General features: G+C 44.4%; 6 protein-coding genes and 1 long non-coding RNA gene across 8 annotated transcripts in view; 4 read left to right on the forward strand and 3 right to left on the reverse strand.

Moving 5' to 3' along the window:
• Positions 1 to 14,118, forward strand: part of LOC115166881 (cell migration-inducing and hyaluronan-binding protein) — a gene marked incomplete in the record, with an annotated part of 159,192 nt that extends 145,074 nt beyond the window's left edge. Inside the window, 6 exon segments of the mRNA XM_029720781.1 lie at positions 1,361 to 1,546; positions 2,148 to 2,352; positions 2,857 to 2,943; positions 3,036 to 3,193; positions 3,359 to 3,459; positions 12,152 to 14,118. Of these exon segments, the coding sequence (XP_029576641.1) occupies positions 1,361 to 1,546; positions 2,148 to 2,352; positions 2,857 to 2,943; positions 3,036 to 3,193; positions 3,359 to 3,459; positions 12,152 to 12,279 (865 nt within the window).
• A 1,284-nt stretch (positions 14,119 to 15,402) lies between these two features.
• On the reverse strand, positions 15,403 to 21,551 carry LOC115166883 (LRP chaperone MESD-like). Its single transcript, XM_029720783.1, has 3 exons — positions 21,358 to 21,551; positions 20,497 to 20,729; positions 15,403 to 16,560 (listed from the first exon to the last, which is right to left on the reverse strand). The coding sequence occupies exons 1-3, from the start codon at positions 21,514 to 21,516 to the stop codon at positions 16,290 to 16,292; spliced, it is 663 nt and encodes a 220-aa protein (XP_029576643.1). The 5' UTR covers positions 21,517 to 21,551; the 3' UTR covers positions 15,403 to 16,289.
• Positions 21,552 to 27,709: 6,158 nt separating this feature from the next.
• Positions 27,710 to 29,783, forward strand: LOC115166884 (talin rod domain-containing protein 1-like). The gene has a single exon (XM_029720784.1). The coding sequence runs from the start codon at positions 28,000 to 28,002 to the stop codon at positions 29,062 to 29,064; it is 1,065 nt and encodes a 354-aa protein (XP_029576644.1). The 5' UTR covers positions 27,710 to 27,999; the 3' UTR covers positions 29,065 to 29,783.
• A 35,432-nt stretch (positions 29,784 to 65,215) lies between these two features.
• il16 (interleukin 16) lies at positions 65,216 to 120,691 on the forward strand. Of its 2 annotated transcripts, XM_029720786.1 has the most exons (28): positions 65,216 to 65,594; positions 74,696 to 74,942; positions 75,126 to 75,396; positions 81,672 to 81,814; positions 83,863 to 84,031; positions 87,761 to 87,907; positions 89,071 to 89,170; positions 89,851 to 89,999; positions 90,662 to 90,772; positions 91,139 to 91,253; positions 98,080 to 98,153; positions 99,850 to 100,111; positions 100,254 to 100,371; positions 101,171 to 101,303; positions 101,990 to 102,077; positions 102,829 to 103,112; positions 103,533 to 103,679; positions 103,832 to 103,990; positions 107,317 to 107,373; positions 107,953 to 108,103; positions 108,593 to 109,166; positions 109,457 to 110,252; positions 112,542 to 112,729; positions 113,553 to 113,721; positions 116,026 to 116,127; positions 116,521 to 116,785; positions 117,173 to 117,301; positions 118,570 to 120,691. In XM_029720786.1, the coding sequence occupies exons 1-28, from the start codon at positions 65,579 to 65,581 to the stop codon at positions 118,746 to 118,748; spliced, it is 5,343 nt and encodes a 1,780-aa protein (XP_029576646.1). In that variant the 5' UTR covers positions 65,216 to 65,578; the 3' UTR covers positions 118,749 to 120,691. The 2 variants fall into 2 exon arrangements, with proteins under 2 accessions (XP_029576646.1, XP_029576645.1); XM_029720785.1 differs by lacking the exon at positions 107,317 to 107,373 and having other exon boundaries at positions 65,217 to 65,594; positions 107,953 to 108,211.
• LOC115166886 (uncharacterized) lies at positions 117,880 to 118,416 on the forward strand. The gene is made up of 2 exons (XR_003870382.1): positions 117,880 to 117,990; positions 118,044 to 118,416. It is a non-coding gene; the product is annotated as an uncharacterized LOC115166886 (long non-coding RNA).
• A 2,502-nt stretch (positions 120,692 to 123,193) lies between the features above and the next one.
• LOC115166887 (stAR-related lipid transfer protein 5-like) lies at positions 123,194 to 133,746 on the reverse strand. Its single transcript, XM_029720787.1, has 7 exons — positions 133,439 to 133,746; positions 133,144 to 133,311; positions 132,906 to 132,955; positions 130,515 to 130,647; positions 128,143 to 128,260; positions 127,101 to 127,194; positions 123,194 to 126,524 (listed from the first exon to the last, which is right to left on the reverse strand). Exons 2-7 carry the CDS (start codon positions 133,231 to 133,233, stop codon positions 126,374 to 126,376), a joined length of 636 nt encoding a protein of 211 aa, XP_029576647.1. The 5' UTR covers positions 133,234 to 133,311; positions 133,439 to 133,746; the 3' UTR covers positions 123,194 to 126,373.
• Positions 133,747 to 138,370: 4,624 nt separating this feature from the next.
• Positions 138,371 to 142,742, reverse strand: part of LOC115166888 (transmembrane channel-like protein 3) — a 50,305-nt gene continuing 45,933 nt past the window's right edge. Inside the window, exons 16-21 of the mRNA XM_029720789.1 lie at positions 141,562 to 141,672; positions 141,021 to 141,146; positions 140,761 to 140,839; positions 140,507 to 140,549; positions 140,040 to 140,319; positions 138,371 to 139,500 (exon numbers count right to left, since the gene is read on the reverse strand). Of these exons, the coding sequence (XP_029576649.1) occupies positions 138,477 to 139,500; positions 140,040 to 140,319; positions 140,507 to 140,549; positions 140,761 to 140,839; positions 141,021 to 141,146; positions 141,562 to 141,672 (1,663 nt within the window). The 3' untranslated portion in view covers positions 138,371 to 138,476. The remainder of the gene's footprint in view (positions 139,501 to 140,039; positions 140,320 to 140,506; positions 140,550 to 140,760; positions 140,840 to 141,020; positions 141,147 to 141,561; positions 141,673 to 142,742) is intronic.

Here is a 142,742-nt window from a genome sequence, read left to right on the forward strand (position 1 = left end):
CGGCAGCACAGTATTGTTTCTTATCGATGGTGGTTACGATATTGTTTAGGACCTTGAGCGTGGCTGAGGTACACCCATGACCAGCTCTGAACCAGATTGCATAGCGGAGAAGGTGCGGTGGGATTCGAAATGCTCGGTAATCTGTTTGTTGACTTGGCTTTCGAAGACCTTAGAAAGGCAGGGTAGGATGGATATAGGTCTGTAGCAATTTCGGTCAAGAGTGTCCCCTCCTTTGAAGAGGGGGATGACAGCAGCTGCTTTCCAATCTATGGGAATCTCAGACGACACGAAAGAAAGGTTGAACAGGCTAGTAATAGGGGTTGCAAAAATTTCGGCAGATAATTTTAGAAAGAGAGGGTCCAGATTGTCTAGCCCGGCTGATTTGTAGGGGTCCAGATTTTGCAGCTAAAATAATAATCTAATAATAATAATATATGTATATATTCTTATTCCATCCCTTTACTTAGATTTGTGTGTATTAGGTAGTTGTTGTGGAATTGTTAGATTACTTGTTGATATTGCTGCACTGTCGGAACAAGAAGCACAAGCATTTCGCTACACTTGCATTAACATCTGCTAACCATGTGTATGTGACCAATAAAATGGGGGGTGGCGGGGGGACAATGCAAATAGTCCGGGTAACCATTTGATTAGCTGTTCAGGAGTCTTATGGCTTGGGGGTAGAAGCTGATAAGAATCCTTTTGGACCTAGACTTGATGCTCTGGTACTGCTTGCCATGCGGAAGCAGAGAGAGCAGTCTATGACTGGGGTGGCTGGAGTCTTTTAGGGCCTTCCTCTGACACCGCCTGGTATAGAGGTCCTGGGTGTCAAGAAGCTTGGCACCAGTGATGTACTGGGCCGTACGGACTACCATCTGTGGTGCCTTGAGCGTCATTTAGCAGACGCTCTTATCCAATACTTTTTTCATTTTGGTCCCCCTTGGGAATCGAACCCAGGTGCTGAAAGTGCCATGCTCTACCAGCTGAGCTACACGGGACTGCAGAGTCGTATTCACTAGTTTCTAGTTTCACTATCACCAAACAGAAGAAAGCTGACTGAAACAGAGAGAGACTAACCTGAACTTGTCCAATAAAGAACGGCAAAATGTTCTGCTATGGTGTGTTTACTAATTAATATGACAGGTGAGTGGGAGTAGTTGTTTAGCTCTAGCTCAGTGCTGGGCTGCCTCCTGTAAAATGTCATTTTTGATATACTTGATTAACTGTGTGTGTGTGTGTGTGTGTGTGTGTGTGTGTGTGTGTGTGTGTGTGTGTGTGTGTGTGTGTGTGTGTGTGTGTGTGTGTGTGTGTGTGTGTGTGTGTGTGTGTGTGTGTGTGTGTGTGTGTGTGTGTGTTCCAGGAACGACTGGATCAACGTGGGCTTCTGCTACCCGACAGGCACCACCTTCACGATCATCTCGGACATCCACAACCGTCTGACCAAGCAGACAAGGAAGACCGGTGTGTTCATGAGGACCACACAGAGAGACAAGATCAACCAGTCTCACCTGTCCCGAGGCTATTACTACTGGGAGGAAGATACCGGGTGAGGAGGGTGGGAGGCAGGGAGGGAGGGGGGAGAAAAGAGAGAGGGTGAGGAGGGAAGGATCGGGGAGAGAAGGGGAGAATGTGTAGTAGATGAGTACAGTAGGTAGTCTCCCCTGTCTCCCTCTCAGCCTGCTGTTCCCCCCAGTAAATCCTTATTAACTCTTAGTCTCCCCTGTCTCCCTCTCAGCCTGCTGTTCCCCCCAGTAAATCCTTATTAACTCTTAGTCTCCCCTGTCTCCCTCTCAGCCTGCTGTTCCTTCCAGTAAATCCTTATTAACTCTTAGTCTCCCCTGTCTCCCTCTCAGCCTGCTGTTCCTCCCAGTAAATCCTTATTAACTCTTAGTCTCCCCTGTCTCCCTCTCAGCCTGCTGTTTCTCTCAGTGAATCCTTATTAACTCTTAGTCTCCCTGTCTCCCTCTCAGCCTGCTGTTTCTCCCAGTAAATCCTTATTAACTCTTAGTCTCCCCTGTCTTCCTCTCAGCCTGCTGTTTGTCTCAGTGAATCCTTATTAACTCTTAGTCTCCCCTGTCTCCCTCTCAGCCTGCTGTTCCTCCCAGTAAATCCTTATTAACTCTTAGTCTCCCCTGTCTCCCTCTCAGCCTGCTGTTCCTCCGAGTGAAGGCCCACAATGAGAAGGAGGACTTTGCCTTCTGTTCAGTGAAGGGCTGTGAGAGGGTTAAAATCACAGCCGTTATCCCTAAGGGCAGCAGCCCCAGTGACTGCATGACACAGGCCTACCCCCTGCATGCAGAGATGCCCATCGTAGATGTGCCCATGCCAAGGAAACTGCCCAGCGCCAAGCTGGTGAGGACAGAGCTCAGTCTGTTAGTCACAAATGGCATTGTGCATCGTTTTGTAAAATAGTTAATCAAACACTTATGTAAACTGTTTATTACTGATTCATAGTATTCATAGTACTAGTACATAGTATTCTAATAACACTAGTTCCTATTATTCATAGTATATTCACCGTTTGAAACCCTTTACAACCTCTCTATATAGTGTTACTGATACAGTCATGTAAAGAAAGAGAAGAAAGAGTCTTGGCATCTCATCAATAAATCTCTGCAGCAGTGTTGTGGACAGGATTGACATTTCTATACCAGTGTCGGTCACTTAAGATCTCTCTCTCGCTCTCTCTCTCTCACTCTCTCTCTCTTTCCTCTCCTCTGTCTCTTTCCTCTCCTGTTTCTCTCTCGCTCTCTCTCTTTTCTCTCATCTATCTATCTATCTATCTATCTATCTATCTATCTATCGCTCTCTCTTTCTTCTTCTCCTCTCTCTCTCCTCTCTCTCTTTCCTCCACAGCGTACCACAGACCACTTCCTGGAGGTCAAGCTGGAGTCCTACAACACACGCTTCTTCCACATCAAGGAGGACTTTGCCTACACAGAGGTGTGTGTGTGTTTTTGCGTGTGTGTTTACTTTCTCTGTGTGTAAAAAGTTATTCAATAATGTCATGATTGGATGTTGTGGTTGCCGGGCAGGTTAACGGCAGGAAGTTGTACCAGCCAGATGATGGGGTGCAGCTGACGGTGATGGACGGCCATGATGGGAGACTGGTGGAGAGCAAAGGCTTCAGGAACTCCATACTGCAGGGTGTACCTGCCCAGATAGAGAGCTATGTTAACAACCTGACAGACTTGTAAGAACACACACACACACACACACACTAACTTTTTCATGTTAGAATGGGAAGACACTGAGAAGAACAAAGTTAACTGTCTCTTCTCCCTGCCTCCTCTTCTCCATCCCCTATCTCTCTTTCACTTCTGTCTCTTTCTCCCTCACTCTCTCTTTCTCTCTCTAGCTCTATCGTCATAATAACGTCTAAGGGTCGTCTGGTGACTCGGGGACCCTGGACCAGAATACTGGAACTCCTCGGAGCTGACAAGACCCTCAAGTTGAGAGGTAACTACCTAACTACTGTAGCTCCTTAGAGCTGACCAAACCCTCAAGTTGAGAGGTAACTACCTAACTACTGTAGCTCCTTAGAGCTGACCAAACCCTCAAGTTGAGAGGTAACTACCTAACTATTGTAGCTCCTTAGAGCTGACCAAACCCTTAAGTTGAGAGGTAACTACCTAACTACTGTAGCTCCTTAGAGGTGACAAGACCCTCAAGTTGAAAGGTAACTACCTAACTACTGTAGCTCCTTAGAGCTGACCAAACCCTCAAGTTGAGAGGTAACTACCTAACTACTGTAGCTCCTTAGAGCTGACAAGACCCTCAAGTTGAGAGGTAACTACCTAACTACTGTAGCTCCTTAGAGGTGACCAAACCCTCAAGTTGAGAGGTAACTACCTAACTACTGTAGCTCCTTAGAGGTGACAAGACCCTCAAGTTGAGAGGTAACTACCTAACTTCTGTAGCTCCTTAGAGCTGACCAAACCCTCAAATTGAGAGTTAACTAACTAACTACTGTAGCTCCATAGAGGTGACAAGACCCTCAAGTTGAGAGGTAACTAACTAACTAACTAACTAACTACTGTAGCTCCTTAGAGCTGACAAGACCCTCAAGTTGAGAGGTAACTAACTAACTACTGTAGCTCCTTAGAGCTGACCAAACCCTCAAGTTGAGAGGTAACTACATAACTACTGTAGCTCCTTAGAGCTGACCAAACCCTCAAGTTGAGAGGTAACTACCTAACTACTGTAGCTCCTTAGAGCTGACAAGACCCTCAAGTTGAGAGGTAACAAACTAACTACTGTAGCTCCTTAGAGCTGACCAAACCCTCAAGTTGAGAGGTAACTACCTAACTATTGTAGCTCCTTAGAGCTGACCAAACCCTTAAGTTGAGAGGTAACTACCTAACTACTGTAGCTCCTTAGAGGTGACAAGACCCTCAAGTTGAGAGGTAACTACCTAACTACTGTAGCTCCTTAGAGCTGACCAAACCCTCAAGTTGAGAGGTAACTACCTAACTACTGTAGCTCCTTAGAGCTGACAAGACCCTCAAGTTGAGAGGTAACTACCTAACTACTGTAGCTCCTTAGAGGTGACCAAACCCTCAAGTTGAGAGGTAACTACCAAACTACTGTAGCTCCTTAGAGGTGACAAGACCCTCAAGTTGAGAGGTAACTACCTAACTTCTGTAGCTCCTTAGAGCTGACCAAACCCTCAAGTTGAGAGGTAACTAACTAACTACTGTAGCTCCTTAGAGGTGACAAGACCCTCAAGTTGAGAGGTAACTAACTAACTTCTGTAGCTCCTTAGAGCTGAGCAAACCCTCAAGTTGAGAGGTAACTACCTAACTACTGTAGCTCCTTAGAGCTGACCAAACCCTCAAGTTGAGAGGTAACTAACTAACTACTGTAGCTCCTTAGAGGTGACCAAACCCTCAAGTTGAGAGGTAACTAACTAACTACTGTAGCTCCTTAGAGGTGACAAGACCCTCAAGTTGAGAGGTAACTAACTAACTACTGTAGCTCCTTAGAGCTGACCAAACCCTCAAGTTGAGAGGTAACTAACTAACTACTGTAGCTCCTTAGAGGTGACCAAACCCTCAAGTTGAGAGGTAACTACCTAACTACTGTAGCTCCTTAGAGGTGACCAAACCCTCAAGTTGAGAGGTAACTACCTAACTACTGTAGCTCCTTAGAGGTGACAAGACCCTCAAGTTGAGAGGTAACTACCTAACTACTGTAGCTCCTTAGAGCTGACCAAACCCTCAAGTTGAGAGGTAACTAACTAACTACTGTAGCTCCTTAGAGCTGACAAGACCCTCAAGTTGAGAGGTAACGACCTAACTACTGTAGCTCCTTAGAGGTGATCAAACCCTCAAGTTGAGAAGTAACTAACTAACTACTGTAGCTCCTTAGAGCTGACCAAACCCTCAAGTTGAGAGGTAACTACCAAACTACTGTAGCTCCTTAGAGCTGACCAAACCCTCAAGTTGAGAGGTAACTACCTAACTACTGTAGCTCCTTAGAGGTGACAAGACCCTCAAGTTGAGAGGTAACTAACTAACTACTGTAGCTCCTTAGAGGTGACAACACCCTCAAGTTGAGAGGTAACTAACTAACTACTGTAGCTCCTTAGAGGTGACCAAACCCTCAAGTTGAGAGGTAACTAACTAACTAACTAACTACTGTAGCTCCTTAGAGGTGACAAGACCCTCAAGTTGAGAGGTAACTAACTAACTACTGTAGCTCCTTAGAGGTGACCAAACCCTCAAGTTGAGAGGTAACTAACTAACTAACTACTGTAGCTCCTTAGAGCTGACAAGACCCTCAAGTTGAGAGGTAACTACCTAACTACTGTAGCTCCTTAGAGCTGACCAAACCCTCAAGTTGAGAGGTAACTACCTAACTACTGTAGCTCCTTAGAGGTGACAAGACCCTCAAGTTGAGAGGTAACTACCTAACTACTGTAGCTCCTTAGAGCTGACCAAACCCTCAAGTTGAGAGGTAACTAACTAACTACTGTACCTCCTTAGACCTGACCAAACCTTCAAGTTGAGAGGTAACTAACTACTGTAGCTCCTTAGAGCTGACAAGACCCTCAAGTTGAGAGGTAACTAACTAACTACTGTAGCTCCTTAGAGCTGACCAAACCCTCAAGTTGAGAGGTAACTACCTAACTATTGTAGCTCCTTAGAGCTGACCAAACCCTCAAGTTGAGAGGTAACTACCTAACTACTGTAGCTCCTTAGAGCTGACCAAACCCTCAAGTTGAGAGGTAACTAACTAACTACTGTAGCTCCTTAGAGGTGACCAAACCCTCAAGTTGAGAGGTAACTAACTAACTACTGTAGCTCCTTAGAGGAGACCAAACCCTCAAGTTGAGAGATAACTAACTAACTACTGTAGCTCCTTAGAGCTGACCAAACCCTCAAGTTGAGAGGTAACTAACTAACTACTGTAGCTCCTTAGAGCTGACCAAACCCTCAAGTTGAGAGGTAACTCCCTAACTACTGTAGCTCCTTAGAGCTGACCAAACCCTCAAGTGAAGAGGTAACTACCTAACTACTGTAGCTCCTTAGAGCTGACAAGACCCTCAAGTTGAGAGGTAACTAACTAACTACTGTAGCTCCTTAGAGCTGACGAAACCCTCAAGTTGAGAGGTAACTACCTAACTACTGTAGCTCCTTAGAGGTGACAAGACCCTCAAGTTGAGAGGTAACTACCTTACTACTGTAGCTCCTTAGAGCTGACCAAACCCTCAAGTTGAGAGGTAACTACCTAACTACTGTAGCTCCTTAGAGGTGACAAGACCCTCAAGTTGAGAGGTAACTAACTAACTAACTAACTAACTAACTAACTAACTAACTAACTAACTAACTACTGTAGCTCCTTAGAGCTGACCAAACCCTCAAGTTGAGAGGTAACTACATAACTACTGTAGCTCCTTAGACCTGACCAAACCCTCAAGTTGAGAGGTAACTAACTAACTACTGTAGCTCCTTAGAGCTGACCAAACCCTCAAGTTGAGAGGTAACTACCTAACTACTGTAGCTCCTTAGAGCTGACCAAACCCTCAAGTTGAGAGGTAACTAACTAACTACTGTAGCTCCTTAGAGGTGACCAAACCCTCAAGTTGAGAGGTAACTAACTAACTACTGTAGCTCCTTAGAGGTGACAACACCCTCAAGTTGAGAGGTAACTAACTAACTACTGTAGCTCCTTAGAGGTGACCAAACCCTCAAGTTGAGAGGTAACTACCTAACTACTGTAGCTCCTTAGAGGTGACAAGACCCTCAAGTTGAGAGGTAACTACCTAACTACTGTAGCTCCTTAGAGCTGACCAAACCCTCAAGTTGAGAGGTAACTAACTAACTACTGTAGCTCCTTAGAGGTGACCAAACCCTCAAGTTGAGAGGTAACTAACTAACTACTGTAGCTCCTTAGAGGTGACAAGACCCTCAAGTTGAGAGGTAACTAACTAACTACTGTAGCTCCTTAGAGGTGACCAAACCCTCAATTTGAGAGGTAACTACCTAACTACTGTAGCTCCTTAGAGGTGACAAGACCCTCAAGTTGAGAGGTAACTACCTAACTACTGTAGCTCCTTAGAGCTGACCAAACCCTCAAGTTGAGAGGTAACTAACTAACTACTGTACCTCCTTAGACCTGACCAAACCTTCAAGTTGAGAGGTAACTAACTACTGTAGCTCCTTAGAGGTGACAAGACCCTCAAGTTGAGAGGTAACTACCTAACTACTGTAGCTCCTTAGAGCTGACCAAACCCTCAAGTTGAGAGGTAACTAACTAACTACTGTACCTCCTTAGACCTGACCAAACCCTCAAGTTGAGAGGTAACTACCTAACTATTGTAGCTCCTTAGAGCTGACCAAACCCTCAAGTTGAGAGGTAACTACCTAACTATTGTAGCTCCTTAGAGCTGACCAAACCCTCAAGTTGAGAGGTAACTAACTAACTACTGTAGCTCCTTAGAGGTGACCAAACCCTCAAGTTGAGAGGTAACTAACTAACTACTGTAGCTCCTTAGAGGAGACCAAACCCTCAAGTTGAGAGATAACTAACTAACTACTGTAGCTCCTTAGAGCTGACCAAACCCTCAAGTTGAGAGGTAACTAACTAACTACTGTAGCTCCTTAGAGCTGACCAAACCCTCAAGTTGAGAGGTAACTCCCTAACTACTGTAGCTCCTTAGAGCTGACCAAACCCTCAAGTGAAGAGGTAACTACCTAACTACTGTAGCTCCTTAGAGCTGACAAGACCCTCAAGTTGAGAGGTAACTAACTAACTACTGTAGCTCCTTAGAGCTGACCAAACCCTCAAGTTGAGAGGTAACTACCTAACTACTGTAGCTCCTTAGAGGTGACAAGACCCTCAAGTTGAGAGGTAACTACCTTACTACTGTAGCTCCTTAGAGCTGACCAAACCCTCAAGTTGAGAGGTAACTACCTAACTACTGTAGCTCCTTAGAGGTGACAAGACCCTCAAGTTGAGAGGTAACTAACTAACTAACTAACTAACTAACTAACTAACTAACTAACTAACTAACTACTGTAGCTCCTTAGAGCTGACCAAACCCTCAAGTTGAGAGGTAACTACATAACTACTGTAGCTCCTTAGAGCTGACCAAACCCTCAAGTTGAGAGGTAACTAACTAACTACTGTAGCTCCTTAGAGCTGACCAAACCCTCAAGTTGAGAGGTAATTACCTAACTACTGTAGCTCCTTAGAGCTGACCAAACCCTCAAGTTGAGAGGTAACTAACTAACTACTGTAGCTCCTTAGAGCTGACAAGACCCTCAAGTTGAGAGGTAACGACCTAACTACTGTAGCTCCTTAGAGGTGATCAAACCCTCAAGTTGAGAAGTAACTAACTACTGTAGCTCCTTAGAGCTGACCAAACCCTCAAGTTGAGAGGTAACTACCAAACTACTGTAGCTCCTTAGAGCTGACCAAACCCTCAAGTTGAGAGGTAACTACCTAACTACTGTAGCTCCTTAGAGGTGACAAGACCCTCAAGTTGAGAGGTAACTAACTAACTACTGTAGCTCCTTAGAGGTGACAACACCCTCAAGTTGAGAGGTAACTAACTAACTACTGTAGCTCCTTAGAGGTGACCAAACCCTCAAGTTGAGAGGTAACTAACTAACTAACTACTGTAGCTCCTTAGAGGTGACAAGACCCTCAAGTTGAGAGGTAACTAACTAACTACTGTAGCTCCTTAGAGGTGACCAAACCCTCAAGTTGAGAGGTAACTAACTAACTAACTACTGTAGCTCCTTAGAGCTGACAAGAACCTCAAGTTGAGAGGTAACTACCTAACTACTGTAGCTCCTTAGAGCTGACCAAACCCTCAAGTTGAGAGGTAACTACCTAACTACTGTAGCTCCTTAGAGGTGACAAGACCCTCAAGTTGAGAGGTAACTACCTAACTACTGTAGCTCCTTAGAGCTGACCAAACCCTCAAGTTGAGAGGTAACTAACTACTGTACCTCCTAAGACCTGACCAAACCTTCAAGTTGAGAGGTAACTAACTACTGTAGCTCCTTAGAGCTAACAAGACCCTCACGTTGAGAGGTAACTAACTAACTACTGTAGCTCCTTAGAGCTGACCAAACCCTCAAGTTGAGAGGTAACTACCTAACTATTGTAGCTCCTTAGAGCTGACCAAACCCTCAAGTTGAGAGGTAACTACCTAACTACTGTAGCTCCTTAGAGCTGACCAAACCCTCAAGTTGAGAGGTAACTAACTAACTACTGTAGCTCCTTAGAGGTGACCAAACCCTCAAGTTGAGAGGTAACTAACTAACTACTGTAGCTCCTTAGAGCTGACAAGACCCTCAAGTTGAGAGGTAAGTAACTAACTACTGTAGCTCCTTAAAGCTGACCAAACCCTCAAGTTGAGAGGTAACTAACTAACTACTGTAGCTCCTTAGAGGTGACCAAACCCTCAAGTTGAAAGGTAACTAACTAACTACTGTAGCTCCTTAGAGCTGACCAAACCCTCAAGTTGAGAGGTAACTAACTAACTACTGTAGCTCCTTAGAGCTGACCAAACCCTCAAGTTGAGAGGTAACTAACTAACTACTGTAGCTCCTTAGAGCTGACCAAACCCTCAAGTTGAGAGGTAACTAACTAACTTCTGTAGCTCCTTAGAGCTGACAAGACCCTCAAGTTGAGAGGTAACTACCTAACTACTGTAGCTCCTTAGAGGTGATCAAACCCTCAAGTTGAGAAGTAACTAACTAACTACTGTAGCTCCTTAGAGCTGACCAAACCCTCAAGTTGAGAGGTAACTAACTAACTACTGTACCTCCTTAGAGCTGACCAAACCTTCAAGTTGAGAGGAAACTAACTACTGTAGCTCCTTAGAGCTGACAAGACCCTCAAGTTGAGAGGTAACTAGCTAACTACTGTAGCTCCTTAGAGCTGACCAAACCCTCAAGTTGAGAGGTAACTACCTAACTATTGTAGCTCCTTAGAGCTGACCAAACCCTCAAGTTGAGAGGTAACTACCTAACTACTGTAGCTCCTTAGAGCTGACCAAACCCTCAAGTTGAGAGGTAACTAACTAACTACTGTAGCTCCTTAAAGCTGACCAAACCCTCAAGTTGAGAGGTAACTAACTAACTACTGTAGCTCCTTAGAGGTGACCAAACCCTCAAGTTGAAAGGTAACTAACTAACTACTGTAGCTCCTTAGAGCTGACCAAACCCTCAAGTTGAGAGGTAACTAACTAACTACTGTAGCTCCGTAGAGCTGACCAAACCCTCAAGTTGAGAGGTAACTAACTAACTACTGTAGCTCCTTAGAGCTGACCAAACCCTCAAGTTGAGAGGTAACTAACTAACTACTGTAGCTCATTAGAGCTGACAAGACCCTCAAGTTGAGGAGTAACAGGTCTGGCTTGGCTCAACAATTATTTATTTATTGGAATTAAAACGTTCTATCTGAAAAAATAGGATTCTGAGATGATTAGCTTTATAGTTCTGAACCCTCATTGGTTTGAATGGTGTGAGCAATTTTGAACTCGCTTTTTAACTTAACAACGTGAATCAGGGTGTTTAGGACAAGGCTGTGTTAATAACTCAGTTTTGAGAAAAATGCAGATAGAACCATTCTAATCCCAAATTCTCGATTTCTAGGAATAGTTCCTGGAGGAGATTTCAACCAACACACACTAGAGGGTGCTATTGGTATACTGTTGTGATTCAGAATCTAACGTTTTGTAAACCCTGTTGAATGTTTTAAACTGCTGCTGTTTGTTTATCAAATACAGTAAGACAACTTTTACTAAAGGTGTATTCATTCATTCAAAATGATCTGGCTTGTAATGATTGTCAGTGTTTATTGTTCAGGGCTGACAGTGTTTCACATACAATCTCTCATAATGCTGATTCATAGTAGCCTGTGTAACAAAGTATAGCCTTCCTGATTCTTAATGATGACTCAGCTATTTCTCAGTCTCTCTCTCTCTCTCTGTGGTGTGTGTGTGTGGTGTGTGTGTGTGTGTGTGTGTGTGTGTGTGTGTGTGTGTGTGTGTGTGTGTGTGTGTGTGTGTGTGTGTGTGTGTGTGTGTGTGTGTGTGTGTGTGTGTGTGTGTGTGTGTGTGTGTGGAGGATAATCAATACTTCGCCGCATGCCAGAGCAGCAGGGTCCTTCCTCTTCTCCATCCCTCCATACTTAACCCCGCTCCCCTTCAAGTCACATGACACAACCCACATTTTGGAATTCAGAAATCCTTCTCCAAATTCTGATTCTAATTTTAGATCATACAGTACATTCTACTAAATAGATTCTACGCCCCTAGACATCCCGGAGCAGGCTGCGGGACACATTTTTCTCACTGTGGGGTGTAATTCCAGAGACGACAAATGTTCTATTTGTGTAGAAATCATTCCTGGATGGGGTGAGATGCCTCAGTGGTATGTGCTGGGTTGGAGAATGGAGGATGAGGAATGCCAGCTAGCTCGCTTTGTCTTTCTTTCTCCCTCCTCTTTCCCCTGTTTCTCCCCCTCTCCTGCTGTCCTAGGAATATTCTGGGGGTGATTTTTGTGTTATTTGTTGTTGTTTGTTTCTTGTATTTATTGTGGATTTGTTGACGAGAGAGAAATAGTTGTGTATACTCAGAATGTGAACAGCTGACATTGAGCCAGCGTTTCTTTATTTCTCTGTGTTTCAGACAAGCTAACGTTTGTAGGCTTCAAGGGCACTTTCCGACCTGACTGGATCCGTATGGAGGTGGATGAGGAGAGAGCTAAGATCCATCAAGTCCTCCCTATCCCTGTAGTCAAGAAGATTAAGCTATGAGAGGAGAGAGGAGAGAGGAGAGGAGGAACCAGGCGTAGTGGGGGGCACACACGAGACTACACCTCCCACACAACACACACACACTGCCCCTAGCACTGGAGTAGGTAAAAGTTGTTCCTATAACTACTGGTCCAAGATCAGATGTTTTTCACCACTAAAGATGAATTAAGGTAATCTGATCCTAGATCTGTGGTTAGGGACGGTTTCAACCCGGTGCTACAGAGTGTGGGCCGGCCAATCAAACGCATGCGTTTTTCTGTCACCTATCAACTTTCCCGCCATGCAGGTCTCTGTTTATGTGACAATGTTGACTATGTGAGTGATTCGACTGTATCGTTCGTTTGACTATACTTGACTTTTAAAACGCGAGAAGAGAGAAAAAATGACCAACAAACATTTCTTGTTTTTCATCCTTCTCAGAGACAGATTTCCTAAATGTTTGCACCTGTGTTTTCCGGTGGGAAGTTAACGTTGTTTAACACAATAGAACAAAAATGTAGACCAATGAAGTAGAAGAGAGAAAGGGATTAAGGGACTTTTAAAGTAGAACCAAAAGGTCAATTACAGGTTAAAGGCTCAGTGTGGTCAAAAACATGATTTTATATATATTTCCACACTGAGGTTGGAATAATAGTGTGAAATTATGATAATGCCCTTTTAGTGTAAGAGCTGTTTGAAAAGACCACCTGAAATTTCAGCCTGTTTTGGTGGGATGGAGTTTTGGCCTGCCTGGTGACATCACCATTAGTTAATAGACCAATAACGAAGAGTTCCAAACCTCTCTGCCAATAACAGCTAGACCACTCCCAGCCAGTCCTAGCTAAATCCTTGCTTGAGAAATTGCTCTTTGCTAAGAAGCTATTTGTATTTCTTTTTGACCATTTTAATTAAAAACAATCACTTAAGGTACTTAATTGTTACCCAGAAATGATTTGATATTGAGATAAAAATGGCTGCATTTGACCTTTTTAAGATTAACTGGAAAAAACATTTAGGTAAATTAAGATAATTCTTTTTGACCCTTCTACTGAATAAAAAACAGGTGCAAACTTTGCGCCAGACTTTGCACCAGGTGCAAACATTTAGTCCATCTGGCCTGAAGATTCCATTCCAGAGAAGCTGTTTCCCCGTGTTTTATGTGAGGGCTCTAGATCGCTTACTTGATATTGTGTAATGTTTGGTTTCATATAACTGTTCATATCAACGTTTGTGGTCCATCGGTCTGTGTTTTATTAAACATACCAGCATGTAAAGAAACCCCAAAATGATCCTGAATATATCCAAGGACATTTTTTGGTCACTTCTAAAGTGCTATCTGGTCTTAGACAATACTCCCAAATCAAAACTTTAAATGTTATTTAAGCAATTTATAAATTGATTATAAATTGGCAATTTTTCTTCAAATCTGGCAAGAATCAGATAAATGTTTCCCTTTGCCCGAAATAGCTGGTCTTTTTTCGGACGTGGTAGTTGTTAGTGTTTTGTATGTTTAAATGTGTTTTTAAAAATTCCACAGATTGATAACAGAGATATATTTTATACTTATTTATTGTACAGACATAATTGAACAAAATCTACAAGGGACATCTTTTGAGTTGTATTGTATTCTGGTCCTGAATTGTATGTAAGAATAATAATACTATAACATTTCAAAACAATCATACTAAACACTGCTATGGCATAATATGACTCATCGTAGTTACCGCGTTGTTTTGTTTTAACCCTACACCAAATGGATGTGATGTATTATACGTGACTTGGGCTTGTAAAGTAATTCAATCTCATGACTTAAAATCTTTGAATGACTTTTGTACAGAAATAAATGAATAACTGAATTTATAAGCCTGTGTGTGTGTACCCCAATAATGACTTTCTGCACAGAAACACCAGTTAACGTTGCAGTAACACATTTCTGATGTTCTACTACCTGTTATCCAATTATTGTTTGAACCAAGAAACACATCAGTTCCACATTTCAACCATTAGCCAACACATTTGAACACTTTGGTTTGGGGTTGTCCCAAATGGCACCCTATTCCCTGTGAGCCCTGGTCAAAAGTAGTGCACTAGGTAACAGGGTGCCATTTGGGATGCTATCCTAGCAGCGTTATTGGAGAAGTTAACAGGCTCTGCAGGTTGGAATTACTGTCAGCAAGGGGCATTGGTTGGCTCCAGCCCCGTTGGTTCTCATGTGCTGGTTCCTTTGTGTGCGTGTGTGAGCACAGCATAAAGGGTGTGGCTCCCAGGCCCATTATAAATCATTGTGGAATGCTGAGCTATGCTCACATGCTGAGAGAGAGAGAGAGTGCTAGAGAGGACTAGTTAAGTGGAGGCCTCCAGCTCTGGACCTCAGTAACCTTCTAAAACTGTAAAACACCACAAGACTGGGGCTCTGTTGACTTACGTAAAGGAAATATCAGATGCTCTGTTCAATCCGTAGCACTGAAGATCTGCTTTATAGCGCGATTGAGAATTATAAGGCAATTTTCCCGCGGTCGCGGAGACTGCATTAACGGTAAACGCTGCTTATGTCCACTCAATGGGAAATTACCTTTACATTTTAACGTGGATCTTCTGATATATTCGATGATAGGGATTGAATCTAGCCCAAGTATTATATCAGAACAATACAAACAGAAGGTCTATTGGTTATAGCAGGTTAATGCTGAACTGATTGAATCTAGGGTTAACACCATTATTTCCAGTCCACCTGGTTTAGACATGCCAGACAGGATATACAGAACATCACAATACAAATCCCAACAGTTGGAGTCTGTAGGGACAACCGCGTTATGGGGCTATCAGTCTGTAGGGACAGGCAGTCATGTTGAGTCCACAACATTATGGAGTAATCTGCCTGTCCCTACAGACTGATAGTCATCTTGAGTCCACCGCGTTATGGGGCTCAACATTTGTTGCTCCTTCCAAGATGAATTTGTTCACAAACACACACACACCCCCTTCAAGGATGTGTCAGACAGCCATGCCAGAATAAGAAGTGGGAGAGATGTAAAGATGGGGAGGAAAATAGGTAAATAGTGAAAGAGGATGATGAGCAGAGGGAATGATGTCTCAGTTCACACATATTACTCCCCCTAAAAGCAACCCATTAACTTAACAGGATGACAAAGAAAATCCTTTTATTCTGTAAGTTATTGAAAATCCATGTACAACGTGACCACTGCAATTGTATGCTACAAGTCAATACTGAACTCACCTGTATTATTGAAGGTGAATACAAGAAATCAACAATCAAAAAGAATCACAGTTAGAACGCATTACCAGTGTAGTGCAGTACTTGGGTTCTGGTCAGAAGTAGTGCACTACATAGGGAACAGGGTGCCATTAGGGACACAAATATACATTTCTAAAATCAGTGGTTTTGGCACATGTAGGAAAATCAGTTTGTGCTCAAATAATTTCCTGTATTACTTAAATGTTTTATTGGAATAATGAAATACAATGCCTTGAACAATATAGTGGAAAACAATGACAAAAAGTAATATTGAAGCACTGGTTGGATTCATAAATTGTTTCAAAATAAAAAATGTCACATTCTCTGACACATCCCCTACATTGTAAAAGAGACAAGTCATCGACAGGCCGTACAAAATAACATGTTGATACTTCAGACTCAGTGACAGGTGTGTAAAATAAACCTCAAAGCTACACTTTAACATCTGTTCTGAGGTCAGTCATTGACCCTGACTTTAATAGGCTTGATAGAGTACACAGTGCCACAAAACTGTCTTGTGCCGAGTCACCGTTGAAACTCTCTCCAAGTCCCTTCCCCTAGCCTCTACCACTTCAGTGTCTGCAGATCTGTAGCAGCTCCATAAAGCCTGATTGAAAGGCTAGGTAGTAGTCAGAAGCATTTTTCTTCTACCCATTGGCCTCAGATCTGCAAATACTAAAGTAAAAGAAGCTAGGTGTTGTTGCTGGTCTGGACGGGCCTTCTGATTGTTCTGCCAATCCCATCTCTCTCGCTCTCTCTCTCCATCATCAGCCAATCACAGTTCAACCTTGTCTTTACTCGCTCTGTTGCCGTCCAGGTCGGGTTTCTTGCCCTCCGACTTCTTCTTGCCCTTCTTTTTGGTGTTCACTTCGTTCTGCTGCTTTGCCTTTGCGCTGTCATCTTTCTTGGCGACCTTCCCGGGGAACACCTGGCCTTCCACGGTGACCTCGGCGCAGCGCTCCTGGGCCACCAGGAAGTCCTTGACCTCCCACGCGAAGCTGCCATCTCGCAGCATGAAGATGACCCGGTTGGAGCCCACTACGAACCTACAGTACGAGGGGAGAGGAGGGACAACATGGGACATTAGCCAAAGTCTAAAGTCCGGGAATAAAGAAACCCGCAAAAACGACATTTATTTTTTACAATAATGAACTAATCTATTGTCAACATTTTGTTTGGTTACGTACAGTATTAGCGTATTTGGTTTAGGGTTGCAAAGGGTTGGAAACTTTCCGGGAAATTTCCGCAAAATTTCCATGGGAAGTTAACCTGGGAATTTTGCGTGAATTCATCAAAAAATTTGCTTATAACAGTGAACCTTTTTTGTGGGATACACATAAGGCAATTCTAGGTCTTGTGGCATATTTTGGTTAAACTATCCCCAATTCAATGGAATTAAAACCTCTGATGCACAGTGCATTCTTCCATCACATGTGCAGTGCACTCTTCCATCACAGGTACAGCTGATTCTCAAAATCTTGCAAACTAATGACATGCTATTGAGCCCAACTACTAGACTGTCTGAGCCAAGGACTACAGTTGAAGTCGGATGTATACATACACACACCTTAGTTTAAATCTATTTGGCTCAGTTTCACAATTCCTGACACTTAATCCAAGTAAAAATTCCCTGTCTTAGGTCAGTTAGGATCACCACTTTATTTTAAGAATGTGAAATGTCTGAATAATTGTAGAGAATTATTTAGTTCAGCTTTTATTTCTTTCATCACATTCCCAGTGGGTCAGAAGTTTACGCACACTCAATTAGTATTTGGTAGCATTGCCTTTAAATTGTTTAACTTGGGTCAAACATTTTGGGTAGCCTTCCACAAGCTTCCCACAATAAGTTGGGTGAATTTTGGCCCATTCCTCCTGACAGAGCTGGTGTAACTGAGTCAGGTTTGTAGGCCTCCTTGCTCGCACACACTTTTTCAGTTCTGCCCACACATTTTCTATAGGATTGAGGTCAGGGCTTTGTGATGGCCACTCCAATACCTTGACTTTGATGCTTTTAAGCCATTTTGCAACAACTTTGGAAGTATGCTTGGGGTCATTGTCCATTTGGAAGACCCATTTGCGACCAAGCTTTAACTTCCTGACTGATGCCTTGAGATGTTGCTTCAATATATCCACATAATATTCCTTCCTCATGATGCTATCTATTTTGTGAAGTGCACCAGTCCCTCCTGCAGCAAAGCACCCCCACAACGTTTGGGAACACACACACCAAAGCACGCAACAGGCTGACCAATACAAGGGTTGAAAAATCGGTGGCCATCCGGACAAATTTGAGGCTTTTTGAGCCTGACAACGAGCCATCCTCAACAAAGTTGGAAAGTGACAGCGAAGATGAGGCCTCAGAGTCTGATGTTCAAGAGGTGGTCATTGAGGAGGTCCAGGGAGAAGACATGGAAGCCTGAGAGGAAGACAACCAAAGTTGTAGTTTCTAGACTGTCATTTTACAGATGTATGTTGAAAACGTTTTTGGGAGATGCGATGGCTCATTGGGGATCATTCAATATTCCCTTTCTTTTGTTGTTCAGTGAAATCATCCCATGTGAAGAGTCAACTCATTTAATTAAAGTTCAATTCGTAACTAAATTGTTTTTTAACATTTCTATTGGAAGGATAATAATTTGCAATTATGTCTACTTATGATAAGGTAAAAGGTTTATGTTTTTGTCTCCATATGATATGGTAAATATATCCAATGCAAAAAAACATCTACATTTAAATGGTATTAATATTAATTTTCATATATTCCCGTTAATTCCCATATATTCCCACGGAGAGTTTCCACCGCTGAATATTCCCCAAAATGTGCAACCCTAGTTTGGTTACGTATTAGTGTGTGTTTGGTTACATACAGTATTAGTGTGTGTTTGGTTACATACAGTATTAGTGTGTTTGGTTACATACTAGTGTGTGCCAACCCAAACAAGACTACATTACCTACAGCTCTTTAGCCATCATATCATCTCTCTGACAGGGATATCGTCACACCTCTGTTCTTTATCAAGAGTTCTCAGGATGGTGCAATGCTCATTCTATCAAACATATGTCGGCCTGTCACTTCTTAGGAGCATAACAATCAATGTGTTGTTCAGTGTTCTTCAATCCTGTTCATCAGTAAAAACACCCGATTCAACTAATTAATTGATTAGTTTAATCAGGTATGATGGCACTAAACTGGGACGAAACTAGCAGTCAATGATGGCAGTCTCTCCAGGAGCAGAACTAAGGCTCACCGCTTTAGCTGTCCTTTTTAACATTAGAGCCTACCTCGATGTCAAAATGGACTACTTGGTTGTAGCCCTAAACTAGCACACCTAATTTAATTAGTCGTCAATGGCTTGGTGATTAGTTGACCATTATAATCAGGTGTGCTAGCTCTAGAATATACCAAATACATGCCAGGGGCCTAGAGGTGGAAAGGAGGGCACCAGGCATATCAGTATAGCCTCTCCCACTGTGGAGGGAAGAAGAAGAAGCAGCAGCTTCATGAACTACTATGAAGCACAGCCAGGTGAGAGGATTAGCCTTCCCCACATGGTGAATTGATGGAACCAACCAGACTTGGAGCGATGCGCAGTGATGGCAGCGAGTGTTGAGGATGCAACGATGAAGGAAATGGAGAGAAGGTTGGCGAAGCTACAGATGCACTAGAATGTGATCAATATGGGTGATCGTTCTGATGATATGGAGCGGGAGGATGAGGGTCAAGGACCTGAATGGTCTGTAGTGGAAATGAATAGGAAAAAGAGACCATGCTACTGAAAGCAGTGGTGCTTCTAGTGCAGAGAGCATGAAGAGGGTGAAGGTAGGGAACAAGAGTAATGATGTGTCGAAGTGGAAAGTTGTGGTGGTGTTTGATGTGTCACCCTATCCCATTAACCAATGCCGTAAAGAAAGAGAGAGGAAGTCAAACTAGCCCGGTTCATTGGAAATGATAGACTGCTAACATTTTGTGCTAGTCATGCTTAGCAGGGAAGATTCTGATAATGGAAACTCTCAATTGGAAGTTTCCATGGCTGAGCAGCCGCACACAATGCCAAGCGTTGGCTGGAGTGGTGTAAAGCTTGCCGTCATTGGACTCTGGAGCAGTGGAAAAGTGTTCTCTGGAGTGATGAATCACGCTTCACCATCTGGCAGTCCGACAGACGAATCTTGGTTTGGCAGATGCCAGGAGAACGCTACCTGACCAAATGCATAGTGCCAACTGTAAAGTTGGTGGAGGAAGAATGGTCTGGGGCTGTTTTTCATGGTTCGGGCTAAGCCCCTTAGTTCCAGGGAACTCTTAATGCTACAGCATACAATGACATTCTAGACAATTCTGTGCTTCCAACTTTGTGGCAACAGTTTGGGGAAGGCCCTTTACTGTTTCAGCATGACAATACCCCCATGCATAAAGCGAGGTCCATACAGAAATGGTTTGTCGAGATCGGTGTGGAAGAATTTGACTGGCCTGTACAGAGCCATTTTGATTACATTTTATACAAAAAAATAAAATATATATATATTTTGTAAAAATAAATAGAGATAGGGCTGGGCAATATGGCCTAAAAATCCTACTGTGCTGTGTCAAAGGACACTGATAGTAAATCAAACTGACTTCATAGCTTTCATTGGAAAGGTTATCACCACGACTCAGATTGTGGAAAGCAGAAATGCCAGGTTGAAGATTATTGTGGATATGACAACAGAGCTATTGTGGGTAACAGATGTTACGGTCAACATGATTTTTGAAATGCTAAATAATCCTAAAGATGGATTATCTCAACATGATAGAGAAAGTTTGAAGAGCTTGGGAGGGTTTGTTATAAGTTAGTAGGGATTTATTTGTTTATATATACAAATGTTATTAGTAGTACAGACTTAGGCCAACCGTGAAATAGCGCACACTCCAGCACAGTAGGTTTGCAGGCCATTATACAATAGGAAGGGTTTGAGAAATGCTGCATTAGACTAAAGTATAGGCCTACCTCTGGATGTCAAAATTGGCATTGAAGAGGCTGCTCTGCCACAGACTGGTCACCTCCTCAGTTTCCTTCTCTGTAGGCTCTCCCGCCACCGTGGCAAACACCATCAGAGTTTTTCCCTTCTTGGACATCTTCAGCAGCTCCTCAGGCTTGGAAGCATCCACCTTGGAAAAGTCGATAGGCGGGGGGGACCGTCTGTGCTCAGGGAGGTCGCCCTCCTCGATGTCATCGTCTTTCTGAAAGAAGTGGGGAGGAAGAGAAATGACTGAGTTCTAGCTATTACACAATGAATGATATCATTGACAACAGGTACTTCAGTAATGCAACAAAGCTATTAATTCAAATAGGAACAGAATAGTAAATTGGCTATCCTAGTTAACTAGTTAGATAGACATCAAAGAAAGTTTGGTGTGGAGAGTGCAACGAGCATTGCTTGCTGTTTGGGGTTTTAGACTGGGTTTCTGTATAGCACTGTGACATCTGCTGATACATTTGATTGATGGATGGATACCCAGCTGCAAAGAATATCAAGTGAAACAGGATGAGTTCCTGGTTAGCTAACTAGTTCACTCATTAACTAACACATCGCTAACTTAGCAGGTCAAGGTTAGCTAGTTTCGTTATATAATACAATGGACTATAGCTATGATGCTGCATGACAGCTATACCTTATCAGGAAGGAGCAATAGTTTGAGGCTAGTAGATATCTAGCAAGCTACGAAGATCATTGAGAGCAGACAGGAATTATGTTGGGCACGTTAGTTAGCTAGCTTTCTGATTAGCCATTTAGTTAGCCGAGTTGCTAGCCAGCTGTCTGAGTAACAGAAAAGCAGCTATTAACCGAATTAAAAACGTGTTGTTTACCTCCCATTCTTCCAAAAGCCGTGCCATATCAGCATCATTGTAATCCCGGATATCTTTCTTCTTCTTGGGCTTGTTATTTTGACCGTCCGTTGCTAAAATACATATAAAATACGTACAGAGCAAAAGCACAACACATCCCCACCTGAAGTCCGCCGCCATGCTTACAGATGGTGAACGGTGATTGGCTGAGAATCTTTCCTCAGAGGACGTGACGAAGGAAAGGGGAATTGGTTGCAATAAAATCACGTATGATATCCACAAACATATTGCATCTAACAAACTGTAACATGATTTACAGCATGGTCAAGCAAGTTACCGTTTCCAACATTTTCAGACTACTTAACAACTACTGATTTAGAACCAAAGAGAATTATCGCTAGTCGCAAAAAGGAGCTGCCTTCATTATTCCAGCACCATTTCAACTTCAACATTTCAACATCATCAAATCACCTATGCTTAATCTAATACAGTGACAACTAAAAGATACCAAAAACAATGTAGTCCAATCAACGTAATCTGAATACGGTGTGTGTGTGTGTGTGTGTGTGTGTGTGTGTGAAAAAAGTAGAAAAAACATGTTGATTCACCCTACTTGTAGAGAAACGCCAATGTCATCCTCCTCTCTTTTATGATGATGAAACGGTCTATGACTCTGTCATATACACACTTTTAGTTTTTGTTGTCCTAGGCTTCCTGGCTGAAATGCTTTCTCGCCTAACTTGCTTCAATGGGCAATGATGAGCCAGCTAGTTAACATTAGCCTACTACATCTAGCTACATATTGAACTTCCATCCTCTCAGGCCAGGGGCACAATGTATGAATATATGGTTGGATCAGAATTGGCATTATAATCATTGGCCAGTATGGAGAATTAAGTAAAACCACAAGTCCAAATCCATATCTCCATCCTCTATAGCACCATCCTCTACAACACCTCTCTATAGCACAGTACATGGGGTCAGTAGTGCTTCAGCAGAGATCGGGCCAGTCCACATAAACTGAAACGTTTCCTCTCCGGTCTACTCCACCCAATGGCACCGTGCCCTGTGCAGCTGTGTGTGAGAGAGACTGACAATGCACAACCTGTGGCCTTAGCAGCAGAAGCTAGGTTGTCTGCTTCCAAGACACACAACACACACACACACAGTCACACACACGTACACAAACACAGTGTCACACACGTGCATAAACACATGCACGCAGGCACACACATACGTACATGGACACAGTCTCGCACGCACGCACAAACACACGCACACACACACACACAGCTCTGCTCAGATGGGCTGGGGGTTGAGTGGGATACCGTTAGTGACTTGAATACTGTATTTCCTTATTTAGCCTCCCTGTCGTAAAGTAAACTACCTCCTCAGACAAAAAGGGCCACACTTATTGTCTGATAGTGAGACCATAGCGTAGCATAAAATTAAATATTTATATATGTGTTTAAAGATTTCATGTTGAATTATGATGAGTATACACAGAAAATTATAGGACTCTGGGGAAGAGTGAATCACGCGCGCGCGCACACACACACACACACACACACACACACACACACACACATACACACACACACACACACACACTGTATTGCATTGTGATGGTTCATGTATTGTATTCCTTGTTTGTTATCTGACTCTAGGACTCTGGAAAGTATGCTGTGTGTCACGTCCTGACCATAGAGAGCCCTTGTTTCTCTATGGTGTAGTAGGTCAGGGGGGTAGTCTAGTTTATATTTTTATGTTGTGTTCTAGTTTACATTTTCTATGTTGGTGTTTTGTATGATTCCCAATTAGAGGCAGCTGGTCATCGTTGTCTAATTGGGGATCATATTTAAGTAGCTATTTTTCCCACCTGTGTTTGTGGGATATTGTTTTGTGTTTGTGCCTGTGCACCACGTAGTCACGTTTAGGTGTTTGTTTATTTGATTTATTTGTTTTTGCTTGAAGTTTCACTTTGGAATAAAGATGTGGAACTCTACACACGCTGTGCCTTGGTCCCTTTCTTACGACAACCGTGACAGCTGTGGATAGAATACGACTTGTTGAGTCATACCGTACTCCTTGGTTTTGATTCTTTGAATCATTCACAATCATACTAGAGCTAATATATCCAACACTATGTTGACAAACAGTACAGGTATTCGACTTCCCCGTGACTCACAGCTCTTGTACACAACCATTCAAGCCTACAGGTTAGAGTGCATTAGGTATTAGTCCCCCTCTCAATTCTCCTATTGGTTCCCTCACATCCCAGCTTCCCCCTCTCTGTCTTCTGTGAGTGGACAATGTCAGTGATGTCACTACCATTAACAGAGAGAAGAGTCAGATTTCTCCGTCCATAGTAAATACTGTGGCTCTTAGACTATTCAGAGCACCGTATAAGGCAGTAGGGTTTCTATATTTTTTAAATCCATTAGCACCATCTGCATAGTAAATAACATTACACCTATATATGTCCTATCATGTATTTGTACAAGGCAAAAAAAACAGCATGATGAGATACGCCTTCAGCATGATAAACATATCTATATTATATTCATTCCCAAATGTAGGTCTGTAAATAATAAAAAATATATAACTTTCCTTCAGTTAATTTCAGTTGTCTCATTGAAGTATATAGAAATATATTTCTCAAGGGATGCTGCGATACCAACCCTGCTCAAACTGTACTGGGTAGTATTTGATCGTCTTCAAGGAATAAAGAACTTTCAAGTATTCAAAGGCCCAAAATGTTCTGGAGATATGATGATGAGATTTGTAAGAGTGGTGCCATTTGGGTTGTATCACAAATGGTACCCAACCCAAATGGCACCTTATTCTGGATATAGTGCCCTATAGGTCCTGGTCAAAGGTAGTGCACTATGTAGGGAATAGTGTGCCATTTGGGCCTAAGAAAGGTGGTCAGTAAAAAAAAAATTCAGCTCAAATTAAATAGGCCAACACGCCCTTTAAAAAGTGCAAGAATCCATGGCTATGATATGCTTCTGTTATGGTACAGAACATGAGTTCTGTATTCTGTTTCTCTTATTACAATTTAATACATTTTTATAGTACATTCTCTCAGAATTGTCAAAGACTCCAGCCACCCTAGTCATAGACTGTTCTCCCTACTACCGCACGGCAAGCGCTACCAGAGCGCCAAGTCGAGGTCCAAAAGGCTTCGTAACAGCTTCTACCCCCAAGCCATAAGGGGCGGCAGGTAGCCTAGTGGTTAGAGCATTGGGCCAGTAACCGAAAGGTTGCTAGATTGCTAGATTGAATCCCTGAGCCGACTAGGTAAAAATCTGTCGTTCTTCCCCTGAACATGTCAGTTAACCCACTGTTCTTAGGCATTCATTGTAAATAAGAATGTGTTCTTAACTGACTTGCCTAGTTAAATAAAGGTTAAATAAAAAAATAAAAATAAGACTCCTGAACAGCTAATCAAAGGGCTACCCAGACCCCTCTTTTATGCTGCTGCTACTCTGTTTATAATCGATGCATAGTCACTTTAGTCACTCTACCTACGTGTACATATTACCTCAATTACCTCAACTAACCGGTGCCCACGCACATTGACTCTGTACCGGTACCCCCTGTATATAGCCTGTATATAACCTCAATTACCTCAACTAACCGGTGCCCACGCACATTGACTCTGTACCGGTACCCCCTGTATATAGCCTGTATATAACCTCAATTACCTCAACTAACCGGTGCCCACGCACATTGACTCTGTACCGGTACCCCCTGTATATAACCTCAATTACCTCAACTAACCGGTGCCCACGCACATTGACTCTGTACCGGTACCCCCTGTATATAACCTCAATTACCTCAACTAACCGGTGCCCACGCACATTGACTCTGTACCTGTATATAGCCCCGGCTGTTATTTTACTGCTGCTGTTTAATTCTTTGTTACTTTTATTTTCTATTTTTTACTTAAAACTTATTTTAATTTTGTTTTCTTAACTTCTTAAAGCATTGTTGGTTAATGGCTTGTAAGTAAGCATTTCACTCTAACGTCTACACCTGTTGTATTCGGGGCATGTGACAAATAAATTTGATTTGATACATTGTTGCCTTTAGCCTAATGTCATTAGTTGTGAGTTAAATAAGACTGTCTGATTCTGTGTAATAGATTGGCTATTGCCAATTGTTTATAGATACACTACATGTGCTGTGTTGAAGCCACCATGCCTCCATCTTGACACACCCCTACCATTGTAAAAAATACCTAGAAAGCTATAGAAATGCATTTATTAATGTCTGCATTCGTTTTTGCCACATTTATTATATTACACACACCTTAATGCATACTTTTCAATTATATTATGTGAGCTAAACATACAAATAAATAAAAAATATATATATTTTTTAAATCCTTAAAGTATAATTTTTGGAGATTGCTAATGTTACTGTCCCCACTACAACAACAAAAATACTTAAATACATGTAATTTTCTACTTGAAATACTGTAGAATTCCATTCTTTCCTATGGAGGACCGTACTGGGGAGTGCCAATATGGCCGAACAGAGCCTTCAAAGCCTCCCAATGGCCAATACATAGCATCAGCGACCCAGGGTTTATATACATCATTGGTTATTATAAATAGCTCAATCTCACCAAGTGGAAACGTAGCCTATGCTTCGTGAAGCGCGGAAACATGAAACACATAATTAAAGTCCAAATGAGCGCACAGCAAAGGCGCTACTCGTTCCAGTAGAATCCAACAGCTGTGTTATAGCAGTCAATATGAGCAGTGTACAATAAGTTTGGATTTGTATAAGTAAGAACGGCGCGGTCTCGGAGAATCACACGTTTTGATTGATTTTGAGAAGGGAAATTAAGGTAACCAAATAAATGAAATACAAGGCGGACTGTCGGTCATTTTGGAGAACTGCGTTTTGGGTGTAACTTTGCCCTTATACCGGTAGTCGAATGCACCCACGTCGGGGCCTCGGGAAGGGCTGGCTCATGGCAGAGGGAGCAGTCTGCCCTAAAATCCGGACCATAAAACTCACCAGGAAAGCCAACAACTATCCGGGACAACTGTGGAATCGTATTGGACCATTTGATGAACACACGCCGGGATTTTTTGCTCTATATTGACGAGCCAGATTGACCTTAAACGCAGTTTTAAAGTGACATATTATTTCAGCGGAAGGCTATCATTTTTTTCCTCGCTGCCTGCGTTGCTACTTCGCTACAATCAAGCCGTTTTAGTGCGACCACACCCTCTCTGCTTCCTGATACTAGGCACTACAGAATATGTAGCGGGAGAGAGCACAACTGACTTTCAGTTTGGAAAACCCACCACTCATTTTTCAGTGATGTCTTGTGGTCGACCGACATGTTAGTTGTGAAAGATTGTTTCAGACGTGTTCAGGAGTTTAGGCCATCATTTCAACAGGGACACGACTGCTATGGATATCAAAACCGAAACCCGACACAGGATATTCCGGACCAGACATTCACGCCCTGCGTTTTGCTAAGAAGTGCTTATGGACAATAGATATGCCTATGGAATCGAACCTGCCGGACGAACAAGTGTCTATCACGGGACTGTGTATGAAAAAGAAGAGGTTGAAAGTCGCGGGAGGGCCAGTGCAATTGGCCTGTTGCGTTTTTGGAGCCTTCTGTTTGCAAAGACTCATGTAATGATGATGCAGGAAAGGCAGAGGGAGCGAGGAGTGGTCGAACGGAAGTGTCTGGGTGGTGCTCTCCTTGTAACTGGAATGAGCCAGCCTCCCGGTCAAACTAGGGTGGTCAGATTTAGTGGGAACTCTTCAACGGACAATACGGTTCACATACACCCTGCCTTCAAGCAAGCAGGTATTTTACAATCCTATCGTGTTCTCGAGTACATTTAATCAGAAGAAACGACACGTCTTAAAATTGTAGTTTATCAGTTCAAATATTATCAGATCGATAATTTTTTTTTAGATTTTATTAAATTCAGAACTTTTAATATTATCTTTGTACAGTCTGCACTTAGCCTGAAGTATAGGCACCTTGGTGGCACTGCAGTTTTGTGTGTGATTTTATTACAATAACCTGTGAATTTTCTGTTTTGCGAAAACCTGGGACGACAATAGATATTAGCAGGTGGTTGAAGTTTTTTTCCAGGGCATTTTATTTAATATGTAAACATTACAACGATTAAGTTATAAACACTGAGTAAATGGAAAGTTATAATTTGAAGGGATTCTCGTCACAAAAACATGTAAAGGAAGGAACTGTCATTGAAGAGTAAGTGTTTAGAATAGTTCATTTTATAGATCATAGCTCAAAACCAAGTTACTAATTTAACCCCAACAGAATTCCTATCCGTACTTTGTATGAGAATAATGAGCTGTACCATGACATAGAACTTCTATTTTGATCTCAGCAAATGTTTACTTTGAGAATACAATGCCCTGTGCTTTTTTGCAATCTCACATTGACACATACGGTGGACTACATGTACTCTGAAGGACTATAAGGAATATTCTCTGGCCAGTTCAAACTCACAGTTTTACACTTATAGGGGTGTGGGTTATCGTTAATAACAATGTCTTAAACTACGCTTTCTGACCATGGAGTGTGTGACGACGTAAAACACGTTTCTCATTGAAATCCCCCCACAAATCGAGCAGCTTGACCCCCCTACTATGGCTAGTAGTGGCTCAGGGAGGTCAGCTAGCGAGGGTTCCAGCAGCACACAGAGCAGCAGCTTGCAGCAGAGGAAGAAGCTCTCGTCCATCTGTGACACGTGTAAGGGCAAGATGCAGCTGGTTGCCGACCTCCTCCTGCTCTGCAGTGAGACGCGGCCCGTGGTCACCGCGGATGGCGTGGCAGTGGCCGAGACCTTCGAGCAGTGCCGCGACACGGTCATCGCCCGCACCAAGGAACTCTCCATCCTCACCCACGACATCCAGTCGCAGCTCAACATGGGTCGCTTCGTCGAGGTGGGAGACCGCTTACTAGAGATGGGGGACCTGGTGGTGTCGTTGACCGAGTGTTCGGCGCACGCCGCATACCTAGCGGCGGTGGAGACCTCGGGTTCTCAGCCGTGTCTGCCAGGGCTGGTGGACCGCTACAAAGTGACACGGTGCCGCCACGAGGTGGAGCAGAGCTGCGGCATCCTCCGGGTCACGCCGCTGCCGGACCTCACGCCCCAGCTTCTACTGGAGCTATCTCAGAACATCTCCTGCAACCTCAAGACCCTGACAGATGCCTCGGGCCTGGCCAGCGAGAGGTCCAAGGACCGCTTTGCCAAAGAACAGTTCAAGCTCAGCGTCAAGAGCATTAGCACGAGCGGCACGGCCCTCTTGGCCTGCGTCCGGGAAGTCAAGACGCAGCCCAGCGAGCTGACGCGCAGCCGCTGCGTCCTGTTCAGCGCGGCGCTGGTCCAAGCGGTAAACGCATTGGTCGGGTTTGCCACGGAACCGCAGTTTTTAGGCCGGGCGGCGAGCGTGTCACCTGAGGGGAAGGGTGTGCAGACGGCAGTTCTGGGCGGCGCCATGAGCGTGGTGTCAGCGTGCGTCCTTCTCACTCAGGGCCTCCGGGACGTCTCCCAGCATCCAGAGAGCAGCACCAAGATGGCGGACTACAGGGAGCGCTTGCGCAACTCGGCATGCGCGGTGTCGGACGGCTGCACACTGCTCTCACAGGCGCTGAGGGAGAGGTCTTCACCCAGGACTCTACCACCAGTCAATTCCCATTCTGTGAATTAGTTTAATAAAGAAATATGAATAAACCCATTCTAGAAGTGATCGTGGATGAGAAAATCCCATCTTTATCTACTTGTTTTGGCATACCAAAGAGACTCGCTCGGATTGGCCCTGTTCGTTTAGGGTCGGGAGGTCGAGTGAGAGCAGAGAGAGAACACAAAGGAAAGAGTCTGGATCTGGTTCTACGGATGAGATAGGTGTGCTGTGTTTGGACTTTTACTGAGCTTAAAGTAACACCATTGGAAAACAAGGTTTTGGTTGCGCTGGATGTGACCAGAACCTCACCATAAGAAACGGACAACTTAAACTCAGGCTCCAATCTACATACACCTGTTGGCCTTCTCTTTGCCAAAAACAAACAATGATCTTAAACCTGATAAAGTTTACCTCAGTTTTCAGCTATGGTGAAAACGGCAGATATGAAATGATGGATGTAGCCTGCCGTGTGTGTGTGACATATCACCTATGACCTATGGACCCCCAGGTGACCTCTAGTAGAAGTACATGTGCTCTAGTGAGAGTAAGAAGAAGAGTGTCCTTCATCGCTTGTGTTTTTCAATGTGTGAAATTCTTAAAATGGGTTAAAGCTGCTGTGAGTGTGTGCCATAGGTTTTACACTATCTACCAGACTTACCATAGTATTGTTAATGTTTTTTTTTTTTGGATCATGCATGTATAAATTAGTATTTATTTCAACTATTAAAAAAGGTTGTTTCTCATAAGCGCTGCTCTCAGATCAGTCTTTGTGTCAGCATACCGTTAATATAAATGACTCTGTGTTATAACATCCACTACTTCACTATGTGATGTAGACAGTCAAATTTAACACGAAATGCTCCACAAATCACTTATAAACTATGTTTATATTGTATAAAGGGTGGCTTAAGGGTTTGCCACATTTGGCAAAGCACTAGATGTGAGGGCCCTGTTATATCACCCTGGTATTGTATGACATTTGCTTGTACATTATTTATGAGCTCTCCATGTAGACCTCTTCATGGTTTATGAAGGCTTCATTTACCCTAACAAGATGGACCTTGTTTAAAACGTGACCATAAAGACAGTGTGTAGCCACCATGATTTAATAAGGCGAAACACAGTAGTTAGAAGACTGACTCTCTGTCTGTGTCGATCTCTCTCATGTGTTTGAAATATTGTGATGATTGATTGATAGCTAGATTTGATCATCATTATTTGTTCTGAAATCTGATTTGATATGATGAAATAATATGGGCCCATTAACATGATGTATATGTTGTCTGTAGTAACATGAAGGAACAGGTGCTAGTGGGGACTATTACAGATTATGATTAATAACAGTCTTTATTGCCTGAAAGAAAACACACGTGCTACTCTGACGGAAATTAGCCATGTAAATTAATTCAGGTTGCCATGTCAGCCAGATATTGTAATTGTATCACATAGCCTTTAACATAGGGGTTCAAAGTACAATACAGCAGTTTGTTGTGGTTTGTTTATTTCACTATGAGGTGGTGTAGCCCCGGGCCTGTATTCATAAAGCCTCTCAGGGTAGGAGTGCTGATCTAGAATCAGTTTAGTTTCATTCACTATGAGGTGGTGTAGGCCCGGGCCTGTATTCATAAAGCCTCTCAGGGTAGGAGTGCTGATCTAGAATCAGTTTAGTTTCATTCACTATGAGGTGGTGTAGGCCCGGGCCTGTATTCATAAAGCCTCTCAGGGTAGGAGTGCTGATCTAGAATCAGTTTAGTTTCATTCACTATGAGGTGGTGTAGGCCCGGGCCTGTATTCATAAAGCCTCTCAGGGTAGGAGTGCTGATCTAGAATCAGTTTAGTTTCATTCACTATGAGGTGGTGTAGGCCCGGGCCTGTATTCATAAAGCCTCTCAGGGTAGGAGTGCTGATCTAGAATCAGTTTAGTTTCATTCACTATGAGGTGGTGTAGGCCCGGGCCTGTATTCATAAAGCCTCTCAGGGTAGGAGTGCTGATCTAGAATCAGTTTAGTTTCATTCACTATGAGGTGGTGTAGGCCCGGGCCTGTATTCATAAAGCCTTTCAGGGTAGGAGTGCTGATGTAGAGTCAGTTTAGTTTCATTCACTATGAGGTGGTGTAGCCCCGGGCCTGTATTCATAAAGCCTCTCAGGGTAGGAATGCTGATCTAGAATCAGTTTAGTTTCATTCACTATGAGGTGGTGTAGGCCCGGGCCTGTATTCATAAAGCCTCTCAGGGTAGGAGTGCTGATGTAGAGTCAGTTTAGTTTCATTCACTATGAGGTGGTGTAGCCCCGGGCCTGTATTCATAAAGCCTCTCAGGGTAGGAGTGCTGATCTAGAATCAGTTTAGTTTCATTCACTATGAGGTGGTGTAGCCCCAGGCCTGTATTCATAAAGCCTCTCAGGGTAGAACTGTTGATCTAGAATCAGTTCAGTCATAGACTGAACAATTATGCAAGACAGAGTGACGGTCCTGCTAGTATCACTTGGATGAAAGACAACAGGTATAATATATGATTTATTCTTATACGTTCTTAGTGTGTTTTAGCATTAACATATAATATGATAACATTTATAATATAAAGATTTATAATAAACTTTTTATGTGGCAATTGGTCTACTGAATCAAACGCCAATGCATAATGGGGTTATAACATGCTTGTGTCTCACAACACATCAACGTGTTAGTACGTCATACAGTAACTGTTGGCTCCAAGTGTTAACTACCGTTCAGAGTGTTTTAGTTTTCATCTAACTCAAGGTCACTCTATGTTGTGTCAGCTTCATTGTTCCTTTGAAAATGTCCTCAGAGGCCCCGTCCAGTCTTCCTACGCACGCAAGTATGAACACTGAACAGGATAGACCCTGATCTGTTCCATTTGTTATCGTAGCGCTTCACCATAAGCCCATCTAGCTCCTCTCGCCCCGCTAGCTCCTCTCGCCCCGCTAGCTCCTCTCGCTCCTCTAGCTCCTCTCGCTCCTCTAGCTCCTCTCGCAACTCTCGCTCCTCTCGCCCATCTAGCTCCTCTCGCCCATCTAGCTCCTCTCGCTCCTCTAGCTCCTCTCGCTCCTCTAGCTCCTCTCGCAACTCTCGCTCCTCTCGCCCATCTAGCTCCTCTCGCCCATCTAGCTCCTCTCGCCCCTCTAGCTCCTCTCGCCCATCTAGCTCCTCTCGCCCCTCTAGCTCCTCTCGCCCCTCTAGCTCCTCTCGCCCATCTAGCTCCTCTCGCCCCTCTCGCCCCTCTCGCTCCTCTCGCCCCTCTCGCCCCTATAGCTCCTCTCGCCCCTCTAGCTCCTCTCGCCCCTCTCGCCCCTATAGCTCCTCTCGCCCCTTTAGCTCCTCTAGCCCCTCTAGCTCCTCTCGCCCCTCTCGCCCCTCTAGCTCCTCTCGCCCCTCTCGCCCCTATAGCTCCTCTCGCCCCTTTAGCTCCTCTAGCCCCTCTAGCTCCTCTAGCTCCTCTCGCCCCTCTCGCCCCTTTAGCTCCTCTAGCTCCTCTCGCCCCTCTAGCCCCTCTAGCTCCTCTCGCCCCTCTAGCTCCTCTCGCCCCTCTCGCCCCTCTAGCTCCTCTCGCCCCTTTAGCTCCTCTCGCCCCTCTAGCCCCTCTAGCCCCTCTAGCTCCTCTCGCCCCTCTAGCTCCTCTCGCCCCTCTCGCCCCTCTAGCTCCTCTCGCCCCTTTAGCTCCTCTCGCCCCTCTAGCTCCTCTCGCCCATCTAGCTCCTCTCGCCCCTCTAGCTCCTCTCGCCCATCTAGCTCCTCTCGCCCCTCTAGCTCCTCTCGCCCATCTAGCTCCTCTCGCCCCTCTAGCTCCTCTCGCCCATCTAGCTCCTCTCGCCCCTCTCGCCCCTTTAGCTCCTCTCGCCCCTCTAGCTCCTCTCGCCCTTCTAGCTCCTCTCGCCCCTCTAGCTCCTCTCGCCCCTTTAGCTCCTCCCGCCCATCTAGCTCCTCTCTCCCCTCTAGCTCCTCTCGCTAGAGGGACTCCCAATCATGGCCAGTTGTGATACAGCCTGGAATCAAACCAGGGTCTGTAGTGATGGCTCTAGCACTGAGATGCAGTGCCTTTGACCGTTGCGCCACTCGGGAGCCCATGTCCATGTGTGTGTTTGATGTCTGTGTGCCTCTATCTCGCCTTCACCACCACACATATGGAAAAAGCATCCTCTTTGACCCAGCCCAAACTTTGTCCCCTTGCATGCATATACACACACACACACACACACACACACACACACACACACACACACACACACACACACGTGCACGCACACACACACGATCCACAGGCCCACCACACTTACTCCTCTCTCTGAGACAAAGCCCCCATAAGCTGGTGCTCTTGACCGACGCTCAGCTCTCAAATCCTGCTTTAATGAAAAGGTTATGATGTAGGCACGAGCAGCGTTCAGCATCTGAGGATGGGTCTTAACTGAATCCCCCTCCTAACTCACACCAGCACAACTGACTGCAGGTCAATCTGTCATTCAGTGGTTTTATCCAGTGGTATTGATCATAGTGTTCAGTGGTATTCAGTGTTGTTTCTAATCTGAGGGATGTTTTGACTACTATTTCTCATGCAGTTGTAAATGGCAGTTTTGCCATTTAGATTACAATGAATATGATTACATGGACATTAGGTGCCTGATCCTAGACCAGCACTCCTAATCTGAGACACTCTGATGATATGGCCCATGATCTCTATATTTTGAAAGAACAGAAGTAGATCACGTTTGCATTGAGAATGACACAAGGGTCGTTGTCAAGTTCCTGTACATTTCTGACTTCTGTTTAAAATCTGGGTGTAACGAAGTCTTTTCGACCAGTTTACAACAGGTTATAATCTGGGTGTAACGACGTAATCTTGACTAGTTTACAACAGGTTATAATCTGGGTGTAACGACGTAATCTTGACCAGTTTACAACAGGTTATAATCTGGGTGTAACAAAGTAATTTAGACCAGTTTTTCCAGCTGGGAGTGTACATGGCTGAAATGACTAACTGTCATTCACACTACCAGCTCTCACAGTCTCACATCAGAATTAGACATTCATCCATGTTTCTCAAATGTGAAATTTCAAAGTAGTTCTAAACGTCAAATATCTAAATGTTTAAGGTTAAGTTTCGGCATTAACTCCAAATTCTTAAGGTTAGGCATTAACTGCAAATGGTTAAGGTTAGGCATTAACTGCAAATGGTTAAGATAGGGGTTAAGGTTTGGGATTGGCTTAAAACAAAAATATTGAAAAAAAACATATTGCTGGATTTTAACTTGCAACCTTTGTAATCAGTGGCAGTTGTTTACACCAATCCACCATCCCTGTCCATAATGCCATAGCAAAACCAAAATCTACTTTAATGTAACAGCGCTCACTGTTGCCCCTAGTGGCAGATTTCCTCGTCATCTCCCGACGTCCTCAGACATGGATGGACATCGAATAATGACTTTTGTCACAGGTGACCTGGCTACATTCACAACAGTGCCCAATTATTTCAAACACTGCAGCCCAACTGTCACAGTGTGAGCACTGTTCATTTCCTAAGTGACCTAGTATTCTTTAGCCTTCCTGTCTGTGTCCTGGCAGGAAGGGGGGAGAAAGGTATGTGTGTGTGTGCCTGCACGCATGTGCACACGCATGTCTGTATCTGTGTGTGTGTCTGTGTATGTGGAGATTCCCTAGAAACACACTACTTCAATACAGCTACGACCGGAAGTGACTTTTTCGTAGCAGGTTAGGAGAACTTCAAATCAAATCATATCAAATTTTATTAGTCACATGCGCCGAATACAACAGGTATAGACCTTACAGTGAAATGCTTACTTACGAGCCCCTAACCAAGAATGCCGTTTAAAAAAAATACGGATAAAAATAAGAAATAAAAGTAACATGTAATTAAAGAGCAGCAGTAAAATAACAATAGCGAGACTATACACAGTGGTGTACCGTTACAGATTCAATGTGCGGGGAAACCGGTTAGTTGAGGTAGGGGCATGTAAAACGTCTGCCTTCTTCTCCGGCGCCATCTTAAACTTACACAGCAAGTTAGGAGAAGGGTTGGGGTTAGCATCTAGTGAAAAAATGCTCTCCTTACCTGCTACGAAAAGTCAGTTCTGGTCTAGGGTTAAAATTAGGGTAAGGGTTTAGGGTTAGGGAAAATAGGATTTTGAATTGGAATCAATTGTTGGTCCCCAAAAAGTTATGGTTAGGTTTAGGGTTAGGGGTTAAGGTTAGGGATTAAGGTTAAGGTTAGGGTTAAGGTTAGTTCAGGGGTTAGGGAAAATAGGATTTTGAATGCGAATCAATTGTTGGTCCTCACAAGTATAGCAAGACATAGCTGTGTGTGTGTGTGTGTGTGTGTTGGTGAAGCCCCCAAAACTGTTAGTCCACAACAGGAAATCAATAGCCCCGGCAATCAGGAGACGCTTCCTTTCCTTCACAGCACTAAATGTCGGAGGCATAATTTTCGAGCAAGGGTTTCGCCCCATTTCCTGCCTGGGGAGGGTTGGCTTTGCCTATCCAAGTCCCCAGCCAGTCCCCAAGAGCCGACAGCAAGCAGCTCCCATCCCGGCCTGACATCATCAGAGTCTGTCTGTAACAGACCGGGAGATGGAGAGGAGGCAAGGCTGTTGCTGTTGTGTTGTGGCTGTTCAGAGTTCACCCACAGAGCAGACTCACTCACACATACACATTCACACGCACTGTTAGGAGAGACACAATCAGATGTAAAGGTTATTAGTATTTTATGTCATGGTTTTGAATTAAGGAATAAACGAATGAATGAATGAATGAACAATCACGTTAATGAATTAACAAATTAATAAATGGATGTATAGATGAATGAATGAATGAATGAGTGAACCAACAACTGAATGAATGAATTGTGGTGAGCGGTGAAGACTTCATCCCACTACGCAGCTGCAGGACATTGTGCCAATCAGGCCTGGCGCACCTGCAGCTGTTGAAACGTTTGTGCCAGTTTGGCAGTGCAAAATAATCTGGGGAGCAGAGAAGACGCATTGCTGTGCTGCCGAGCCTCCCCAGAAATGATTTGATTCAAGCCTTTATTGAATTTGAGTTGAGAGTTTGATAACCTTTATGTTGATAATCTTTATGTTACATATTTTACCTCTTGCAGAGGAATCTTTATTGTGGTGAGTTGTCACCTTTTGAAGATTATCATCATGGTACAAGATGAATAAAGTGGCACCATGAGCGTCTGTTGGACCCTAAAACCCTTTCTACGGTCCAGTGAGCGCCACCAACCCCCTGAATGAATGAATGGATTAATGAATTTAATCTTCTCTGGGGTAAAGCAGATCTGAAAGCACAATCTGAAAGTCTATTTTTGGAAAGGTTTAGTAACGTTGCTCCAGTACAGCTGACATGTAACCCCAGACCTTACTGTTAGCAAATAGCTAGGTGGTCCCATGTATATTATTGATAGACTTACCTGATCAGGTGGCAGTATTACCATGAGGCTAACACCACCTGTCTAACTGTTCACAACAGATCCCATTACATGTGGAGACGACAGAGAGCTAGCGGATTCGTTTACGGTATTAGCCATGTTGTATCCAAGATGGCCGAAAAATACAATGTAAACTGCTGTGTTCTCAAAGACTCAGATCTAGGATCAGCTTCCCCTCCCCAATCCTGGTGGAGAAATGTTTTAGAACTAAGAGGGGTGAATGTGTTATGAAGCTGAGTGGTGAGGATTTCATTGTGCTAACCTTTTAAGCTCTTTCAGTACAGGGACTGAATATATGTAGGGGTTATATTGAGGGAAGTATGGGTGGTGTTCACAAGAGAGGACATGTTTTTTTAAAGAGTGAAACCTGGAGGTACTACCAGAACATGTCCAATAAGAACATATATCTTTGTTTTCTGTTGCAAAAAGTGTTGCTACCATGTGCACTACTGAACATGACATGAACATGAAACATCTCCTTCAAGCCTTATTTAGACACGAGGGGGATTCTGCCTCTGTAGATTCTGTCTCTGTGGTTGCTCATTACCTAGAGAGTGTATGATCAGTGGGCTAGAGCAGCAGCTGGTTCTTGGGTGCACACACACACACACACACACACACACACACACACACACACACACACACACACACACACACACACAGACAGCTAGGGTGAGTGAAAGCCTACCCCCTGGGACACATGATACCCCTCCCAAAATGTCTAAATACTTCCCCCATTCAGCCAACATACCCACTCAACTCAACCTTCAATTCATATGCTTTTTGTTCTGTGGACCCCTCCTCTCTATCTCTCTTTTCTGGTGTCTTTCTTTCTCTATCTCTCTTTTATGTTTTCTGGTGTCTCTCTCTCTGGTCTTTCTCTCTGGTCTCCCTCTTTCTTTCTGGTCTCTCCCCCCATCTCTCCTTATTTGTGATGATGACTTCATCCTCCTACACGGCTAGTTACACATCAAAGGCCTGGCAGTGTTTAAGGCAGAAGTCTAAGTGATGCCAACTGTGATCATGTGAAGCAGTTGTCTCATGGTTAAAGGTTGTCACTATACAGCGAACCATCATTTTATGGTCAGGAGGATCAAGCCTGTAGAAACCAATTACAATCCACAATCAAATGGTTATAATCTATATTGAACTAAATACTTTCACTGAAAAGCTAACATATACCATATATGTATACTGTACAGTTGTATACAGACTATATAAATAACTTGATCAAGATACATTAGTCATATTGATTTCCCTACACATAGAGATGATAGGCATGATAACACAACAAATGCCTCCATTTTGATAATGCACTGAGACAATAATACATACAATGCAGCCAGAGGCTTTTATCCAAAGCATCTTACAGTACTACTTGCATACAGTTTGGTATGGGTGGCCACAGCGGGATACACATCCACAGCCCTAGTGATGCAAGTGCTCTACCATGCCCTACCAGCTGAGCCATTCAGGACCACAGATAATAACTGAACTGAGTAGATTTCATGTGAAGTGTTAGTGTCCGTGTATAGGTGATGAGGAAAGGAGTCAATCGCAGGACACCAAACTGAGTAAAAATTAAGTAATTTACTCAAATAAAAAATTCAGTATACAAAATCCACGCAGGGAAAACAAGAACTACAAACACAACGAACAATACCAACAGTAAAACAAACCCCCCCCCCTGCCACGTCCTGACCAAACTACAATAACAAATAACCCCTTTGCTGGTCAGGACGTGGTCAGGACAGTACCCCCTCCCCCCCCCAAAGTTGCAGACCCCGGGTGCACCTCACACAAAAATAAACCCCCCAAACTAAAGGGAGGGAAGGGAGGGTGGCTGCCGTCACCGACGGTTCCTGTGCTACACCCCCCCCCCTCCCCAAACCTCCTACTGTGGAAGTGACTCAGGCTCTGGCCTTAGTCCCCCACCTAACCTGTCCACCCCCGCTGAATACCTCGGGCTGAAGCATGTCGCTGTAGACCTCGGGCTGAAGCGCTTCACTGTAGACCTCGGGCAGAAGGGCGACTCTGGGAGCTCCGGACTGTAGTGCGACTCTGGGAGCTCCGGACTGTAGGGCGACTCTCTCGGTTCCGGACTGTAGGCCGTCTCACTCGGTTCCGGACTGTAGGCCGTCTCACTCGGTCCCGGACTGTAGGCCGTCTTACTCGGTCCCGGACTGTAGGCCGTCTCACTCGGTTCCGGACTGTAGGCCGTCTCACTCGGTTCCGGACTGTAGGCCGTCTCACTCGGTTCCGGACTGTGGGCCATCTCTAGAAGGGGCACTGTGGCCGGACACTCTGGACGGGGCACTGTTACCGGACACTCTGGACGGGGCACTGTTACCGGACACTCTGGACGGGGCACTGTTGCCGGAAGCTCTGGACGAGGCACTATTGCCAGAAGCTCTGGACGAGGCACTATTGACAGAAGCTCTGGACGAGGCACTATTGCCGGAAGCTCTGGACGGGGTACTGTCGTCGGAAGCTCTGGACGGGGACTGCACACTGAAAGCCTGATGCGTGGGGCTGGTAGTGGAGGTACCAGACTGGAGACACGCACCCCAAGGCTAGTGCGAGGTGCAGGAACAGGACGAGTTGGACTGGGCTGACGCACTGGAGGCCTGATGCGTGGGGCTGGTAGTGGAGGTACCAGACTGGAGACATGCACCCCAAGGCTAGTGCGAGGTGCAGGAACAGGACGAGTTGGACTGGGCTGATGCACTGGAGGTCTGATGCGTGGGGCTGGTAGTGGAGGAACCAGACTGGAGACACGCACCCCAAGGCTAGTGAGAGGAGCAGGAACAGGACGAGTTGAACTGGGCTGACGCACTGGAGGCTTGGTGCGTGGGGCTGGCTTTGGATACGCCAGACTGGACACACGCACCTCAGGACTGGTGCGAGGAGCGGGAACAGGATACACTGGGCCGTGAAGTCGCACTGGCGGTCTCGAGCATAGTACTGGCACCACCCTTACTGGCTGGATGCCCGCTTCCCCCTGGCAAATGCGGGGCGCTGGCACCGCACACACCGGCCTGTGAATGCTCGGCCTCAACGTCATGCGCATCACCTCATAGCACGGGGCCTGACTAGTAACATGCTGCCTCCGGTAAGCACGGGGAGTTGGCTTGGGGCTTAACCCTGGCCCAGGCAAACTACCCGTGTGCCCCCCCAAATTTGGGGCTGCCTCTCAGGCTTAAATGCCAACCGTGTACCAATATAACAGTCCCGGTCTACTCCAGCCTTCCTCCATGGTCCCTCTCCGGCTAAACTCTCCTCCCAAGTCCACGACTCAAAATCACTCCTTTCAAGCTCCTTACCCCGTTGCTTGGTCCGTTGGTGGTGGAAAGTTCTGTACTGATCGATCAGGGCCTTCTCACTCCATCCCGCGCTGGCAGCCAGGGTCCTAAAGTCCAGTGCAAAATCTTGAACATTCCTCATCCCCTGTCTGAGATGGAACAATCTCTCACCCACGGCTCTCCCCTCAGGTGGATGATCGAAGACAGCCCGAAAGCGACGGGTGAAATCTTCGTAGCGAACCAGCGTAGCGTCTATATTCCCCCACTCCGCGTTGGCCCACTCAAGGGCTTTCCCAGACAGACAGGAGATGAGGGCAGACACACTCTCGTATCCCGAGGGCACTGGGTGAACGGTCGCCAGGTATAGTTCCATCTGAAGCAGGAAACCCTTGCACCCGGCCGCCGTTCCATCATAAGCCCCCGGAAGCGAGAGCCTAATCCCACTGGGTCCACTTGACAGAAGGGTGGGCAGCGGTGGTGTTAGTTGAGGTGATGTGGATGGAGTCGTCTAAAAAAAACCTATATCCAAACGTTCCATGGTGAGCAGCACGCTGCTGGACTTGGTCCTCGACTGGGTCCGGAAGAACCGATGCGCCTGCTGACTCCATAAAGGTTATTCTGTCAGTGTCCGTGTATAGGTGATGAGGAAAGGAGTCAATCGCAGGACACCGAACTGAGTAAAAATTAAGTAATTTACTCAAATAAAAAATTCAGTATACAAAATCCACGCAGGGAAAACAAGAACTACAAACACAACGAACAATACCAACAGTAAAACAAACCCCTGCCACGTCCTGACCAAACTACAATAACAAATAACCCCTTTACTGGTCAGGACGTGACATGAAGACATTAATCGTCCCCTAATGTCCTTCTCCTGCCCTGACCTCTGACCTTAAGGTGTTATTACAGGTGATGTTAAGTGACCATCCCATCGTTGTTCTCTGAACTCTGACCCTGACAGCTGCTCTCTGCGCTTTAAGGGAGAACACCCTTGAATAGAGTTCACCCACAGAAACTCTATGGAAACTTGGCTGTCTCTCAAGTCCATTTTTAATTCCAGTCCCGCCCCCCCCCCCTTCCTCTGCCGTTGTCTCGTTCTGAGGGGGAGAGTTAGAGCCTGTTTAACCTCTGAACTCTTCTGAACAAGGTCTGGCCCTACCGAGGTATGGTTGTGTTTCTGTTGAGAAATGGGACAGTGGTGTCTTTGTGTGGCTCTGAACACATGATTAACTCACACACCCCTGTTAGGCGACTGGACACTGGATGGCTCTGTTTGAGCCACAATGGTTGATGTTTCAACAGTGTACTCAGATGGTTGCACACACACACACACACACACACACACACACACACACACACACACACACACACACACACACACACACACACACACACACACACACACACACACAGAGACAGACACACTCAGGGCTGTTTCCCACCCTTCCCGTGTCCTGTCCCCAGCCGGGGTGACCCCACCCTGCTCGCTATTGTCTGACTGAGGACCCACAGGACACACACACACACACACTCAGCAGGATAGAGCTTGATGCTTGACCTCCCTGATTCCATTGTTTTAAGTAAACTTATTAAAAGCCACCTGTGAGTCTGTCTGTATGGAGTTTCCCACAGATCATGTCCCCTACCACCTGTCATATCCCCTGCTACCAAGCCAGGGCTCACCAGTGGTTTGTCTGGTAAATTCCTCTTGTGTGGAGACCAGTCATCTAGCCAGGGCTCACCAGTGGTTTGTCTGGTAAATTCCTCTTGTGTGGAGACCAGTCATCTAGCCAGGGCCCACCAGTGGTTTGTCTGGTAAATTCCTCTTGTGTGGAGACCAGTCATCTAGCCAGGGCCCACCAGTGGTTTGTCTGGTAAATTCCTCTTGTCTAGAGACCAGTCCTCTAGCCTGGGCCCACCAGTGATTTGTCTGGTAAATTCCTCTTGTCTAGAGACCAGTCCTCTTGTCACGACTTCCGCCGAAGTCGGCCCCTCTCCTCGTTCGGGCGGCGTTCGGCGGTCGACGTCACCGGCATTCTAGTCATCACCGATCCATGTTTCCCTTTTCGTTTTGTTTTGTCTTGATTACACACACCTGGTTTCAATTCCCTTATTATGTTCCTTATTTAACCCTCTGGCCTACCTTTCTGTTTTGGTCCGTGATTCTGTGATAAACTGGGTTTGGAGACGTAGCGGAGTCAGGCGCAGGACACAGGTTTGAGCGAAACAGTCTAGTTTACTCATAAACACACGCAAAATCTCCAACAAGAAACAATACAGTGAGGAGAACACCTCCAACAACCACTGAGAACTAACAATCACAGAAAGGTAGGCCAGAGGGTTAAATAAGGAACATAATAAGGGAATTGAAACCAGGTGTGTGTAATCAAAACAAAACAAAACGAAAAGGGAAACATGGATCGGTAATGACTAGAAAGCCGGTGACGTCGACCGCCAAACGCAGCCCGAACAAGGAGAGGAGCCGACTTCAGCGGAAGTCGTGACACCTCTAGCCAGGGCCCACCAGTGGTTTGTCTGGTAAATTCCTCTTGTGTGGAGACCAGTCCTCCAACTCAAGGGTGGGTGATCCCCAGTCATCAGAGGGTGAGATTAAACAGGGTGTAGGCTAGATCATCAAAGGTTCAGTAAAACATTGGTTGAGTAAGTTTGTCCGTTTCAAAGAAACTAAGGTTAGGGGAAAGTTGACCGGAGGTTTTTTCTGGAAGACAGAATATTAAAGACATTTCAGTGGTGAGTTTCAGAAAGCCTCGTAGCTAACATGTTACTTTATTCTATTGACGAAACAAAGCCAAGAAATGCACTGGCCATAGGGCAGTTCGGGCAAATGCGGTGGCAGTGGGCCAGTGTGTAAAAATACAGGATTTCTGGTCCCAGTCCACCCCTGCCCAGACCCACACAAATGTGGATCCTTAGAGGTACAATGTACTGTTATTAATTCTGTTCCTATCTGAAACATGAAGGGTGGGTGATGATATAGTCATCAGAGCATGACTTACAGAATGGCTTGTGTACCAAATAGTACCCTATTCCCTATATAGTGCACTTGTTTTGATCAGAGCCCTGTGGGCTAAGTAGTGCACTATGAAGGGAATAAGGAGTCATTTGGAACACAGTGGAGTGTAGCTCAGGAAATGTATGGTAAATAGTATTTCTTAACCGTGAACAGTCTTACTGTAGTATTCAATGGAGTTTCACTTGAACCAGTGACTTTGCTTGTAGGGAAGCAGAGTTCTGCCTGTTCCATAAAGTTTCACACCTCTTAGCAGAGAGAATTCAGAGATCATTATTTGGACATATCCAGGTAACGCCCTGTCAAAGACATTCAATTCCTGTCTGGCTCTGGGCATGTTTTGCAAACAATACTACATTGAACATTTGTAATAAATGTCCACAAAGATATGACTTTGAGACGAGTGTGCTAAATATGAGCTGTGTGTGTGTGTGTGTGTGTGTGTGTGTGTGTGTGTGTGTGTGTGTGTGTGTGTGTGTGTGTGTGTGTGTGTGTGTGGGAAGGAGGCTAATGTGAACCAGCAGTAACCCTCTCCTCTGGGAACATTCTCGGAGTGTGATGTAATCTTTTCCCATGCCGAGTCTCAACCCTCCTCTCTGTCTCACACACAAACTAAATAATGTCACCTATAACTCAGTAATATAACTCAGTAATATAACTCAGTAATATGACTCAGTAATATAACTCAGTAATATAACTCAGTAATATAACTCAGTAATATAACTCAGTAATATGACTCAGTAATATGATTCAGTAATATAACTCAGTAATATAATGCTGCCAAACATACCCTCGTAAAACTGACCATCCTACCAATCCTCGACTTCGGCGATGTCATTTACAAAATAGCCTCCAATACCCTACTCAACAAGCTGGATGCAGTCTATCACAGTGCCATCCGTTTTGTCACCAAAGCCCCATATACAACCCACCACTGCGACCTGTATGCTCTCGTTGGCTGGCCTTCACTTCATAATCGTCGCCAAACACATTGGCTCCAGGTCATCTACAAGACCCTGCTAGGTAAAGTCCCCCCTTATCTCCGCTCACTGGTCACCATAGCAGCACCCACCTGTAGCACGCGCTCCAGCAGGTATATCTCTCTGGTCACCCCTAAAGCCAACTCCTCCTTTGGTCGTCTCTCCTTCCAGTTCTCTGCTGCCAATGACTGGAACGAACTACAAAAATCTCTGAAACTGGAAACACTTATCTCCCTCACTAGCTTTAAGCACCAGCTGTCAGAGCAGCTCACAGATCACTGCACCTGTACATAGCCCATCTATAATTTATCCCAAACTACTACCTCTTCCCCTACTGTATTTATTTATTTTATTTATTTTGCTCCTTTGCACCATATTATTTATATTTGAACTTTGAACTTTCTTCAAACTACAAATCTACCATTCCAGTGTTTTTCTTGCTATACTTTATTTACTTTGCCACCATGGCATTTTTTTGCCTTTACCTCCCTTATCTCACATCATTTGCTCACATTGTATATAGTCTTATTTTTTTCTACTGTATTATTGACTGTATGTTGTTTACTCCATGTGTAACTCTGTGTTGTTGTATGTTGTCGAACTGCTTTGCTTTATCTTGGCCAGGTCGCAATTGTAAATGAGAACTTGTTCTCAACTTGCCTACCTGGTTAAATGAAGGTGAAATAAATAAATAAAAATAAAATAACTCAGTAATATGACTCAGTAATATGACTCAGTAATATGACTCAGTAATATAACTCAGTAATATGACTCAGTAATATGACTCAGTAATATGACTCAGTAATATAACTCAGTAATATGACTCAGTAATATAACTCAGTAATATGACTCAGTAATATAACTCAGTAATATGACTCAGTAATATAACTCAGTAATATGACTCAGTAATATGACTCAGTAATATAACTCAGTAATATGACTCAGTAATATAACTCAGTAATATGACTCAGTAATATGACTCAGTAATATAACTCAGTAATATGACTCAGTAATATAACTCAGTAATATGACTCAGTAATATGACTCAGTAATATGACTCAGTAATATAACTCAGTATTATGACTCAGTAATATGACTCAGTAATATAACTCAGTAATATGACTCAGTAATATGACTCAGTAATTTAACTCAGTAATATAACTCAGTAATATAACTCAGTAATATGACTCAGTAATTTAACTCAGTAATATAACTCAGTAATATAACTCAGTAATATAACTCAGTAATATGACTCAGTAATATGACTCAGTAATATGACTCAGTAATATAACTCAGTAATATAACTCAGTAATATGACTCAGTAATATAACTCAGTAATATGACTCAGTAATATAACTCAGTAATATGACTCAGTAATATGACTCAGTAATATGACTCAGTAATATAACTCAGTAATATGACTCAGTAATATAACTCAGTAATATGACTCAGTAATATAACTCAGTAATATGACTCAGTAATATGACTCAGTAATATGACTCAGTAATATAACTCAGTATTATGACTCAGTAATATAACTCAGTAATATAACTCAGTAATATGACTCTGTAATATAACTCAGTAATATAACTCAGTATTATGACTCAGTAATATAACTCAGTAATATGACTCAGTAATATAACTCAGTAATATAACTCAGTAATATGACTCAATAATTTAACTCAGTAATATAACTCAGTAATATAACCTCTATGTTGACAGAATCTGAATAACGTTACCTATGTTCACATAACTGAACATTATTATCATTATCATACCATTGATATGAGAACGGAGTAACGATATCTATACAATCATATAATAACTGAATTACATTACATGTGTGTTTGTGTATTTGGGTTTATAGTTCAGGCCTGTAATGTCTACAGATTCTCAGCAATTGTTTTGGAGGAAGGGAGACCCGACCCCTGCATGTACAGTAGACAGCTTTAGACATTTACAGAAGATATACTAGACAACCAAAATCAATCAGACTTACGGCAAATCAACAGTCCACAAACATATCTTCACAGGCAATTATCACTTCAGTGATACACCCACCAAGTACAGAGCTACATAAACTGAGTGGACAAAACATTAGGAACACCTTCCTAATCTTGAGTTCAAATCAAACTGTATTAGTCACATGATCAGAATACAACAAGTGTCGACCTTACCGTGAAATGCTTACTGACAAGACCTTAACCAACAATGCAGTTCAAAAGAGTTAAGAAAATATTTACGAAATAAACTAAAGTAAAAAATTATAAAAAGTAACACAATAAAATAACAACAACGAGGCTATATACAAGAGGTACCGGTTCCGAGTCAATGTGCGGGGGTACAGGTTAGTAGAGGTAATTTGTACATGTAGGTAGGGGTAAAGTGACTATGCATAGATTGTCACGACACCGACGGATGGTGGCGCCCCTCCTCGGCCGGGCGGAGCTCGGCAGTCGTCGTCGCCGGCCTACTAGCTGCCATCGATCCTTTTTTGTTTCACTTTCTGTTGGTTAGGTCTAGGTAGGCACGCACCTGTTTTGGGTTAGTCATTAGTAGGGGGGGTTATTTAGTTTAGCGTAGGATGTCTGTGTTTGTGCGTGATTATGTTTCTTGTCCGTTTTGTGTGCTTGAGGAACGTGTACTGGTTTTCCTCTGCCTGTGGTTGGTTTCGTTGTGTTCACCACCGCAGAAGTATTTAAAGGCTGCGTCCCTATTTTTTGGCGACCACATCTATTTTTTTGGAATAAAGAAGTGTGGTCAAGAATTCTCTGTCTCCTGCGCCTGACTCTACCTCTCCTGCTTTCTTGAGCCAGCCCGTGACAGAAATCACGCACCAAACTTGATGGAGTCAGCAGGAGCTTCAGCGCCAACCCTGTCCATGGAGGAAAGAGTTGACCAACACTCCACCCTGCTCCACCGTCTGGGGAACGCCATGGATCAGGTGTTGACGCGCATGGAGAGCTGGGACCGAAGTGCTCTCGGCCCCCTGAACGCGGCAGGTCAACAGCCTGCGCCCCCACCAGCACCCACAGCACCCAGTACCAGTGGGGTGAAACTCGCTCCCCCCAGGGAGTACGATGGGACGGCCGCTGGGTGTAAGGGCTTCTTACTCCAGTTGGAGTTATACCTGGCGACTGTTCGTCCCTCTCCCTCGGGGGAGGAGAGCGTCAGCGTCCTCGTCTCCTGTCTCACGGTTTAAGCCCTGGAATGGGCAAACGCCGTGTGGGACAGTCCGGACTCAGCCAGGGACAACTACCCAGAGTTCACCCGCCGCTTTCGGGCAGTATTCGATCATCCCCCGGAGGGGAGAGCGGCGGGTGAGCGGCTGTTTCACCTGAGGCAGGAGACGAGGAGTGCGCAGGATTTTGCTCTCGAGTTCCGGACCCTGGCCGCGGGAGCAGGGTGGAATGAGAGAGCCCTTATAGATCACTACCGTTGTAGTTTGAGGGAGGACGTCCGCCGGGAATTAGCCTGTCGGGACACGACCATCACCCTGGACCAACTGGTGGATCTGTCCATCCGACTGGACAATCTGCTGGCCGCCCACGGACGTCCGACCTGGGCCCTGCTCATTCCACCCTCCAGCCCTCCTGCTCCCACGCCTATGGAGATAGGGGGGGCAGCAGCCAGGAAGACTGGAGGGGGAGTTCGCTCCTGCACCTCATGTGGTCGCAGAGGGCACACTGTGGACCGGTGCTGGAGAGACTCACCTGGGAGTCCAGAAGGCAGGCAGAGCGCTCCTTTGACACCTCAGGTGAGTCAGCACCAGCCTCACCCAGAGCCCCCTGTCCGTCACATGTATGTGTCAGTGTCTTTTCCTTGTTTCTCCCCTCACTCCCGGTTTAAGGCGCTAGTCGATTCAGGCGCGGCGGGGAGTTTTATGGACCGTGGGGTCGCGGCTAAGTTAGGGATTCCCCTGGTCCAGTTGGACCAACCCTTCCCCGTGCACGCCCTAGACAGTCGACCACTAGGGTCAGGGCTGGTCAGGGAGGTCACTGTGCCACTGGTCATGGTAATGCGGGGGGGTCATGAGGAGCGGATTAGTCTTTTCCTCATTGATTCCCCAGCGTTTCCAGTGGTTCTAGGGATTCCCTGGCTAGCCACTCACAACCCTAAGATTTCGTGGGGACAGAGGGCTCTTAAGGGGTGGTCAAATGAGTGCTCGGGCATGTGCATAGGAGTTTCCATCGGTGCGACTACGGTGGAGAGTCCAGACCAAGTCTCCACCGTGCACATTCCCTCAGAGTATGCCGATTTGGCTATCGCCTTCAGTAAAACGAAGGCGACCCAATTACCACCTCATCGACGAGGAGACTGTGCGATAAACCTCCAGGTGGGCGCTGCACTTCCTCGTAGTCACGTTTATCCCCTGTCTCAGGAGGAAACAGCGGCTATGGAAACATACGTCACTGAGTCTTTGAGGCAGGGATACATTCGGCCATCTAACCTACCCGTCTCCTCAAGCTTCTTTTTTGTGAAGAAGAAGGAGGGAGGTCTGCGCCCGTGCATTGACTATAGAGGTCTAAATGCCATCACAGTGGGTTTCAGTTACCCACTACCTCTCATCGCCTCGGAGAGTCATTTCACGGGGCGCGCTTCTTCACGAAATTGGATCTCAGGAGTGCATATAATCTGGTGCGTATCCGAGGAGGGGACGAGTGGAAAACGGCATTTAGTACCACATCGGGCCATTATGAGTACCTCGTCATGCCGTATGGGTTGAAGAATGCTCCCGCAGTCTTCCAATCCTTTGTGGACGAGATTCTCCGGGACCTGCTCGGTCAGGGTGTAGTGGTGTACATTGATGACATTTTGGTCTACTCCGCTACACGCGCCGAGCATGTGTCTCTGGTGCGTAAAGTGCTTGGGCGACTGATGGAGAATAAACGAGGTGTGTTACAGATTACAACTTCCTTCTTATTATCGTATTAACCCCTCGTTTCATGTGTCTCTCCTCAGGCCGGTGGTAGCTGGTCCGCTGCAGGAAAATGAGGTACGGGAGGTCCCTCCACCCCCCCTGGACATCGGGGGGGCCCCGGCGTACACAGTCCGGTCCATCTTGGACTCCAGACGCCGGGCGAGGGGCCTGCAGTACCTCGTGGACTGGGAGGGGTACGACCCGGAGGAGAGGTGCTGGGTACCGGTGGAGGACATATTGGACCCAGCGCTCATCCGGGAGATCCACAGCCTCCATCTGGATCGCCCTGCGCCTCGCCCTCCGGGGCGTCCTTGAGGCCGGCGTCGGCGCGCTGCGGGAGCCGCGCGTCAGGGGGGAGTACTGTCACAACACCGACGGATGGTGGCGCCCCACCTCGGCCGGGCGGAGCTCGGCGGTCGTCGTCGCCGGCCTACTAGCTGCCATCGATCCTTTTTTGTTTCACTTTCTGTTGGTTAGGTCTAGGTAGGCACGCACCTGTTTTGGGTTAGTCATTAGTAGGGGGGGGGGTTATTTAGTTTAGCGTAGGATGTCTGTGTTTGTGCGTGATTATGTTTCTTGTCCGTTTTGTGTGCTTGAGGAACGTGTGCTGGTTTTCCTCTGCCTGTGGTTGGTTTCGTTGTGTTCACCACCGCAGAAGTATTTAAGGGCTGCATCCCTATTTTTTGGCGACCACATCTATTTTTTTGGAATAAAGAAGTGTGGTCAAGAATTCTCTGTCTCCTGCGCCTGACTCTACCTCTCCTGCTTTCTTGAGCCAGCCCGTGACATAGATAATAAACAGCTAGTAGCAGCAGTGTAAAAATTAATAGAGGGGATCAATGTAAATAGTCCAGGTGGCAATTTGATTCATTGTTCAGCAGTCTTATGGTTTGGGGGTAGAAGCTGTTAAGGAGCCTTTTGGTCCTAGACTTGGTGCTCCGGTACCGCTTGCCGTGCAGTAGCAGAGCGAACAGTCTATGACTTGGGTGACTGGAGTCTTTGACAATTTTTAGGGTTTTCCTCTGACACCACCTAGTATATAGGTCCTGGATGGCAGGAAGCTTGGCCCCAGTGATGTACTGGGCTGTACGCACTACCCTCTGTAGCGCCTTACGGTCAGATGCCAAGCAGTTGCCATACCAGACGGTGATGCAACCAGTCAGGATGATCTCTATGGTACAGCTGTAGAACTTTTTGAGGATCTGGGGACCCATGCCAAATCTTTTCAGTCTCCTGAGGGGGAATAGGCTTTGTCGTGCCCTCTTCAGGACTGTCTTGGTGTGTTTAGACCATGAGAGTTCGTTGGTGATGTGGACACTAAGGAACTTGAAACTCTCGACCCGCTCCAATTCTCGACCCGCTCCATCGATGTTAATGAGGGCCCGTCTTTTCCTGTAGTCCACAATCAGCTCCTTTGTCTTGCTCACATTGAGGGAGAGGTTGTTGTCCTGGCACCACACTGTCAGGTCTCTGACCTCCTCCCTATAGGCTGTCTCATCGTTGTCGGTAATCAGGCCTACCACCGTTGTGTTGTCAGCAAACTTAATGATGGTGTTGGAGTCGTGTTTGGTCACGCAGCTGTGGGTGAACAGGGAGTACAGAAGGGGACTAGGAACGCACCCCTGAGGGGCCCCTGTGTTGAGGATCAGCGTAGCAGATGTGCTGTAGGTGTTCCTTTTGTCCAGTTGGGAAAGGGCATTGTGGTCTAGGGCATCCGGGATGATGCTGTTGATGTGAGCCATGACCAGCCTTTCAAAGCACTTCATGGTTACCGATGTGAGTGCTACATGGCGGTAATCATTTAGGCAGGCTACCTTCTCTTTCTTGGGCACAGGGACTACGGTGGTCTGCTTGAAAAAATGTAGATATTACAGACTCGGTCAGGGAGAGGTTGAAAATGTCAGTGAAGATACTTGCCAGTTGGCATGCTTTGAGTACACATCCTGGTTATCCGTCTGGCCCCGCGACTTTGTGAATGTTGACCTGTTTAAAGGTCTTGCTCACATCAACTCCCGAGAGTGTTATCACACTGTCGTCCGGAACAGCTAGTGCTCTCATGAATGCTTCAGTGTTGCTTGCCTCGAAGCGAGCATAAAAGGCATTTCGCTCGTCTGGTAGGCTCGCATCACTGGGCAGCTCACGGCTGGGTTTCCCTTTGTTGTCCGTAATAGTTTTCAAGCCAGGCCACATCCGACGAGCGTCAGAGCCGGTGTAGTAGGATTCAATCTTAATCCTGTATTGACGCTTTGCATGTTTGATGGTTCGTCTGAGGGCATAGCGGGATTTCTTATAAGTGTCCGGATTAGTGTCTCGCTCCTTGAAAGCCGCAGCTCTTTAGCTCGTTGCGAATGTTGCCTGTAATCCATGGCTTCTCGTTGGGATATGTACGTACGGTTACTGTGGGGATGACGTCGTCGATGCACTTATTAATGAATACGATGACTGAAGTGGTATACTCCTCAATGCTATTGGATGAATCCTGAAACATATTCCAGTCTGTTCTAGCAAAACAGTCCTGTAGCGTAGCATCCACATCATCTGACCACTTTCGTATTGAGCGAATCACTGGTACTTTCTGCTTTAGTTTTTGCTTGTAAGCAGGAATCAGGAGGATATAATTATGGTCAGATTTGCCAAATGGAGGGCGAGGGAGAGCTTTGTATGCACATCTGAATGTGGAGAAAGGTGGTCTAGAGATTCTTTTCCTCTGGTTGCACATGTGACATGCTGGAAGAAATGAGGTAAAACAGATTTAAGTTTGCCTGCATTAAAGTCCCCGGACCACCAGGAACGCCACTTCTGGATGAGCATTTTCTTGTTTGCTTATGGCCTTAGACCGCACTCAACCAGCTGTATTAGTGCCAGCATCGGTTCGTGGTGGTAAATAGACAGCTACGAATAATATAGATGAGAACTCTCTTGGTAGATAGTGTGGTCTACAGCTGATCACAAAGTACTCTACCTCAGGAAATACCTCGATACTTCTTTAATATTAGACATCGCGCACCAGTTGTTATTGACAAATAGACACACACCCCCAGCTTCTCTGTCCTGCCGATGCATGGAAAATCCCACCAGCTCTACATTATCTGTGTCATCGTTCAGCCACGACTCGGTGAAACATAAGATATTACAGTTTTTAATGACCCATTGGTAGGATAGTCTGGATCATATATCATCCATTTTGTTTTTCAATGATTGCACGTTGGCCAATAGAACAGATGGTAGTGGAGGTTTACTCACTCGCCTATGAATTATCAGAAGGCAGCTTGGCCTCCATTCCCCTTTGTATCTGTTTTTTCTTCACGCAAATGACGGGGATTTGGGCCTGTTCCCTAGAAAGCAGTATATCCTTCGCGTTGGACTAAAGAAAAAATCTTTGTCCAGTTCGAGGTGAGTAATCACTGTTCTGATGTCCAGAAGTGATTTTCGGTCATAAGAGACGGTAGCAGCAACATTACGTACAAAATAAGTAAAAAAATGACTTACAAACAACGCAAAAAAAGTAACAAAATAGCACAGTTCGTTCGGAGCCCGTGAAACAGCAGCCACCCCCTCCGGCGCCATTCTCTTCACACAGGTCAAAGAAGGATTTTTAAGCCTTGACACAGTTGAGCCATGGATTCTGTGCCATGGGCAAGACAAAAGATCCTCACCTCCTTTTGCCCTCAGAACAGCCTCAACTCTACAAGGTGCCGAAAACATTCCACAGGGATGCTGGTCCATGTTGACCATAATGCTGACCCCAATTGTTGTGTCAAGTTGGCTGGATGTTCTTGATACACACAGGAAACTGTTGAGCGTGAAAAACCCAGCAGCGTTGCTGTTCTTGACACACTCAAATCAGTGCACCTGGCACCTACTACCATACCCCGTTCAAAGGCACTTAGATCTTTTGTCTTGCCCATGGCACACATGCACAATCCATGTCTCAATTGTCTCAAGGCTTAAAAACCCTTCTTTGACCTATCTCCTCCCCTTCATCTACACTGATTGAAGTGGATTTATCAAGTGACATAAATAAGGATCATAGCTTTCACCTTGATTCACCCAGTCAGTCTACGTCATGGAAGGAGCAATTCCTAATGTTTTGTACACTCATTGTCTAATGTGACTGAGAGTTGAAAGACCAGAGAGAAAATCTCATTATTGTAATCTAATTGACTGTGGTATAAACTGCGTTGGCAACACTGTACCTTTAACAAGCATGCCAATAAAGTGAAATAAACTGAGAGAGGGAAAGAGAGAGAGAGAGAGAGAGAGAGAGAGAGAGAGAGAGAGAGAGAGAGAGAGAGAGAGAGAGAGAGAGAGAGAGAGAGAGAGAGAGAGAGAGAGAGAGAGAGAGAGAGGGAAAGAGAGAGAGAGAGGGAAAGAGAGAGAGAGAGAGAGAGATAGAGAGAAAGTAAAAAAGAGAAAGAGAGAAAAAAAAGAGAAAGAGAGAGAGAGAGCTGTGAGGAGAGCAAATCGTGTTATTGTTTAAAAATGTGTGTGTGTATGTGAGAGAGCAGGAGACAGAGAGAGCAAAAGAGAAAGAAAGAGGGACAGAGAGAGCAGGGAGCATACAGTTAGGTAGCTGTTGTACAGCTTTTCCCGAACTCGGTCCTCGGGACCCCAAGGTTGCACATGTAGGTTTTTGCCCTAACACTACACAGCTGATTCAAATAATCAACTAATCATCAAGCAACTAATCATCAGGTACTAAACTATATCATAACCGCCATCGATAAAAGACAGTACTGTGCAGCCGTCTTCATTGACCTGCCAAGGCTTTTGACTCTGTCAATCACTGTATTCCTATCAGCAGACTCAACAGCCTTGGATTCTCAAATGACTGCCTCGCCTGGTTCACCAATTACTTCACAGACAGAGTTCAATGTGTCAAATCGGAGGGCCTGTTGTTCGGACCTCTGGCTGCCTCTATGGGGGTATCAAAGGGTTCAATTCTCGGGCTGACTCTTTTCTCTGTATATATCAACGATGTCGCTCTTGCTGCTGGTGATTCCTTGATCCACCTCTACTCAGACGACACCATTCTGTATACATCTGGCCCTTCTTTGGACACTGTGTTAACAAACCTCCAAACGAGCTTCAATGCCATACAACACTCCTTCCGTGGCCTCCAACTGCTCTTAAAAGGACTGAGTTTGGGAAATGCTGCTATAGTGTGTGTGTTCTGTTAGTGGTGGTTTGGAGCAACCTCAGATCAGGCCGGATACAGCAGGAACTGTGGCTTGGTGTGTGTGTGTGTGTGTGTGTGTGTGTGTGTGTGTGCGTGTGTGTGTGTGTGCGTGTGTGTGTGTGTGTGTGTGTGTGTGTGTGTGTGTGTGTGTGTGTGTGTGTGTGTGTGTGTGTGTGTGTTTGTAGGAAACGGCCACACCTCAGAGGGAGAAAGACAAAACATCCTCTGTAAACAGTCTGCATGGAAGCAGACTGGAAGCAGGAAGGTTAGTATACTCAACATACAGCAACTCAATGGAAGGATTTTTGTTCATAAAACGAATTCAAGATCAATAAAACAAGAATGATTCAGCCACCAGTAAAGTTACTGTCTTTTCTCGTATTGTCACAGAAATGACACATTACAACCAGGTGAAACGTGTGTGTGTGTTTGTGTGCGTGTCTGTCTGTGTGAAACTGTACCTAAAACTACAACTGTTTGCAGATGATTTCACAGAGTGGACTGACTAGAGTAGACTATACGCAGTGTTTCCCAACTCCAGTCCTCCAGTACCCCCAACAGTACGTTTTTTTTAATGTGGCCCTTGACAAACACATCTGATTCATCAAGCCCTTGACAAACACATCTGATTCATCAAGCCCTTGACAAACACATCTGATTCATCAAGCCCTTGACAAACACATCTGATTCATCAAGCCCTTGACAAACACATCTGATTCATCAAGCCCTTGACAAACACATCTGATTCATCAAGCCCTTGACAAACATATCTGATTCATCAAGCCCTTGACAAACACATCTGATTCATCAAGCCCTTGACAAACACATCTGATTCATCAAGCCCTTGACAAGTTGAATCTGGTGTTTTTGTCCAGGACAAAAACAAAAATGGGTGCTGTAGGGGATGCTCGAGGACCAGAGTTGGGAAACACTGGACTATACTGATAATAATAATACATTACATTTGTATAGCACTTTTCATTACAGTGTTATCGCAAAGCCCAATTATATATACAATAAAAACAACATACATTTAGAATTAAGGCAGGTCAAATAGCAATAGTGGGCTAGGTGCTAAATCCATTTTAGATTGGGACTAGGACTATGAAAAAAACTGTCTGTAGAAGTGGGTTTCAAGGCCTGTTATAAAAATTCTTAGGGATGGAGCGGCTCTCAGATGGTCAGGGAGAAGAACCACGGAGCAGAAGGCTCGGTCTCCCATAGTTCGGAGACATGTCTTGGGGACTTGAAGCAGTAGGGAGTGGTTTGAGTGGAGAGTGCTAGGTGGCTCGCTGATTGAGATGAGGTCGCTGATGTAGGTGGGGCTCAATCCATTCAAGGCTTTAAATACAAGAAGGAGAATTTTGAAGTCGATGCTGTAGTTGGACAGTAGCCAGTGGAGTTGGGCCAGGATCGAGGTGATGCGGTCTGACTTCTTAGTCCTGGTCAGGACCCTGGCAGCCCTGTTCTGGATTAGTTGGAGCCTCTGTAGGGATTTGTCTGGGAGGCCTACAAACGGCTCATTACTGTAGTCGATCCAAGAGAAGATGAAGGCGTGGATGGCTTTCTCTGCATCTGGCTGCGGGAATGATGGAATGAATCGGGCAATGTTTTTAAGATGGAAAAATGATGTTGTTTTATGTGGACATCGAAAGACAGAGAAGGATCAAACTTGATTCCTAGGTTGGAGATGACAGAGGACAGGTAGATGACCTGGCCATTGATTGGAGGGCAGATGTTCCCAGCACTTGTGACCTGCTTAGGTGTCCCAATAAGCATAGCTTCCATCTTGCGATTGTTCAAATGGAAGAAGTTCTCTTTCATCCATGCCCTGATGTCCTCTAGGTAGCTGATGATTTGTCCTAGGGCAGAGACGGTGTCTAGTTTTGTGTTAATATACCCTAATGGCCAAACGTATGTGGACACCTGCTTGTCGAACATCTCATTCCAAAATAATGGGAATTAATATGGAGTTGGTCCCCTCTTTGCTGCTATAACAGCCTCCACTCTTCTGGGAAGGCTTTCCACTAGATGTTGGAACATTGCAGTGGGGACTTGCTTCCATACAACCACAAGAGCATTAGTGAGGTCAGGCATTGATGATGGGCGATTAGGCCTGGCTCGCAGTCGGCGTTCCAATTCATCCCAAAAGTGTTCAATGGGTTGAGGTCAGGGCTCTGTGCAAGCCAGTCAAGTTCTTCCACACCAATCTCGACAACCCATTTCTGTATGGACCTCGCTTTGTGCAAGGGGGCATTGTAATGCTGAAACAGACAAGGGCCTTCCCCAAACTGTTGCCACAAAGTTGGAAGCACAGAATCACCTAGAATGTCATTGTATGCTGTAGCGTTAAGATTTCCCTTCACTGGAACTAAGGGGCCTAGCCCAAACCATGAAAAATCCAGACCATTATTCATGATCCACCAAACTTTACAGATGGCATTATGCATTGGGGCAGGTAGCGTTCTCCTGGCATACGTAAAACTCAAATTAGTCCGTTGGACTGTCAGATGGTGAAACCTGATTCATCACTCCAGAGAACGCATTTCACTGCTCCAGAGTCCAATGGCGGCGAGCTTTGCACCACTCCAGCCGATGCATGGCATTGCGCATGTTGATCTGTCTTGTGTGTGGCTGCTAGGCCATGGAAACCCATTTCATGAAGCTCCCAAACAGTTGTTGTGCTGACATTGCTTCCAGAGGCAGTTTGGAACTCGGTAGTGAGTGTTTCAACTGAGGACAGATGATTTTTACGCGCTATGTACTTCAGCACTCGGCAGTCCCATTCTGTGAGATTGTTGTGAGCTTGTCGGAACTAGAAGCACAAGCATTTCGCTACACTCGCATTAACATCTGCTAACCATGTGTATGTGACAAATAAAATTTGATTTGATTTGTGTGGCCTACCACTTCGCAGCTGAGCCGTTGTTGCTTCTAGATGTTTCCACCTCACAATAACAGCACTTACAGTTGACTGGGGCAGCTCTAGCAGGACAGAAATTTGACGAACTGACTTGTTGGAAAGGTGACATCCTATGACGGTGCCACGTTGAAAGTCACTGATCTCTTCGGTATGGGCCATTCTACTGACAATTTTTGTCTATGGAGATTGCATGATGTATGCTTGATTTATACACCTGTCAGCAACAGGTGTGACTGAAGTAGCCAAATCCACGCATTTTAGTGTATACTTGGTTATCGTCAATGTAGCAGTGGAAGTTGATGTTATAATCACTGAGGATTTGGCCGAGAGGGAGCATGTAAATTAAAAACAGGATAAGCCCCAGCAATGACCCCTGTGGGACGCCGCATGTGACTGCAGACTCCTCCGATCTGGACTCTCCAATAGTGATATATTGCTTCCTATTGGAGGGGTAGGAGCTGTTTCAGTGCTGTTCAAGCGACAGCAGTGTGCTCTCTGAGACGCTGCAGGAGGATGATGTGTTCTACGGAGTCTAAAGCAGAACTGAGATCTAAGAGGAGGAGGATGCAGGGAGATCCAGAACCAGCAGCTATCAGTATGTCGGTGGTAACTTTAGCCAGAGTTGTTTCGGTGCTGTGCAAGGGCCGGAAGCCAGACTTGAAAACCTTATTAGATGACAGATGCGATTGAAGCTGGTTTGAAAATACTTTCTCTAGTACCTTAATAGGAAGGGGAGGTTGTACTACAGCCTTGCCCTTTTAGGGTGTTGTACTACAGACACAACAGCACCATCTGCTGGAGAGGATAGAAAAGGTTATGTTCCTCATAGGGCAGATAACCTTTCTAGTACCCTTTTCACACTAAAGAACCGACCAGACCAGAATCATACTGTGGTGATGCTGATATTTTCCTTTCACATTGTTCTTTCCAGCACAGTTCCTGCATCTATAGTGGATGCTTAACCAGGAGAGTGCAGTACAGCTTGGTTCGGCTCTGCTCAGCTCAATAGAGTGGAAAAGGTATAGAACACCAGGCAACACGAGAGCATTGGCCAACTAGAAAAGGGAAATAGATTTGTCTCAAGCAACTCCAGTCAATATTTGACATCCATTCATGTGCTTACATCTATTACATTCTTTGTTCCCCTGTTTTGCTCACCTGCCTGAGGATAACTCTAGTATAACTCTAGTACAATGTATCACATTTCTTATGAGATGTATGTTTTAATTGTATGTTGTCCCTGTCAAATAAACTTTACAAAGAAATAAATCATGGACAAAGTGGTAGTAGGGGGTTGATTTTACAGTGAAATTGTCCTAGAGAGGAAGCCAGGGATTAGATTTGGACTAGGCTCATATGTACAGTACCAGTCAAAAGTTTGGACACACCTACTCATTTAAGGGTTTTCTTTATTTTTACTATTTTCTACATTGTAGAATAATGGTGAAGACATCAAAACTATGAAATAACAAATATGGAATCATGTATTACCATAATTTCCGGACTATTAAGCCGCACCCACTGAATTAAAAAATATATATTATTTTGAACATAAATAAGCCGCACATGTCTATAAGCCGCAGGTGCCTACCGGTACATTGAAACAAATGAACTTTACACAGGCTTTAACGAAACACGGCTTGTAACAAAAATAAATAGGCTTTAACGAAACACGGCTTGTAACAAAAATAAATAGGCTTTAACGAAACACGGCTTGTAACAAAAAATAAAAAATTAGCAGTAAGCTTTAGTTGTCTTTTTGCACTGAGTCAATTCTTCACGCTGCTGTTTCCAACGTCTTATCATCGACTCATTAAGACCAAGCTCCCGTGCAGCAGCTCTATTTCCTTTTCCAACAGCCAGATCAATCGCCTTCAACTTGAAAGCTGCATCATATGCATTTCTCCGTGTCTTTGCCATGATGAAGGTGACAAAATGACTACCGTAATCAAAATGATGGGAAGTTTGAGAGCGCTCGATTTAATCTAAACAGTAAGCAAAAAAAGTTGTTTGACCTTAACCCGTTCAGCAATTTCATTGGTCTAATGAAAGCTTCATGCCGCCAAAAAACTGAGCACGTCACAGAATGTTTTTTTATTTTTTTTATTTTTTAAAGCGGGTAAAATCCATATATTAGCCGCATCATTGTTTAAGCCGCAAGGTTCAAAGCCTGGGAAAAAAGTTGCGTGTTATAGTCCGGAAATTACGGTAACCAAAAAAGTGTTAAACAAATCAAAATCTATTCTATATTTGAGATTCTTCAAAGTAGCCACCCATTGCCTTGATGACAGCTTTGCACACACTGGCATTCTCTCAACCAGCTTCATGAGGTAGTTACCTGGAATGCATTTCAATTAACACGTGTGCCATGTTAAAAGTTAATTTGTGGAATTTCTTTCCTTCTTAATTCGTTTGAGCCAATCAGTTGTGTTGTAACAAGGTAGGGGTGGTATACAGAAGATATTTGGTAAAATACCAATTCCATATTATTGTAAGAACAGCTCAAATAAGCAAAGAGAAACGACAGTCCATCATTACTTTAATAAGACATGAAGGTCGGTCAATGCGGAACATTTCAAGAACCCTTGAATGAGTAGGTATGATGAAACTGGCTCTCATGAGGACGGCCACAGAAAAGGAAGACCCAGAGTTACCTCTGCTGCAGAGGATAAGTTCATCAGAGTTACCAGCTTTAGCAATTGCAGCCCAAATAAATGCTTCACAGAGTTCAAGTAACAGACACATCTCAAAGCCTTGTTTTGGCCAAGAAACATGAGCAATGGGCATTAGACCAGTGGAAATCTGTCCTTTGATCTGATGAGTCCAAATTTGAGATGTTTGGTTCCAACCGCCGTGTCTCTGTGAGACGCATAGGTGAACGGATGATATCAGCATGTGTGGTTCCCACCGTGAAGCATGGAGGAGGAGGTGTGATGGTGTGGGGGTGCTTTGCTGGTGACACTGTCAGTGATTTATTAAGAAATCAAGGCACACATAACCAGCATGGCTACCACAGCATTCCGCTGCGATACTCCATCCCATCTGGTTTGTGCGTAGTGGGACTATCATTTGTTTTTCAACAGGACAATGACCCAATACACCTCCAGGCTGTGTAAGGGCTATTTGACCAAGAAGGAGAGTGATGAAGTGTTGCATCAGATGACCTGGCCTCCACAATCCCCCGACCTCAACCCAATTGAGATGGTTTGGGATAAGTTGGACCGCAGAGTGAAGGAAAAGCAGCCAACAAGTGCTCAGCTTATGTTGGAACTCCTTCAAGACTGTTGGAGAAAATAGTAAAAATAACAAAAAACCCTTGAATGAGTAGGTGTGTCCAAACTTTTGACATGTACTGTAATTGTATAGGCAGTCCAATTCTAATATATTTTCCACTATTTGGTATTTTGACCAATAATATCAGATCTTTTCACGTCAGATATTTTTCAGAACTGATCTGATTGGTCAAAAGACCAACTAGTGGAATGTTTTTTTGTCTAAACGTAGCCTTTGCTCTCGAGTGGTGCAGCGGTCTAAGGCACTGCATCTCAGTGCTAGAAGCGTCACTACAGACCTTGGTTTGACACCGGGCTGTTTCACACCCGACCGTGATCGGGAGTCCCATAGGATGGCTAACAATTGGCCCAGCGTCTTCCTGGTTAAGGGAGGGTTTGGCCGGGGTAGGCCGTCATTTTGAAATAAGAATTTGTTCTTAACTGACTTGACTAGTTAAATGAAGGTTAAAAAAATGGAATATAAAATATAATACGCCTTGGTGTGGAAAAACAAGTTGGATGTAGTGAGGGGTCACTTCTAACACTAGATGGCAATATAAGCTTACATTTCAATTCGGCAATCTGTTATCAATATCAAGCCCACTGACATATAGAATAAGAAGAAAATGATATGTTTGTTTAGAAACTAGAAATAGTTGTGCCAAAGAACTCCTATTGAAGTAACTGAAATGTTAATGTGGTGCGTTGTTTTTGTGATTCCTACCTCCTTATTGTATGTTATTTCATTTCTGTAAGGACCACAGCATCCCTGAATGTTGGAATAGTGAGACAACTCAAATGAATGTTAATTTTACATCTGGTCAGTGTATCTATAAACATGTGACTGAAATACCTCCTTATCTAACTCAGTCAATAACCTTGGCTCAGGCTCCCTACTTTTCTGAATGCTCTCCACCTCTCTCTCTCTCTGTCTCTCGCTCTCTCTCTCTCTTTCTGTTAACCCTTAGGGTTAGGGTTAACAGTCCTTTAGGGTTAGGGTTAACAGTCCTTTAGGGTTAGAGTTAACAGTCCTTTAGGGTTAGGGTTAACAGTCCTTTAGAGTTAGAGTTAACAGTCCTTTAGGGTTAGAGTTAACAGTCCTTTAGGGTTAGGGTTAACAGTCCTTTAGGGTTAGAGTTAACAGTCCTTTGGGGTTAGAGTTAACAGTCCTTTAGGGTTAGGGTTAACAGTCCTTTAGCGTTAGGGTTAACAGTCCTTTAGGGTTAGGGTTAACAGTCCTTTAGGGTTAGGGTTAACAGTCCTTTAGGGTTAGGGTTAACAGTCCTTTAGGGTTAGGGTTAACAGTCCTTTAGGGTTAGAGTTAACAGTCCTTTAGGGTTAGGGTTAACAGTCCTTTAGGGTTAGAGTTAACAGTATTTTAGGGTTAGGGTTAACAGTCCTTTAGGGTTAGGGTTAACAGTCCTTTAGGGTTAGGGTTAACAGTCCTTTAGGGTTAGGGTTAACAGTCCTTTAGGGTTAGGGTTAACAGTCCTTTAGCTTTAGGGTTAACAGTATTTTAGGGTTAGGGTTAACAGTCCTTTAGGGTTAGAGTTAACAGTCCTTTATGGTTAGTGTTAACAGTCCTTTAGCGTTAGGGTTAACAGTATTTTAGGGTTAGGGTTAACAGTCCTTTAGGGTTAGAGTTAACAGTCCTTTAGCGTTAGGGTTAACAGTATTTTAGGGTTAGGGTTAACAGTATTTTAGGGTTAGGGTTAACAGTCCTTTAGGGTTAGAGTTAACAGTCCTTTAGCGTTAGGGTTAACAGTCCTTTAGGGTTAGAGTTAACAGTATTTTAGGGTTAGGGTTAACAGTCCTTTAGGGTTAGGGTTAACAGTATTTTAGGGTTAGGGTTAACAGTCCTTTAGGGTTAGGGTTAACAGTCCTTTAGGGTTAGAGTTAACAGTCCTTTGGGGTTAGGGTTAACAGTCCTTTAGGGTTAGGGTTAACAGTCCTTTAGGGTTAGGGTTAACAGTATTTTAGGGTTAACAGTCCTTTAGGGTTAGGGTTAACAGTATTTTAGCGTTAGGGTTAACAGTCCTTTAGCGTTAGGGTTAACAGTCCTTTAGGGTTAGGGTTAACAGTCCTTTAGGGTTAGGGTTAACAGTCCTTTAGGGTTAGGGTTAACAGTATTTTAGCGTTAGGGTTAACAGTCCTTTAGCGTTAGGGTTAACAGTCCTTTAGGGTTAGGGTTAACAGTCCTTTAGGGTTAACAGTCCTTTAGGGTTAGGGTTAACAGTATTTTAGCGTTAGGGTTAACAGTCCTTTAGGGTTAGGGTTAACAGTCCTTTAGGGTTAGGGTTAACAGTCCTTTAGGGTTAGGGTTAACAGTCCTTTAGGGTTAGAGTTAACAGTCCTTTAGGGTTAGGGTTAACAGTCCTTTAGCGTTAGGGTTAACAGTCCTTTAGGGTTAGGGTTAACAGTCCTTTAGGGTTAGGGTTAACAGTATTTTAGCGTTAGGGTTAACAGTCCTTTAGCGTTAGGGTTAACAGTCCTTTAGGGTTAGGGTTAACAGTCCTTTAGGGTTAGGGTTAACAGTATTTTAGCGTTAGGGTTAACAGTCCTTTAGCGTTAGGGTTAACAGTCCTTTAGGGTTAGGGTTAACAGTCCTTTAGGGTTAACAGTCCTTTAGGGTTAGGGTTAACAGTATTTTAGCGTTAGGGTTAACAGTCCTTTAGTGTTAGGGTTAACAGTCCTTTAGGGTTAGGGTTAACAGTCCTTTAGGGTTAGGGTTAACAGTATTTTAGGGTTAGGGTTAACAGTCCTTTAGCGTTAGGGTTAACAGTCCTTTAGGGTTAGGGTTAACAGGCCTTTAGGGTTAGGGTTAACAGTCCTTTAGGGTTAGGGTTAACAGTCATTTAGGGTTAGGGTTAACAGCCCTTTAGGGTTAGGGTTAACAGTATTTTAGGGTTAGGGTTAACAGTCCTTTAGGGTTAGGGTTAACAGTCCTTTAGGGTTAGGGTTAACAGTCCTTTAGGGTTAGAGTTAACAGTATTTTAGGGTTAGGGTTAACAGTCCTTTAGGGTTAGGGTTAACAGTATTTTAGGGTTAGGGTTAACAGTCCTTTAGGGTTAGGGTTAACAGTCCTTTAGGGTTAGGGTTAACAGTCCTTTAGGGTTAGGGTTAACAGTCCTTTAGGGTTAGGGTTAACAGTCCTTTAGCGTTAGGGTTAACAGTCCTTTAGGGTTAGGGTTAACAGGCCTCTAGGGTTAGGGTTAACAGTCCTTTAGGGTTAGGGTTAACAGTCATTTAGGGTTAGGGTTAACAGTCCTTTAGGTTTAGGGTTAACAGTATTTTAGGGTTAGGGTTAACAGTCCTTTAGGGTTAGGTTTAACAGTCCTTTAGGGTTAGGGTTAACATTCCTTTAGGGACCCTTGACTTCTAAAACCAGTAGCAGGAAGAGAGGCTTCACAACCTGACCTGTGTGTTTGTTTTGGGATCCTTGTGCCCAATGATTCATACACACCGTTCCCTTAATTGGTTGCTTTTAGAACCTGCATCTTCCTCGTCACAGAGGAACCCTCTGTGTCTGTGTGTGTGCATGTGTGTGTATGAGCGAATGTGCACGTGTGAGAGTGTGTGAGACTGCGGACTGCGAGTTAGACTTTATTCATTCATTCTAGCAGACTGCCTTTCTGTTCATGAGCTCATTGGGGTCAGGTTTATTCATGCAGAGATGCTTGTGAAGGTCTGGTCTACACTGACCCTGAGTAAAATATACAGTAGCCTACAGTATTTAGCAATCTGTGGGTCCCCTGCCCTAAAACATATGAAATAACAGTCCATTCATAGGGGACAAATATATTTGTGTACAATTATAAAAATATATTTACTGTGAGCTGTTACCTGTTAGTTAGAGAAACTACTTCTCATATCATCATTACTGACTGTTTTAGAACGGCATGTCTTTAACGGTTTTGATCAGTACTGTTAGAACTGTATGTATTTAACGGTTTTGATCAGTACTGTTAGAACTGTATGTCTTTAATGGTTTTGATCAGTACTGTTAGAACTGTATGTATTTAACTGTTTTGATCAGTACTGTTAGAACTGTATGTCTTTAATGGTTTTGATCAGTACTGTTAGAACTGTATGTCTTTAACGGGTTTGATCAGTACTGTTAGAACTGCATGTCTTTAAAGGTTTTGATCAGTACTGTTAGAACTGTATGTTTTTAACGGGTTTGATCAGTACTGTTAGAACTGTATGTCTTTAACGCTTTTGATCAGTACTGTTAGAACGGTTTTGATTAGTACTGTTAGAACTGCATGTCTTTAACGGTTTTGATCAGTACTGTTAGAACTGTATGTATTTAACTGTTTTGATCAGTACTGTTAGAACTGCATGTCTAACGGTTTTGATCAGTACTGTTAGAACTTTATGTCTTTAACGGGTTTGATCAGTACTGTTAGAACTGCATGTCTTTAACGGTTTTGATTAGTACTGTTAGAACGGTTTTGATCAGTACTGTTAGAACTGCATGTCTTTGACGGTTTTGATCAGTACTGTTAGAACTGTATGTATTTAACTGTTTTGATCAGTACTGTTAGAACTGCATTTCTTTAACGGTTTTGATCAGTACTCTTAGAACTGTGTACATCTTTCCCTCACCAGGATGACTCTATAACTTTCCCTCTGTAGGACTTTTCTGAGCATACGTTTCTTTAACCAGATCTACTCTATGCATATCTTTCCCTTACTAGAACTAGACTTTATAAAGCGGTTCCCGAAAGGAACGTGTTGGCTATAGAGCGTCTATTCATCCTTAGAGCCACATAAAGTATACCCAAACAGACACTGGCTGATCCAACTACACACACACACAACCACACACACAATCCCCTCCCCAAACACACCCACACACAGTCGGTGAAGACTGCAGCATTGTGCGACACAGAGTAGGTGTGAGGTCAGACAGTACTAAGTGCTCCCTCTCTGGATTTGGCTCACAGGAAAAGACCAATGATTTGGAGGACTGGAGCTCTGAGACAAGCTCTTGTGTCCTCTAGCCAGCTGGGAAAAGGAGGGAGGGCGGACGAGGAGGGAGAGAAGGGAGGGAGGCTAGGAGGGAGGGCGGTAGTTACAAATGCCCAATCTAACTCACTAAAACTCTGACCGTGCTTTTAGAGAAACGTCAGATCTGCTCTGTGGAGGAGAGAAGTATTAAACAGAGGTAAACAGCGTAAGGTAAAAAATCCTTAGGCACAGATCTAGGATCAACTCTGATTTCTAACAAAAACTGACCTCAGATCAGTGTCTAGAAGCAACTTCTTCCTACTTTGAGATCTCATCTGTCTCATTATCTTTCTTTGGATTACTGGACAACTATAACTAACTCTGGGTTTGCCGGTGTTAACCCTTAGACAACTATAACTAACACTGGGTTCGCTGGTGTTAATCCCTGGACAACTATAACTAACCCTGGGTTCGCTGGTGTTAAACCTTGGACTGCATGGCTGCTGTGGGAAAGAGATGATGATTGACTATGGTGAGTTTTTACCTCTCACGTTGTATGCAAGGGTTGAATTGGAATATATTGATACTGTTCCCAAACTGTGTCTTTTTCTATAATGAATTTTATGAATCAATTTCTATGAAATTCTTTGTTATTTACCATACTAAGGTGGTGTAAAGGTTTTCCCATTACCCAAATTCAATTGAATAACTCCTTAGTGGAAAGACGGATGTTGTCTGTTTTACAAAGAATATTAACAGAGAATACTGTCCATATCATACCGTAATTCACACAGCAATATCATATTGGTAATGTGTGATTCTTTAACTTATGACTTAAGTCTATGTAATGAAGATAGTTTACACAGGAAGAGTTTTGAATCTATTACTCAGGAAGAGTTTTGAATCTATTACACAGGAAGAGTTTTGAATCTATTACTCAGGAAGAGTTTTGAATCTATTACTCAGGAAGAGTTTTGAATCTATTACTCAGGAAGAGTTTTGAATCTATTACTCAGGAAGAGTTTTGAATCTATTACTCAGGAAGAGTTTTGAATCTATTACTCAGGAAGAGTTTTGAATCTATTACTCAGGAAGAGTTTTGAATCTATTACTCAGGAAGAGTTTTGAATCTATTCCACAGGGTCCTGGGATCCATAAAATACTTTGGATGATATTTTGCAACTATCAAAATTGGTTGCAGAGCAGTTCAATGGTGCACTTGTTGGCCTTGAGAGATGGATGTGTGTATACAAGCATGCACACGCACACACGCACACACAGACACACGCACACACAGACACACGCACACACGCACACACACGCACACACACTCACACACACACACACACACACACACACACACACACACACACACACACACACACACACACACACACACACACACACACACACACACACACACACACACACACACACACACACACACACACACACACACACTGAGTAGACCAATTATGTAACACTGTGTGTGTCCAGCAGCTCCAAGACATTTAAAAACACAAATAGCCAAGTGAATACAGGGGTGGACGGGCAAGGTTTCCTCTTTGGCTAACACACAGGGACACATTACATTTTTGGCCGAAGAATGCTAGCCCATGCTAGCCACAGACTGGACACTCTGGTTATACACTGCATACTTAGCATTCCACATAAACACACAACAAAACTTAAGTTGACAGTTATCCAGACTGAATTTAAAGGAAAACTCCACCCCAAAACTATATTTTGGTGTTTGTTTCATTAGTACATTGTTGATATTGCCCCAAAATGCCAGCAATAACGTTTTCAAGATATATAACTTTCAAAATCTTATCTTGAAAACTGTATTGCTGACATGCAAAACACTTTGGGAGTATATTAACAATGGACTAATGAAACAAATACCAAAATATCGTTTTTGGGTGGAATTGTCCTTTCAGTAAACATCCAGAAATGATGCCATTGAAGGGCTATCTAGGATTCCTACAACATCACCGTTTTAGTAGTTGATCTGAGCTCATGGCATGTAATGGTTATATTCTTCAAGAATCAATGGCTGTTTATCTTTAATTTAAAAGTAAAAAAATGGATGTGACAATCCTAGTTGGCCCCTTTAAATGTGGAGTTGATTCTAATCCAACCAAATCCAGCTACAGGATGTGAATACATTCATTATCCATGATTGAGTGACTTGACAGAAGGCACTGTAAAGTTATCGAAAATAAAACATTGTTATGTTATGTCCTTTAACCAAAGCTCCCCTCAGAAGGAAAAAAGATCTCATGTAAATACGGAACAACACACACTTTGTTTGCCTCCCTCGTCTGCAGAGGTCCACCCCCCCCCCCTCTTTCTAAATCAGGTCCTATTGCACTCAGTAATGCCAGCTCTCCGCTGCAGCTTATGGGCAGAATATGTGTTTTCTGTGAGAGCACTGGCATTCACGCATGCACGACTAGTGAGCGTGCGTGCGCGCACACACACACACACACACACACACACACACACACACACACACACACACACACACACACACACACAGCTTCATATACAGCCCTCTCTTTCTCTCTCTCTCTCTTCCCGATCCTAAGTTCTGAAAACAGTGTTACTGCTGTGTCCCATTACATCAATAGACTTTATTTGTGTCAGAGGAAATTCCGAGTCACTCTGTAGTGCTGCTGTTCCATTGCTGGAAGAAGTGAACGTTCCTCCCTTAAGTCCTTTAAACAAGTGACCTTATACCAGAGGATTATACAAAACAGACCTAGAAATACACACAGTCACCAACTCTGTGCCTGGCAAGGGCCTAGAAATATAATGACTGGCATGGGTTCACTCAATATGGCCGCCGGTCCACCCATCATTGTACATTGACTTTAATGAGAAAGGCTCTTCTAGTTATTCTATTTCAATGGGCCTAATAGCGCCAAGTACTGGAGTATAGAACCGACTGAAAACCTGGCCAGTAGATGCTGAGTACCTAGATACTATGATGAGATGTGTATATTGCTTTTTCCTAAATGCATTTCTGGCAATGTGCTTAACAATAACCTGGGCCTGACCCCTAAAGATATGATAGCAGTAGCAGGAGCAGTACAGGGGCTGCTATGGACAACCTCCCTAAGACTAAGTACCTTGAGAGGAACCAGGATCTAAAGAAGGAGTCCATCCTCCTCTTGTTTGGCAGGTAGAAAGAGAGACAGAGAAGGGGGAGGAGAGAGAGAGACAGAGAAGGGGGAGGAGAGAGAGAGATAGAGAAAGGGAGGAGAGACAGAGGAGGGAGAGGAGAGAGAGAGAGATAGAGAAAGGAGGAGAGATAGAGGAGGGAGAAAGAAAGATACGTGGGGATGAGAGACAGAGAGGTCTCGGGCAGCAGTGAACAGTAAACAGAGAAAGATAGAGGGAGACCTTCGACAAACCTACAACATGGTGCAGATCTGTGTCTCCAGTCTATCTACTGTATCTGAGCTGAGGGATTATTACCCAGCCTGAAGCATTTACAACAAACACACTAAATGGGACTGTGTGCATGCAAGTGTGTGTGTGTGTGTGTGTGTGTGTGTGTGTGTGTGTGTGTGTGTGTGCGTGTGTGTGTGTGTGTGCTGCTTGCTTCATTATTACAATAATGACAAACATCCTTCCATTATCAGAGCTAACAATTTTCTTTAAAAAAAACAACTTGTGTGGCACATGGGGTTTCCACTTAACCTCCCGTCTGTTATTGGAAGACCTATCCGTTACATTACAACATAGTGTTGTATCAACCACCATACAGAGAGGTATTTGTCAGCATGTGGAGTCACAGCTCCTGTGGAAGTCAACTCTTGTGGACCTTGGCCAGGGAACACAGAGAGCAGGGAAGAAACCAAAAACATATGGCTAGGACAGGGTTGTGTGTGTGTGTGTGTGTGTGTGTGTGTGTGTGTGTGTGTGTGTGTGTGTGTGTGTGTGTGTGTGTGTGTGTGTGTGTGTGGAGGGGGGAAACGAAGACCCAATATGCATTGGCTCAGCATGAGAGAGGCCTGTCAGTCAGGATTTCTTATAACATGTTATGTCATTGATATGACAGTCTTATGTAACCCTTATGACACAGGGTTCATAAAGTCTTAACTTTCCATCTTTTTGTTAATACATTTTTTTACTTGTCATATTTTATTTCTATTCTTGTGCATTATTGACAGGCATTATTGACAGGCATTATTGCAGAGAATTGCTCTCTCTCCAGATGACTGGAATGATTTACATTCCAAGCTGTCTGTTTTTTTTCATTATTGCAGTTGGTCTTAACAACAGTTGTAACATGGGTCGTATAAAGGGGACCAAGGCGCAGCGTGTAAAGTGCTCATATTTCCTTTTAATGATAACACTTAAACAAAATAACAAAAACGACAGTTCCGTCAGGTACATAGACAAAACGAAAAACAACTACCCACAAAAAACCCTACTTAAATATGATCTCCAATCAGAGGCAACGAGGACCAGCTGCCTCCAATTGGAGATCAACCCAAAAAAACAACCTAGAAATAGAAAACCTAGAACACAACATAGAAATAGAAAACAGAAAAACACAAAACACCCCCTGTCACGCCCTGACCTACTCTACTATAGAAAATTACATCTTACTAGGGTCAGGACGTGACAGTACCCCCCCCCCCCACCCAAAGGTGCAGACTCCGAATGCAGCAAACCAAAAAAAAAACATGAATCAAAAGGGAGGGTAGGGAGGGTGATAATTGTCTATGGCGGCTCAAATGCAGTCCACATAACCTTAACCTCCAGCATAGGAGGCGGCTCCGGTTCTGGGCGTATTCCCCGCTCCACCCGCTGATCCTTCTGCTTTATTACCACCTGACCGTGGATCGTCGTCAAAGGAACCAGACTGCAGATCATTGCTGGAGGTTCTGGGCTGCGGGCCGCCGCTGGAGGTCCTGGGCTGCGGGCCGCCGCTGAAGGCTCTGGGCTGCGGACCGCTGTTGAAGACTCTGGGCTGCGGACCGCCGTTGAAGACTCTGGGCTGCGGACCGCCGTTGAAGACTCTGGGCTGCGGACCGCCGCTGAAGACTCTGGGCTGTGGACCGCCGTTGAAGACTCTGGGCTGCGGACCGCCGTTGAAGACTCTGGGCTGCGGACCGCCGTTGAAGACTCTGGGCTGCGGACCGCCGCTGAAGACTCTGGGCTGTGGACCGCCGTTGAAGACTCTGGGCTGCGGACCGCCGTTGAAGACTCTGGGCTGCGGACCGCCGTTGAAGACTCTGGGCTGCGGACCGCCGCTGAAGACTCTGGGCTGCGGACCGCCGTTGAAGACTCTGGGCTGCGGACCGCCGTTGAAGACTCTGGGCTGCGGACCGCCGTTGAAGACTCTGGGCTGCGGACCGCCGCTGAAGACTCTGGGCTGTGGACCGCCGTTGAAGACTCTGGGCTGAGGACCGCCGTTGAAGACTCTGGGCTGCGGACCGCCGTTGAAGACTCTGGGCTGCGGACCGCCGTTGAAGACTCTGGGCTGCGGACCGCCGTTGAAGACTCTGGGCTGCGGACCGTCGCTGAAGACTCTGGGCTGTGGACCGCCGTTGAAGACTCTGGGCTGCGGACCGCCGCTGAAGACTCTGGACTGGGGAGCGTAGATGGAGGCTCTGGACTGCGGAGCGTAGCTGGAGTCTCCGGACTGGGGAGCGTAGCTGGAGGCTCCGGACTGGGGAGCGTCACTGGAGGCTCCGGACTGGGGAGCGTCGCTGGAGGCTCCGGACTGGGGAGCGTCGCTGGAGGCTCCGGACTGGGGAGTGTTGCTGGAGGCTCCGGACAGAAAAGCATCGCCGGAGGCTCCGGACTGGGAGGCGTCATTATAGGTTCCGGACTAATGACCGTTGCTGTTGGCTCCATGCCATGGATCATCTCTACAGGTTCTGCGCCAAGGATCATCACTGGAGGCTTCTTACCATGGATTATCTCTATAGGTGCCGGGCCATGGATTATTCCTACAGGCTTCGTGCCATGGTTTATCCCTACAGGCTCCGGACCATTTATAATCCCTCCAGGCTTTTTGCCAAGGATTATTTCTTCAGGTTCCGGGCCATGGATTACCTCTTCAGGCTTCATGCCATGGAATATCCCTACAGGCTCCGGGCCATGGATCATCACTAGAGGCTTAGTGTCATGGATCATCTCTACAGGCGTCGGACCATCGATTATCACTGGAGGCTTTGTACGTAGAGCTGGAACAGGTCTCACCGGACTGGGGAGACGCACTGAGGACCGAGTGCTCAAAGCAGGCACCGGCCGTACTGGGTTATGGATGCGCACTGGAGGGAGAGTGCGAAGAACAGGCACAGGACGTACTGGATTCTGGAGGCGCACTGGAGGGAGAGCGCGAGGAGCAGGCACAGGACGTACTGTGCTATGGAGGCGCACTGGAGAGAAAGTGCGAGAGGCAGGCACATGCTCACCACAAAAAGCACGGGGAGTTGACTCAGGCCTCACCCCTGGCCCAGACAAACTACCCGTGTGCCCCCCCCCCCAAAAAAAAATGTTTTTGGGGGCTGCCTCTCGTTCTTCCCAGGTAGGCTCCGGTGTCTCTCGATTACCTGGCCCCAGGTCCAATTTCTCCTCTCCGTCCACTCACTATGTGACCAGGTGTCCATTTCAGCCTGGGCATGCCGCTTGATCCAATCACGGTGGATAGTTCTGTAACATGGGTCATATAAAGGGGACCAAGGCGCAGCATGTAAAGTGCTCATATTTCCTTTTAATGATAACACTTAAACAAATGAACAAAAACGACAGTTCCGTCAGGTACATAGACAAAATGGAAAACAACTACCCACAAAAACCCAGGAAGAAAAACCCCTATTTAAATATGATCTCCAATCAGAGGCAATGAGGACCAGCTGCCTCCAATTGGAGATCAACCCAAAAAACAACAACATAGAAATAGAAAACCTAGAACACAAACATAGAAATAGAAAACATAGAAAAACACAAGACACCCCTTGTCACGCCCTGACCTACTCTACTATAGAAAATGACATCTTACTAGAGTCAGGACGTGACAAAAGGCATCATTCCACCATGTGTCACATCTGTCGGAAGTATTGGACCAAGGCGCAGCGTGTAAAGTGCTCATCTTCTTTTATTAACGTGAACACTTAACCAAAAACAGTTAAGAACACTTAACCAAAAACGACAAAACAGTTCTGTAAGGTGCACAGACTATACGGAAAACAACCACCCACAAACGCAAAGGAAAAAACAGGCTGCCTAAGTATGGCTTCCAATCAGAGACAATGAAAGACACCTGCCTCTGATTGGAAACCATACTCGGCCACACATAGAAAATGAACATAGAAAATGAAAACTAGAACAAATCCCCATGAAACAAACCAACCCCAAAACACACCAAAACAACACCCCCTGCCACGCCCTGACCATACTACAACGACAAATGACCCCTTTTACTGGTCAGGACGTGACACCATGAATGAAGTGTTTTGTAAATGATCTAGTTCACTGGGCTGGGAACATCCAGTACCCAATGTTATTTTGAAGCGGCACTGATAGCAATTTTTATTGGTTGTGTGACACCATCAGAACAACAACCAACCAATATGTGGGCAGAACTTAAAAAGTGTGTGCAAGCAAGGAGGCCTACAAACCTGACTCAGTTACACCAGCTCTGTCAGGAGGAATGGGCCAAAATTCACCCAGCTTGTTGTGGGAAGCTTGTGGAAGGCTACCCGAAACATTTGACCAGAGTTAAACAATTTAAAGGCAATGCTACCAAATACTAATTGAGTGTATGTAAACTTCTGACCCACTGGGAATGTGATGAAAGGAATAAAAGCTGAAGTAAATCATTCTCTCTACTATTATTCTGACATTTCACATTCTTAAAATAAAGTGGTGATCCTAACTGACCTAAAACAGGGAATTTTTCCTTGGATTCAATGTCAGGAATTGTGAAAAACTGAGTTTAAATGTACTTGGCTAAGGTGTATGTAAACTTCCAACTTCAACTGTACAAGAGGTACCAGTATTGAGTTGATGATAATTTATCTATATACAAGAGGTACCAGTACTGAGTTGATGATAATTTATCTATATACAAGATGTACCAGTACTGAGTTGATGATAATTTATCTATATACAAGAGGTACCAGTACTGAGTTGATGATAATTTATCTATATACAAGGGGTACCAGTACTAAGTTGATGTGCAGGGGGATGAGGTCATTGAGGTAGACGTACAGTACCAGTCAAAAGTTTGGACACACCTTCTCATTAAAGGGTTTTTCTTTATTTTACTATTTTCTACATTATAGAATAATAGAAGACATAAACTATGAAATAACACATGAAATCATGTACTTTAGTGACCAAAAAAAGTGGTAAACAAATCAAATTATATTTTATATTTTATATTTCAAAGTAACCACCCTTGGCCTTGATGATGCACACTCTTGGCATCCTCTCAACCAGCTTAATGAGGTAGTCACCTGGAATGCATTTCAATTAGCAGGTGTGCCTTGTTAAAAGTTAATTTGTGGAATTTCTTTCCTTCATAATGCATTTGAGCCAATCAGTTGTGTTGTGACAAGGTAATGGTGATATACAGAAAACAGCCCTATTTGGTAAAAGACCAAGTCCATATTATGGCAAGAACAGCTCAAATAAGCAAAGAGAAACGACGGGTCATCATTACAATGGTCCATTAGAAAATAGTAAAAATTAAGAAAAACCCTTGAATGAGTAGGTGTGTCCAAACTTTTGACTGGTACTGTACATGTAACTACACTCTTAGAAAGAGGTGCTATCTAGAACCTTAAAGGGTTCTTTGACTGTCCCCATAGGATAACCCTTTGAAGAACTATTTTTGGTTCCAGGTAGAACCCTTATCGGTTCCATGTAGAACCTTTTCTACAGAGGGTTCTACATGAAACCCAAAAGGGTTCTACCTGGAACAAAAAAGGGTACTCCCTTTTGGAACTCTTTTTTCTAAGAGTGTAGGGATAAGGTGACTAGACAACAGGGTAGATAATAAACAGTAGCAGCTGCATCATTTGAAATGTGTATCGGTTTGTTTACTTTATTATGTAGGGGTTTTCCGTTCTAAGTTATGCACTCCAAATGGCACCCTATTCCCTATTTAGTGCACTACTTGTCACCAGGGCTCATAAGGCCAATTGGGAGGCACTTTGTGAGCCCAGAACAATCCCAGTGCAGATCTCCGTTAGTGTAGTTACTGTAAGTTCATGATATCCGTGACCTCAAATCCCGTGGGAAGGAGCTTTGGTGTATGTGTCCGTGCACATGTGTGTATGTGTGTGCACGTTTGTATATTAATGGGTGTCTGTGTTTGCGCGTGCCTGTGTGTGCAGTGTGTGCAGTGTGAATGTTAGGAGTCTGATTAAGCCATATTCAGGAGGCTCTAGCAGCAACATGCTGCTGTTTTCAGGGAAGAAAAGATCTCTTATCTTAAACTCCACCATTACTTCAGCAGATTCTCAGAACACTTATGACACACACAAGCACACAAGCATGCATGGACACACACACACAGACGCATGCAGACACACACATACACACGTACACATACACACACACAGACATGCTTCCTAATTGAATTTTCGAATTTCCCTGCAGAGTGTCCCTCTCCATTAGCCTGTGTGCCGGCCGGGAGGAGTGTGTGTGAGAGTGTGTTAGCACCACACACACACGCAGCACACACACACACTCTAACGGCCATGCCCCAGAGATACTCCTACCAGAAGAGGAAAGCCAGCACGGCAGCAGCTCGGAGGATGGAGAGGCGAGGCAGGGACTCTGGGAAGACCAACAACACCAACACAAGCCACAGCCACCGCTCCAAGAAGCTAGCCATGCTCTCCAGGTATGGAATCTGTTTGTTGCACACAGCTCGTCAGGCTGGTTGATTTGGTCTAAGCCAACGTGTAGCGGAATTACAGGACAGCCTCGCTGGGTGCCTAATGCCTTTTTGGTTGGAATACGAGGTACAGTAGCAACGGTTTACCTTTTCCTTTTCCCTTCTTCATCTTCTTCTTCTTCCCTCCAGGTCCCTGATCCTCTGTCACTCCAGGGCCAGTGATGACTGCCCCAGCCCCGAAGAGAGACCACCAGGGGAGGGCTGGGAGGGAGACGGGGGCTTGGGGAGAGATGGGAAGGTGGACAGGGAGGTGGAGAGGTCCCGGAAGAAGATCCAGGAAGGACCCCAGGAGAGTGGAGGAACTATGCAGGCATCTACACAGCCACCCATAGGGACCACCAACACACTCAGGGCTACAGGAGAACACAAGAGGAATATGAGGAGGTCCTTCAGTATCAAGGTATGAATGGGGGTAATTTGCATATCACATTATGGCATTTTGTTTGGACATTTCAATGATGTATTACATCATAATGTGGCGCTAAGCCAACAGGGTTGCTGTTTGCAAAGTGGCATTAACAATGTATGTCTCCTGGTCCTGAATTATGACTGTTATGCACTAAGTGCTATCGTTGCATTCGCTGTTTTTATCAATGCATTTGTAGAAATAATGTGAAAAGATTTTTTATGGACATAATAATTATTAATGCACATCATACACAGTATTACTTAACTAGGAAAACTATGATAAGAAGTTTTAATGAATCTGCAAAAACTAAAAATGTATGTCAGTCCAGGCCCTCAGGCAGTGTATTGGTCAGACATGTAGATCCTTTCTCAGCTGACAGCTAGGCATCAAGATGGATTAGCATACCGTGTTCATGTACTGTACATGTTGCGTGTTCAGGCTGTTACTGCTACTCCAGGAGGAAACAAGCTAAACACTCTGGCCTTCAAAAGCACATGACTTCCTTCTTGTTATGTGTGGTGGGTAGAGAGTGTTAGTTGCTCAAAAGGGGTCAGATACGCACTTGAAACACGGATATTCTCAAAAATCATGCACTGAAGGCAATGGGAGATTTGTGAGGGGGAAATGAATAATGCATGTCGATCTCAAGTTAGGTTTCGTCTCAATATGAAAAACATTTAGGAGAAAAAATCTACAACACAGTATTGTATGTGAAGATTGAGTCCAGAGTATGAAGAACTCCTGGTCCTACCCATAATATAGTCTGGAATGTGTTCCTCTAGTCATCTCTGTCTGCACTGTGTTTCTTGTGCAAATGCATAACATCAGTCACATGGCCTGTGTGTCAGAGGCCTGAGTGCTGCTGTTGGGCCTGTTTAACTCACACACAAAGACAGTGTTTGTTGTGAACCGGGGAGGGAGAGAGGCATTAGGCCACAGTGGAAGTAGAGACATGTTAACTAGCTAACACAAGGCTATGAGGACATTGCACTGATGTCATAGAGCCTCGGGACAATGTGGCCATGTTCAAATAATGAATAAATGCACCCTTCGTTCCTTCATCCCTCCCCTATTTGAGGTTATGACTGGTCTGTTAGTCTTCCTCCTAGCTATGTGTTATAAGATAAAAGCCTCACGTCTGTCAGTAGCTGTGAACTCACCTGGCTGATTCTATTCAGGCCAATCTTTAGCCAGATTGATGTCAGGAAGTAGTGTTCAGTGGCAGACTGATTATGTTCAGGCCAACCGTCAGTCAGATTGATGTCAGGAAGTACTGCTCCGTAGCAGAACATAAATCAGAGTTCATGAATGAATGAACGCTTCTTACTTCATCATTAGGATAACATGAGGACTATGTCACAAGACAATGTGATCATATGGACATTCAAAGAGAACCCCAAGGCTACCCTAAAGTTTATGAATGAACTCTGCTCATCAACGTTAGGTGGATTCCATGTCAACTCATTAAGAATGAATTTGTTGATACCGAAGCGGAAGGCTGTCATATAAAAACTGTCATACAAAAATCCTACTGTTGATTATGACAAGACACACCTGGTGGGTGAGACAGAGGAGAGAGCTTGTTAGTGTCCAACCGGTCACAAATGAATTGAGAAGTTCAGATAGAAAAAAAGTATTGATTCCTTTTTCAAATCAACCCCTGAATTGGCCCAGGAGAAATGGAATTGAGCCCAATCCTGCTACTCTGAGCTGACAGAAGGCTATGTCACAGGACTGTCGATAACAGACATTCAGATACATGGAAAAAGATCACAAGTGAAACAAACAGTTCAATGTGTTTTTACATTGTTTTGTATTTATATCCTGTGCCACATTAGAATGTGTGTTTAATACCTCTGGGTTGTTGTTCTTTATATTCAGATAGAGATATATAATGGAAGAAGGAGAGACATTGAAAGGGATATAGAGAGGGGGTTCCTTGTGCTGCAGGTTACAGTTTTACCCACCAGCCCAGACACAGGCACTGCACCCCACAGTCAGACTACAGCATTTTACCTCAAACAATGTAAAGCCATAGTGGGTGTGGGGCAATACCTTTACAATAGTTCCAAACATGGCTCCTGCATTTCATAAGGACAATGTCTTGTTAGATTTAAGTTAATCATATGGTTTTCTTTAAAAAGGAGCCTAAACACACTAGTGGTTGTCTCATAAAGGTAACTTACACACACTGTGGTACAGTTCATAGACCTATAAAAGCTTTACTACTCTGCTATTTGTTCTGAAGCTGTCAACCCGTTAACTCAAGGTCTTGATTTGGTCATAAAGCTGGCTTTTAAAACCCTGCATAGAGGTGCCCTTGTGTTGGCTCTGCTGGACTGGACTGTGTTGGTATAAGGAAAGGCCTGGGGGGCCATATGTATCTAACGTCTCAGAGTAGGAGAGCTGATTTAGGACCAGCTTTGCCTTTTAGATCACTATGAATAAGATAATACAGACAGGGGTGACCTGATCCTAGATCAGCACTCCTACTCTGAGCTGCTCGATACATATGCAGTATATGTACAGTGGCCCTAAAGTTGTACGGTGGCCTTAATGGCCAAATTAGCTATGTTCCAGGCAATGTGTTGCCTTAACCCCTCTGAAGATCCATCCCCAACTTCCCTGGTTTTACTCTCTGAACAAACATATTTCATGCTATTGTAATATGTTGGAACCATCTATAGGAACCATTCAAATCAGCATAATGCGGCTTCATCAACTGAGTGCCTTTTCACATACTTGTATCGCTCCTTGACTTCTAACACCCTTGTCTAATGAATGGCACCGGAGAAGAAGGCTGACGTTTTACGTGTTCCTATCCAATTGTGTTTTTTGTGTTTCTTTGCATTGTTTGTAACTTATTTTGTACATAATGTTGCTGCTACCATCTCTTATGACCAAAAATAATTTCTGGACATCAGAACTGCGATTACTCACAACGATCTGTCAGAATCCTATTTTTCCTTTAACGAGTCCGACAAGCCCGACGTGAATGACATACTGCTTTCCCGGGAACAGGCCCAGAGCCCCGTCATTTGCGTGAAGAGAAGGCAGAGAAAAAGGGGCCGGAGGGCGGGCTGCCTTCTGAGAATTTGTAGGCGATCGACTAAACCCCCACTTCCTTCCATTCTGCTAGCAAACGTGCAATCTTTGGAAAATAAAATAGATGACCTACGCGGAAGATTAAACTACCAACGGGACATTCAAAACTGTAATATCTTATGTTTCATGGAGTCGTGGCTGAATAACGACATTATCAACATACAGCTGGCTGGTTATAAGCTGTATCGGCAGGATAGAACAGCGGCGTCTGGTAAGACAAGGGGCGGTGGACTATGTATTTTTGTAAATAACAGCTGGTGCACGATATCTAAGGAAGTCTCAAGGTTTTGCTTGTCTGAGGTAGAGTATCTCATGATAAGCTGTAGACCACACCATCTACCTAGAGAGTTTTTATCTGTGTTTTCCGTAGCTGTCTACATACCACCACAGACTGAGGCTGGCACTAAGACCGCACTCAATTAGTTGTATTCCGCCATAAGCAAACAGGAAAATGCTCACCCAGAGGCGGTGCTCATAGTGGCCGGGAACTTTAATGCAGGGAAACTTAAATCGGTCTTACCAAATTTCTATCAGCATGTTAAATGTGCAACCAGAGGGGAAAAAAACTGGACCACCTTTACTCCAAACACAGAGACGCATACACAACTCTCCCTCGCCCTCCATTTAGCAAATCTGACCATAATTCTATCCTCCTGATTCCTGCTTACAAGCAAAAATTAAAGCAGGAAGCACCAGTGACTCGATCAATAAGTGGTCAGATGAAGCAGATGCTAAGCTCCGCGACTGTTTTGCTAGCACAGACTGGAATATGTTCCGGGATTGCTCCGATGGCATTGAGCAGTACACCACATCAGTCATTGGCTTCATCATTAAGTGCATCGATGACGTCGTCCCCACAGTGACCGTACGTACATACCCCAACCAGAAGCCATGGATGAAAGGCAACATCAGCACTGAGCTAAAGGCTAGAACTGCCGCTTTCAAGGAATGGGACTCTAACCCGGAAGTTTATAAGAAATCCTGCTATGCCCTCCGACAAACCGTTAAACAGGCAAAGCGTCAATTCAGGACTAATATCGAATCGTACTACACCGGCTCTGACGCTCATCGGATGTGGCAGGACTTGCAAACCATACAGACTGCAAAGGGAAGCACAGCCGAGAGCTGCCCAGTGACACGAGGCTATTAGACGAGCTAAACTACTTCTATGCTCTCTACGAGGCAAATAACACTGAAACATGCATGAGAGCACCAGCTGTTCCAGAAGACTGTGTGATCATGCTCTCAGCAGCCGATGTGAGTAAGACCTTTAAACAGGTCAACATTTACAAGGCCGCAGGGCCAGACGGATTACCAGGACATGTACTGCGAGCATGCGCTGACCAACTGGCAAGTGTCTTCACTGACATCAACCTCTCCCTGTCCAAGTCTGTAATACCAGCATGTTTTAAGCAGACCACCATAGTCCCTGTGCCCAAGAACACTAAGGTAGCCTGCCTAAATGACTACCGACCCATAGCACTCACGTCTGTAGTGCTGAGGTCAGAGACCTGGCTGTGTGGTGCCAGGACAACAACCTCTCGCTCAACGTGATCAAGACAAAGGAGATGATAGTGGACTACAGGAAAAAGAGGGTCGAGCACGCCCCCATTCTCATCGATGGGGCTGTAGTGGAGCAGGTTGAGAGCTTCAAGTTCCTTGGTGTCCACATCACCAACAAACTAACATGGTCCAAGCACACCAAGACAGTCGTGAAGAGGGCACGACAAAACCTATTCCCCCTCAGGAGACTGAAAAGATTTGGCATGGGTCCTCAGATCCTCTAAAAGTTCTACAGCTGCACCATCAAGAGTATCCTGGCTGGTTGCATTACTGCCTGGTATGGCAACTGTTTGGCCTCCGACCGCAAGGCACTACAGAGGGTAGTGCGAATGGCCCACTACATCAGAGGGGCAAAGCTTCCTGCATCCAGGACCTCTATACCAGGCGGTGTCAGAGGAAGGCCCTAAAAATTGTCAAAGACTCCAGCCACCCTAGTTATAGACTGTTCTCTCTGCTACCGCATGGCAAGCAGTACCGGAATGCCAAGTCTAGGTCCAAGAGGTTTCTAAACAGCTTCTACCTCCAAGCCATAAGACTCCTGAACATCTAATCAAATGGCTACCCAGACAATTTGCATTGCCTCCACCCCCCCTTTTACACCCCTGCTACTCTCTGTTGTTATCATCTATGCATAGGCACTTTAATAACTCTACCTACATGTACCTCAATTACCTCGAGTAACCGGTTTCCCTGCACATTGACTCTGTACCGGTACCCCCCTTGTATATATTCTCGCTATTGTTATTTTACTGCTGCTTTTTAACTGCTTGTTACTTTTCTTTCTTATTCTTATTTGTACTTTATTGTTGGTTAGGGGCTCGTAAGTAAGCATTTCACTGTAAGGTCTACACCTGTTCGGCGCATGTGACTAATAACATCTGATTTGATTTGAAGAAAACAAAGTTGAGCATGTTGTAACCTCATCTCTCCTGGGACTGTATTGGAGCAGGAGAGTACTTCCCCTGCATAGAGGTGCTCTTGTGCTAATGCTCTGTCCTATTGGCACAGGAGAGTACTGCCCCTTCATAGATATCCACTTGTGCTAACTATCTGTCCTATTGGCGCAAGAGAATACTGCCCCTGCATAGATATCCCCTTGTGTCAACTATCTGTCCTATTGGCGCAGGAGAGTACTGCCCCTGCATAGATATCCCCTTGTGCTAACTATCTTTCCTATTGGCACTGGAGAGTACTGCCCCTGCATAGATATCCACTTGTGCTGACTATCTGTCCTATTGGCGCAGGAGAGTACTGCCCCTGCATAGATATCCACTTGTGCTAACTATCTGTCCTATTGGCGCAGGAGAATACTGCCCCTGCATAGATATCCCCTTGTGTCAACTATCTGTCCTATTGGCGCAGGAGAGTACTGCCCCTGCATAGATATCCCCTTGTGCTAACTATCTTTCCTATTGGCACTGGAGAGTACTGCCCCTGCATAGATATCCACTTGTGCTAACTATCTGTCCTATTGGTGCAGGAGAGTACTGCCCCTGCATAGATATCCACTTGTGCTAACTATCTGTCCTATTGGCACTGGAGAGTACTGCCCCTGCATAGATATCCACTTGTGCTAACTATCTGTCCTATTGGTGCAGGAGAGCAGTATCTGGAGGATGTGTGTAACTACGGGGGCGGGTAAGGAGGGTCTGGGCCGGCAGACTGGCGATAGCAGCCCCCAGACGGAGGACAAAGAACCCAGTGTGGAGCGAGGGGGGAAGGGAGGAGGAGATGGACACAGGTAGCAAGCCATACAGATATAAGCAGACAGCTATAATGCTTTATTACTTGTTATAAGCATATCTGGGCCTTTATAATGTCTTCTTAAAGGGATACATCGGGATTATATCAATGAGGTTCTTTATATACACTATATATACAAAAGTTTGTGGACACCCCTTCAAATGAGTGGATTTGGCTATTTCAGCCACACCTGTTGCTGACAGGTGAGTAAAATCGAGCACACAGCCATGCAATCTCCATAAACATTGGCAGTAGAATGGCCTTACTGAAGAGCTCAGTGACTTTCAACGTGGCACCGTCAAAGGATGCCATCTTTCCAACAAGTCAGTTTGTCAAATTTCTGGCCTGCTAGAGCTGCCTGGTCAACTGTAAGTGCTGTTATTGTGAAGTGGAAACGTCTAGGAGCAACAACGGCTCAGCCGCGAAGCGGTAGGCCTCACAAGCTCACATAACGGGACCGCCATGTGCTCAAGCATGTAACGTGTAAAAATCATCTGTCCTCGGTTTCAACACTCACAACCGGGTTCTAAACTGCCTCGGGAAGCAATGTCAGCACAAGAACTGTTCGTCAGGAGCTTCATGAAATGGGTTTCCATAGCTGAGCAGCCGCACACAAGCCTAAGATTACCATCCGCAATGCCAAGCGTCGGCTGGAATGGTGTAAAGCTCGCTGACATTTGACTCTGGAGCAGTGGAAATGCATTCTCTGGAGTGATGAATCACGCTTCACCATATGGTAGTCCAACGGAGAATGCTTTCTGCCCCAATGCATAGTGCCAACTGTAAAGTTTGGTGGAGGAGGAATAATGGTCTGGGGCTGTTTTTCATGGTTCGGACTAAGCCCTTAGTTCCAGTGAAGGGAAATCTTAATGCTACAGCATACAATGACATTCTAGGCCAGTGGTTCCCAACCTTTTTGCCTACTGTACCAGCAACTGAATTTTACTCTGCCCGGAGTACCCCTGAAGTACCCCCTCATGTGCATTTTACCAGTAGACCTATGGTCTCATGAGTCTTCTCATGTAACCCCTGAGGATAGGCCAAACACCCCCAGGGGTCCTAGTACCCCTGGTTGGGAACCACTGTTCTAGACGATTCTGTGCTTCCAAGTTTGTGGCAACAGTTTAGGGAAGGACCTTTCCTGTTTCAGCATGACAATTCCCCCTTGCACAAAGCTTGGTCCATTCAGAAATTGTTTGTCGAGAACCGTGTGGAAGAACCTGACTGGCCTGCACAGAGCCCTTACCTCAACCCCATCGAACACCTTTGGGATGAATTGGAACGCCGACAGTGTCTCACCATTCAGCCTCACTGATACTGTTGTGGCTGAATGGAAGCAAGTCCCAACAATGCAATGTTCCAACATCTAATAGAAAGTCTTCCCAGAAGTGTGGAGGCTGTTATAGCAGCAAAGGGGGGACCAACTCCATATTAATGCCCATGAAATTGTAATGAGATGTTCAACAAACAGGTGTCCACATACTTTTGGTCATGTAGGGTACTTCCCCAGAGTCAGATGAACTCGTGGATAATATTTGTATGTCTCTGTGTCCAGCATGAAGGAATTTAGAGGTACTTTTGCGAGCCAATGCTAACTAGCATTAGTGAAATTACTGGAAGTCTATGGGTATCTACTAGCATGAGTCATACTGGAAACAGAGACATAAAAATGGTATCCATGAGTTCATCTGATTCTGGGGAGGTAGATAAAGGGCCTCATTGCCAACATCCCGAAGTATCCCTTTCAGGTTTATTATTATGTTATGGCTTTCTATGTAATACATTTTGAACTGATTCAACATGGCTGTTTGCATAGTGCATTATACCTGTCAGTTCATGGTTTTTCTAAGATGGCTGTACCAAGTCTTGTGTACATCAGTTTGGGGAATGCATGCAGCAGATTGCCAAAGTGTACTGGCTAATGCACCCACACTGCCAAACAACAGTGGCTATTTTGCTATGTTTAGTTCTCAGAGAAAAGCTTCAAAGACATTTCCCTGAAGCTTCTGTCTAACTGTGTCTTTCTTCCTGCCTCTCCTGGAGCAGTTACCTTCAGAGTACAGACAAGCTTGCACCTTTTAACGGACAGTGTCTGAACGGCCATGCCAGGACAGAGGGGGAGAGGCAGGCCAAGAACGGCCATGCTGCAAGGACAGAGTGGGAGGGAGGGAGGCAGGCCGCCTCCAGGAACAGCCACATAACAGCCTACAGTGAGGTAGCACCACTCACATCCCACTTGTTCTTTTGCTGAAATGAAGAAAATAATAAAAATGTCGGCACTTCATACCAGACCTGGGTTCAAATAGTATTTGTTTTACTTCAAATACTTTGAGCCTGCTTGGAGTGCCATGCAGTGGGCGAGGTTTGCACTTGGGGACTATTCCATTTTTTCCATAGACAACTGCTATGTTTGCCATTCTAAATGAATACATCCCATAATATGTTCTGTGAGTCCCAAATGGCACCCTATTCCCTGTATAGTTCACTATTTTTGACCAAAGTATTGACAATATAGGGAATAGGGTACCATTTTGGACTCTCACTATAATACAGATTTGACACTCCACCTGTGTTACAGTAGTTTATTCTCCGTCATCCCTCTAGCCACTAAGTCTGTGTGGGTCTGGCATTTCTTCACACGCTGTAGCCACATTCCCATCCTACACCCACCAGACAACACATTGCCCAGATGGAATCTGTGGGGCAGAATATCTGCATTGCTTCAGAGAGTGAATGAGTTGAAATGAAACCAAACAGTGCAATAAAGCCTTGCTAGCCACAGTCACTGCACTAACAGCATGCAGTATATTTGTAGGGAAAAAGAGCTGTGTAGTAACATTGACAGAGACAGTTCCAAAAGATCAATCAATCAAATTGATGAAGGCCCATCCTCATTTGGCTGAACTGTGTAGAAAAGAGTCTCAAAACAGAAATTGAATAGGAAGAGATTACTTACTTTGCGGTCGGCCATTTGGTGAAAAGAGAGAGAGAGAGAGATTACATTTCCCAGTAGGGTCATATCTCATGAATGGATATAGAGTGTGAGTCCTGGCTTAAGATTTCATTCTACTTCCCCCACTGCTGTTGAAGCAACTTTCACACTACGTGGAAGGCCCTCTCACATCTTCCTCCCTCATCCAATGTGTAATCATTTTTCAGAGGTTGGACTGAGGACATGTTGAAGCTCTCTCATGCTAGGTCACACTATATCTGACCAAGCCAAGTCCCTGTCTGTTTGAGATGATACAGAAGTCTATTGCTCTCTCCCTCTAGAGAGGGAGAGAGCAAGAGAGAGAGAGACTGGCACCCACACAGATAGCGAGAGAGAGAGAGCAAGTGAGATAGAGAGAGCAAGTGAGAGAGAGAGCAAGTAAGAGAGAGAGAGACAGAGAGAGAGAGAGAGACAGAGAGAGAGAGAGAGCAAGTGAGAGAATGAGAGAGAGAGAGCAAGTGAGAGAGAGAGAGAGGCACCCACACAGATAGCGAGAGAGAGAGGGAGAGAGCAAGAGAGAGAGAGAGACTGGCACCCACACAGATAGCGAGAGAGAGAGCAAGTGAGAGAGAGAGCAAGTGAGAGAGAGAGCAAGTAAGAGAGAGAGAGACAGAGAGAGAGAGAGAGAGACAGAGAGAGAGAGCAAGTGAGAGAATGAGAGAGAGAGAGCAAGTGAGAGAGAGAGAGAGAGAGGCACCCACACAGATAGCAAGAGAGAGAGGGAGAGAGCAAGAGAGAGCGGGAGAGAGAGAGAGGCACCCACACAGATAGCGAGAGAGAGAGCGAGAGAGAGAGAGAGAGAGAGCGAGAGAGAGAGAGAGAGAGCGAGAGAGAGAGAAAGAGGCACCGACACAGATAGAGAGAGCGAGAGCGAGCGAGCGAGAGAGAGCGAGAGAGAGAGAGAGAGAGAGAGAGAGAGAGAGAGAGAGAGAGAGAGAGAGGCACCCACACGACGGGGGAGGTAGAGACAGAGATGCACTTTCTCCTTTACTGTGATAAATATTCCTCACGAAGAGATTCATTATTCACAGAAATGACTACATTTATTCCAAATTTTAACTTATTAAACCCAGAGAGAAAACTAAAAATACTCATGGGTGAAGGTGCAATGGCTCCTCTTGCAGCCAAATATGTATTTGCCTGCCATAGCCTGAGAGACACTGGATAATAACATCTGCCTAGTAAATAGTAAATTACTTATTATTACTATTATTGTTATTACTATTATTATTGTTGTTTATCATTCCATATAGTAGTGGTATGGGTGGTAATGGTTTCCATATTTAGATTTTTATAGTTATTACATTTCTACTATTAACTGTTACCATGTTATTGTTATTATTTTTGTATTTAATTTTGTATTATTGTTTACTACCATTTTATATTATTATTTGATATTGTTTATACATTTATTACAATGTATATTGTATACATTGTTGCTTTGGCAATATTGACACAATGTTTTTAATGCCAATAAAGCAGCTTGAATTTGAATTTGAATTTGAGAGAGAGAGAGAGAGTCACCCACACAGATAGCGAGAGAGAGAGAGAGAGAGAGAGAGGGAGAGAGAGAGAGAGAGCAAGAGAGAGAGAGACTGGCACCCACACAGATAGCAAGAGAGAGAAAGCAAGAGAGAGAGCAAGAGAGAGAGCAAGAGAGATAGGGAGAGCGAGAGAGAGAGAGCAAGAGAGATAGAGCAAGAGAGAGAGACTGGCACCCACACAGATAGCGAGAGGGAGAGGGAGAGAGAGAGAGAAAGCAAGAGAGAGAGGGAGAGAGAGAGAGAAAGCAAGAGAGAGAGAGAGCAAGAGAGAGCAAGAGAGAGAGAGCAAGAGAGAGAGTGAGAGCAAGTGAGAGCAAGAGAGAGAGAAAGAGAGAGAGCAAGTGAGAGAAAGAGAGAGAAAAAGAGAGAGCGATACAGACAGAGAAGAAGGGAAGGAAGGGACAGACAGCAGGACAGAATGTCTAAAACATGTGACAACTTTGGACTCAGCTGATTGTGTTTTGAACACTGTTTCAGTCTCTCCTTCAAATCTTTCCTATAATACTCAGTCCTGCCTCTAGCAGAGAAATAGCAGTGTTGAAAAGAGTAACACATTTTCATACTTGAGTAAAAGTAAAGATATCTTAATAGAAGATGACTCAAGTAAGTGAAAGTCATCTAGTAAATATACTTAAGTATCAAAAGTAAAAATAAATATAGAAATCGTTTTAAGCAAACCAGACGACATAATAATTTTTTTTCACAGATAGCCAGCTCCAACACTCAGACATCGTTTACAAATGAAGCATGCGTGTTTAGTGAGTCCTCCAGATCAGAGGCAGTAGGGACGATCAGGTATATTCTTTTGATATGTGTGTGAATTAGACTATTTTCCTGTCCTGCTAAGCATTCAAAATGTAACGAGTACTTTGTTGTGTCAGTGAAAATATATGGAGTAAAAAGTAAATTATTTTCTTTCGGAATGTAGTGAAGTAAAAGTAAAAGCTGTCAAAAAATATGAATAGTAAGGTACAGATACCCAAAAAACTACTTAAGTAGTACTTTCAAGTATTTTTACTTAAGTACTTTACACCACTGAGAAATAGTATGTGTTGTTATGGAGAACAAATTGAAAACAGGAAATTCAATAATCAAATCAGACTTCTCTAACTGAAGTGAGAAGGTGTTTAAATATATTAACTAATGTATTCCAGATATTAACTAAAAGGGCAATCAATCGTCATATGCAGTTTTAGATATTTTAGTAGCTTATTAGTTCATTTTAATTCCACCAATTTCTTCCAAACATTTAAATACTATATTCACACATTTTATTTGGAATAATTCTGTGTCTTACCCAATCGGTATAAGTCCAAATAATTCTCTCCAATCATAGAAAGATTGACACTTGCACAACATTGAATTCCATAACGATTCAACTTTGAGTCCTTTCTGTGTGTTTTTGTAGGAAACCTCAACATGTGAGCAGCAGCCCCAGTCCCCTGGAGGTCTAACCCTGGCCCCCCTGCACTCGGCCCCTCTGTGCCTGGCAGACCCGCTGGCAGTGACCAACTACACAGAGACAAAACACACTGGGAACAACAACCACCTCAAGGTATCAATTAGGACTCTTCTAAGTCTTCTTGATAAACATTCACAGCCTGTTTGGTTCTGTTATCTTCATTATCTTTAGGCTTTAACTTAGAAAATCGTTGTTTGAACGTCCATTCCCCTCCAAGAGTGGATGAATACCTTGGTTGAGTTCAGTAGGGCACATCATTGTAAAATGTTGAAACGGAAAACGAAAAGTCCAGGTAGTCCATCCTTAGTCTGGGTGCCAGTCTGTTAAGCTAACATTCTACTCCTAACATTCTACTCCTAACATTCTACTCCTAACGTTCTACTCCTAACATTCTACTCCTAACGTTCTACTCCTAACGTTCTACTCCTAACATTCTACTCCTAACATTCTACTCCTAACATTCTACTCCTAACGTTCTACTCCTAACGTTCTACTCCTAACGTTCTACTCCTAACATTCTACTCCTAACGTTCTACTCCTAACGTTCTACTCCTAACGTTCTACTCCTAACGTTCTACTCCTAACGTTCTACTCCTAACGTTCTACTCCTAACATTCTACTCCTAACATTCTACTCCTAACATTCTACTCCTAACGTTCTACTCCTAACATTCTACTCCTAACGTTCTACTCCTAACGTTCTACTCCTAACGTTCTACTCCTAACGTTCTACTCCTAACGTTCTACTCCTAACGTTCTACTCCTAACATTCTACTCCTAACGTTCTACTCCTAACGTTCTACTCCTAACATTCTACTCCTAACATTCTACTCCTAACGTTCTACTCCTAACGTTCTACTCCTAACGTTCTACTCCTAACATTCTACTCTTAACGTTCTACTCCTAACGTTCTACTCCTAACGTTCTACTCCTAACATTCTACTCCTAACGTTCTACTCCTAACGTTCTACTCCTAACGTTCTACTCCTAACGTTCTACTCCTAACGTTCTACTCCTAACATTCTACTCCTAACATTCTACTCCTAACGTTCTACTCCTAACATTCTACTCCTAACGTTCTACTCCTAACATTCTACTCCTAACATTCTACTCCGCCAGGGTAGCACAGGACATGGAGTACAAGAAGTGGAATGTAAGCGAAACAGACTGGCAACCAGCCTAGTCTGCCGCTGTATCAGTGTGTTTTCCTACGTTTGGTGCCTAATGAACATCACCCTGGTGTGTTGTGTGTTGTAGCTGGCAATCCCAGAGGTGAATGAGGACAGAGGTTTGGACATAGAGAGGAGAGGTCTTCAGGGACAGACGGTCTGCAAGAGGACCCGCTCCAACTCTACCAGTAACACACACACAGACACAGACACACACACACACACACACACACACACACACACACACACACACACACACACACACACACACACACACACACACACACACACACACACACACACACACACACACACACACACACACACACACACCACACACACACACACACACACACCGATATGAGTCCTGTAAGGCAGTTGTCATGAGTTTCCTGTGGTACATCATTAGATACTATTAAGTGATTTCCTTCCTTTCCTACAAGAACATGAGGACATCATCATCTCTAACTGGATGTTGAGTTTGTCACATCCTGCACAGATGTTTTCTAAACTCTGGAAATGACTAAATGTAATGATGCTTTAAATTGACCTGGGTATGTTTTGCAAGTCACTTGTTTTTACAAATTGCATTCCTTGCTGTGTGAGCAACTAGCCTTTCCCTGTTTTGACCTGCTTTTGTGATGAGTAACCAAGCCTCTTGTTATCTCTCAGAGAACATGTCGTAGGCTTTAGCTCAGTGGGCTAATGTGGTATTGAGGGAAGCAGATAACCCAGGTTCCATACAGTTGCTCACAGTTGGTGTCTGGGGGTTTTGCTTGGTCTCTGGATAGTATTGAATCACATGACATTGTATTGAATCACATGACATTGTATTGAATCACATGACATTGTATTGAATTGTGCTCAGGTGTCCATCCATACTGGATTGGAGACCTGGACACCATTATCCTGAAGACGCCTGAGCTTTGCGGGAGCAACACCCACGGAACCGTCGGTTTCTTTGGCAGCAGGAAGTCCCAGTCCCAGCAGCTGGAGTTTCCTCACATCCCCAACCAGGTGTGTGTGTGCGCCTGTCTGCCTACCTGCCTTGAGAGTTTCTGTACCTGCAAATGCTCTGATTACAATGAATCCAGATTGGTACTGACTTATTACATTCCGGAGATTTCTACGGTAGCTGCTGCACCCATTGCCTTGTTAGTTCAATTTGAGTTCTCATGCAGACAGCAGGTTTTTCAAAAAAAGAAAAAAAAATTATATTCAATTAAGTTTTTGGAAGGGGACTAAACTATTTCCTCTTTTTCATTATGATCATGACATAATTCAATTACTCGCTCATACAGTGAGAGACCGTCAGAGTGAGACGGAGAGAGGAGAAAAATATGTATTTCCGTTCAGAACTTCAGAACAATATGAAAAGAAGAGAGATTAAAAACAGGTGTAGAAATCACTTCCAAAAAGCATCTGGAACTAGTCAACTCAATTTGTCAGCCTTCTTCCTGCTTAGCAGAACTTGGCTCTAGAGCGAGTGAGGAAAAATATGTGTGTGTGTGTGTGTGTGTGTGTGTGTGTGTGTGTGTGTGTGTGTGTGTGTGTGTGTGTGTGTGTGTGTGTGTGTGTGTGTGTGAAACCAATGTGTGTGTGTGTACGTGAGGCCTCTCCTCTCGTGTGTGTGGAACCTGACTGAGGGTGTTGTCTCCCGTCTGTGTCCCCCCCCACAGCCCGTTCCCCATCCCTCTCGCTCTCTTAGCTCAGCCCATCTGGTCCATTCCTGCAGTAACGTCCAAGCCTTCATCATCTGTAACATCGTGCTGATGAAGGGCCATGGCAAGGTAATTATGCAGCACGTTTGAACGTCTGCTCCAGGAGCTTGAACGCAGCCCATGGCCCTGGGGCTAATTCATAATAAAGCATCATTGTTTGCTTCTACTATGGAGTACTATGGAGTAGCATCCAATCTTTAAACATAGTAGTGATGAGTTGTTGCTTTGGCCCTGGGTTTTCCCTGACCATATAACTTAACGGGAAAACTCCTAGTTACTTTTAAGACCACCCCCTCAGTGCTATTGGCCGGGTTAATATTTTTCATTACCAGAAATTAAACTACAAATTACCTCTTTAAAGGGTGGGAATACTCCTCCTTAAAGGTGCAATCTGTAGTTTCACGTCTCTCCTAACTGTTGTATTGTCCCATGCAGGGTCTGGGGTTCAGCATTGTGGGGGGCAGGGACAGCATGTACGGACCCATGGGTATCTACGTCAAGACCATCTTCGCTGGAGGGGCTGCGGCTGCAGATGGCAGACTACAGGAGGGTAAGAGGAGATAGAGAGACTCATTGCTTTTGTTAAAATGTTACTACAACAACAGAGTTGATCTCAGTCCAACACTAACATACACAAAGCCTACATACACCCTGTAGCCCTCCTGGACTGCTGGACCAGTGTTGGTGACCACTGAATGATCATTTTGTTTATTATATTATCATATTATTATATGTATGGTGAACAGCATGTTGGCTGACTGTGGTCCACCTCTCCCTCTCACTCTCTCTTTCTCTTTCTCTCTCTCTCTCTCGCTCTCCCTCTCCCCTCTCTTGCACTCTCTCTCGCTCTCTCTCTCTGTCTCAGTTCAATTCAATTTCAATTCAAAGGGCTTTATTGGCATGGGAAACATATGTTTACATTGCCAAAGCAGGTAAAATAGATAATACATGAAAGTGAAATTAACAATGACAAAAATGAACAGTAAACATTACAATCACAAAAAGAATAGAGACCTTTCAAATGTCATATTATGGCTAAATGCAATTTTGTAACGATGTGCAAATAGTCAAAGTTCAAAAGTTCTTCATTGGTTGCCCTTTTCTTGTGGCAACAGGTCACATGGTATTTCACCCAACAGTTATGGGAGTTTATCAAAATTGGATTTGTTTTCGAATTCTTTGTGGGTCTGTGTAATCTGAGGGAAATATGTATCTCTAATATGGTCATACATTTGGCAGGAGGTTAGGAAGCGCAAGTCAGTTTCCACCTCATTTTGTGGGCAGTGTGCACATAGCCTGTCTTCTGTTGAGAGCCAGGTCTGCCTATGGCAGATTCTCTCAATAGCAATGCAATGCTCGCTGAATCTGTGCATAGTCAAAGCTTTCCTTAATTTTGAGTCAGTCACAGTGGTCAGGTATTCTCTGTTTAGGGCCAAATAGCATTCGAGTTTGCTCTGTTTTTTTTGTTAATTCTTTCCTATGTGTCAAGTAATTATCTTGTTGTTTTCTCATGATTTGGTTGGGTCTAATTATGTTGCTATCCTGGGGCTCTGTGGGGTCTGTTTGTGAACAGAGCCCAAGGACGAGCTTGCTTAGGGGACTCTTCTCCAGGTTAATCTCTCTGTAAGTGATTGCTATGTTATGGCATGTTTGGGAATCGCTTCCTTTTCGGTGGTTGTAGAATTTAACGTCTCTTTTCTAGATTTTGTTCATTAGCGGGTATTGGCCTAATTCTTCTCTGCATGCATTATTTGATGTTTTACGTTGTACACAGAGGATATTTTTGCAGAGTTCTGCATGCAGAGTCTCAATTTGGTGTTTGTATCATTTTGTGAATTCTTGGCTTGTGAGCGGACCCCAGATCTCAAAACCATAAAGGGCAATGGGTTCTATAACTGATTTAAATATTTTTTGCCAGATCCTAATTGGTATGTCGAATTTTATGTTCCTTTTGATGCCGTTTCTCAGATCGTTCACAGCTTTGTGGAAGTTACCTGTGGCGCTGATGTTTAGGCCAAGGTATGTATAGTTTTTTGTGTGCTCTAGGGCAACAGTGTCTACATGGAATTTGTATTTATGGTCATGGCAACTGGACCTTTTTTGGAACACCATTATTTTTGTCTTACTGAGATTTACTGTCAGGGCCCAGGTCTGGCAGAATCTGTGCAGAATATCTAGGTGCTGCTGTAGGCCCTCTGTGGTTGGGGACAGAAGCACCAGATCATCAGCAAACAGTACAGACTTGACTTCAGATTCTAGAAGGTTGAGTGGGTGTTGCAAACTGTTCTAGTGCCCTCGCCAATTCGTTGATATATATGTTGAAGAGGGTGGGGCTCAAGCTAAATCCCTGTCTCACCCCATGGCCCTGTGGAAAGAAATGTATGTTTTTTTTGCCAATTTTAACTGCACACAAGTTGTTTGTGTACATAGATTTTAAATGTTGTATGTTTTTCCCCTAACACCACTTTCCATTAATTTGTATAGCAGACCCTCACGCCAAATTGAGTCAAACGCTTTTATGAAAACAACAAAGCATGAGAAGACTTTACCTTTGTTTTGGTTTGTTTGTTTGTCAATTAGGGTGTGCAGGGTGAATACAGTGCATTCTGAAAGTATTCAGACCCCTTGACTTTTTAAACATTTTGGTATGTTACAGCCTTATTCTGAATAGTTTTTTCCCTCATCAGTCTACACACAATACCCCATAATGACAAAGTGAAAACAGATTTGTTGACATTTTTGCAAATGTATTACAAATAAAAAATGGAAATACCTTATTTACATAAGTATTCAGGCCCTTTGCTATGAGACTCGAATTTGAGCTCAGTTGCGTCCTGTTTCCATTGATCATCCTTGATATGTTTCTACAACTTCATTAGAGTCTACCTGTGGTAAATTCAATTGATTGGACATGATTTGGAAAGGCAGACACATGTCTATATAAGGTCCCACAGTTGACAGTGCATGTCAGACTAAAAACCAAGCCATGAGGTCGAAGGAATTGTCCGTCATGTTTTGGTACCCTTCCCCAGATCTGTGCCTCTACACAGGATTGTGTCGAGGCACAGATCTGGGGAAGGGTACCAAAACATTTCTGCAGCATTGAAGGTCCCAAAGAACACAGTGGCCTCCATCATTCTTAAATGGAAGAAGTTTGGAACCACCAAGACTCTTCCTAGAGCTGGCCTTCTCGGCAAACTGAGCAATCGGAGGAGAAGGGCCTTGGTCAGGGAGGTGACTAAGATCATGATGGTCACGCTGACAGAGCTCCAGAGTTTCTCTGTGGAGATGGAATAACCTTCCAGAAGGACAACTATCTCTGCAGTACTCCATCAATCAGGCCTTTATGGTAGAGTGGCCAGCCAGATGGAAACCACTCCTCAGTAAAAGGCAGCTAAAGGACTCCCAGACCATGAGAAACAAGATTCTCTGGTCTGATGAAATCAAAATTGAACTCTTTGGGTTGAATGCCAAGGGTCACGTCTGGAGGAAACCTGGCACCATCTCTACGGTGAAGCATGGTGGCAGCATCATGCTGTGGGGATGTTTTTCAGCGGCAGGGACTGGGAGACTAGTCAGGATCGAGGGAAAGCTGAACAGAGCAAAGTACAGCGAGATCCTTGATGAAAACCTGCTCCAGAGCGCTCAGGACCTCAGACTGGGGCGAAGGTTTACCTTCAAACAGGACAACGACCCTAAGCACACAGCCAAGACACACAGGAGTGGCTTCGGGACAAGTCTCTGAATGTCTTTGAGTGTCCCTGCTTGAGCCCAGCGTTGAACCTGATTGAACATCTCTGGAGAGACCTGAAAAGAGCTCTGCAGCGACACTCCCCATCCAACCTGACAGAGCTTGAGTAGATCTGCAGAGAAGAATGGGAGAAACTCCCCAAATCAGGTGTGCCAAGCTTGTAGCGACATATCCAAGAAGATATTTCAGTTTTTAAATATTAATGCATTTGCAAAAATGTCTAAAAACCTGTTTTTGTTTTGTCATTATGGGGTATTGTGTGTAGATTGATGTGGGGGAAAAAACGATTGAATACATTTCAGAATAAGGCTGTAACGTAACAGCATGTGGAAAAAGTATTTAATAGTTATCCAGTGGGTTCTGGAAGTCTTTAATAGTTTTCCAGTGGGTTCTGGTAGTCTTTAATAGTTATCCAGTGGGTTCTGGTAGTCTTTAATAGTTATCCAGGGCGTTCTGGTAGTCTTTAATAGTTATCCAGGGGGTTCTGGTAGTCTTTAATAGTTATCCAGGGGGTTTTGGTAGTCTTTAATAGTTATCCAGGGGGTTCTGGTGGTCTTTAATAGTTATCCAGTGGGTTCTGGTAGTCTTTAATAGTTATCCAGGGGGTTCTGGTAGACTTTAATAGTTATCCAGGGGGTTCTGGTAGTCTTTCATACTTATCCAGTGGGTTCTGGTAGTCTTTAGTAGTTATCCAGGGGGTTCTGGTAGTCTTTCATACTTATCCAGTGGGTTCTGGTAGTCTTTAATAGTTATCCAGTGGGTTCTGGTAGTCTTTAATAATTTTCCAGTGGGTTCTGGTAGTCTTTAATAGTTATCCAGGGGGTTCTGGTAGTCTTTCATAGTTATCCAGTGGGTTCTGGTAGTCTTTAATAGTTATCCAGGGGGTTCTGGTAGTCTTTAATAGTTATCCAGGGGGTTCTGGTAGTCTTTAATAGTTATCCAGGGGGTTCTGGTAGTCTTTAATAGTTATCCAGTGGGTTCTGGTAGTCTTTAATAGTTATCCAGGGGGTTCAGGTAGTCTTTAATAGTTATCCAGTGGGTTCTGGTAGTCTTTAATAGTTATCCAGGGGGTTCTGGTAGTCTTTAATAGTTATCCAGGGGGTTCTGGTAGTCTTTAATAGTTATCCAGGGGGTTCTGGTGGTCTTTAATAGTTATCCAGGGGGTTCTGGTAGTCTTTAATAGTTATCCAGGGGGTTCTGGTAGTCTTTAATAGTTATCCAGGGGGTTCTGGTAGCCTTTAATAGTTATCCAGGGGGTTCTGGTAGTCTTTAATAGTTATCCATAGTTATCCAGGGGGTTCTGGTAGTCTTTAATAGTAATCCAGGGGGTTCTGGTAGTCTTTAATAGTTATCCAGGGGGTTCTGGTAGTCTTTAATAGTTATCCAGGGGGTTCTGGTAGTCTTTAATAGTTTTCCAGGGGGTTCTGGTAGTCTTTAATAGTTATCCAGTGGGTTCTGGTAGTCTTTAATAGTTATCCAGGGGGTTCTGGTAGTCTTTAATAGTTATCCAGGGGGTTCTGGTAGTCTTTAATAATTATCCAGGGGGTTCTGGTAGTCTTTAATAGTTATCAAGGGGGTTCTGGTGGTCTTTAATAGTTATCCAGGGGGTTCTGGTAGTCTTTAATAGTTATCCAGGGGGTTCTGGTAGTCTTTAATAGTTATCCAGGGGGTTCTGGTAGTCTTTAATAGTTATCCAGGGGGTTCTGGTAGTCTTTAATAGGTATCCAGGGGGTTCTGGTAGTCTTTAATAGTTATCCAGGGGGTTCTGGTAGTCTTTAATAGTTATCCAGGGGGTTCTGGTAGTCTTTAATAGTTATCCAGGGGGTTCTGGTAGTCTTTAATAGTCATCCAGTGGGTTCAGGTAGTCTTTAATAGTCATCCAGTGGGTTCTGGTAGTCTTTAATTGTTATCCAGGGGGTTCTGGTAGTCTTTAATAGTTATCCAGGGGGTTCTGGTAGTCTTTAATAGTTATCCAGGGGGTTCTGGTAGTCTTTAATAGTTATCCAGGGGGTTGTGGTAGTCTTTAATAGTTATCCAGGGGGTTCTGGTGGTCTTTAATTGTTATCCAGGGGGTTCTGGTAGTCTTTAATAGTTATCCAGTGGGTTCTGGTAGTCTTTAATAGTTATCCAGGGGGTTCTGGTAGTCTTTAATAGTTATCCAGGGGGTTCTGGTAGTCTTTAATAGGTATCCAGGGGGTTCTGGTAGTCTTTAATAGTTATCCAGGGGGTTCTGGTAGTCTTTAATAGTTATCCAGGGGGTTCTGGTAGTCTTTAATAGTTATCCAGGGGGTTCTGGTAGTCTTTAATAGTTATCCAGGGGGTTCTGGTAGTCTTTAATAGTTATCCAGGGGGTTCTGGTAGTCTTTAATAGTTATCCAGGGGGTTCTGGTAGTCTTTAATAGTTATCCAGTGGGTTCTGGTAGTCTTTAATAGTTATCCATGGGGTTCTGGTAGTCTTTAATAGTTATCCAGTGGGTTCTGGTAGTCTTTAATAGTTATCCAGGGGGTTCTGGTAGTCTTTAATAGTTATCCAGTGGGTTCTGGTAGTCTTTAATAGTTATCCAGGGGGTTCTGGTAGTCTTTAATAGTTATCCAGGGGTTCTGGTCATCTTTAATAGTTGATTCTAAGATTTGTATTTGATCATGTATACATTTTGCTGTTTGTTCTTTGTTATTGAGCCAAACAGATTAGCGAAGTGGTTTATCCATACATGTTGTGGATAGTTAACTCTTCGCGTTGTCCTTTGTTATGGAGCCAAAAAGATTAGAGAAGTGGTACATCTCCATTTTGGATAGATAACTTTTTGTGTTGTTGTTTGTTTAGTGTGTTCCAATTTCCCCAGAAGTGGTTAGAGTCTATGGATTCTTCAATTACATTGAGCTGATTTCTGATGTGCTGTTCCTTCTTTCCCCGTAGTGTATTTCTGTATTGTTTTAGTGATTCACCATAGTGATGGCATAGACTCAGGTTTTCTTGGTCTCTATGTTTTTGGTTAGATAGGTTTCTCAATTTCTTTCTTAGGTTTTTGCATTCTTCCTCAAACCATTTGTCATTGTTGTTAATTTTCTTAGGTTGTCTGCTTGACCTTTTTAGATTTGACAGGGAAGGTCAAATATACTGCTAAGTTTACACCTTCACTATTACAGCGGAACGTTTTGTCCAGGAAGTTGTCTAAAAGGGATTTCATTTGTTGTTTGGTAGGTTTCTACTCTACATTCCTTCCGTCTATAGCATTTCTTAATATTACTGTATGCAGTTCCTTTGGCTTTTATGCCTCATGACTGAGTATTACTCTGTTCAAGACTAGACTGTGATTTTGCTATGATTTGATATGGGTGTCAGAGGGCTGACAGTGAACACTCTGAGAGACTTTTGGTTGAGGTCAGCGATAAAGTTATCTACAGTAATCTAAAGTAATCTCTCTCTCTCATTCTCTCTCTCTGTCTATCTGTCTCTCTCTCTCTGTCTCTCTCTGTCTCTGTCGCGCTCTCTCTCTCATTCTCTCTCTCTCTCTCTCATTCTCTCTCTCTCTCTCTTCTCTCTCTCTCGCTCTCTCTCTCTCTCTGTCTGTCTCTCTCTCTCTGTCGCTCTCTCTCTCTCTCTCTCTCTCTCTCTCTCTCTTAGGGGATGAGATCCTGGAGTTGAATGGTGAGTCTCTACATGGACTAACTCATGAGGATGCACTACAGAGATTCAAAGTAAGACTACAGCACCACAACAAATCATCATATTACACCGTTATTACAGCCATATTACAACATTATTACAGCCATATTACAACATTATTACAGCCATATTACAACATTATTACAGCCATATTACAACATTATTACAGCCATAATACAACATTATTACAGCCATATTACAACATCATTACAGCCATATTACAACATTATTACAGCCATATTACAACACTATTACAGCCATATTACAATATCATTACAGCCATAATACAACATTATTACCGTCATATTGCAACACTATTACAGCCATAATCAAATATTATTACTGCCATAATACAACATTATTACAGCCATAATACAACATTATTACAGCCATAATACAACATTATTACAGCCATAATAAAACATTATTACAGCCATTATACAACATTATTACAGCCATAATACAACATTATTATAGTCATAATACAACATTATTACAGCCATAATACAACATTATTACAGCCATAATATAATATTATTACAGCCATAATACAACATTATTACAGCCAAAATACAACACTATTACAGCCATAATACAACATTATTACAGCCATAATACAACATTATTGCAGCCATAATACAATATTATTACCGCCATAATACAACATTATTACAGCCATAATACAACATTATTACAGCCATAATACAACATGATGGAATTAAAAGGATCCCTTTTGATTAGTGAAGAACAGGGGTAGACAACCCTGTTCCTGGAGTGTCGCAGGTACTGCAGGATTTTGTACCAACTAGGCACCACACCTGATTGACTAAATTCAACACAGCTGGTCCTCCTGGTTGGTTTAATCAAAAGCATAAGTGCCTGCAGCACTCCAGATCCAGGGTTGTCTTCCCCTGTTCTGGAACAACCGAACAGACTATAATACAATTAACACAGCTCATTATATCTAAGATCCATCTTTATTAATCAGAATGATCCTCTCTCTCCCTCTCCATCCCACTCTACTTCTCCCTGTCTCCTTCTCCCTCGCCTTCTCTCCCTCTCCATCCCACTCTACTTCTCCCTGTCTCCTTCTCCCTCGCCTTCTCTCCCTCTCCATCCTGCTCTACTTCTCCCTCTCTCCTTCTCCCTCGCCTTCTCTCCCTCTCCATCCTGCTCTACTTCTCCCTCTCTCCTTCTCCCTCGCCTTCTCTCCCTCTCCATCCTGCTCTACTTCTCCCTCTCTCCTTCTCCCTCGCCTTCTCTCCCTCTCCATCCTGCTCTACTTCTCCCTCTCTCCTTCTCCCTCGCCTTCTCTCCCTCTCCATCCTGCTCTACTTCTCCCTCTCTCCTTCTCCTTCTCCCTCTCTCCCTCTCCATCCTGCTCTACTTCTCCCTCTCTCCTTCTCCCTCGCCTTCTCTCCCTCTCCATCCTGCTCTACTTCTCCCTCTCTCCTTCTCCTTCTCCCTCTCTCCCTCTCCATCCTGCTCTACTTCTCCCTTTCCCTTGCCTTCTCCTTCTCCCTCTCTCCCTCTCCTTTCCACTCTACTTCTCCCTTTCCCTTGCCTTCTCCTTCTCCCTCTCTCCCTCTCCTTTCCACTCTACTTCTCCCTCTCTCCTTCTCCTTCTCCCTCTCTCCCTCTCCTTCCCACTCTACTTCTCCCTCTCTCCTTCTCCTTCTCCCTCTCTCCCTCTCCTTCCCACTCTACTTCTCCCTCTCCCCTCCACAGCAGATAAAGAAGGGTCTGTTGACTCTGGTGGTGAGGACCAGCCTGCGTGTCGGCGCCCTCTGTGGCCAGGCAGCAGTAGCACAGCTGTGTCGGTCTCGCTCTCTCAGCTCCAGTACTGGCATGGCCCGGGTCAGCACTGATATGGGGGACTACAACTACCTCAGCGGTGTCACCACCGCCAACACACACACCAACACCGTACCTCAGCCGCCTTTGGCCAAACCCCGAGATCGTGTCATGATGGAGATCACCTTGCACAAAGGTCAGGGGTCAAAGATAAGAAGTTCTAAGTTGTATTATGACTTGGAGCTAGAGCATCTAACGTACACAATGTCTCTGTCTTCCTGTGTGTGTGTGTGTTTGTGTGCCTGCGTGCCGGCGTGCATGTGTGTGTCTGTGTGTAGAGGCTGGTGTGGGGCTGGGCATTGGGCTGTGTTGCGTGCCGTCTGGAGATGGTTGCCGTGGCGTCTATATCCACACCCTCTCCCCTGGGTCGGTGGCACACATGGACAGTAGACTCAGGTAAGGATTCAAGAAACATTCTGTAAATGCTGAATACACATAGCCTGGGTACCAGTCTGTTTGTGCTAACATTCCACAGCTTGTCATGAAAAGGAGTCTTACCTCAGTACACTTCCCACTTCCTTACTCCCTGGATGTGGTCCCATTCTTTACCTTTCCACCAAGTGTGCACTTGTACCCTCACTATCATGGATTTCAAAAGGAATCGATATAGTGGAAACTCCCTCATGCCATGCTTGCACTAATCCAATGCATTTCAATGCATGAGAGAGGGAGTGAAGGAGGAGACTCTGTAGAGGATGTTACATCACCACTCTTCATTAGTCATTTAGCAGACTCACGCATCCAGAGCAGTTTATTGTTGACACATGGTCTGTGCATATGCTCAACTTGAATCAGTTACTATACTTTAATCTCCACACTCACTCTCCATCTCCCCTTCCCCTCTCTCTTCCCTCGCTACTCTCTCGTCCCCTCCCCTCTCTCTCCCCTCCAATCTCTCTCCACCTCCCCTCTCTTTCTCCCTCCCCTCTCTCTCCCCCTCACCTCTCTCTCTCTCCTCTCTTTTCCCCTCCCCTCTCTCTCTCCCTATCCCCTCTCTCACACCCTCTCTAACCTCCCTCTCTAATCCCTCAACACTCCCTCTCCCCGCCCCTCTCTCTCCACCTCTACACTCTCTCCCCCTCACCTCTCTCTCAACCCTCCTCTCTCTCCCCCCTTCCCCCCCCTTTCTCCCCCCCGTTCCCCACCCCTCCCCTCTCTCTCCCCCTCCCCTCTCTCCCCCTCTTTCCTCTCCTAGATGTGGAGATGAGATTATGGAGATCAACAACACAGTGGTGAACAACATGGTCCTGAACGATGTGTACACGGTTCTGAGTCAGTGCTCCCCCGGGCCGGTCCAGATAATCATCAGTCGACACCCCGACCCCAAAGTACGTACCCCGTTTAACCTTATATACACACCCTGTCTAACCTTATATACACACCCTGTCTGACCTTATATACACACCCTGTCTGACCTTATATACACACCCTGTCTGACCTTATATACACACCCTGTCTGACCTTATATACACACCCTGTCTGACCTTATATACACACCCTGTCTGACCTTATATACACACCCTGTCTGACCTTATATACACACCCTGTCTGACCTTATATACACACCCTGTCTGACCTTATATACACACCCTGTCTGACCTTATATACACACCCTGTCTGACCTTATATACACACCCTGTCTAACCTTATATACACACACACTGTCTAACCTTATATACACACCCTGTCTGACCTTATATACACACCCTGTCTAACCTTATATACACACCCTGTCTGACCTTATATACACACCCTGTCTGACCTTATATACACACCCTGTCTGACCTTATATACACACCCTGTCTAACCTTATATACACACCCTGTCTGACCTTATATACACACCCTGTCTAACCTTATATACACACCCTGTCTAACCTTATATACACACCCTGTCTAACCTTCTATACACACCCTGTCTGTGGTACAGATGCACATGTGTGTAGTGTTGGGGAGGGAGTGTGGGTGTGGGGGGCTGTGTGTGTTAAATGCAATGTGTCTGTGTGTATCTTTAGGTGTCAGAGCAGCAGCTGAACGATGCCATAGCCCAGGCTGTAGAGACCAGCCAACTAAAGCAGGACGCCAGTCAGTGGAGTATAGACGGTAACAACCTTTATCAACTCAGTGGAGTATAGACGGTAACAACCTTTATCAACTCAGTGGAGTATAGACAGTACAACCTTTATTAACTCAGTGGAGTATAGACGGTAACAACCTTTATTAACTCAGTGGAGTATAGACAGTACAACCTTTATTAACTCAGTGGAGTATAGACAGTACAACCTTTATTAACTCAGTGGAGTATAGACAGTAACAACCTTTATTAACTCAGTGGAGTATAGACAGTAACAACCTTTATCAATTCTCAGCTAGTTCAGCTTCGCCAGACGATAATGCACATACACATTACCTTCTGTAATATTACTGCATTGTGTTTCATCAGGATAAATTAATCTCTCTCACGTCCCATCTCTTTCTCTCACCTACCTACCTACCTACCTACCTACCTACCTACCTACCTACCTACCTACCTACCTACCTACCTACCTACCTACCTACCTACCTACCTACCTACCTACCTACCTACCTACCTACCTACCTACCTACCTACCTACCTGCCTGCCTGCCTGCCTGCCTGCCTGCCTGCCTGCCTGCCTGCCTGCCTGCCTGCCTGCCTGCCTGCCTGCCTGCCTGCCTGCCTGCCTGCCTGCCTGCCTGCCTGCCTGTCTGCCTGCCTGCCTGCCTGCCTGCCTGCCTGTCTGTCTGTCTGTCTGTCTGTCTGTCTGTCTGTCTGTCTGTCTGTCTGTCTATCTATCTATCTATCTATCCTCTCTCTGTGACCTCTTAACCCCAGGCCTGCGTAGGTCTGACCCCTGCTCCCACTCCAGAGGGAAGTGTGAGTGCTGTGTGGCGAGGAGCTTCAGCCAACTGACTGCCCGGCGAGCCCAGAAGAACATGACCCGCTCCTGTAGTGACAGCAACACATACAACCAGAACCACCATCATAACCATCAGCACAACCGCTGCCCTGGACCAGGAACCGACCTGGTTAATGGTCAAACCCTGACTATACCCAACCACAACCACAACACACACCATAATCTGATGGAAAGGGTCCACAGCCTCGACATCCCCATGGTAACTCAACACAACCAAGCATCCCAGAATAATCTGGCATGGTTCTAGAGGTTCAAATACCTCTTTGTCTCGTGGTTGTAGGGGTTCTGGGGTCATGGTTCTAGAGATTCTAATCTGTCTTTATCTCATGGGTGTAGGGGTTCTAGGGGTCATGGTTCTAGAGATTCTAATCTGTCTTTATCTCATGGGTGTAGGGGTTCTAGGGGTCATGGTTCTAGAGATTCTAATCTGTCTTTATCTCATGGGTGTAGGGGTTATAGGGGTCATGGTTCTAGGGATTCTAATCCGTCTTTATCTCATGGGTGTAGGGGTTCTAGGGGTCATGGTTCGAGGGTTCTAATACCTCTTTGTCTCATGTTTCTGAGAGTTCAAGGGGTCATGGTTCTAGGGTCCTTATCCGTCTTGATCTCATGGTTGTAGGGGTCCACGCCTGAGCCCTGGTGTGATAACAGATTGTCTGCATTGGTCTACCCTGTTCCTGATGATGACTACAACGTCCCCTACAACTCCCCAGCAGCCAACCTCTCCAGCCAGCGCACATTAGACCTGGCCACAAGGGGAAATAAGGTAGCTTTATTCCAGACGTTTCCATACAAGTTTTGGAAGGCCACACTTTAGGCACCAAATGGAAGAATAATGCACTGAAACAGGCTGGGACTACCTGGACTCGTCCAATAAGAAACGTTTATATAACACATATTTTCCTAATCTGACCCTAGAACAGGCCCAAAGCCCTGACACCTCCAAGGAGGTACTGCCGACACCAGGACGTCACTAGTGAGGAGGGGGCCCTTGGGGGCCTGCCAGACTCCAATGTTTCCAGTAGAGGCTCCCCTGTTAGAGAGGACGGATGGAGTCCCACACATACCAACTGTCAGGTAGGGATAGAACATTATTTACACCTATTTACAATGATAGTCTGGTTTCTTCAATTTGGTGCCTAATGAACACAACCCAATAGTGCAGAAAAGGACAGCATCTGACATAATCTCACTGTTTTTGTATTTTTTTTGTTTACATTTACATTGAAGTCATTTAGCAGATGCTCTTATCCAGAGCGACTTACAAATTGGTGCATTCAACTTATGATATCCAGTGGAACAACCACTATACAATAGTACATCTATATCTTTTTGGGGGGAGGGTGGGGGGGGGCTTAGAAGGATTACTATATCCTATCCCAGGTATTCCTTAAAGAGGTGGGGTTTCAGGTTTCTCCGGAAGGTAGTGATTGACTCCGCTGTCCTGGCGTCGTGAGGGAGCTTGTTCCACCATTGGGGTGCCAGAGCAGCGAACAGTTTTGACTGGGCTGAGTGGGAACTGTGCTTCCGCAGAGGTAGGGAGGCGAGCAGGCCAGAGGTGGCCCTTCTTTGGGTGTAGGGACTGATCAGAGCCTGAAGGTACGGAGGTGCCGTTCCCCTCACAGCTCCGTAGGCAAGCACCATGGTCTTGTAGCAGATGCGAGCTTCAACTGGAAGCCAGTGGAGTGTGCGGAGGAGCGGGGTGACGTGAGAGAACTTGGGAAGGTTGAACACCAGACGGGCTGCGGCGTTCTGGATGAGTTGTAGGGGTTTAATGGCACAGGCAGGGAGCCCCGCCAACAGCGAGTTGCAGTAATCCAGACGGGAGATGACAAGTGCCTGGATTAGGACCTGCGCCGCTTCCTGTGTGAGGCAGGGTCGTACTCTGCGAATGTTGTAGAGCATGAATTGTAAGTCACTCTGGATAAGAGCGTCTGCTAAATGACTTAAATGTAAATGTAAATGAACCTACAGGATCGGGTCACCGCCTTGATGTTAGTGGAGAATGACAGGGTGTTGTCCAGGGTCCCGCCAAGGCTCTTAGCACTCTGGGAGGAGGACACAATGGAGTTGTCAACCGTGATGGCGAGATCATGGAACGGGCAGTCCTTTCCCGGGAGGAAGAGCAGCTCCGTCTTGCCGAGGTTCAGCTTGAGGTGGTGATCCGTCATCCACACTGATATGTCTGCCAGACATGCAGAGATACGATTCGTCACCTGGTTATCAAAAGGGGGAAAGGAGAAGATTAATTGTGTGTCATCTGCGTAGCAATGATAGGAGAGACCATGTGAGGATATGACCGAGCCAAGTGACTTGGTGTATAGCGAGAATAGGAGAGGGCCTAGAACTGAGCCCTGGGGGACACCAGTGGTGAGAGCACGTGGTGCGGAGACGGATTCTCGCCACGCCACCTGGTAGGAGCGACCTGTCAGGTAGGACGCAATCCAAGAGTGAGCCGCGCCGGAGATGCCCAACTCGGAGAGGGTGGAGAGGAGGATCTGATGGTTCACAGTATCAAAGGCAGCAGATAGGTCTAGAAGGATGAGAGCAGAGGAGAGAGAGTTAGCTTTAGCAGTGCGGAGAGCCTCCATGACACAGAGAAGAGCAGTCTCAGTTGAATGACCAGTCTTGAAACCTGACTGATTTGGATCAAGAAGGTCATTCTGAGAGAGATAGCAAGAGAGCTGGCCAAGGACGGCAGAGTTTTGGAGAGAAAAGAAAGAAGGGATACTGGTCTGTAGTTGTTGACATCGGAGGGATCAAGTGTAGGTTTTTTGAGAAGGGGTGCAACTCTCGCTCTCTTGAAGACGGAAGGGACGTAGCCAGCGGTCAAGGATGAGTTGATGAGCGAGGTGAGGTAAGCGAGAAGGTCTCCGGAAATGGTCTGGAGTAGAGAGGAGGGGATCGGGTCAAGCGGGCAGTATATAAGGGAATAAGGGAACTAATGGGAATGCCCCGTTATAGCTCACTTCAGATTGCTACTATATGTATCTAAGTCTGACTGGGACCTCTCCAGCCTGCTGACAATAAAGAGTGATTCACTTAAGATTGACTTCGAGTGTCCCTGTGTAAGAATTTCCACAACGACAACATTAGACATTAGTGCAGAGAAGGATAACATTAGACATAATCTCACTGTTTTTCTTATTCTCTGTCCGTAAGCAATATAATATGCTAATAGATGCTGAATTTACTAAGTATACACTTATCTAACCAGTCATCTTGACTTAAAGATGTATTACTGTGGATGGATGGATGAATAGGTATATTGTAAGCAGGTTTGAACTTTTTTTAAATAATTAATTTGAATTGATGGATAAAAGTAATGTAAATATCGATGCATCTCAACAGGACATTAGCAGCTTGATATGACTGGCTGTCATTCATACTGCCGTACATCTGAGGAAGAGCTAGACTGCATGCTTCTATTGCCCATAAATGGTAGCTACTGTAGGGAAGAGGGGGGCGTGATCAAAATCTCTGTAAAACAGAGTTGCGTAGTCTCCATGCATCAGGCATCAGCTGTGGTTGAGACACGTCATTCTGTTTTGCATTGGTTCTTCTGCTTGCATATTCTCTGAAACCACAATTGTCTGTGAAGCTGATCTGCAGAGCTGGGTCGAGTTCATTAAGGCATGCAACGGAAACATCTTAATACGAAAATGAACGTTTCTTATTGGACAAGTCCAGCTAGTCCCTCCCTGTTTCTTCCATTTGGTGCCTAATGAACACAACAGGACAATGTGATGGACATTTTTATGTTTGTGCTTTTCTATAAACCAATTTCTCTGTTCTCTGTTTGTGCTTTTCTATAAACCAATTTCCGTGTTCAATCTGATTGAATGAATCCTCACTATCAGTATCTGCAATTTGGCAGTACGCCCAGAACCTTGTTTAGAGAAATGATATCTCAGTTTCAAGGTCTCAGCTTAGAGAAGAAGCCTCGTGAGGTACTGGTCTGTCACAAGCATGACCCAGTATTGGTCGTCACATGAATGAAACAAACATGAATTATGAATGATAAATAAGCTATATCATGCAAATATAACTTGTCAGTATATAAGAGAACTAATGGGACTGCCCCGTTAGAGCTCACTTCAGATTGCTACTATATGTATCTAAGTCTGACTGGAACCTCTCCAGCCTGCTGACAATAAAGAGTGATTCACTTAAGATTGACTTCGAGTGTCCCTGTGTAAGAATTTCCACAACGACAACATTAGACATTAGTGCAGAGAAGGATAACATTAGACATAATCTCACTGTTTTTCTTATTCTCTGTCCATAAGCAATATGCTAAAACATGCTGAATTTACTAAATACAGTATACTAATATAATGTGCCTCTAACTAATGTGTATTGTCCCATGTGTTGTTTCTGCATCCACATCTACATGCTTCCAGCTTGTTAGCAGTGTATACAAGGCTTTGAGAAAGATCATAAGGTTACTGTGTAGAAATGTATGTGGGACCGTTTCATACTCTTGAATGTATTTTGGTGAATGTTTTGCATGGAGATGTCTTTGGACTGAGAATGGTGCTTTTTCAAATAGAAAATATGAACATACCAGTCATACCTTTACATTTTTGTTTCCAGAATGTCATACATTCATGCCTTTGAGCGGGCATGGATGGACAAATATGACACCTCTTCCCTATGTATCCTGTCCCTGAAACATTAAACCTTAAACCTGTCTCACAATGCAAGCTTTTATAGTAAGGATGGCTTCTCTCCGTTCTGGAAGTATTTGCTTATGTGTTTGTAAGTGATTCACCTGTGATTCTGAAAGATGCTTGTGTTATACCCACATCAGGCATGAAGCTATTGGATATCATAGAATGGCCTTGCTTTGGCACTGTGTGTGATTCAATTATGTTCTGCATCTGGCCGTTGTGAGTGTGATGGATGGATGCATGTTGATGTGAAGTTGTGGAGGGTAACGAGCGGTAGTAAATGCAGGGTGAATTACAACACCTTTCTGTGGTCAGATGCTGAGTGGTGCGCTCAACGTTTTAACTTCCTGTTTATCTGTGTTCCAGGAAGTCGAGAGTGAGAGAGAAAGAGAGAGAGAAAGAGAGAGAGAACACTCAGGGGGAAGTGGAGAGACTCTCACCCACTCAGAGGCTCGCTCTGCTGCCATCACTGACTGCCCTCGATACTCATCCTGCACAGAAGACAGACTACACACAGGTATCGTATGGGAAGCTCGATACTCATCCTGCACAGAAGACAGACTACACACAGGTATCGTATGGGAAGCTCGATACTCATCCTGCACAGAAGACAGACTACACACAGGTATCGTATGGGAACCTCAATACTTTTTTTTGTCGGTCACATTCAATTTCCAAAAATGTATTAGAATACACCATTTGTAAATACAGAGCTAACAGTCAAATATACAGCTATTTGATGGCCCCTATAGTTAATTGCAGTTAATTTGCAGTTTGTTTCCTGAAAGACAACATGTTATTTAGTTGTGAATGCCATCTTAGGATCATTTCTTACATTGTGACATTTAATGGCACCACAACTTACTATTTAACGTTATTAGTAAAGCAGAAGGCTGTGCAGGTATGAATGCATTATTTTAATGAGGGCAGTGTGAGTCTAGCTCATTATGAAGTACTTGTATCTCTCCTCCTCTTAGACTGTGTTTCCTGTGTTGTCTGTGTTCAGGTGCTGAATCTGCCTTCCTCCTCTGCTCCCAGAGTAAGAGGCCAGGCCTGAGGAGGCAGGGCCGCGTGGAGCAGCTCCCCCCAGAAAAGCTTCACGACCCCTGGGTTAGGATCTCCGACAGCGCCCCTGATCTTGGAATTCCTGAAGACCCCCATCAGAACCAGAGTCTGACTCATCCGAGCACACACCGTCACAACACACACTCCCACAGTAACCAACAACAAACACACCATCTCAGCTCACACCACGACGCTACACACACTCCATCACAAACCGACAGACACCCCAACGACACACACTCCCCAGTCGCCATGAGCCAACCGAGTGAGTTTCCCGAGCTTCCTGAACTGAACTGTACTTCCACCCACTACACCGCCCCAGACCCCACCACCCCCTCCACCCCTGCCTCCCTAATCTCCACCCCCAGCCCAAGGACTGAGGACCCCCCAGGGATGAGGAAGGGCCCCCCAGTTGCCCCCAAGCCTGTGTGGAACCGTCAGAGCCTCAGGAGTATGAGGAATGGGAGGCCCCAGGCTGAGCTGGCCAAACCCCTGGACATCAGAGGCGGTGGAAAGTACGTAGTGTTTCTCCATAACATTTCTCCTTTATCTTGTGTTTTATGAAAATGTAGCGGAGGCGGTTCAGTCTTTCCTGAGATCTGAAGACTTATGTTAGTGCCTAAAGTGTAGGCCTTTATTTCAGTCGGTTGAGGTGGTGTTGAAGGGTATAGGTGACCTGGGTTTGATTCCCAGTTGGTCCATCAAGTATTGTGTGTTCATGAGTTATAAGCCAACAAGAATTTCTGTCTCATGTAAATTATCCAGGTGGATGGACAATAACATTTAAAAATGTGTATTTCAACAGCACCTTCGGGGTACGTCTGCGGTCCACCTCCTCTGCAGCCCAGCTGTCAATCAAGCAGAAGATCCATTCATTTGAGACCTTCTCTAGTCCTGAGGGTAAGGGTCAGGAGACGGAGGGCAACAACAGGAGGCCCCTAGCCCCCTCCACTTCCCTCCCTTTGAAGGACAAGGCACCCGTCAGGAGTGACCCCCCTCTCTTAGAGGAGAATGGCACAATCCAACATGACATGGGCAAAGGAGCCAAAGTGACCTCTCCAATCCTTGACAAGGACAAGGACAGGAGGATGTTCTCTTTTCCCCCTGCAGCCTCTCCTCACTCCATCCTTCCGCCCTCTCCTGCCTCCCACCCTTCTCCTCCTACCTGCTTTTCTCTACTTCCGACCCCACACCCTACCTCGGAGCTCCAGACCCCAGTGGAAGAGACAACAGACCCCAATGCAGAGATCTCTGACTCGCCATCCCCCGAGGACACCACCACCACCCCATCCACCCTAGAGGCACCTCTCCCCGAGGCCGAACCAGAAACAGAGCCCCTGGATGGGGCTGTAGAGGCCTCCATCTCCCCCTCCGGCCCGGTGCCCAGGAGGTCCAGCAGCTCCAAGGGAGAGAGCTTTGGTCCACTACAACCACCAGAGGAGGGGGAGGGAGACCAGAGCTATGCCCAGGCTCAGGGCAAGCAGGCCAGCCTGCGGACGCGTAGCCTGCCCCTGCCTGCCTCTCCCTCCCCGGATGGGTCAACAACTCTAAGAGGACTGGAGGGAGAGAGTCTGGGGAAGATACTTTCCTTCAGTAACCAGGTGCGTCTTTGGTCCACACTTTACATTACATCACATCGTCCAAGTGTAAATTGTAAAATGTCCAATTTAACTGATGAAATGTATGAAATGTCACATAAGCTTCATACCAGTTGAATAACCCATGTAATTACTCTGTAACAGGTGCATGCAATATGTTTGTAACTGTCATTTAGTGTGTGGATTGTGCGCACCTGCGACACTTGGCAATAGTTTGCTTAGGAAACAATATTATTTATATAATATTCTGTTATATTTCATTATATTCTTACTATAAAATATATGTGTTTTGACTGTGGTAAATGCACAGGAATATACGTGTCTTATCTGCTAAATGAACAAATGAACTATAGGCTATCCCACTGGCACAGACGTCAATTTAACGTCAATTCAACATCTGTAACGTTGAAATGACGTGGAAACAATGTTGATTAAAACAGTGTGTGCCCAGTGGGATGCCATAGCCAGACTAAGCACCGTAACATAGTCAACTCAGCTGTTCTGTTCTTTTTCATTTGTTTTTCCCCTCCATTTTCTATTATTCTCATATAATGTTGTGAACAGATAATGATTTAAGTGGTTCATTATGTTGATTAGTGTCCTTGAGATAATACTAGTAATAATGAATAATTACTACAGTGTAGGCTGCTGATGGGAATGAGTGTCAGCAGACATTTCATTTGAAGTTAATTCACCCGGTTGGGATTTGGCAACTTATTGTGGACTAATTGGATAATTACTTTACTTTAGACTATTATAGAAAGAACACGTGACAGTTGTTTCACCCATGGTGTAAGAAGGTGCTATAATGGCCTCTTGAGGTGGGATGAAGGGTAGAAAAGAACAGCAGAGCCCTAACCATGACATGTTTTATACTCTGCTCTGCTCTACTCTGCTCTACTCTACTATACTATACTCTGCTCTACTCTACTCTGCTCTGCTCTGCTCTGCTCTACTCTACTCTGCTCTGCTACTCTACTCTTATCTGCTCTGCTCTACTTTTATCTGATTTACTCTACTCTTATCTGATCTGCTCTACTTTTATCTGCTCTGCTCTACTCTTATCTGCTATACTCTACTCTGCTCTATCTACTCTTATCTGCTCTGCTCTACTCTGCTCTGCTCTACTTTTATCTGCTCTGCTCTACTCTTATCTGCTCTGCTCTACTTTTATCTGCTCTACTCTACTCTTATCTGCTCTGCTCTACTTTTATCTGCTCTGCTCTACTCATATCTGCTCTGCTCTGCTCTACTCTTATCTGCTCTGCTCTACTCTTATCTGCTCTACTCTTATCTGCTCTGCTCTGCTCTACTCTACTCTGCTCTTCTCTTATCTGCTCTGCTCTGCTCTACTCTACTCTTATCTGCTATACTCTACTCTATCTACTCTTATCTACTCTGCTCTGCTCTACTCTGCTCTACTCTTATCTGCTCTACTCTTATCTGCTCTGCTCTACTTTTATCTGATCTACTCTACTCTTATCTGCTCTGCTCTACTTTTATCTGCTCTGCTCTACTCTGCTCTGCTCTGCTCTACTCTGCTCTGCTCTACTCTGCTCTGTTCTACTCTGATCTGCTCTGCTCTACTCTGCTCTGTTCTACTCTTATCTGCTCTGCTCTACTTTTATCTGCTCTGCTCTACTCTTATCTGCTCTGCTCTACTTTTATCTGCTCTGCTCTACTCTTATCTGCTCTGCTCTACTTTTATCTGCTCTGCTCTACTCTTATCTGCTCTGCTCTACTCTTATCTGCTCTGCTCTACTCTACTCTGCTCTACTTTTATCTGCTCTGCTCTACTCTTATCTGCTCTGCTCTACTCTGCTCTGCTCTACTCTTATCTGCTCTGCTCTACTCTTATCTGCTCTACTCTACTCTGCTCTGCTCTACTTTTATCTGCTCTGCTCTACTCTTATCTGCTCTACTCTGCTCTGCTCTGCTCTACTCTTATCTGCTCTGTTCTACTCTTATCTGCTCTACTCTACTCTGCTCTGCTCTACTTTTATCTGCTCTGCTCTACTCTTATCTGCTCTACTCTGCTCTGCTCTGCTCTACTCTTATCTGCTCTGTTCTACTCTTATCTGCTCTACTCTACTCTGCTCTGCTCTACTTTTATCTGCTCTGCTCTACTCTTATCTGCTCTACTCTACTCTGCTCTGCTCTACTCTTATCTGCTCTGTTCTACTCGTATCTGCTCCGCTCTGCTCTACTCTGCTCTGCTCTGCTCTGCTCTTATCTGCTCTGCTCTGCTCTACTCTGCTCTACTGTTAACTGCTCTGCTCTACTCTACTCCAGGTTTCCCATGCCCTGATGCGTTCCATGCACTCCCTGCTCCCCTCCAACTGTCCTACTAGGCCGGGTAACCCCGGGTCAGACCCACCCCCTGCATCCCCTCTAGTTTGCAGCCCGGAGGCGCCTGACCCGGCCCAGAACACCCCCCTCTCCCCTGGCCCCGACAGCAATGAGAATAGCTTCTCTGTCAGGTAAAAACTCTCTGAAAACATCAACATACAGCGTATACCAGGGTTGGGGTCAATTCCATTACAATTCAATCAATTCAGGAAGTAAAAGGAAGTTAGTATTCCAGTTTTTCTCAATGCTTCTCTATGAGAAGAATTTCAAATTGGAATTTCAGTTTACTTCCTAAATGGATGTAATTGAAATGGAATTGACCCTTACCCTGGTATATACAGCATATTCTCTGTTCCAATGATTGATACCAGACAGGCATACACATACTACCTCTCAGGTGATTGGATGAAAAGGTATAAATATACACTGATTTCACAAGAGCTGATAATAGTCTAGTATGTCTATAGACCTACACTGTAGTAGTGCTTGCTATGAAAAAAGTAAGATAGCACTGCTCCCTGGAAGTCAGATACTGTAAAGTAGAGATGGCATTATACATTATCAGATGGAACAGGCATATTTTAGATCAAATCTTTTCTGTATTTTGTCCCTGCTTCACAGGGCTTAATGCAATCGTGGCAGTATCATCTTTAGTAAGAGGAAGTATGAACACAGGAAGTGAACAAACAGGAAGTCACACGTGTTATTCCTGTTCTAAGATGTGACATTATGTCTAAAGTGTTAATCTGACTGAAATCCTCTCAGAGTTTAGTCTGTAACAGATTGACCAACCTAAAACATAACTCTCTATTTAGTTTTCATACAGTGAAATGCATGATTATGAGAGTAGCTACGATGAACCTGTAAACCAGAAGGTGTGTCTGTGTGTGTGTTCTGTATGTGACCAGTGTCAGTGCGTGAGTTGAACTCTGTTTGCTTCCCTATTCCCCTCAGCCTCTCTGATCTGAGGCAGTGTACCATTGAGCGGGGGGAGGCGGGAGGGGACCTGGTCTCACGCCCATCTCCGTCAGCATGTGCCCACTCTGTTATCTCAGCCATCCCTCCACAGGAAATACAGACCATGATCCAGGAAGTGAAAGCTCTGGATGAGGAAACACTGAAGGTGAAACTTTATCCTTCTGTCTGTCAGTCTTTCTGTCCGTCTGTCCGGCCTGTCTGTTTCATTGTTTTTAATTTATCCATCCACCTCTTCCTCACTAGAAGGGCCTCGCTGACTGTATTAGGGTGTCAAATAATGATGTTCCCCACATCAACACCACATTGACACCACATTAACACCACATTAACACCACATCAACACCACAGTAACACCACATCAACACCACATCAACACCACATTAACACCACATCAACACCACAGTAACACCACAGTAACACCACATCAACACCACATGAACACCACTTGAACACCACTTGAACACCACATCAGCACCACATCTACACCACATCAGCACCACATGAACACCACATGAACACCACATGAACACCACTTGAACACCACATGAATACCACATTAACACCACATCAACACCACATGAACACCACATGAACACTACATTAACATCCAGTCATGACAGATTGCCCACTCTTACTGTTGAGAATCTCTCATCTCTGGTCTACTCTCTAAGTGGTTGAGGTAATCTATACCCCTGAGTCCAAGGCTGCATCCCAAATGACATGCTATTCCCCTCTAAAGTGCACTACTTTTGACCAAGAGGCTTTCAGGCTCTGGATAATAGGGTGCTGTGTGGGAAGCATGGTAAGAGCTGCTCTCTCATGCAGTACTCAACACTGGCTTCTGCAAAACAACAAGCCTGTAGGAATGAGCTCCACTACAGGACTGGAGGGACCATTAAGGATTACGTTAGAGCGCTCAGCTGCAGGTGTGTTTGTGTGTGTGTGTGTGTGTGTGTGTGTGTGTGTGTGTGTGTGTGTGTGTGTGTGTGTGTGTGTGTGTGTGTGTGTGTGTGTGTGTGTATTAAGAGGCTTTCAGGGAGGACAGAGTATCACAATGTGTATTGAAAGGCTTTCAGGGAGGGCAGAGTATCACAGTGTGTACTGAAAGGCTTTCAGGGAGGACAGAGTATCACAGTGTGTATTGAAAGGCTTTCAGGGAGGGCAGAGTATCACAGTGTGTATTGAAAGGCTTTCAGGGAGGACAGAGTATCACAGTGTGTATTGAAAGGCTTTCAGGGAGGGCAGAGTATCACAGTGTGTATTGAAAGGCTTTCAGGGAGGACAGAGTATCACAGTGTGTATTGAAAGGCTTTCAGGGAGGACAGAGTATCACAATGTGTATTGAAAGGCTTTCAGGGAGGACAGAGTATCACAGTGTGTATTGAAAGGCTTTCAGGGAGGACATAGTATCACAGTGTGTATTGAAAGGCTTTCAGGGAGGGCAGAGTATCACAGTGTGTATTGAAAGGCTTTCAGGGAGGACAGAGTATCACAGTGTGTATTGAAAGGCTTTCAGGGAGGACAGAGTATCACAGTGTGTATTGAAAGGCTTTCAGGGAGGGCAGAGTATCACAGTGTGTATTGAAAGGCTTTCAGGGAGGACAGAGTATCACAGTGTGTATTGAAAGGCTTTCAGGGAGGACAGAGTATCACAGTGTGTATTGAAAGGCTTTCAGGGAGGACAGAGTATTACAGTGTGTATTGCGTTTCTGTTCTCCATTTGCATTCTGTGAGCCAATCAAAGCTTTTGTCTACGCACACACATGCACGCACACACACACACACACACACACACACACACACACACACACACACACACACACACACACACACACACACACACACACACACACACACACACACACACACACACACACACACACACACACACACCTCTCTCGAAGGACCACTTGGCTCTGTGCTCAGGAGAACATCTGTATGTATTTCCTTTCTCGATATGTCATTACCGCACTCTTACTACAATGTGTGCCTTTGTGTCTGTTTGTGTGTGTGTGTGTCTGGTGTGTGTGCGTATGTGTGTTTGTCTGTTTGTGTGTGTCTGGTGTAAAGCCCGGAGGTGAGGGCGAGACACTTGGTCCCCCTCGGCTCTCTCACAGACATAGAATCATCTGGAAACTGTCAACAACAGCTGGGGTTTAATAATCAAACTGAGATATCTCTGTGAATGGCCATGAATCGTCTGACTCACGTCATCAAAGTATTAATCGTCTCAGAGTAACAGGGCTACTGATCTAGGATCAAGTTTGTCTTTTAGATCACATTGAATAAGATTAAATGGACGGGGGGACCTGATCCTAGATCAGCACTCCTACTCTTAATAGATAAGAACAAGAACCAGCAGTAACATTGTAAAGTGAGCGAAAAACATGAAAATATTTTTTTGAATGTTAGAATGAAAGAGATGACTTCTTTTCTTCCCTCTTTCTAGCAATTTGAGCACATCCAAGTGGTGATTCTGCACAAGGAGGAAGGAGCAGGTCTGGGTTTCAGCATTGCAGGTGGGATAGACCTGGAGAGCAAGGCCACCACAGTGAGTATACTGAAAGGTCATGCTAGAGCAGATGAAAAGTGATGACATCCTCAGAATTTATGTTAAAGATTGTATTTCTGTGTGATGTGTGCTATCTGGGGGAGTTGAGAATTCTGCAGAAGACACATTTCTGTTGTTCACTGTAACATATTGTATGGACAATAAAGTTGTATTGTACAAAATACAGTGTCTGTATTAGTTAGGAGCGTGATTTTGGACTTAAATATTAAAGATAGTACAGGGCTATAAAGCCCTGGTACTGTCCTTTCTAGCATGGCCAGATAGTGGCAACTCTACAAAATGTCTGTCAGCTGCTCCACCAATCAAGGCGAATTGCTTAGAATGGGAATGTCAATTGTAAATGTTCTGCTATTTCTCCCTCCCTCCCCCCAGGTGCATCGTGTTTTCCCCCACGGCCTGGCGGCTCAAGAGGGGACCGTGGAGAAGGGTGACGAGGTGCTGTCCATCAACGGCCAGACACTAAGGGGTGCGACACACGCGGACGCCACCGCCACGCTGCGCCAGGCCCGCACCATGAGACTGGCCGTGGTGGTGGTGAGCAAGGGGAGAGAGGGAGGAGGAGGAGGAGGAGGAGGAGGAGGGAACAACACTGATAATTCCTCTGTCAGCAGTAGCAGTACAGACCTCAACCCCACAGGTGAGTAGAAGGTTGTCAGACAAGTTCACCTAGTAAGACAGCACACACAACACTGTGTGTGTGTGTGTGTGTGTGTGTGTGTGTGTGTGTGTGTGTGTGTGTGTGTGTGTGTGTGTGTGTGTGTGTGAGCGTACATCAAATCAAATCACATTTTATTTGTTGCGTACACATTATTTAGCAGATGTTGTTGCAGGTGTAGCGAAATGCTTGCCTTTGTGGCTGTATCATACAGTGTATGTACTGTATGTAAACGTTGGTTGTTCATCTCTCTGTCTGTCTGTCTGTCTGTCTGTCTGTCTGTCTGTCTGTCTGTCTGTCTGTCTGTCTGTCTGTCTGTCTGTCTGTCTGTCTGTCTGTCTGTCTGTCTGTCTGTCTGTCTGTCTGTAGTGGAGGATGGGGGAGCCTTGCTGACTGTGGAGCTGGAGACAGGAGGAGGGGGCGTGGGCTTCAGTTTGGATGGAGGGAAAGGCTCTATCCATGGAGACAGGCCACTGGTCATCAACAGGATATTTAAAGGTACAGTAATATCCATGGAGACAGGCCACTGGTCATCAACAGGATATTTAAAGGTACAGTAATATCCATGGAGACAGGCCACTGGTCATCAACAGGATATTTAAAGGTACAGTAATATCCATGGAGACAGGCCACTGGTCATCAACAGGATATTTAAAGGTACAGTAATATCCATGGAGACAGGCCACTGGTCATCAACAGGATATTTAAAGGTACAGTAATATCCATGGAGACAGGCCACTGGTCATCAACAGGATATTTAAAGGTACAGTAATATCCATGGAGACAGGCCTCTGGTCATCAACAGGATATTTAAAGATACAGTAATATCCATGGAGACAGGCCACTGGTCATCAACAGGATATTTAAAGGTACAGTAATATCCATGGAGACAGGCCTCTGGTCATCAACAGGATATTTAAAGGTACAGTAATATCCATGGAGACAGGCCACTGGTCATCAACAGGATATTTAAAGGTACAGTAATATCCATGGAGACAGGCCACTGGTCATCAACAGGATATTTAAAGGTACAGTAATATCCATGGAGACAGGCCACTGGTCATCAACAGGATATTTAAAGGTACAGTAATATCCATGGAGACAGGCCTCTGGTCATCAACAGGATATTTAAAGGTACAGTAATATCCATGGAGACAGGCCTCTGGTCATCAACAGGATATTTAAAGGTACAGTAATATCCATGGAGACAGGCCTCTGGTCATCAACAGGATATTTAAAGGTACAGTAGCAGCACAGGATTAGAAGGTATAGTTCACAAAAAAGAGAATATTTGGAGACAGTGGCAAAGTAAAGAAAACCAAAGCACAGATTGCTGCCTTACTATGTCCCTAAACTCTAACAGGGTCAGGAAATCAATATATCAGTTTGTCATTTGGGTGAACTTTAGGTGCCATTTAGCAGACACTGTTATCCAAGTGACTTACAGTAAGTAGTGTGTGTATACATTTTTAGTAAGGGTGACCCCAGCAGGAATCAAACCAACGATCTTGACGTTACAAGTGCCATGCTCTACCAGCTGAGCCACACAGGACCTTTTCTTAACACTTTTAACAATGTATTTTATTGTTAGAAGTGTTGTGATGTCACAGAAAGTAGGAAACCATGCAAACAACGCAGAGAAGCACAGTTTTATAAGCTTTAACTTCTATAAGTTGGGGGAGGCGAAAGCTGATCCCAGATCTGCACCTAGGGGAAACTTCACGACAGACCAATGTGTGACAGTGTGTTCTCCTGCTCCCCAATAGGTGGTGCTGCGGAGCAGAGCGGGTTGCAGTCTGGCGATGAGCTGCTGCAGGTCCAGAGCACCTCCCTCCAGGAGCTGAGCCGCTTCGAGGCCTGGAACATCGTCAAGGCTCTGCCTGAGGGGCATATCACTCTAGTCATCCGGAGGAGGAAGGAGGATGAGGCAGAAGGGTCTGCCTGAGGGACATCTCACTGTAGTTAACAGGAGGAGGAAGGAGGATGAGGCAGAAGGGTCTGCCTGAGGGACATCTCACTGTAGTTAACAGGAGGAGGAAGGAGGATGAGGCAGAAGGGTCTGCCTGAGGGACATCTCACTGTAGTTAACAGGAGGGGGAAGGAGGAGGAGACTGAGGAGTTACCCCTAGACTGATTTCAGGTCAGTTTATACTGTTTACACTTAATTGATCTCCAGATACCATAGGTCCCTGACTACCTACGGAGGTAGTCAGAAAGATCTGATCACAATTACACTTCCTTAAAAATGTGGGCACAATCAGAATGTTGACAAGATCAGGACAAATGACTCATGTTAGCACCAGCTATAAACGGGGCTATTGATTCTCAAGATTTGACCACATATTGATTGTGGCCACATTTATAGACAGGTGTCCGCAATTAAAATACCTATTGTGATTACATTGTGATCAGATCTTCCTGATCCCCACCGGAGGTAGTCAGGCACACATGTTGTCTGGATATCTTCCAAGTGTAGACGGATGTGGACAGGGAAACCATTTAAATCATCATTATCCCTCTAAAATGGCGTCAATATGTGTCTTTAAATAAAGAAAATACATTTTATTTTGAAAGAATATCTGTCGAATAATTTGCATACAGGGAGGGACCAGTAAATCTTGGTCACAATGCGGACACAGCGGACGGATAAGAGACACATTTTAATACAATGTGTAGATGCAACGGCAAAAATGTGGCCGCAATCAGAATGTGGACAACAGCCTCGATTCAATCCGTATCGCTGAAGTTTAGTGTTATAGCGTGATTGAAAATTAAAGGTAATTTCCGATTGAGCCGACATGAATTTACCGTGAATGCAGTCTCCACGAACACAGGAACGTTGCCTTTATATTTCAATCACACTGAAATGCAGGTCTTCAGCGCTACTGATTGAATAGAACCCCGAGATCAGAGAAAGCACCAGGTATAAACAGGGCCAACTAGAACACAAATCAACCACAAGCCATCATATCATTTCATATGAGCACTATTAACATACTGTAGTTATGAATATAATATCTATATTCTATATCAAATCATATTGCAATGACAATCAGGGACTGTTACTGTAGAGAGAGGTGAGTTTACAGGTGCTTTGCTCTGACTGCCTTCCTACACCCAGAACTTCTAGACCAGGGACCACAGTGAGTTTGAGATTTGCACAGATATACAGTATTTACATGAAGGAAGAGAGAGACATTCCATTGCTTTTGACTGTTACAAATAGTGTACAATACTGTAATGTAGTCCAAAAGAGTATGATACTGATACAAAATATTTAAAATGGGATCTGCATTTTTCATGGAATTGTGGTATTGTGCTTGATGTTGGAATCATTATTTAGACCAAAGACTATGAGTTGGATTCAATCCATATCGCGGAAGATCAGCATCAAAAGGTAAAGTTAATTTCCGTTTATCATGAATGCAGTCTCCGCGACCGCGGGAACATTGCCTTTAATTGTCAATCGCCCTATAAAGTGGATCTTCAGAGCTACGGATTTAATAGAGCCCTTAGTTCGTTTATTAGATGGCAATGGGAGAATCTCAATTGCAAACTCCTCGCGTCCTCTCTCCTTTTCAAAACCCATTGGATGAGAAAGCCAGAGGTCCCGCCCCTCTGACCCTTCTCCTCCAATTGGTTTTGAGGAGGACAGGCGAGAGGACGCGAGGAGTGTCTAATTGAGATTCTCCCTCTGGGTGAAACCAAAGATATAACTAAACCGGAGCACATTTTCACCTTGTTTTCTCTCCTAGTTTGATATTAAGGAAAACACAGGGTGTGAACATTTTGTACTAAAATCTATTAGAATATAGATATTTAAAACTCTGTATATTGGTACTAAAGCTTTATCATAATATACATTATACTAATAAAATAATTTAACCCAATCTGTATGTGTATGTTTCAAAAGTTTATTCACAAGACTGTTGTGCCAATAACCATTCATGTTTTGAAACCTATGTAGTTATTTGACTTCATATGGAACAAACAGATGCATTTACTGGGACATGCTCTGAGGCTAGGAAACAGTTACCACCGATAAATCCACTATAATTGAGAATTTCAATAAGCATTTCTCTACGGCTGGCCATGCTTTCCACCTGGTTACCCCTACCCCGGTCAACTGCCCGGCACCCTCCACAGCAACCTGCCAAAGCCCCCACCATTTCTCCTTCACCCAAATCCAGATAGCTGATGTTCTGAAAGAGCTGCCATATCTGGACCCATACAAATCAGCCGGGCTAGACAATCTGGACCCTCTCTTTCTAAAATTATCTACCGAAATTGTTGCAACCCCTATTACCCCTGTTGCAACCCCTATTAGCCTGTTCAACCTCTCTTTCGTATCGTCTGAGATTCCCAAAGATTGGAAAGCTGCCACGGTCATCCCCCTCTTCAAAGGGGGTGACACTCTAGACCCAAACTGCTACAGACCTATATCTATCCTACCCTGTCTTTCTAAGGTCTTCGAAAGCCAAGTTAACAAACAGATTACCGACCATTTCGAATCCCACCGTACCTTCTCCGCTATGCAATCTGGTTTCAGAGCTGGTCATGGGTGCACCTCAGCCATGCTCAAGGTCCTAAACGACATCATAACCGCCATCGATAAGAGACATTACTGTGCAGCCGTATTCATCGACCTGGCCAAGGCTTTCGACTCTGTCAATCACCACATTCTTATTGGCAGACTCGACAGCCTTGGTTTCTCAAATGATTGCCTCGCCTGGTTTACCAACTACTTCTCTGATAGAGTTCAGTGTGTCAAGTAGGAGGGCCTGTTGTCAGGACCTCTGGCAGTCTCTATGGGTGTGCCACAGGGTTCAATTCTCGGGCCGACTCTCTTCTCTGTATACATCAATGATGTTGCTCTTGCTGCCGGTGATTCTCTGATCCACCTCTATGCAGACGACACCATTCTGTATACTTCTGGCCCCTCTTTGGACACTGTGTTAACTAACCTCCAGACGAGCTTCAATGCCATACAACTCTCCTTCTGTGGCCTCCAACTGCTCTTAAACGCAGGTAAAACTAAATGCATGCTATTCAATCGATCACTGCCTGCACCTGCTCGCTCGTCCAGCATCACTACTCTGGACGGCTCTGACAACTACAAATACCTGGGTGTCTGGTTAGACTGTAAACTCTCCTTCCAGACTCACATTAAGCATCTCCAATCCAAAATTAAATCTAGAATCGGCTTCCTATATCGCAACAAAGCATCCTTCACTCATGCTGCCAAACACACCCTCGTAAAACTGACCATCCTACCGATCCTCGACTTCGGTGATGTCATCTATAAAATAGCCTCCAACACTCTACTCAACAAACTGGATGCAGTCTATCACAGTGCCATCCGTTTTGTCACCAAAGCCCTATATACTACCCACCACTGTGACCTGTACGCTCTCGTTGGTTGGCCCTCGCTTCATACTCGTCGCCAAACCCACTGGCTCCAGGTCATCTACAAGTCTTTGCTAAGTAAAGCACCGCCTTATCTCAGCTCACTGGTCACCATAGCAGCACCCACTCGTAGCACGCGCTCCAGCAGGTATATCTCTCTGGTCACCCCTAAAGCCAACTCCTCCTTTGGTTGTCTTTCCTTCCAGTTCTCTGCTGCCAATGACTGGAACGAACTGCAAAAATCTCTGAAGCTGGAGACTCATACCTCCCTCACTAGTTTTAAGCACCAGCTGTTAGAGCAGGTCACAGATCACTGCACCTGTACATAGCCCATCTGTAAACAGCCCATCTATCTACCTACCTCATCCCCATACTGTATTTATTTATCTTGCTCCTTTGCACCCCAGTATCTCTACTTGCACATTCATCTTCTGCACATCTACCATTCCAGTGTTTAATTGCTATATTGTAATTACTTTGCCACCATGGCCTATTTATTGCCTTAACTTACCTCATTTGCACTCACTGTATATAGACTTTTTTTGTTTTGCTATATTATTGACTGTATGTTTTGTTTATTCCATGTGTAACTCTGTGTTGTTGTATGTGTCGAATTGCTACGCTTTATCTTGGCCAGGTCGCAGTTGCAAATGAGAACTTGTTCTCAACTAGCCTACCTGGTTAAATAAAGGTGAAATATATATTTTTTAAATGTACCACTCAGTTAATGACTATGCGAGTTGTAGGCAAAACTCCTTTAATTTTCCCCAAAATCCTTGTTGGAGGATTCTGTATTCCCTGCTTATTCCCTTCTGGTTTTGGGAACTTCCAAGAAAGTTGAGTAACCATTATTCATCCATCATCGTAATCCTTAATTTCTCTTCTCCGGTGTTTGAAAAACAGCCGGTGAATTTGTGTGGTGGGTATAGCCATTTTCCTACCTGTGGTGATGGTAATATAATACGACAAGAGAGGACGACAACATTGGATGTAACAGTCAGTAGTTTTTAATGCAGATGCTGGTGAAACACAAAACCTGCTGGGTGGAATATACAGTATACAGTACAGTCCTACGGTACAGTAGAGTGCAGGTCAGGATTAGGGTCGCAAAATTGTGGTAACTTTCCCCCAATTTCCCAGAAATCCTGGTTGGAGGATATCCAGATTCCCTGCGTATTCTCTACTGATTCCAGGAATCTTCCAACTGGGATTTCAGGAAAACGTGAAATTCTGGCAATTTTTCTAAAATGTTCATAACCCTAATCCTGACCTAAAAAAAACGTTATTTTCCTGTGTTGCTTTTATTGACAACTGAACTAATAGTATATTTCAATAGCAGCCATTTTCCATAGCAGCTGTGCTTTCCAATCAGGAGCTGAGGACAACAAACAGCATTCAACACGTACCCTAAAACATACACATCTGTCCCAAAACGCATGATGGAGTACATTTTAAAAACAAGCCACCAATAGACAACGTGTGTACTCTGACATTAAGACAGCAATACACTGTAGGTAGGTATGATCTTCAGGCTCCACGTACAGTACAATAACACACATCAAAACAATGCCTTCATAGTATTACACCAACAAAAGGCAAACAATGATAAAAAAAAAGCAAGCATATAGGACTTGGTTGTGGATGAGGTGGAATGCAATGCACTTGTAAAGGTTTGTCAGTTAAGGTTATTATCCACTCGGGATAAGAAAATGACTTTAAGTAGTGTTTTCATTTCAAACGGAAACTTAACCACAAGGCTTCTAAAAAGATTGATCTAAAACATCATTAATATAATGGCTTATCATCATTCATGTAGAGGACTCAGCAGGCATGCAGATGGTTGACTGTACAGCACTGTGAAGAGACCTTCTAGGGCTATATCTCAATACTCTGAGGAGGCTTCCTCCACCTAAAAGGGCTGTATCTCAATACTCTGAAGAGGCTGCCTCAACCAACTAGGGATGTATCTCAATACTATTGATGCTTGCTCTCATTATTTCCCTTCACCGATGATTTAAAAAAAGCTATGGAGACGCACCCTGGCCTAGACGGATGACCATGCCCTCGTGTCATATCAAAGACTGTGGTTTTCTCAACTCTATGCTGGTAATAAGTTTCTTTACAGTGTAAAATGACACTAGTCACAATTGATGCCAGAATATGGCAGTCCTATGCTGCTGCTGTGCTTTAAAATATGTTGGAATCCATGGCTGTCCCAAATGGCATCCTACTCCCTATATAGTGCACTACTTTGGACCAGAGCCTTATGGGACGCATTCCATGTTGTACCCCACTGAATAAAACCCAAGATCCTTCAGAAGCTCTCCTACTCCAGCGGATGTCCCTTTGTCCATTCTTCATTAGATGAAGCTGTTCATATTGCCATTTGCCCATACATACTGCAAATAACTTTGCTTAAGAATAATGCAGTGTTCTTACTTTGACATCTACATACTACATAGAGAAAAGTAACTGAGGCAGGAATCCTTGCTTGGAGGTTAGACGTCTATAAATCCGGCAGATGTTAAGGTTAGGAATAGGATAGATTTGGGGGGGGCTGTATATACACCCTCTAAAGGTTACTGGTTAAAGCTGGAATCCTCAACGGTAAAACAACCATGTCCATAACGCTTTCCAGTTACTGAAAACAACAAACACTGTTATATACTGCATTTCATTACCATGCTACACGACGCTCCTCAGCTCAGCAACAACAATAACAATGCTGGTGTGGCGGCCAGTGGCACCGTTTCCCCCTACTGCGGATTCCATCTTTAGGTATTGGTTAAAGGGCTGTGGAGACAGGTTAAACCAGAACATTTCAAGTACAGTACTACCGTATACAAAGGACAACAAAAAATGAGGTATGACTCGTCCCAATGGAATCCGATTCCATTCTGGGGTTCCTGTAAGGTCCATGCAACATGCATGTTACTGTAGGTAGGATGCAGCCAGTGTAACAGAATGGACTGTATTCAACAGCAACAGTACAAAAGGGAAGGAGGACATATCCTCTGTGTGTTTAGGACACTGAATACAAAATATAGATTTCAAATCTATTCTCATTCTTTTGGGGTGGGAAGTAGGGGGGGAATGCATCACTAAATAGGAAATGTACAGGAAATATTTATTGTTTTGGAAGAAGAGTTTGGCAAAATTGACCTCTCTAGATCTATTCTTAAAGGTGCGGCCCAGAGTGCTTAAAGGTGCGGTCTGTAAGTTGGATTTCCGGTTCCAGGACTAAGAGGCAGGGTGTTTACTAGTGTACCTGCATGAAGAAAAAAAAAAAACGTAGAAAAACAGGAACTACATTATGTCCAATAATGTAACGTGTTTTTTTGGGTGGGTTCATGATGATTGTTTTTGTACTCTTTCTTGCTACAATAGGGGGGAAAATAACTTACAAATTGCAACTTTAAAATCAGGGCTAAGGTCAAATCCATTTCAATCGCTTCAACTCAAGAAAATTGCACAAGAAGCTCTATGAGAAATTCATATTCAATCTTCTTCCAGAGTTGAATGAAATTAGAGCAGACCCTCAACCTTTTTGTAAGACTACACTAGTGGCCACCATACCTGGTCCTAGAGAGCAACAGTACCAGGGGTGCAGGCTTTTTGCTCCAGCACTAACCCACCATTAATACACAAATGAACCAAGACCTCAACGACCTGAAATCAGCTGTGTTAGTGCTGGGACAAACAAGCTGCACTCCTTCCTTCCCTCATATCATCCCCCTTTAAGCTCACATACAGTTTGCTCCAAGCCAAGGCCAGGTGACCACTCTTTTAAAGAGGCTGTACAGAAGTTGAGTTGCTAATTGTTTATCTACATTTTTGGCTTGAGTGTTGCCTGTATGGTTGATATAACAATATTTATTTACTCATGAAACACAATCCTTATTTTTAATCTCGAAAGACACGGCCTGGGGAGGTGTGCCCCATGCTCTTTAATAAGGATTTTTAAAATCCATTTACATCAATCAATCCCTTTCAGTTAAAAAGCCCCCTGAGGTGAAAAGTTCCATAAAGCCTCTTTAAAACTAAGCCATTCACATAGCTAATCATTGCTGGTCCCAGATCTGAGTACCACCTGGTGCCAGGAGTTGGTTATGCAGCACAAACAGATCTGGGACCAGGGCTAAGGGAAGGTATAGTATGAGTGTATCAGTGGTCCTTGAGAGACTTGATGGCCTTGGCCAGGTTGCTGTAGAACTCCACCATGCTGGATGGGAAGAAGGAGTCGACCACGGAGCGAGGCAGGAAGCCCCCCAGGTCCGTCTGGAAGAAACTGAACAGCTGTGTTTTGTTTGGCTCCCTTGGAGAGAGAGAGAGAGGGGTTGAATTTACACTATACTGTATGAACAATATTAGACAGTGCTTCTTCAGCTACATAGCTATCAAGACAGGTGGTCATGTTAGATAATGTTATTGATAGAGAGAATGTTCAAACCAAACCTATTGCTGTGCACATTATAGATACCTCAATTAGTATACCTGAGTGCACTGAAGTTTAGCTCTCTACTGCCCTCCTGTGGTGGACCATTGTCTCTACAAAAGCTTCCTTGGTTCTGACAGAACTGAACACAATGTTCAGAATGTTGCAGATGGGTTTGTAAACTAAAGCATGTGTACTGTATGTAAAGTCGCTGTCTGATGAAAACCGTAAATCAATTTTTTCTCATTTATATTTTTGAATGAAATGTACTCTGAACATTGTACGGCTCTACGACCAATAAAATGTATTCAAAATAGCTTTAGAAGTTCAATAACTTGATTATTAATGGGAAAATATGGACATTTTTTCAATTTCCTGAAAAGTTTGTTTTGGAGATGAGGTTATCAGACAACGACAATATTATGAAACAGAAGTGTGTGTCCGCGCGTGACTCACCCAGAGATGGGGACACAGATGCAGCCACAGGGGTGGTTGAAGCCCCTCACATACCCTGACTGGGGAGGGCAGCTCGGGTGGCTCACGTGGGTGGCTAACGGACAGAACACAGGGAGACAACTTATGAGGATACAAATATGTGTAGATATAATCCAGTCTATTTTCATTCAATCAATCACATAAAGTTACTTACTATACTGACAGTGAAGGTAAAACGCAAATCTCATCTTGGGCACACCGTTGCAAAATGTTTTGCAACGGAATACATAACCAAGCCTTTCTTATTGGACAAGAACATATAGGCTAGGCCTAGTACATCACAGTTTGAGTGTTTTCTTCCTTTTCGTGCCTACTGAACACAACCCACATTTTGACATGGATGATTATGCCTAGGCCTCAGTCTGGGGCAGTGGATAAGACAGTTGTCTGTCCCAGAGATCCCCACCCAGCCAGCCTCTCTGAGGGTTAGGGCTGATGATTAGGCTACATCATCCACACACTAGCACTGCATTAGTGACAAGTGACGATAGTTCCTCTTGTACTCTACTGATTTCAGCCTACTGCCGATGGGGTGGTATGTCTGTGCAGCCCAGTGCTTGATTTGTATATCATTGATTATGTTTTTTGCTGTTAGAATACCTATTTATTCCTTTATATTTCTTAATGTCTGTGCTGTTATGTCCTCCGTAAATGCCTCAACGTTCAATAAAAATAGCCTAACATTTAATAAAAAAACAGGTGTGCGCAGTCTTCCAAGGAGAGTCCTAGACAGACAAAGAACAAAAAGAGCTACACTCCAATAGAAACGTGAATTGAGTCAGTAGAGAAATTTAGTTAAATAATACATTGTTAGAGAAATGTTCCAAGATGTTATTTTAATCATAAAGCTCTAGAACTACCGTTCGCTCTAGATCTACCGTTCGCTCTAGATCTACCGTTCGCTCTAGATCTACCGTTTCTTGTTGTTGTTAGAACTCCTATTTATCATAAGGTGAAAAGAGAGAGAAAAGACAAAAGGAAGAGAGATAGAGGCGTTACGCACCATTGGATGTAATGGTGCCGTCTTCGTATTGCTTCACTAGAATAACGTCGACAAAGTCTCTGGGAGCTATGATGCCCATGGCTGCTGACGGAGTGACTGTTCTGCAGACAGTGATGTTCTGTGTGAGGAGGGGAGAGACTAGGCAGGTAAACACTGGGCCTCGCTCAGCAGGACACGGCGTTGTGGAATGTTCATATAGAAATATACAAAGTAGAATTAAACAAACCCCTCTGATAAGCAGAATAAGGCATCACGTCAGTTCTATCCATGACATTTCTATCTGCAACGTTCCACAAGATAGGACAGGACACAACAAAAGTACCCCTCTGATCTGCAGAATAAGGTAGGGCATCAGTTCTATCCAAATCAAATCAAATTTATTTGTCACATACGCATGGTTAGCAGGTGTTAATGCAAGTGTAGCGAAATGCTTGTGCTTCTAGTTCCGACCATGCAGTAATATCTAACAAGTAATCTACCAATTCCACAACAACTACCTTGTACACGCAAGTGTAAAGGAATGAATACGAATATGTACATATAAATATATAAATGAGTGATGGCAGAACGGCATAGGCAAGATGTAATAGATGGTATGGAGTACAGTATATACATATGAGATGAGTATTGTAGGGTATGAAAACATATAAAGCAGCATTGTTTAAGCTGGCTAGTGATACATTACATCAGGATGGCAAGATGCAGTATATAGTATAGAGTACAGTACATACATATGAGATGAGTAATGTAGGTTATGAAAACATTATATAAAGTGGCATTGTTTAAAGTGGCTAGTGATACATCTAATTACATCAAGATGGCAAGATGCAGTAGATGGTATGGTGTACAGTATATACATATGAGATGAATAATGTAGGTTATGTAAACATGATCTAATATAAATAATATAAAGTGGCAAGTGATTACATCAATTCTCCCATTATTAAAGTGGCTTGAGTTGAGTCAGTATGTTGGCAGCAGCCACTCAATGTTAGTGATGGCTGTTTAACAGTCTGATGGCCTTGAGATAGAAGCTGTTTTTCAGTCTCTCAGTCCCCGCTTTGATGCACCTGTACTGACCTCGCCTTCTGGATGGTAGCAGGGTGAACAGGCAGTGACAGGTGGTTATTGTCCTTGATGATCTTTTTGGCCTTCCTGTGACATCGGGTGGTGTAGGTGTCATGGAGGGCAGGTAGTTTGCACCCGGTGATGCGTTGTGCAGACCTCACTACCCTCTGGAGAGCCTTCCGGTTATGGGCGGAGCAGCTGCCGTACCAGGTGGTGATACAGCCCGACAGGATGCTCTTGATTGTGCATCTGTAAAGGTCTGTGAGTGTTTTTGGTGACAAGCCGAATTTCTTCAGCCTCCTGAGGTTGAAGAGGGACTGCTGCGCCTTCTTCACCACGCTGTCTGTGTGGGTGGACCATTTCAGTTTGTCCGTGATGTGTACGCAGAGGAACTTAAAACTCTCCACCCTCTCCACTACTGTCCCGTCAATGTAGATAGGGGGCTGCTTCCTCTGCTGTTTCCTGAAGTCCACGATCATCTCTTTTGTTTTGTTGACGTTGAGTGAGAGGTTATTTTCCTGACACCACACTCCGAGGGCCCTCACCTCCTCCATGTAGGCCGTCTCGTCGTTGTTGGTAATCAAGCCTACCACTGTAGTGTCGTCTGCAAACTTGATGATTGAGTTGGATGCGTGCATGGCCATGCAGTCATGGGTGAACAGGGAGTACAGAAGAGGGCTGAGAACGCACCCTTGTGGGGCCTCAGTATTGAGGATCAGCGGGGTGGAGATGTTGTTACCTACCCTCACCACCACCATAGCATTTATCTACGTTTTCCTACTGAACATGTTCCTGAACTTGTGTTCGTCCCAAAGCAAATAAATATAAACATGACTAATGGAATAGAGAACAAATGGTAGGAGTGCTGCATTGGTGCTGTGGGTGTGGTGATCGCTGGCAGGTGCCCTTTAGGAAACATGTATCAAAACCATGAAAAAACTGGATGACACACTTTGGTTGCTTGGATAACTTATTTAACCGTCATGTAACCAGGAAGTCCCATAGAGGTCAGGTACAACTCACTTCCATAAAACCCTAAGGCTTCTCAACAAAGTTGGGGGAGTAGACAGAACTATACAGCAAGAATGGATGACAGAGTATCTATTCAGTTGTGATTTGTTTGTGGGTGTGTGAGTGAGTGAGGAATGATAAAGAATCAATGGAGAAACAAATGAATCATATGATCAGTGACAACTCTCTAAAGCAAACTCAGAACATAGATGATGATGATGATGGGGACAAAACAACGGAATTGTGACTGACTGTGACTACAGTACGGTCCATTGGTTTGAAACTTAGCCTACCTCAGTGACTTGCTCTACCAGCTCAAACTTCTTGACATTGTTGTCCCATTTCACCCGCAGTCCATTTGGCACTGGCTTCAGACACTCCCATACCTTCTCTGGACTTCCCTTTACCACCGACTCCCCCTTATATCTGTCAGACACAACACAACACATGTAGAGAGACAGAACAGCACTAACCCTAACTTTTATACAGTGCATTCGGAAAGTATTCAGATCTAAAAATGATTAAAGAAAAAAAATGGTCTCACCAATCTACACACAATACCCCATAATGACAAAGCAAAAACAGGTTTAGAATTTTTTGCAAGTGTATAAAATAAATGAAAATACCTTATTTACATAAGTATTCAGAACCTTTGAGACTCGAAATTGAGCTCAGGTGCATCCTCTTTCCACAGATCATCCTTGAGATGTTTCTACAACTTGACTGGAGTCCACCTGTAGTAAATTCAATTGATTGGACATTACTTGGAAAGGCACACACCTGTATATATAATTTGACAGTTCATGTTTGAGCAAAAACCAAGCCATGAGGTCGAAAAAAATTGTCCGTAGAGCTCCGAGACAGGATTGTGTTGAGGCACAGACCCGGGGAAGATTAACAAAACATTTCTGCAGCATTGAAGGTCCCCAAGAACACCGTGGCCTCCCTAATTCTTAAATGGATGAAGTTTGGAACCACCAAGACTCTTCCTACAGTTGGCCGCCCGGCCAAACTGAGCAATCGAGGGAGAAGGGCCTTGGTCAGGGAGGTGACCAAGAGCCCGATGGTCACTGACAGAGCTCCAAAGTTCCTCTGTGAAGATGGGATAATGTTCCAGAAGGACAACCATCTCTGCAGCACCACCAATCAGGCCTTCATGGTGGAGTGGCCAGAATTAAGTCAGTTGTCAGAAAAAGGCCCATGACAGCCCGCTTGGAGTTTGCCAAAAGGCACCTAAAGGACCCAGACCATGAGAAACAAGATTCTCTGGTCTGATGAAACCAAGATTGAACACTTTGGCCTGAATGCCAAGCGTTACATCTGGAGGAAACCAGGCAGAGCTCATCACCTGGCCAATACCATCCCTACGGTGAAGCATGGTGGTGGCAGCATCATGCAGTGGTGATGTTTCTCAGCAGCAGGGACTGGGAGACTAGTCAGGATCGAGAGAAAGATTAACGGAATAAAGTACATAGAGATCCTTGATGAAAACCTGCTCCTGAGCGCTCAGGACCTCAGACTGGGGCAAAGGTTCACCTTCCAACAGGACAATGACCCTAAACACACAGCCAAGACAACGCAGGAGTGGCTTCGAGACAAGTCTCTGAATGTCCTAGAGTAGCTAAGCCAGAGCCCAGACTTGAACCCGCTCGAATATCTCTGGAGAGACCTGAAAATAGCTGTGCAGCAACGCTACCCATCCAACCTGACAGAGCTTGAGAGGATCTGTAAAGAAGAATGGGAGAAACTCCCCAAATACAGGTGTGCCAAGCTGGTAGCGTCATACCCAAGACGACTCAAGGCTGTAATCGCTGCCAAAGGTGCTTCAACAAAGTACTGAGTAAAGGGTCTGAATACTTATGTAAATGTGATATTTCAGTTTTTTATATTTTGAATACATTTGCAAGAATTTAAAATCCTGTTTTTGCTTTGTCATTATGGGGGATTGTGTGTAGATTGATGAGGAAAAAACTAAATTAAATCCATTTTTGAATAAGGCTAATGTAACAAAGTAGAACAAGTGAAGGGGTCTGAATACTTTCTGAATGCACTGTACCTGTCAGACACAACACATGTAGAGATAGACAGAACACTAACCCTAAAATACGTCAAATATAACATGTAGAGATAGGTCTACTTGGGGGACGGTTTCCGGGTTTCCCAGAGACCGATTAAGCCCAGTCCTAAACTAAAAAGTGTTCTCCATTAAGAATGCTTTTTAGTCCAGGACTAGACTTAATCTGGGTCTGGGAAACCAGCCTGTTATTGGTGCTTTTTTAACTAAAAGTTTAACATGGCTTCATCTCCATGTTCTCTCCATCTGCACTGAACTGAAAACAGCAACAGTAAAAGCAAGATGGTGGATATTTCTTTCTCAGTTTTTTCATATCAATGCAGCTGAAGGAAACTGGTCGAGGAGGGGAAAGTAGCCCTCTTTAGACCGTTATGATACACAGCTGAAGATGACCTTAGTAAAAACTGAAGTCCAACAGTTTCAGATACTGATGCGGTCAGTTCAGTTGGAGATAGCTAGTTCATGTCAAGGTTACCGCTGTTAAGCAGTAACGTTAAAGACTCTCCGGAGATAAGCTTGTGAAAAGGACATTTAGCTAGTCTAACTTGCTTCTATACAAAATGTAGAAATGAATGATTTGGCCTAGATAAGGAGAATAGCTTATACTTACACATTCCCAGGGAACTCAGTCGATGGCCGCCAGGACACGATGACGTCATTCTAAAAATGGACAGACACATCCATGTCAAAAACAAAACATTGGTTGCTGTTGTCAACCCACTGACTGCATTTACCTAGCTATGTTATTTACAATGACACCGCAAAATGGAGCTGTTAACACGGTGCACGGAAAGGCACGTCACCTGTAATTATAAAATATTCATATTGCTACCTAGAACATTACGTACCGATTTCTTGCAGACTTTCCATCCAGACTCGTCCTTGGTGTAGCTCAAAAGACAGTCCCCAACTGCATTCGCTGTGTTCTGGTAATCCATGCTGGTTGAGTCCGCCTGGCAGATGTGATGGAGGACTTGCAACCTGTTCAATAGCTAGCCAGCTGTCAGGCTAACTGACTAGTTAGATAGACAACATTAGCCGTGATTCCAAATGGATGGATTTAGACTGACACACAAGATAACTAGCTGAAGTTAGCGTAGAGTATGAAACGTAAAATATGAACTATGAATATGAGACAGTTACCTTTAGTAACAGTTAGCCACACACGCCAATATAAGACAATTTACAGTAGCTAGCTAACGTTTGTGTAACGTTAGTTAGCTAATGAAAATATTGAATGAAAGACTTGCATTATCGTTAGCCGCGAGATTCCTGAAGTCAGTAAGACTCAGACTTGCTTAAAATAAATATTGATTGTCATAAACATCTAACACGAATTTGTAGTAAAGATTAAGCTTATTTAGCCAGCAGGCTAGCTAGCCGTTTGAAAAAAATTCATGTGAAAAAAGTACGCTTTCTGATTCGTTGGAAGCTTGGAACAGTGTTGAAGTGAATGCTGGGAATTGTAGATGGAAATGGATAGTTACGTGTACACCAGATCATGCCCCAGATAGAAGGGTGAAAACAATTGGTACTTTCAATGTTGTTACTGCAACGACAATCAGTTATCGAAACACATATGTTAATATGTCAAGTTTTTTTTCTCCACGAACAGAGCAGACTCAGGCCACTTTTAGTCTAGAAATTATCGACTAGGCATTCCTTTTGTAAATGTACTTTATACATATCCCAAGGTGCCAGGGGCGGTTCTGGGGGGGGGGCTGTGACAACAATTTTTGACCCCCTTGTGGCCCCCCTAAATGTGGAGTATGAAATAATTTTTACATAACACATTTTTGCTATCGTTCTTTTTTTACATCTGTTATTAGACAGTGGCAACGCGGAACACTAATGATTACGAACATGGTCTTTTTCCTGCTAATGCCTGCAATGCAGTGAAGAAAACGATATGACAACAATAACGTCTAATGTAACTGGCCCCTCTAACAGTACAACTGGCTCCAGCTTGGCCCCCCCCAGTTGAAATGGTCTAGAACCGCCACTGCAAGGTGTTATAAACTCAGCAAAAAAAGAAACGTCCTCTCACTGTCAACTATGTTTATTTTCAGAAAACTTAACATGTGTAAATATTTGTATAAACATAACAAGATTCAACAACTGAGACATAAACTGAACAAGTTCCACAGACATGTGACTAACAGAAATTGAATAATGTGTCCCTGAACAAAGGGGGGGTCAAAAGTAACAGTCAGTATCTGGTGTGGCCAGCAGCTGCATTAAGTACTGATGTGCATCTCCTCCTCATGGACTGCACCATATTTGCCAGTTCTTGCTGTGAGATGTTACACCACTCTTCCACCAAGGCAACTGCAAGTTCCCGGACATTTATGGGGGGAATGGCCCTAGTCCTCACCCTCCGATCCAACAGGTCCCAGACGTGCTCAATGGGATTGAGATCCGGGCGCTTCGCGCTGGCCATGGCAGAACACTGACATTCCTGTCTTGCAGGAAATGACGCACAGAACGAGCAGTATGGCTGGTGTCATTGTCATGCTGGAGGGTCATGTCAGGATGAACCTGCAGGAAGGGTACCACATGAGGGAGGAGGATGTCTTCCCTGTAACACACAGCGTTGGGATTGCTTGCAATGACAACAAGCTCAGTCTGATGATGCTGTGACACACTGCCCCAGACCATGATGGACCTTCCATCTCCAAATCTGTCTCGCTCCAGAGTACAGGTCTCGGTGTAACGCTCATTCCTTCGACGATAAACACGAATCTGAACATCACCCCTGGTGAGACAAAACCGCAACTCGTCAGTGAAGAGCACTTTTTGCCAGTCCGTCCTGTCTGGTCCAGCGACGGTGGGTTTGTGCCCATAGGCAATGTTGTTGCCAGTGATATCTGGTGAGGATCTGCCTTACAACAGGCCTACAAGCCCTCAGTCCAGTCTCTCTCACCCTATTGCGGACAGTCTGAGCACTGATGGAGGGATTGTGCGTTCCTGATGTAACTCGGGCAGTTGTTGTTGCCATCCTGTACCTGTCTGCGGGTGTGATGTTCGGATGTACCGATCCTGTGCAGGTGTTGTTACACGCGGTCTGCCACTGCGAGGACGATCAGTTGTCCGTCCGGTGTCCCTGGAGCGCTGTCTTAGGCGTCTCACAGTACAGACATTGCAATTTATTGCCCTGGCCACATCTGCAGTCCTCATGCCTCCTTGCAGCATGCCTAAGGCACGTTCACGCAGATGAGCAGGGACCCTGGGAATCTTTCTTTTGGTATTTTTCAGAGTCAGTAGAAAGGCCTCTTTAGTGTCCTAAATTTTCATAACTGTGACCTTAATTGCCTACTGTCTGTAAGCTGTTAGTGTCTTAATGACCGTTCCACAGGTGCATGTTAATTAATTATTTATGGTTCATTGAGCAAGCATGGGAAACAGTGTTTAAACCCTTTACAACGAAGATCTGTGAAGTTATTTGGATTTTCATGAATTATCTTTGAAAGACAGGGTCCTTAAAAAGGGACATTTATTTTTTTGCAGAGTATATTATATATGTTACACATCATACTTTACTACCGTATCATCATTTTACTGAATTGAAGGCCATGTTTGCTTGGTACAATGTGCACACACACACACACAATAGCCAATATAACACCTGTTTGTGACAACCCTAAAACAAACATCAAGGGCCATACACATAACCTTGAGTAGAACAAAAGAATCTGATGCTTAGGTACACTACTTTGGACCATTGAACATGATATTTATTTAATTGAGAGCAAGCACAGTATCAATGAAAATGTGAGCATAATATATAATGCATATTATGCACATAGAGCTGTTTGTTAACACACACAAAGTATAGCATTGGCCATGAATGGGCTATTCACGTTTTCTGTGGTTTACAATACGACTTTATGTAACCCACTACAAAACAATTAACTCGACAGGTCATTATTGTAAAATACAATTCGCTTTCAATAACCAGTGGTGGAAAAAGTACCTAATTGTCATACTTGAGTAAAAGTAAAGATCCTTAAAAGAAAATGACTCAAGTAAAAGTGAAAGTCACCCAGTAAAATTCTACTTGAGTAAAACTCTAAAAGTATTTGGTTTTAAATATACTTAAGTATCAAAAGTAAAATGTGAATTTCTAAAATATACTTAAGTATAAAAAGTAAAAGTATAAATCATTTCAAATTCCTTATATTAATTTAGGAAAGGGAAAGGGGGATACCAGTCAGTTGTACAACTGAATGCATTCGACTGAAATGTGTCTTCCACATTTAACCACACCCTTCTGAATCAGAGAGGTGCGGTTGGCTGCCTTAATCGATATCCACGTCGTCGGCGCCAGGGGAACAGTCGGTTAACTGCCTTGCTCAGAGGCAGAAGCAACCCAGACGGCCCGATTTTCTTGTTTTTTTTCATTTACGGATAGCCAGGGGCACAATTCAACAGTCAGACATAATTTACAGATGAAGAATGTGTTTAGTGAGTCTGCCAGATCAGAGACAGCAGGGATGACCAGGGATGTTCTCTTGATAATTGTGTGAATTAAACAGTTTCTGTCCTGCTAAGCATTCAAAATGTAACAAGTACTTTTGGGTGTCAGGGAAAATGTAAGGAGTAAAAAGCACATTATTTTCTTTAGCCTGTTTAGGATAGGGGGCAGTATTTTCACGGCCGGATAAAAAACGTACCCGATTTAAACTGGTTACTACTCTTGCCCAGAAACGAGAATATGCATATTATTAGTAGATTTTGATAGAAAACACTCTGAAGTTTCTAAAACAGTTTGAATGGTGTCTGTGAGTATAACAGAACTCATATGGCAGGCAAAAACCTGAGAAAATTCCAAGCAGGAAGTGGACTGTCTGAGAATTGTAGTTCTTTTGATTCTCAATCGAAACTACAGTATCTGTGGGGTTACATTGCACTTTCTAAGGCTTCCATTGGCTGTCTAAAGCCTTCAGAAAGTGGATTGGGCCTTCTCCTGTCTCTGGGCAGAGTATAGTAGCTCAGTTTCTCAGTGGTCTGCCTGGGGACAAAGAGATTGGATATGCGCATTCCCGCGAGCACGCTGTTTTTTCTTTTCCTCCTTGAATGAATACACTATTGTCCGGTTGGAATATTATCGCTATTTTACGAGAACAATACCATAAAAATGTATTTTGAACAGCGTTTGACATGCTTCTAAGTACGGTAATGGAACATTTTGACTCGAAATGCGCTCGCGCGTTACCCTTTGGATAGTGACTTGAACGCACAAACAAAACGGAGGTATTTGGACATAACTATGGATTATTTGGAACAAAAACAACATTTCTTGTGGAAGTAGCAGCCATGGGAGTGCACTCTGACGAAGATCAGCAAAGGTAATACAATTTTTCTAATACTAATTCTGAGTTTAGTTTGCCCCGAACTTGGCAGGTGTCAAAATAGCTCACGGTGATGGCTGAGCTATGTACTCAGAGTATTGAAAAAATGTGCTTTCGCCGAAAAGCTATTTTAAAATCTGACAGCGATTGCATAAAGGAGTTCTGTATCTATAATTCTTAAAATAATTGTTATGTATATTGTCAACGTTTATTTTGTCAACGTAATTTAGTAAATTCACCAGAAGTTTTTGGTGGGAATACATGTTCTGAACATCACACGCCAATGTAAAAAGCTGTTTTTGGATATAAATATGAACTTGATTGAACAAAACATACATGTTTTGTATAACATAATGTCCTAGGAGTGTCATCTGATGAAGATCAAAGGTTAGTGCTTCATTTAGCTGTGTTTTGGGTTTTATTGACATGTATGCTTGCTTGGAAAATGTCTGTGTAATTATTTTGGTCTATGTACTCTCCTAACATAATCTAATGTTTTGCTTTCGCTGTAAAGCCTTTTTGAAATCGGACAATGTGGTTAGATTAACGAGAGTCTTATCTTTAAAATGGTGTAAAATAGTTGAGAATTTGTGGTATTTTAGTAGTTTTTGTATTTCGCGCCATGCGATTCCATTGGCTAGCGGAACGCCTGTCCACAACAGGCTATTAGGAATGTAGTGGAGTAAAAGTAAAGTACAGATACCCCAAAAAACTACTTAAGTAGTACTTTAAAGTATTTTTACTTAAGTACTTTACACTACTGTCAATAACTTACATGGATTAATAAAGGTTAAATAAACCTAGATATATTCACAATACAAATACACCAACTACACGTTGGAGCAGACCAGGTCTTTGGACCCAGACACATTGAGATCTATACTGGCTTTGGACTTCTTCTTAGCCAGCTTGCCTTGCCTTGCCTCAGACTTGAGATACTTCTCCTTGTTGTGAATGACCTGGATGTACTGGTCTGTGCTGCTGTTCTGCTGGTCGCTACTGGAGGCCAGAGAAGCCGAGTCCGACTCAGTCAGGGAAGGCTCCAGCTTGGACCTGGATGTCTTGGGCTTGACCTGGGGCTCCAGGCGTCTTCCAGGGCCCTGGGAGGATGAGTGTACAGGTCTGCTCGGGGAGTGGGGGTGTCTGGCTGGGGACTGTGTGTGCCTGACTGGTGGTGGAAGCTCCGCTCCTCTGATGCTGGTCTGGGAGAGGGAGTGCAAGCACGTCTCCATATCCTCACAGCCCCCTTTTTGGGCTTCACCGCCGTAGAGCCCCCTAGCAGTGTGGCTGTCTTTTGACGCCATAGATAGCTTGGTCTCCAGGCGCTCTCCGATGTAGAAGCGAGCCGGCTGGTGGAGGTCGGAGAGTGAGCGGGGCCGGTGAGTCTGCCTGAACGACCCCCTCCTAGACTCTCTCTTCCCCCCTGCCTCTTCCTCCTCCTCTTCATCACTCAGGTGTGACTGCGGCGGATTCGACCTATGTGGGTGCCCATGCAGATGCGGAGCCCTTGGAGTATACCGCTTGATATTCCGCGGGATCAGCTCCACGATTTCACCCACCGGGTCCTCCGATCGGAAGTGGCGAGGGACGCGTGTGGCTGATCGAAGCAACTTTTTCCTAGCTTCGTGCTCGTTGACGATGACGTAGCGCGTGGTGTAGGGGCGACGGCCCACGTAGCTCTGGGCGGTCACTATCCCAGCTGCCTCTGCGGAGTGCATGGGCCTGATGGTCTTCCTGTAGATTGGGTCGGAGTGGATGTTCTCTGAGGAGTAGCGTGTCGGGGGGTTGTACGCCACATGGTGGTAGGACTTGGACCTGCAGGTACCGCTAGGGCCTCCCAGGTAGGAAGGGTGTCTGTGGTGACAGAGGGAAATACGGATGATTAATGTTACTACTGTATGTGGTTGTAATGAGAAACCACTTCAACTTGAATCATTACAGTAACAAATACTACTGATACTGTGTATCATTGATTCCTTTGGTAGTGACAGTACTCCAGGCCATAGTATGTCCAAACGGGCTTTAGAAGGACTTAAATACTGCACTGCTTATTAGCTACTGTTGTAGAAAACTACACTTTTCCTTTCATGACACCTGATCTAACTTGAGTGAAAGCAGTGAGATGGAATCCCATTCAATTTCTTAGGGGTGAATCCTGACTTCCACTTAAGTGTAATTTCACTTAGTCATGCATTGATGTTAATGGGAGACTAAGTTTAAACTTTGGGCTAGGTGCTAGAGTCCCCCTTTAGAGGTTTATTTAGGACTAACAACATGGACACCAACCCTTAATCCTCCTGTAGACACACCTGTAGTGGACTGTATAAAAGCCTGTGACTGACCAGACAGAATAACACATCATATGTGTGTGTGTGTGTGTGTGTGACACACACCTGTTAGGGATGTTCTCCGGCCTTTGCTTGTGCAGTATGGACACTGTTGGACTTCTAGATGCCCCAGCAGCAAATGTCGCCCTAGCGGTCGCGGCCCTCGATGCCGACTGGGTGATGGTGCGGATACCGTTGCCGCGACGATCGGGTGACTGGAAGTTTGTGACACTGCCGTTGGGTCGTGGCGACGGCGTGCGAATGGACGACTCGCGGCTGGTGATGTCACCATCCTGCTGGTCAGGCTTCCTGTCCCCCCCGGGGACCTCTGGGGCCTGTAGCCTCGCTGTGGGTGGGGGTCAGAGGTCAGGGGTTACAGGTCAGGGATTATAGCTTAGGTGTTCAAAAGTTCAACATTTTATTGGTAAAGGTTAATAGTCAAGTGAGGTGAAGGGTTAAAGGTAAGAGGTTAGGGGATATGTAGATAGACTATATAGAACCAACCAACCAGGAAGTAGAATGATGAGGTTTACCTGAAGCCAGCTGTAATACCTTCTTCTTGTCTTCTGTTCTCTCCTGACAAATACATTTCTGTTCAGCATACAGTCATGAGACTAAGTGGGCATCCCAAATGGCACCATATTGCCTTCATAGTCCACTACTTTTAACCAGAGCCAAAAGTAGTACACTGTCTAAGGAATATTTGGGATGCACTCTAAGTTCATATGTACGTTTGTTTAATGTATAATAGTGACTGACTTCGAGAACTATAATGTCTATAACTCACAGTCTGAAGCTGCATCCTCAGCTGGTTATTGGTGAATTTAAGGGATCTGGCAATGGCCTGAAGGTAGTAGATCAACATGCTGAAGGACACAGAGAGAGTTACCCCAAGAGGACTGACACAATGACTTGACCAATCCGAATTCATCAAGCAAGTCAGGCTACATGGAGTGTGTGAGTCTGTGTGTGTGAGAGAGAGAGTCTGCATTCCTGTGTGTGTATATGTGTGTGTGAGAGTCTGTCTGTGTGTGTGAGTGCACTCACAACAGCAGCAGCAGAGCGGGCAGCGCTACGACAGGGCTGGTGACGTAACTCATCACTTTACTGAACCACAGCGGGAAGTCATTGGCTATCGTCTCTGAGATGATGTCATAAATCTTCTCCTGACCGCTGCAGGGGAACGAGCGCGCGCACACACACACACACACACACACACACACACACACACAAAATATGACCATTGTATTACAGGAAAGGATGAAGCATAGTGTTACAGCAGAATTAGAGCTATACAGGCTTTTCTTTGTGGCCATATACTGCTTTCAGCAGATTAGGATGTGTGATGATAATAAACTAATCATGGATTGATGTTTTATAGCCATTTTCAAGGTTCTCAATAGGAGTTAGCTCGTCCACACACACACACACACACACTCACTTGGGCTACAAACATGCACAGACACACACAGACACACACAGTATACTGCAACCCTATTGAAAGTGTGGCTTACATTACATTAAATTACAAGGGCTAACTTTAAAATGGACACCATGATTCAAGAGCTTCACGGGAACAATCGCTTACCTAAATGGCCCGCAGTGTTGGGAAGGTCTGTATCTCACTATGGCAAAGATGGTGGGCAGCATACACAGAAAAAGCATGAACAACAGCATAGCCAGGTAGAAATTATTTGATCTGGAAACAAATGAGAGAAATAAAATAGTACTTTTATTTCAATGTTGTTTATTTATCTGTGTTATTTCAAGTTATTCTGTCTTTGTAATCCTGATCAAATATGTTTACAAAGACAGATAATCAAAACCCATAATCCATGTTTGGTTAGAGACAATAGGAATGGTGGAATATATTTTTAATATACTATCATACTATTGTTTGGTTATACATTTTAGTAATTTAACAGACGCTCTTATCCAGAGCGACTTACAGTTAGTGCATTCACCTTAAGATAGCTAGGTGGGACAACCACATATCACAGTCATCGAAATAATTTCCCCCCTCAATAACGTAGCTATCAGTAGAACCAGAGCTGGGGGGGGGGGGGGGGGGAGACACAACAACAAACATACTGGTTTGAAGAGGTAGGGTTTCAGATGTTTTTGGAAGATGGGCAGGGACTGTCCTAGCTTCAGGTAGAAGTTTCTACCATTGGGGTGAGAGGACAGAGAAGAGCTTGGACTGGGCTGAGCGGGAGCTGTCCTCCCGTAGACGTGGAAGGGCCAAAAGACCTGAGGTGGCAGAATGTAGTGCTCAGGTTGGGGTGTAGGGTTTGAGCATAGCCTGAAGGTATGGAGGGGCAGCTCCTCTTGCTGCTCTGTAGGTAAGCACCATGGTCTTGTAGTGGATGTGAGCTTCAACTGGAAGCCAGTGGAGTGTGCAGAGGAGCGTGGTGACATGAGAGAACTTGGTAAGGTTGAAAACCAGGAGGTTTGATAGCACAAGCGGGGAGCCCAGTCAACAGCGAGTTGCAGTAGTCCAGACGGGAGAGAACAAGTGCGTGGATTAGGACCTGCGCCGCTTCCTGTGTGAGGTATCGTCTTACTCTACTGATGTTGTAAAGCACGAACCTGCAGGAGCGGCAGAGAACGACAGGGTGTCCAGCTTCACGCCAAGGTTTTTAGCACTCTGGGAGGGTGACACTGGAGTTGTGAACTGTGATGGAGAGGTCTTGGTGGAAGATATTTTTCATATGTGACCCGTTTCAGGAAACTAGGCTTATGTCGCAAGTCACGACTTCACAGGAGAGC

This window comes from Salmo trutta, chromosome 29 (genome assembly GCF_901001165.1).
Source record: "Salmo trutta chromosome 29, fSalTru1.1, whole genome shotgun sequence".
NCBI classification, from domain to species: domain Eukaryota; kingdom Metazoa; phylum Chordata; class Actinopteri; order Salmoniformes; family Salmonidae; genus Salmo; species Salmo trutta.

Coding starts and splice junctions, on each gene's coding strand:
- LOC115166883 (XM_029720783.1), bottom strand. CDS start 21,516: ATGGCGGCGGACTTCAGGTGGGGATGTGTTGTGCTTTTGCTCTGTACG. Junction 20,730..21,357: donor GGCTTTTGGAAGAATGGGAG/GTAAACAACACG, acceptor CACTTCTTTCAG/AAAGACGATGACATCGAGGA. Junction 16,561..20,496: donor GCCAATTTTGACATCCAGAG/GTAGGCCTATAC, acceptor CTCGTACTGTAG/GTTCGTAGTGGGCTCCAACC.
- LOC115166884 (XM_029720784.1), top strand. CDS start 28,000: ATGGCTAGTAGTGGCTCAGGGAGGTCAGCTAGCGAGGGTTCCAGCAGC.
- il16 (XM_029720785.1), top strand. Junction 108,212..108,592: donor AGAAGACAGACTACACACAG/GTATCGTATGGG, acceptor GTCTGTGTTCAG/GTGCTGAATCTGCCTTCCTC. Junction 109,167..109,456: donor GACATCAGAGGCGGTGGAAA/GTACGTAGTGTT, acceptor GTATTTCAACAG/CACCTTCGGGGTACGTCTGC.
- LOC115166887 (XM_029720787.1), bottom strand. CDS start 133,233: ATGGATTACCAGAACACAGCGAATGCAGTTGGGGACTGTCTTTTGAGC. Junction 128,261..130,514: donor TGGTAGAGCAAGTCACTGAG/GTAGGCTAAGTT, acceptor CTCCTCACACAG/AACATCACTGTCTGCAGAAC. Junction 126,525..127,100: donor ATCTGTGTCCCCATCTCTGG/GTGAGTCACGCG, acceptor TCTCTCTCCAAG/GGAGCCAAACAAAACACAGC.